This window comes from Cydia pomonella, chromosome 18, assembly GCF_033807575.1.
Source record: "Cydia pomonella isolate Wapato2018A chromosome 18, ilCydPomo1, whole genome shotgun sequence".
Taxonomy (NCBI): Eukaryota; Metazoa; Arthropoda; class Insecta; order Lepidoptera; family Tortricidae; genus Cydia; species Cydia pomonella.
This window is the reverse complement of record NC_084720.1, coordinates 1889071-2006890: the sequence shown is the minus strand read 5'-3', so window position 1 is coordinate 2006890 and position 117820 is coordinate 1889071. Positions and strand designations below refer to the sequence as shown.

At 37.7% G+C, this 117820-nt stretch overlaps 3 protein-coding genes across 3 annotated transcripts; all 3 read right to left on the bottom strand.

Moving 5' to 3' along the window:
• Positions 1–4562: 4562 nt before the first annotated feature.
• Positions 4563–35390, bottom strand: LOC133527682 (O-acyltransferase like protein-like). The gene is made up of 14 exons (XM_061864800.1): positions 34162–35390; positions 29563–29702; positions 23687–23848; positions 21948–22110; positions 17844–17958; positions 16299–16383; positions 13659–13825; positions 12137–12215; positions 11359–11462; positions 9612–9785; positions 8597–8747; positions 7249–7435; positions 5934–6076; positions 4563–5079 (listed from the first exon to the last, which is right to left on the bottom strand). The coding sequence occupies exons 1-14, from the start codon at positions 34226–34228 to the stop codon at positions 4897–4899; spliced, it is 1920 nt and encodes a 639-aa protein (XP_061720784.1). The 5' UTR covers positions 34229–35390; the 3' UTR covers positions 4563–4896.
• Positions 35391–42456: 7066 nt separating this feature from the next.
• On the bottom strand, positions 42457–70167 carry LOC133527870 (nose resistant to fluoxetine protein 6-like). The gene is made up of 11 exons (XM_061865062.1): positions 69830–70167; positions 64294–64433; positions 59892–60222; positions 59361–59475; positions 57679–57730; positions 52342–52508; positions 51137–51322; positions 50246–50419; positions 49580–49730; positions 45347–45530; positions 42457–44076 (listed from the first exon to the last, which is right to left on the bottom strand). The coding sequence occupies exons 1-11, from the start codon at positions 69903–69905 to the stop codon at positions 43769–43771; spliced, it is 1884 nt and encodes a 627-aa protein (XP_061721046.1). The 5' UTR covers positions 69906–70167; the 3' UTR covers positions 42457–43768.
• Positions 70168–86330: 16163 nt separating this feature from the next.
• Positions 86331–106367, bottom strand: LOC133527637 (nose resistant to fluoxetine protein 6-like). Its single transcript, XM_061864728.1, has 13 exons — positions 105267–106367; positions 102325–102464; positions 97836–98017; positions 95145–95290; positions 94260–94374; positions 94068–94155; positions 92800–92966; positions 90735–90920; positions 89895–90068; positions 89110–89263; positions 88538–88724; positions 87685–87827; positions 86331–86985 (listed from the first exon to the last, which is right to left on the bottom strand). Exons 1-13 carry the CDS (start codon positions 105328–105330, stop codon positions 86827–86829), a joined length of 1905 nt encoding a protein of 634 aa, XP_061720712.1. The 5' UTR covers positions 105331–106367; the 3' UTR covers positions 86331–86826.
• Between the last annotated feature and the right edge of the window lie 11453 nt (positions 106368–117820).

Genomic DNA, 117820 nt, shown 5'->3' with positions numbered 1-117820 from the left:
CGGCAACAGTAATACATCATCTGTGAAAATATCAACTAACTATCACGGTTTACGAGATACAGCCTGGTGACAGACGGATAGACGTACTGACAGCGGAGTCTTAGTAATAGGCTCCCGTTTTACCCTTTGGGTACTGAACCCTAAAAAGGAACTTTTACTTATCATAGCGCTCTTTTTGGATATACTGTATAGTAATATGGAATTTACTGCTCTTCTGACCTATTTCGGTACCTTTTATGTACTTAGTACTTACCTACATACATATTAAGGTTATACAACTATTATTTCTAGAATCAAAAAATCAATACAAACAAACCTACGTAATATACACGTATTTTAAAAACATAATCCTCGAAACTCGAAAGCTCCTCTTTTTGTAAATGCAATATATGCAAATAAAACGCATTAAACTTAATCATGACGTCACGATCAAGTATCATTTAATAAGGGGCGTTTCGTGCGTAGATAACGATTGTCAGATTTGACTCTCATTTCTAACTTTTGTATTGCTTCAATGTTATGGGTCCCATAAAGGCATGTTTCTTTTATAAAAACTTATTATCTAGCCTAGCCTTTTGGCAGTATTTTCTCGAGCTTTACGCAGTTGATTGAGGAAGCTGCCATACAAGACAAAAGCATTTTCAAAGCGACTTTCTCTTAGAACACCCCATCTATCCGTCTATCTATCATAATTTATTTCAGGCAACTAGCGGCCCATAGATAAATACCTTAAGATTAGCATACACATTATAAAAATATATTTTAAAACGAAATACTACAAATCACATTATTTTACTGCGGCATGAAACTATTTATCATAAGACATACCCTTTGAGACTGTCTACCCATTGTTTTTGTATATGACAGCTACACATCCTTTCAGCAATGGCTTTTAGGAACTGCAAACTAATAATCTATGGCCCGCTGATTTTACCAGTGCAATCAGTCAACTTCGGGCAGCTTGTGGCATGCAGTTGGGGAGTAACGATCTCACGTACCCGAGTGTTCCTAGGGAGTTCTGTCATTCGAAGGAGGGTGGGTGGGACAGGATTATCTGCTTCTGGGTTGCCTTGGCCGGCCGGCCAGGGTGGAGTCGTTAGAGCTATAAGTTCCAAGGGTGGAAGTGCAAGACGCGAGTTGGCACAGTGGCTGTTACAGCCACTGGGTTGAAAGCGGTGCACGCCTCTCGATACCCCTGAGCCGCTCACACCAGTGTTACTCTTGAGCCATCCCAGATGTCGCTCTTTGTGTCGTCTGCCGGAAATAAAATTGTATACCGTTTTATTAGGCAGGCGTCTGGTTTTTTATCCCATAGCTCAGTGTTTAGCCCATCGCTTTCACACAATAACCTAGTTTATTTTAGATTCCAACAACTCTCAATAGTCCTTACACCCTGTCGGGCCTGCCTCTGCGTGCGTCCTATGACATGGGCAAGGGCAGCATCAGCTCGGTGTACATCTTACATTTCATGAACGTGTCAAAAGGGCCTCTACGTTAGGTTAGGGCTCGGCGCACGCTTCTCAAAGGTCCGGAATACCATTGTTCCGTGATGGGAAAGACATACAAATTAAAATAATAATAATCGTTAATGCAATGCAGTGCTCTATTTGTCAAAGAAAATAAAATTGTTTCACACTCACAAAACATTCATTCTTATTTTTGCTTATTTTTTCATACATTAAGTATCTTTCTGTAAATAAGATCACTATTTTTTCTCTTGTCAGATTTATTTTACTATTTGAATAACACGACAGCGTCAAATGTCGTCAAAAGTATACAAGTAAAAAGGTTTAAGAAAAGAGTCCGCAACATATTATTTATTAGACCTATTAGCAAAGAATATCCTATTAGTACGGTCGCGGAAATTGATTCTTTAGCAACTTGCGGTTCAAGTAAATTTGGCTGTACATACTTATGGTAAGAGCTGTCCATTGTAACGTGACACGTTAACTGCTAAAGAATCAATTTCCTCGACTGTACTTACAAGCTAAGCCTAAAGTGCCATGGCAATTAATGCAAGCTTACGAATAAATACAAAAACCGGACAAGGGCGAGTCGGACTCGCCCAACGTGATTCCGTACTTTATAGTATTTGGTTTTTTATATACTACGTTGGTGGCAAACAAGCATACGGCCCACCTGATGGTAAGCAGTCTCCATAGCCTATGTACGCCTGCAACTCCAGAGGAATTATATGCGCGTTGCCGAGCCTAACAACCCTCCTTCCCCTCGTTGAGCTCTGGCAACCTTACTCACCGGCAGGAACACAATACTATGTTGTTATAGTGGCAACAGAAATACGTCATCTTTGAAAATTTCAACTGTCTATCAGGGTTCATGAGATACAGCCTGGTGACAGACGGACGGACGGACGGACGGACAGACAGCGGAGTCTTAGTAATAGGGTCCCGTTTGGGTACGGAACCCTAAAGATGAAAACTGCTGCCATGTTACTATACATTTAAGAAACACAGGAAATCTGGAATTGACATATTGAAAAAATTATATTGTTATCTTCTTCTGCACGACTTTTTAGTATGAGGAAGCTACTTAGGTACGTAAGGCTACCCCCGATTCATTTGTTATGAGGGGGCCCTCGGCCTTAGAGCACGCATAGCACAAGGGCTACGCCCGACTTTCTCAATATGAGGCCGCCGCTGTAGCCCGACGTCAGAGCGTTCATATCATTTCGGGCTAGCATGACGGGCTACGCAAGACTCCTTTGCCATCTCACTTACTTAAAAAAAAATCTTAAATTTAATACTCTTTTACTTCAATAACCTTTTCACTTTTAGTTACATGTATGGCGTGCCTAAAAATTATATTTTTATACATTTGAACTTCTAAACTAAGTAGTAGCTTACCATCAGGCCGGCCACCAACGTAGTATAAAAAATACCTACTTTCCACTTTTCTCTTTTGGTTATCTTATAGTTTTTGAGTAAAATAGCTGTGACATACGGACAGACAGATAGACAGACAGATAGACATGACGAAACTGTAAGGGTTTTTGCCATTTTGGCTACGGAACCATAAAATGCACACTGTAAATTTCAACTACCTAACCTACTCGTATTATAGATCAAAAATTCCTTTTTCGCAAGAAGTAAGTAAGCCAGTAAGTAGTTTATTTTTTGTACTTGTTAGACAATTCTATCTTAGTGTACCGAACTTAACAGTTATTTTTTTTACTTTGAGAGCGCACCACCGACATTCTTAGTGGTGTACGCGTATTTCTCTGTAGCTGAATGTTTGTAGATGATTATCTTATATCGATACTTTAAAATGTTTGGTATTCCTAACAGTCATTTTAAATATCTTCTCTTTTAAACTTAAGTTTTTTATGCATTCCTGAAACGGAACAAGTCTATGATAGGATTGATGGGAGAAAATAATGCAAAAACGCGGCATTAAGCAAAATGATCATTTGTGATTCAGGTTAATATCTATCGGGTATCACTGAACCCCAACGGATATATTTTTGCAATACAACACAAATGCACACCTCAATAGAAGAAAAAAATACTGAAAAACAATAGGCCTGTCTACTCGCTAAGAAGCACTTAGGGCAGCTTGTGATGAGTCAATCTCTAAGTAATCTGCCTAGTTACCTACCTCAAAACGAGACCGCTTTTTCATACAAACGTAGTTCCCATTACGGATAATATTTTTACAGTACATATGTTGCTAGTTTACCGCACTAGTGCGAAAATTAGCATATTACGTTACTGTGTCGAACATTTAAAGAGCCATGTACTGTAAAACGTTGTACGATACATGTGCGAATATGTAATTCGCAACTCGTGTCGATTTAAAACACTCCCTTCGGTCGTGTTTTAATTTATCGCCACTTGTTTCGAATTTCCTATTTTTCGCACTTGTATCGTAATGTACTATTACAAAATTGGATGTAGAACGAAGGGAATATCAATATCCAGAGAGGAAAATGGGGACTATGTTTGTATGGAGAACCGGTCATCCCTTTTCCTTTTAATAGTTTAATATGCTTCGGCACATGACTATTTGAGACAATATACACGCATTGTATTTCCATTACCTTAAGCAGAGAACACGGTGGCTTCGAAAGAGTCTCGGGTCATGTGGAAATAAAGCTCTTCACATAATGTTGTGTAATTCTCCTTTTTCCGAAAGTGTCCGCGAAATGTCCAAATGCACAATTGCCCAGAGTATGCAGTATTCTCTTCATCAGCTATTATGGCAGCCAGGGCCAATATTTTGATTTTATTATTTATTTCTATATCGACTTGCTTCCCATCGAACCAATTTTTTCAATATGATTGACATTTGTGACATTTGTCATGAACAGTCCGTTATTTGGACGGCTCGGTGAGCTCGGACAGCCCGGCCCGGCCTGTCTCGCGCTCGGAGACTCAACGATAGTGTCAACGCATAGAGATACTATAATATAGAGATGATGGCCCGGTCGCCCCGGCCCCGGAACGGTCCGGCGACGGTGGCGCTCCTGAAAGTCCGTGTGACGGCTCGCTCCGGTCCGCCCCGGCCCGGTCCTGGCACTGTGTAGCGTGAGTCATCCTTAACACCTCAGCACCGCTAGACAATGCCCTCTAGCGGACATCATAAAAATTAAAACATTCAATTCTTTTAATATTATTTATAATATATATTATATTATCATCGGTGAAACCAAATCCCACAGACTCCGCTGCTTTCGACACTTAAAGGTACTTAGAATGAAAAAGAATCGGGCTGCCAAGTGGGCGTACTTGGGAAGACCGACTGGTGGCCGCCCGGTTGGTCGACCCAGATACTGCTGGGGAGACAGCGTTGAAGCGGACCTGCGGCAGCTCCGAGCCGATAATTGTCAGGAAGTGGCAGGATCGGGAAAAGTGGCGTGCTCTTGTTTTGTTAGTTCTTTTATAACTTGATACAAGTGATGTCCTTTTTTTCCTCGCACTGTATTGTCAATTCGGGCTTACGTTCCTGCTTCTTAGGGTAGAAACAGACCTTCACCAGCTCGCAGAAGGGAGCTTCGATAAGCATCCACAGCGGAGCAGCGATTACGTATGACAGGCACAGTACACTCAGGAACGTCATCACCTGAAAAAAAATTGTAGGTAAAAAATTTGAGTACTTGAAGTGAACTTGACTGTAATTTGTAGATCGGAAAACACTTCCGATAGTGACCTTCCTAGCAGAAACATTTGTTCAGAGACTGTAACCGGAACCAATATTTAGTATGTTTTTGGGCATAGTATTCAGACCCTAAAACTGCTGGAAGGCAGTAGCCCAGCTCATCTATTTAAAAATAGAAAGTTTTTTTAATTGTTCAAAACTTTGATAAATGTACTTTTGCAATAAGTTCTATTCCGATTTAGTTCCTCGGGAGCAATATCTTGAGAACGCAAAAATATCACGCGGGCTGATCAAAAATTTAAGTAATGTTTACAAGGCAAACATTTGTTTCACCATTTTTGCACAGAAGAAAACCTTACAGTACAAAAAAGTGGATTTAATGCCATCAGGCATTCTCTACCGGTCAACCTTAAGGCAGTGCAGAGATTTATTTGTTTATTAATCTTTATTGCACATAAGAAAACACATTGTGCAAAAGGCGAACTTAATATCATAAGGCATTCTCCCAGTCAACCTTTAGGCAAAGCAGATAAGTTGTAGGCGGTGCAAAAACATGTGGTATAGATGATACAATTAGGTACCTGTACGAACACAATACAATCATAAGAAATACACAAACATAAACATACATATATATAATATTGATACAAATATATATACTTACATATACATACATACATATGAAATCAGATGAACTTACAAAGCAGAAACACTAAGATTTTCCAGTACTGCCAGCAAAGCTTAAGGATTTTTTAAAGCAAACCTGTTCGGACAATGTTTAATTTTGATATATTGTGATTACTGTAGTCGTAACTCACCATCTGATTGAACGAGTTGTATACCAATGAGGCGTAGGCGCCTGTCACGGTTCTGATGATGCTCAGGTGTACCAGAAAGGCCGCGTAAGACAGGCGTCCTAGAGGGCCCCAGACGCCCCACTCTAGCACGCCGCGGTACAGATCTGGAGTACAAATATTGCACAAATTAAATAATAGTACTTTTAATCCTGAGGTTGCGGGTTCAAGTTCACAGCCCGGCTTGTAGTTGACCAACCAATAAGTTTTTCGGAACGCATGTATGGTATATATCATTTGATATTTCTCAGTCGCTTTTCAGTAAAGAAAAACATCGTCAGGAAATAAGACTTATCTATAAAAGGCCTAGTTTCCCCTCTGGGTTGGAAGGTCAGATGGCAGTGGCTTTCGAACAAAAACTAGTATCTGAGCCAATTTTTCAGAATTACCAAGCGTACCCTAGGCTCGAATGCCGCTCGCCACGGCAAAAAGCCGGGATCCGAAGTGAAGAGTTATTTAGTTATGTGAGATGTCAAATATTAGAAAAAATCGTGCCCTGAGTTTGATACCCAAACAAGAATGGTGTTGACTAAAGTTACCGCATAATGTTCAATACATTATGCGGTAACAGCGACATATCTTTATCAGTGTTGTCTTTGAGGCATAATTTTTTCGTAGGTATCGATAAAGTCTAAGAAAAAAATATGTGCCAAATGCAATTCATGCTAAGGTACATCTCCAACTTGTCTAAAAAATCGATTTCTGAGTGGAATGTCACGAATCATGTTGTCTCTCTCTCTATCGCATATGTTGTAAACAACAAGTCAAAAAACGGTCCCCTTGTTCATATCAGTTGGGTAGATATTCACGCTGCAGTGCTGCGCTCCATAAGGTGTTGGTGTCCAAGCTTCTTAGTAGATGCACTGAGCTACGGATCTATATATAAGACCGTGACCCGCCCCATCCTGGTGTATGGGTGTGAGGCTTGGACCATAACACTCAAGTAGGAGAATACCGTCTTGTTCGTCATCCTAAATATCGTTGGACGGATAGAGTGGAGGCAGAGCTTGGCGTCAACGAAAGATCTGGACCGACCAAAGAGGCGTGTTCTTGTGTTGGAGGCCCAGACTCATTTTGGGTCATCGCGCCAGCCAAGTAAGTAATTAAGATATTCACGGCTGGGATACCGTCAGTTTACCTCATCCGTTGTTTCCAAAGCTATAAGTCAAAAGAATTTTGTGTGAGTGTGTGCCGGGTGACGAGATTTAAACTTGCAATATAGTAACCTGATGTATTGGGAGAAATGCAAATAATATTCATTACTTAATTATAAACTTACTTTCAAACTTGAAGACCGCGCCAGTAATAAACACGGCAAAAGAGAGTCCATACAGGAGTCTTAGTCCGCAAGCGTATACCGCCCGGGCCACCAAAGGAATCTCTATCCCGTCGATGTACAGGAAACTGCCACTCGAGATCAGGAACGCGCCGAATGGGACCAGTCCGTAGTATAATAAAGTATATTTCTGAAATTAATGAAATAAAATAAATAAAAACAATTTTACACAAATCAACCTAGCTCCAAACTAAGCAAAGCTTGTACTATGAGTGGGTATGGGTATGGGTGTCGGTGGGTATGGGTATGAGTGTGGAATTGTATACGGGGTAACGATATTATATAAATAAATACTTAGATATGGGACCAAGTTGCCGACGAATATAATAGCATGTAAGGAGAAGGATAATGTTTTTAAAAGAAACCTAAAAGCTTTTCTTACCAAGAAAGCATATAATATAATTTTTTACTGATTTGAATTCTTTATTAAAATGTATTGACAATCGATCCTGACCTCCATTATATCATATTATATTAAGATTATTTTCTTCTAATAACCTGATTAAGATTTACCGCTTGATACTCGTATAACCCTGTTTTGACTATTATTGTTTGCCTGTGATAGTGATACTATGATTAGAGTGTGTACAAGTTGTTGAACGTGGAGTCTTTCTTACCATATATTTGGTGACTTCGAACTTGTGCTGCCTCAGCCGGTAGACCAGCATCGCCAACACCAGCCCGATGGCGTAGTTGACAAGATTAGTGTGCCCCCGCTTGTACAAGTTGTTGAACGTGGGGTGTTTCGTATCTTATGTTTGGTGACGTCGAACTTGGGCTGGCTCAGCCGGTAGACCAGCATCGCCAACACCAGCCCGATGGCGTAGTTGACAAGATTAGCGTGCCCAAGCTTGTACAAGTTGTTGAACGTGGGGTGTTTCGTATCTTATGTTTGGTGACGTCGAACTTGGGCTGGCTCAGCCGGTAGACCAGCATCGCCAACACCAGCCCGATGGCGTAGTTGACAAGATTAGCGTGCCCAAGCTTGTACAAGTTGTTGAACGTGGGGTGTTTCGTATCTTATGTTTGGTGACGTCGAACTTGGGTTGGCTCAGCCGGTAGACCAGCATCGCCAACACCAGCCCCATGGCGTAGTTGACAAGATTAGCGTGCCCAAGCTTGTACAAGTTGTTGAACGTGGGGTCTTTCGTACCTTATATTTGGCGATGTTGAACTTGTGCTATTGCAGCCGATAGACCAGCATCGCCGACGCCAGCCCGATCTCGTAGTTGCCTAGATTCGTATGCCCGCGCTTGCACGCGTTGTTGAAAGTGAGGGTGGTCTCTCGTACCTTAAACTTGGTGACGTCAAACTTTTGCTGCTGCAGCCGGTAGACCAGCATCGCTGACGCTAGCCCAATCGCGTAGTTGACTAGATTCGTGTGCCCGCGCTTGTACAAGTTGTTAAACGTGGGATCTGTCACGAAGATGTTACGGGCGACTCTGTAAACCAGTAAATATTTTTTAAACACATTTATTGACGACCTCCTACAAACCCTAAAACATGGTAAAACGGAACAAGTTATCTCGAGCAAAGCTAAAGTTAGTCCGCAGAAGAGTTCCACCTATTTTGCATCTTCTGGTGTCATTATCTGATAAGCACAATTATATATAGATATACCTATTATCTGGGCGGCAGCGGCTGATCGTGACCGAGTGTTCAAATTACAAAAGCGAGCAATACGAATAATCGCGAGGAAACCTTACGATCATTCAGCACATGCTTTATTCATTGAACATAAAATCTTAACATTACCTAGTGTCTACATTTTAGAAGCGTGTGAACTCGTGAGCAGCAGTCCGGCAGAAGCACGCGCGGTGGAGGTCTTCTTCTGGTCCCACCCCATAATACCACTAAAGCCAAGAAAGCCGTCAATGTGTTCGGGGCCAAACTATTTAACGCATTACCTGCCGACTTAAGAGGTGCCCCTAGTGACGTCACATTTTCCAATCAACTAAAAAAATATTATTATTATTTTCTAGAGCATGAGGTAAAGTTATCTATTACAAGCATTATTAAAGTCCAAAATTAGCCATACAAACTGACCCACCCGCGCACCCCCGACAGGCCTGGGTACGATTTCCTTTAGTCTTGAAAAAACACGGGACATTAACCTAAAATATTGTATATTTTTGTATAATTTCCTTGCAATCGAAGTGAAAAGCAGAGTCTATAACTCAGGCATAAATGTCCATTTTTATCCTCGCTGCACTTGGACCAATAAATTGCCTCAGATAAAAATGGATCGCTTTATGCCCTTGCTGTACAATCTTCTTGATGATCATTTGTTAGTTTATTTCACTTACTCAGGCGAAATAAGCAGGATAGGGCTGAGGTTCTGAAGGACGACGTGAAATGCTGGCGTGAGCAAGCCCATCACGAACATGGCAGCAACGGCCACCTTCCGGACCCTGGGGTTGGTGACAAGGCTGAATACTACCAGCCCAAGGACGCACAGCTGCAAGTCTGCGCCCAAGTACCTGTGGATCATTCCATTATTCATTATTCCATTTCATCGATTGATTGATATAATATCCAAAGAAGGCAATAGGCTTTGGGCTATTACTATGAATAATCTGTTTTTTTTTGTCGGTAAAAGTAGAAAATTATAAGAAACTTTTATTTTCGGACCGCATTTCACAGTTTTATATAATATAAAAGTTTTTGGCCAAAATTTCATTTTTGTAACAAGCTTTTGTAGCTAACTGTACTTTTCTTACCACGGACAACTAATACTCATCAAGACAATTCTAAAAATCCCAAACACAATTAGGTTGCATTGTTTCATCACAGAGTTCCTACGGCCGACTCTTGTCTCCATCATCAGATCAGCTCCATGGTATGCAAATTTTCAGCTCAATCCGAAATCGGGAAGTGGGTCAAATTTAGCTTCCAAGATTTGACACTAACTAAATAACATACAAAAAACATAAAAGTTTGTAAGAAACGAATAAATGACTCTATTTTTACTGTGGTTTTATTATGTTTATGCATATGTAGTAAAGAATCGACCAACCCTTAAGATTTAAGGATAAGAATAAGGCATATTATACCATTCAAGAATATCTCAATGACATAAATTTGTATTATAGTAGGTATAAGTAATTTATGCATGTGATACACATGACATTCTTAAATATTCGAATCTTTTGGACCCGGGTACGTCCTTAAACTACGTCCAAAAGAGAGGTATGGGCATTGTGAATGGCATCTCGCTTAGTGTGGTAGGGCACAGCACAGCGGATGTTATTCCAGATCTAGAGCAGAGCCCAACTGGGGAAGTACCTCCACCTTACAGAAAACCGCAGCCAAATAACACTAGACCCTACTCATAGTGTTGTGTTCCTGCCGGTGAGTAAGGTTGCCAGAGCTCAACGGGGGGGAGGGGGGTTTCGGGTCGGCAACACGCATGTAACTCCTCTGGAGTTACAGGCGTACATAGGCTACGGAAACTGCTTACCATCAGGCGGGCCGTATGCTTGATTGCCACCGACGTAGTATAAAAAAATATATATATTTGCTTTCTTGTATATATATATATGTCTTTGTGAGGAAACATGTACTTTCTTTTTTTATTTTATATGGATGACCTTTTATACCATGTTTTAGCAAATAAAATTCTGATTCTGAAGATTCAGTCGGAATGTAGTCAAAGAAACTCCTCGATGGAGGAATACAAACACATCCAGTTTAAGTTCATTAATTAGATGTATTCGATAAACTTGTATATGAGAAGTACAGTTAAGTGTGTGTCACTACTTTTTTTTGCCGGTAGTTTGTTGCGTAAACTATGGTTAGGAAATGATACGCCCTTTTTAGCTGATGAGCAGACTTGGAAGATTTAACAACTGGAGACGCCTTGTCTGTAATTTTCTGTGCAAAACAGTCTGCCGATTGTTGCGGGGGAGGCACGTCAAATGTATGCCTTAGCCATGCCAGATAAACGTCAGTCCATACAATACATATGACCACTGGCCGAGGTTTTCGACAGAGGAGTAAGTTCTTAACGGTGACGCAAATTGTTAAATCCTCCAAGACTGATTGATGACTCACCATGTGTGCGGCATACAGTCCGAGTAGTCGACATAGTTGTTGATATACAACAAGTTATAGAACCAATCGCGTCTGCACTGGGCTGCTTCCTTGTGCACCAATGACTGAAAAACATTTTAAAAGTAATGTTTTTTTTTTACTTTGTTTGTCTGTTTTTTGTATGTTGCTGGCGTACATTTTGCTACTAGCTCATAGTTCTAAGTCACGTCCCCATTGAAAACCAGCGTCACATCGCCGAGGCATTATGTTGAGTGGGGGATCTTATTTTAGTGTCCATTTTGTTTGTAAGTATGTATAAACTCTTTATTGTTTAAAACACAAATATGGCACAGGATAGGCAGTACAAAGGCGAACTTATCTCTTTAAGTGATTTCTTCCAGTTAACCTTTGAGTAGATGAGAGTTGATGAAGAACGGTAGACAAATATAGCACTGAGTACAATAGAATAGAGGAAAGTCAATAAAATTATAAAATAGGGCAAAAAAAAAATTAGAAGTAACAGTAAGTATAACAAATATATGGAATATGTAGGTATGTGCCTTATATACAGTTATATATAATAAATAGTCGCAAACACCTCTTAACTCAATTTCGACAGATTATTATTCGATTATTTCGAACGGGCGTTTTTTGGCCTACCCTTTTACAGATGTAGACTTTTGAAACTTCGTTAATTCATCCCATTCACAGCAACGAATAGATGATTTAAATTATTTACAAAAATAAAAATGGTCGCTCTAAAATCTATAATTACAGTCAGTTTTTTTTATAAATTTACCTTCCATAGAGGTCCATTTCCCAAATGCCTTTGCCACGTGGCCACAAACGCTAGAACCACGGCGTTTACAGGAGCTAATCTGAAACAAAATGACGGTAAATAAGTTTTTTGACAAAAAACCTTTTCAATCGCCAACTGTAGGCTTCCTTCAATAGGCAACTGATACTCTATTCTTCTTCTTCTCCCTGGCCATTATTATTTCCATCTCTAGTTGGAGTCGGCCCTCCTTATACCGTTACGCCACTGTATGTGGTCTGCTGTCATACTTTTGTGTATGCCTGCTGCTTCCATGTCTTTATTAACAGTGCTGCTCCAAGTTGTGAGGGGTCGTCCTCGGCCTCGGCCTTCCTCTCTTATGTTCAATACAGCTCTCGTCATGTGGCAATTAGGCAACTAATACTCATCGAGAAAATTTAAACAAGCATAAACTCAATTATCTTATGTCCATCATCAGATCAGCTCGATGGTACCATAATATTGCCTTGTCACCCAATGTGCATATGTATGTGAAGTTACAGCTCAAACGAATAATGGAGAGTGGGTCTAATTTAACTTGCAAGATTTAACCCACGTTTTTTTTGTACAAGAACGTGCATAGGTATAGATAGGAATAGGAACACACATACAAGCATTGCATGGTAAAAATCAAATAATTAAGGCAAAGATTCGTTTATTGCATCAGATGTAAAGACAAAAGTAAAATTTGCGCTTTGAATTGTCAAAGCTAATCTAGATGGCACTGTACGGCTCCAGAAATTATGCGGTCATTCTAGTTGTGAAATGTGAACGTTTGACAATTAAGTGACAACAAAACATATTATTATGACACAGTACAGGAGTCGTCTTCTTATAATCCCCGACTATTAGCGACGGCGCGTCCAAGAAGCTAGAGGTAATTTGTCTTTTGTTTTCTAAATTAGTCGTTAAATGGCTGAAAATAAAGGGGTTTCATGCACGGACAAAAACTGCCAAATATACATGAAATGAAATGTAAGATCTTCATCAGGCAACGAAATAAGTACCGTAAAACCACCCAACTATAGTCCAAAGCTCCCAACTATGGTCCACAAATAAACTCAATTTTTCTCGTTCAGGTGTGTATTTTACTATATTTTTGTAGTTCTAAGGCAAAGTATGTTTATAAATGGAAGGTAAAACTAGGAGTAAACCACAAGGAACATTGGTATAGATACTTAATTTCCTTTTGAACTTGTGGACCATAGTTGCAATATTGGACTATAGTTGGGTAGTTTTACGGTACCTTAAAACGAGCAAACATATTGTTAAAACGAATTCTTGAAACTAAAAACTATAAAACACATTATGGCGCAGTGTCAAGGAACCGGCCGCGGAACCGCCACAACTTGAAACACTTAGGCTAAAACTACTCATTGCTGAAGGTCGCTGGAAGTTCTATCGGAATGCTCACCACATAAGAATTAAAAATCGAATTGTGTCGCGATTCCAACCTCGCGACCTTCAGGGTGAATTCTTCGTATTATAGTATCAGGTATATTCTCACCTAAGCCACCTAATAAGTACGCCTTTCGGTAGCATGTCCCAGCCGATTGGTCGTTTCTCTTCCATCAGCAGCAGGTTATAGGCTAGCAGGAACCCGGAGATGAGAAAGAAGGTCTGGACGATCAGCGTTCCGTTGAACAGGAAAGTAGCTCCTATGTTGTGGTATAACTGGATTGGAAACAATACGGTATTTATTAGTAAGGTCAGTGTGAGGAAGAGCGACATATGGGTCAAAATTCTTTTCCTTGTTTTGTTATTTGTCCCCAAAAAAAGGAGGGTGAATAGCTTTTTGTATGAGATGAAATTTTGTTTTTAATTTTTGTTATGGTAAATGTAATCTACAGCTAAAAAGACATGTAAGGAGTTTAGTAAAAAAGAGGCGGTGAATTATCTGGTATTTATTTTTACATTTTGCTTATTTTCAATTCAATTATTTATTTGTATCGAATCTAGGGAGATCCATATAGTGTTAGTACAGTACAGCGAATGTTAAAATTAATTGGGGTTAGTGATATAGAATTTACAAATAACTTAAAACACACACAGACATGGCACATTAAGACAATACAAAAAGTATTATAATAAAATAAATAAAATAAAATAAAATCTAGGCAATCTAGATGACGCAGTTTATTTATTTCAGAAATTGTAAATAAAATACTAAGTATATAATAAAAATGAAATCATATTGAGAAATATTAGATTGTTTGAGTTTTCTCATTTTTATTGCAATGCACTTCGTAACTTTTTGTACAACACAATTTGACAATCTTCATTTGCCGTTTTCCACAATGCTACAATTGAATTACAATTTTCAAAAATTGTTATATGCTTTTAGAAATATCATCTTATGAATAAATTATACCAATAAACTGGAGTTTTTCTTCGGTAGTCAGAAAGTCTCTCCAATCAGACAGTCTCTGACAGAGGTTTTTTTATGGGAAACAAATTTCTGTAAAAATAGCATATACTCAAAAATGGAAATTCCATGTAACTACCTCAAAGTGAAGTCAAACCATAAAAGTGCAATATCGAACAAAAGACAATTTAATACGCTATGAAGTAGCTCACAAACTTAAACAAAAAACTATATTTATGAGAAACACCTCATAAATTTTCTCAGAAGGCGCTGTCCAAAAAGTGTTAGTAGAGATATAATATAAAAGGCGAAAACTTGAATTCGTCCTCTTATTTTAAATATGATTGTATTTAATTTTATAGAATACGTAGTATCTATGAATTACTATAAAAATGCGCTGCTTAAAAATTATCACAAAATAAAATGAAAACTTCACATAATGTGCTGTTACTTTATTTCTGAGTTACCCCTTAATAGCACTCGTTTTTTAATTTATTTAATAAAATACAAAAAAAACATGCGTGATAGAGTGGTTAAAACAGAACGAAAATAATTTTCACTCATATAACATTTAGTGCAGGGAAGACTGTAATAGGACAGATTTGCCACATAACTTATTGTAATGATGTAAGTACAGTACCGGACAATAATATATCACCATTGTGTGTTTTGTATGAATGTGTATAGAGTGTGGACTGAACGAAGATGTAGTGACAAAAATTGAGAAAGGTATGCTGAGATGGTTTGGACACGTGGAAAGAATGAGTGAAAGAAGGTTAACAAAGAGAGTGTATAAGGGAGAAGTAGAAGAGGGAGCTGGAAGGCGTAGACTCGGCGGATTTTCTCTGATCAAATCGGGGAAATCCTGAAGAAAGACCAGGTCAAGAGCACCCTAAACCGACGAGCATGTATGAGGAATGTCATGAAAGTGAAGGAAGCGAAAGAGGTATGTCAGGATCGTAGCAAGTGGAAATCCGTGGTCTCTGCCTAATACCCCTTCGGGAAATAGGCGTGATTATATGTATGTATGTATGTATGTATGTATGTATGTATGTATGTATAGAGTAAACAATATAGTTTAATTTGTAGATTGCATATTTTACTAGTCATTTTTATACAAATATATGATGAATACTGCAATGAAATACTGTGAACTACAATAGGAAACTCAGCATATTACTAATAAGAAAATGAAGTTGACTATACATTAAAACAGAAAACCTCTATGAAAAAACTATTAAGTACATGAGACCAATTTTTATCATTGCTCGCACACAGGAATACTGCTAGAATACTTAAAGTACTGAGGTGGAAATCACTCGCAAATAATAAAAAGTTATACCGTAAAAACATGGGGGTGATATACATTATAGACCGGTATTGTATGCCATGACTTTCTGATTCAAATATCCTTGAGGAGAGATGAGTTCGTCTTTTATCACATGTCCTCAGAGATAGTACGTCTACACGTCCCGGCATTTCGAAGTTTTTTTTCATTGTGATAGTTTGTTCCGCGATAACTTTAATGCATTTGATCCAATTTAAGTTAAATTAGGTCAAAGGGTAGATGAGGCAATTTTATTTTTTAAGTTCTAACAAGAGTAGGCTTCATTAAAGAATAATGGAGTTAGAAGGGCCCAAAAGCAATTTGATGAGGGGTATACTGGTAACTTTCTGGCAAGAAGAACAGGAAAAAAAAGTATAATTTCCTCTGTCCCTCTTAGCAGAAAGAGTGAAATACAAGTGATCACGCAGACGCATCCTTTCTGCTGCTGAACGTACATTTTCCAGATATTCTGGATCGCTGGTGGAAATGGCGGAGTTTAGCGGAGAATGCGCCATGATAACCAAAATCGTCGTGATAGTCCTGTAACAGAAATAAGTGTTTTGTCAAATCATTTTTACTAGCTTTTTTTAACATGCCCTGTTAGTATGTAAGTTTGTTAGTTAAATCTTGGAAGCTAAATTTGACCCACTTCCCGATTCCCCATTGAGCTGAAAATTTGCATACATATGTAAATCAAAATGTGATAAGTTTGTTATCGACGAGTACCTAACGTCATAGATCCAGTTATAGTTGCGCTAACCGCCGATAACCACACACTATCAGTAGATATATTTGGATTTTCAGCTTAAAATCAGGGATCGTTACCGTTATTCTGACTACCGGTTTTAAATTAGGTATAAAATAGGTAGGTTAGGTATTTTGTAATAGTTCTATTTCACTATTTATATCACTAAAGCTTTGATTACCGGTATAATCAATAAAGGTATTCATGTTTATTAACGATTTTGCCATTAGACAACAATACCTGTATTTGACATGTTACCCTTAAAACCAATACCGGTAATACATGTCAATGTCAATACACTCCTTTTTTTGTTTCTTCGATATGTTGTGCTTTGGCGTATGTATGATATACGTCGCAAATTCATTTTCTTATCCAGTACCTAATAATAGTAGTCACTTCAGCCAGCTATGCAGAATGTTATCGCGTGACGTTACAATATTACACCTATTTGTTGTGATTTAGTAGTAGTGTATGATTGACATCTGACCGTTCAATTGCAATGAATAGCGGTATTGAATATTGTAAATAGTCTATATATAGCGGTAAAAACAAAAGCGAAATGAAAACGATACCTAGAGGTATATAGGAATGTATGTATTCTTTTTATAGCGGTAATAGTTTGACAATTTATTTACAGGTATTACATAAAACCGGTTGTACAATCCCTGCTTATAATACGTTAGTGACCTGTTTTAATATAGGTATATAAAATCAGATTTCGGTGCCGGCGAAAAAATCTTAAGATAGTGACTCCCCTGTCTGTGTCAGTTCGCAAACGCGTGCTCCTGCTGAATCTCCACGTTATGGAGTGAAACATGCGTACGTAAAATGACCCGCTTGAATATATTTAATTCAAGCTTAAAAATTCTGAATTCCTTTAATGATGCATTAGGAAAACATGGTAAGAAAAGTGGACTCGAAAATCAAAGAGAATCTACTCGTAGTATAGAGGTTTACTGTCAAACAAATTTTTGTAGTCAACTATCTAAGTTGCTCTCAGTTCACAGAGAGATATTTTTGCTTTGCTTGCTTATACCTTCGCCCACACTTAATCAACATTTTTAACTGTCCATCGGTGGACCTTATGCCTTTTGTTATAATGAATGAATGAAATTTAATCCAGAAAATTATTTCCATATACATAATCCATAATTATTTCCATATATATAAGACTAATGAAGTCCTCCGATGGACAGGTACCCTTTTCAAGCACATAGATGACTTATGATTTAAGATGGAAAGATGAAGGTCTTACTTGAGCCCAGTGAAACATTTCAGCCGTCTCAACCTCGATTCTGGGCCGTCGCCTGCCGCCGTGCGCAAGCGCTCCCAATTGCGTTTGAATGAGAAACAGTGCAGCAACCGGCCTCCTGTGCAAAACAAATAAAATTATAGCTAATGGTATCAGTCGATCAGGTTTGTTTTAAGGAAAAAACGTATATATGTAATACAAAAGTTACAAATGATATTCATAGTCTGATAATAGCACATTACAAATACAAAAATACAAATACAAAATTCTTTATTTCATTAAATACAAGGTATTCCACAAATACGCACGAAGCGTTTCGCTTCAACATTCCTTATGCGAACTGCCAAGGAGTGGAATGCCCTGCCCGAGTCTGTGTTTCCGTATGAGTACAATCTGAATCTCTTCAAGGCTAGAGTAAATAGGTATCTCATAGGTAAGCGTGCTCCACCGTAGACCGCATTATCACTTACCATCAGGTGTGATCGTGGTCAAACGCCTGCCTATCCTCCATAAAAAAAAATACAGTACATATATTTAATTTAGGGTATGGTGTCTCCCGGTAAGCAATATTGCCTGTGTTGGGAGGCACCGCTCTTCGATTATTAATAACTAAGATTTACAAAAATTTACTGTCGAAACGCTCCTAACTAAATGGCAATAAATACATCGTGACGTCATCATGTCAAAGAATTAGTTTTGATGTATGCAAACCAAGGGAATTGCGATTTTATCGGTGAAATAATGTGTTTATATGTACCGTTTTTTTTCCTTTTTGTATGTAAAAAAAACTTAAATTTGGTAACTTTGACGTCTTGTATTTTTTACTATTCCAATATAAGATAGAATATATTTATTAAGTTTCCAATTTATTGTGATAAATTACTTATTTTCTATTTATTTAACTAGATTTAGTTATAAAATTCAACATGTTTCAACAACCAATAGGGTAGATACTTAATAACAATATAATTATCTGTCTGAAAAAGTATGTAAGGGCAATGTGGGTAAGATCGACTAGAAGGGAACAATTTACAAGCTCTATCATCGCTTTTGAATTTGCGTTTGTACACATATTCCATAGAAGGTCGGCAGAGTAGATTAGAAGGAGTGCTCTTCCTGTCTGACTATGTCTGAGCGACGTATATAAATAGTTGAAATTATTTCCGATGATTTTTTCGCCTTAAGCCCTAAGCTGTTTAACAAAAGGCATTGTTTCTTTTATGCACCGAGGAAGCTACCGTAGAGAGAAAACTAACGCTTTTTTAAAAGGCAAATTTAAAGTTCTACTTCTGTCCAGTATCTAATGAACGAGCAGTCAAGGCGCCCGTTTAACGCCCTCAGCATGTTGTTAGTGCTGCCGCGCACACGTCGTATCAAAGAGACCACTCTTTACGTCTTTTATGCCATTCAAAATCATCCTACCATGCCTGACGCACTAGAGTGCCTCGGCAGCCTTAACAGCATCCTAAGGATATTATTGTATTGGAAACGCAACGTGTTGTAGGCCTTTTGTGTGAAATGCGATATTCTTTCCCTATCACGGTCTTCCCAGCAATACATTTTATAGCCGGTCTTCCCCAATTTGACCTTATGTCGTTATCTTCCTCACGATTAAAATCGTTGAATTTATTTGATAAAATTCAGAATCGGAACAGGGAAAGTCCCGGGACCCTTCCCCGGGTATAGGACATGGACATAGGATAGTTTTCAAACAAATCATAATTCTCGGGACGAAATATAATAAATTCACATAACTTAGAGGCAAAAAAAACTTGAATATGAAAGTAGAAAATGTGTACTGTGTAAATGTGTAACTCTTTAGGGAGTTTTACTTTTAAAATATTAACTTTTATAATTTAGTATTTTTGTTCATGTTTAAAAATATTTAATTTGATTCATTTAATAGCCATTTCAAATATTTTTACACAATTTTCAATTATGGCTGAACGTCGGATAGGTCTTCGATGCCTAACCTGTCAAAGATTAACAATATGGCGGACGAATATTTGAAATCCCACCGTATTTAAGAATTATTTCGCTTAAAAGTTAGTTTTTTGTTTGCAAGTGTGATGAAATCATTGTATGTAACTCCGGGGGTAAGAATATTGTTACTCGAGTCTTTAATTCACTCCAGCCTGCGGCTGTCGTGAATTTAATATAGACTCTCGTGCAATATTTCACTTACCCCCCTCGTTGCACAATGTACTATTTCTTGTCAATGTCAAATGACAACTACCGAGACTATGTCATGTTCCTAGTTCCTACTTCAACAGGCCGCAGAGAGAATCTAGAGAAATTCCAAAGATCAAACTAAGGCGATTCGATTTGAAAAACTTTTATTATCTGATATAAAATTCAAATTATGTTTTACAACTGAATTGCTATTTTTTTAACATGTTTTCAACAGTTCTTTAATGACGTATATCGAAGTTATTTTACCTACCTGCGTCACTAAACAAATGCCACTTTATTTGATTATTTAGCGACGGACAACTAATTGATTCGTAATTTTTTATACTACGTCGGTATCGTTAGTGGCAAGGTAATTAAGCATACGACTGGCCTCAAAAGCGAAATTTGATGAAGTGGTACAGGGAAGACAAATCAGAGACCTTCAGAAGATTCTTAAAAGTTCTGGAAACATTTATGAGAAAATTCAAGTTTCCACTCAGAATGTTCCCGTTCAGCGGTGGCAGCATGGTTCCATTTTTATCACTTGTCACTATGCCCGTCACTTTCGCGCTTACATACTTGCTAGAACGTGACAGGCATGGTGACAAACGATAAAGAGCCGACCACCTTACCCCTACAGGTTAGGCATTATTACTCAATATTATGGAAGGTAGAGTTAAGGAACGCGATCTCCATAGGCAGAACTTATGCAAAAGAGTCCAGTGGTCAGCTATAAATAATAGTTCCAAATCTCTCCAGAGTAGCGCTAGAGTAGCTAAGAACCTAGGACGGAGTGAAGTGCGCTCTCTATGATTTGTTTTTTTTTTCAAGTATTTTAGGTATTGTAGCGCCACCTATTTAAGATTTTTTGATGACACTTTTTGGTATATGGAGATTCCATTCCTTATCTCCACCTTCCGTACTCAATATTCTTAACTGTTGACGACTGTTTCTTTTAACATTTACGTCACTGATTGGCGTCTATTTGAAGTGTCATAGAAATCGAAACGTGCACACAGTCGCACTTCTCACTCACTACATACAAAATCCAATCTGTAATGATGACACAAATACATAGAAAATGACACACGTCAAAGACAAATTTGCACACCTCGATCTCTTTTTGTGTACGGACGAGTCACAACATGCACCGCCAGAAGCACAGTTGTACCTATGCTTTGGCAGAGTGGAATTAGTATGAATGCCGTCTCCCTTCCCTGTGTTGCTCGAAGTTTTGGTACATTGCTAATCGTAGCGTACTTGGGTCATACACATTTTCTTAGCAAATTCGTTCCTCTAGACATCGCAAATTTAAGGAAACGTAAAGCTAATTTTTACGCAGCATCTTTACAAGCGGGATATTTTTTGATATAGGAGGCAAACGAGCAAACGTTTCTCCTGTTGATAAGGGATTACTATCGCCCATGGATACCCGCAACACCAGAGAAGTTGTAAGTGCGCTGCCGGCCAAGATGGGAGTTAGTTAGTTAGTGCTTCTGGGCATTTTCCGCAAATCGACAACCATTGTGCGTATTTTGCGTGATGGGAGTACGCTCTTGTCTTGAAAATTTGAAAGTCTTATCGGTCCAGAAATCTGGCGACAGTCCATTCCACAGTTTAGCTGTGCAAGGCAGGTGGAGAAACGCACAGTTGAGGACTGTTACATATTCCCAGCATAGCCAAAGTAATCAGCTAGACTGCCAGCCACGTTCAGCATTACCAGCATCACCATTATCAGTACCACGCCATAGTCGACCATGTCGTAGCCAGCAGGCTCTTCGGAGGCCCAGCTGGTATTTCCTCTTAATATGGGAGTCCGCTCTTTACTTGAACGTTTGACGATCGTTTCATTCAGAATTGTAGGCGACAGTTCATTCCGCAGTTTAGCTGTGCGAGTCAGCTAGAGAAACACACAGTTGAGGACTGGTACATTACCTATACTTTTATTCCCAGCACAGCCAAAGTAATCAGCTAGACTGCCAGCCACGTTCAGCATTACCAGCATCACCATCAGAAGTACCACGGCATAGTCGACCATGTCGTAGCCAGCAGGCTCGTCGAACTTACTGCAATAGACGAAGTCTTCCAAAACTTTGGTCTGGAAAATAAGTTAATAATTCTTTAATGCACCACATACAAAACAAATTCAAACATATTATTATTTAGAAATACCAGAATGTAACTAAAATGCGTTTAAAAGCATATTCGGTATCGTGTTCTGATCAGGAAAAAGTTGAATAAAAATTGTTGACCTTTGTATGGAGGGTTGGCCGACTTGGACGACCTGCCCCATAGAAAAATTCTTTTTTTCGCGAAAACTTCAACTTTTTTTGTAATTTGATTACCATACCGAATATGCTCTTAAATGGATCCCCACTATTTTTGTAACATTCTGTTTTTTTTTAATGTAACATTAGTTCTAAGTTAGATAAATTACGTAACGTTTTTTGCAACACCTAAATTTTTATTGATTGTTTTGTTTCCGCTACCCAAAGGTTGTCTGGAAGAGATCGCTCTTTAGTGATAAGACAGCCTGCTGTCTGCCTCTATCATTAATCAAATGTTTTTCTTTAAGCTGTATCTTTTACTGAGGTCACACTGAGGTGTACCAATAAAAAGTATTCTATATATCTTTCTACCAATCTATAAATATATAATTAACATATAATAAACAGTTTAATATTTTTTCTCAGTCTCCCGTTGACCACAAACGCTGTAATGTATTAGAAACGCCAGGATGTATTTTAAATACATTATACGCGATATAATCCGTTGTATTTATTTTATATTTCGAGAAATAGATAAAATACATTTAATTGGGCATTATAAAAATAAACTAACTTATCTATTAAATAAAACTAAATTAAAACTAAAAACTAATACTAAATAAAATTAAAATATGTCTACAAAATTTGGCCCCTTTGGCATGGTGCCGAGGATGCTGGCAGCATTTCCCCGCTGTATAGCGATGCTAATACGTTGTGCGAGAAAGCTGCCAGCTCTTCGGTCACCTGTGAAGTCGACCAGCCTTTTAGATAGTTCTTTAAAAAGTTGTAGAGCATTAGGACCCCACGGGCCAAGCGTCTCGACCCCAAATGGCATAAAAATGTATTCGGGGCCGAGACCCCTGTACTTTTGTATTTTAAGCTTTTCGGCCCCTTTAGCCGCGGCACCCGCACTGTTACTGGTTCCGGTGAGGTGGGAAGGGGCTAGTGTGTCTACACAGGTTGCGTCCCACACCAGGACCCTTCCCAAACTCCAGGGAATCAGGGACATACCGTCCGGTTAGTTTAGTTAGTTTTTTCAATGACAATTTTACAATTCTTTCGAACTAGGCCGTCGTCTCAGGCAAAAGGGGGAGGGTCCCCGCTCCGAGTCGTTCCTGGTGCAAAGGCTGTCCATGGTAATTCAGCGTGGAAATGCTGCGAGTATCATGGGCGCCTTTGCACCCGGGACGGTGGGGAGCGGTTTGTTTGTGTAAATTTTAAGTTTTAATAATATAATAATATGTTTTATATACTGTTATATAGATAAAAAAAAATGTAATCACAATCATAATTTGCCGTATTGATAACCAAATTAGCTTGAACCCTAAATGGATCAGCAATTAAAGTCCGTGACTCCAGTAATGTGACCAGCATGACCTATCTGATTAAGATTATATTTATTCTTACTTGCAGACCATGACTTTTGTAAAGTGTCGCATTGAGGCAGGCTTCAACAGCAGGAACCAGGCTTGTAGAGTTGTCCAGGTAATCACGACACGTCTGCGTGACGCACACGCCTCGGTGGACGATCGTGTGGTCGAAGTGCGTTTTGCTGTACGCCGAGTACTCCTGCACAGGAATTTTTTTTTAACAAGGACCAGATATATCTCAACTCATTTATCTTGATCCAAGATATAATTATATATCTCAGACTAACGGCCCTACACTGAAAGAAATGTTTGCATAACTGTAACAAAATTTTGGTTACTGTTTACACAAAAATTGGGACTTGCGAACTATGTGTTATATGTAACAAAACCGTGTTTGGCTATCAGTGTTCAGGTACTGGGTATACACTACCAAATAAGTTTGTAAATTTATGCAAAGTTTATTTTCTTATAACCGTAGTTTAGTTATTTAGTAAAGTTACAAAACCAGTTCGGCTATCTATTTTTTTCAGTGTATTCGAAGAATGAAATATGATAACGATAAGTTCTGGTTTAGATAAGTTCTCATTTAGATATGGTTTGTATGTCGTATAATTGACAGAAGCAGCTCGATTCGGGCAACCAATGCCACTTTGACGTTAGAAATATCGTAGATAGATCTTATTGGGATCACAGCGGAATCGAAAAAAACGTCAATTTTGACAAATCGTTTAGTTATCGATCTTTTAAAGATCTTTCCAAGATCTTAATCGTTCTTTGAATCGGGCTATATGATAATCTCAATAACCGTTATTTTACGACTGTTTTAATTCTCAGTCTGCATGATTGAAATTACATTTTTGAAAATTGGAAAATTGAGGCAATATATTTCTTGGTCAATTGATTAATTGATTGTATAGTCGGTTAACCGCACAGACATACGAATTATTATTTTTGCCGGAGCTGAAAAGTACAAGTCAGGCTCGCGCTTCGCGCTCACTTGGTAAGATATAGTTTAGTTAATTGGGGTAATTTTAATTAAAGCTGTATACTACACTTTTTTTTTCAATTTTTTATGCTTTTCTACTTAGCAGCACAAGCACTTACGATCCTAACTAAAAAACCGGCCAAGTGCGAGTCGGACTCGCGCACGAAGGGTTCCGTACTATGATTTATAAAAACTGCAAAAAAATTATGTTTGTTGTATGGACCCTCCTTAAATATTTAATTTATTCTGTTTTTAGTATTTGTTCTTATATCGGCAACAGAAATACATAATCAATGGTTAAAGGCTATCGTTCTCGGCTCTTGCCTCTATTAGTATTACTGGCAGCGTCAGTGTTATGTGTTCTTCATTTTCAATGCTTGAAAATGACATTTTCTTCAATATATAAACTAAAAACATGCAAAACTATTCCAATAATATGACAAATACGGAAAATGGCTGACGCGTTATTTTTTTTATGCACGATTGCAATGCGCGCGCAAGGCAAAGGCGCGAACGAAATCGATAAACAGCCAATTAAAAAATAGTAAAAAAGCTAACATTTTCGTATTTCTATTCGACGGACGGAGATCAAATCGATAAAATGTCATGTTTATTCATTAATGTAATTTACGAGACTAATTTATTGAGAGTTTTATTCTAATAAAGCTCTTAAACAATCTATATTGACTAACTAAACTAAAATATAATATTACAAAATTAAAACTAAAATTAAACCTAGAAATAAAATTAATATATTTACGAGATAATTTAATCTATAAATTATGTTTGGTGTGATAAAACCTCTTTGAACTAACATCTGAAACCTAATAGTTGTTTAAAAAAAATGTATTACTCGACCAAATTAAGAAGGCTCCGTTTCCGTGCATATTATTAGCAATTAGTTACCTTCTAAACTCAGTCGGATAATATAATGAAAAAGCACGAGTGTTATAATATACTGAAAAAGCACGCGTGTTTAATATCTAGGATTATGAGCCAAAATTCGGAGGAATAAAAATGTCGTTTGAGCAAGTGTGTTAAAAAATATTTTTAAACAATTTTCAATCGTAGCTGAATGCCGGATGGGTTTGCGCCTTAACTTGTCAAAAAAGGTCAATATGGCGGACGAATGTTTGAAATTTCACATTATTTTGAGAATTATTTCCATATTTTTTTTCTTTGCAAGTGTGATGAAAAACATTGTGTGTGATATACTATTATGCATGCAAAAGGGCTTACGATAATCAAACATTTGTAGTTAAAGAATAATGACTTCTCCTTATAACCTTGCATACATGTGTTAACATGTATTATAAATTATCAAACGTCCTATCATAGTTATTTCTTAAAATGTTTACGAAAAATAGCCAAAATCTAGTTTGAAACCTGTTAGAATTGACCTCACGGATTGAATAATTATGAAACTGGTTTTTTTATATTTGCTAATAAATGTTCACGCCATGAATTTATTAAAACCATCCTGTTTGTTTATAAAAAAAACAGACTGTATTATTTATTTTTTTGCAGATTTGTAGTTTTAAAATTTTTCCTAAACTTGTAATGTAAGACGATATTAATTGCAAAATTTCATAGTTTTAGGTCAACGACCCTATAAATTTTGATTCCCTTGCTCTCAAGCGTACGTTTTTTCCCGCATTAATGGCCGTATCTTTTTTTTTACGTAAATTTAGAAGTATGATTTTTTTACAGCTTCAGGGGAATGAACACCGGACTATAAATTTTTAATTTCAACTCGATAGGGACGCGTTTCTATGATAAATGTCTTGACGGACGGACGTGCGGACGGACGGACAACAAAGTGGCCCTATAAGGATTCGGTTTTTTCCTTTTGAGGTACGGAACCCTAAAAATAGCCTTGGAAAATTCAATAGGTACAGGTCAAGCATATTTTAGAATAATAATAACCGGCCAAGAGCATGTCGGGCCACGCTCAGTGTAGGGTTCCGTAGTTACTCTTCCGTCAGAATAAGCTAAACTGGAGCTTAAAGTATAGTAAATTGTTAATCAAGGGATGAAACGGTACCTTTCACCTGAGTTAAACAAATAGGCAAATTTGCATAATCAGTACCTAATTAAAATAAGTCTTTTTACTATGAAGGGAAAACTTTTTGCGATAACTCAAAAACAGCTATACTGATCATGTCCGCTATAGTTTTCATTTAATGTCTTTCTTAAGCTCTACTTCCGCGATTTTTTTCATATTTTTTGGACCTATGGTTCAAAAGTTAGAGGGGGGGGGACACTTTTTTTTTTCGGAGCGATTATCTCCGAATATATTCACTTTATCAAAAAATTGTTCTTGAAAACCCCTATTAGTTTTGAAAGACCTTTCCAACGATAACCCACACTAGGGTTAAAGCGAAAAAAAAATTTCACCCCCACTTTACGTGTAGGGGAGGTAGGTACCCTAAAAAAAATTAAAATTTTTAGATTTTATTGTACGACTTTGTCGGCTTTATTGATTTATATATCCATGCCAAATTTCAGCTTTCTAGCACTAACGACCACGGAGCAAAGCCTCGGACAGACAGACAGACAGACGGACATGGCGAAACTATAAGGGTTCCGTTTTATGCCATTTGGCTACGGAACCCTAAAAACGGCAATACTATAAAAGTGTACGACTCGGGTTCTTAATGTTTTTCTTAGTCTCAAATACTAAAAAAATGTATCTCACCTTTAAGAGTGCATGGCGAAAATTAGCTTTAGATGCCATTATCTTTGCGATGTCTACAGCAAAGACGCGAACGAGTTAAGCATACTGTAAAGTATGTATGATCGATAAAAGGTAAAGTAAGGTAAGGTAAAGTGAAGTAAGGTACATGAGAAAACCATTTTTGTCAAACAAAGCTTTTTTGATACAAGCTTACATCGCTGACTGTACTTTTTTTTAACAATCAATTAACTAATCGAGACAATTCTAAGAAACTCAAACACAATGGCGTTGTTTCATCACAGAGTTTCTTTGGCCACCTCCAGTCTGCATCATCGGATCGGTTCGTTGGTACCATAATATTGACATCAAAACTATTAATTTTATGTTAAGCATGTACAGTCAGCATCAATTGTAGCGGATGAAACAACGCTCCAAAAGTATCTGATATTCCGGATAACTTTTCCAAATATAGATAAATCTCTAAAATTCGCGCTCAAAAGTATATCTTTTACAGTCTTAGTCGTTATATATTAAAGACATCACTTTTTGTTAAACTGTTACAGAATGAAACGTTATTTGATCCGCTACTTTTGATGCTGACTGTACTATAAAATTTGTAATATTAGTATTTCACACTTAATCTTTATTTAGAAGTTACAAGAAGGTACAATACACAGAGTAGGTACAAGAAATTCAGTCGATCCACTAAATACTGCAATGTAACAAAAATTGCATGAAAGTTCTTGAACCGTCTCCTCCTCATCCGTTTTGCATCGGCTTTCTCATCACTGAGGGTCGCGGCCACTTCGGAACAGCTTCTCTTTGACAATCTGCCGCCACCTCTTTCTGTCGCCGAATGTAGGGCACCGCGGAGCGTCACATTTAGGGCTGAGCGAACTTTTTTTGAACCTTCTAAATGGGGCTTTATTTTGTTAAATTATACTGTATTAGGTTTAATCAGTAAATTAACCCTATTCGGATTCATGTACTTGTCATTCTAAAGTCCTGGACATAATGAGTGACTGCTAATAAACAAATATGAACATAAATTCGTCACTCAATTTACATGAGTATGTGAAGTTTAAACTCAATCGAATAATAGGATTTAGCTAGCAAGATTTGATTAAAATATACAGATACCTAACGGGACAATTTATGGTCCGTTAAAAGAACCTGACGGTAGCTACCGGCAGCGCATGAACCATAAACTTGAACTCTGATCAAACAGGAGACCATTGTTAGGTTTTGCAAATCCCAGCGGCTGAGATGGGTGGGTCACCTGGAGAGGATGCCCGATATGAGAGCTCCAAAAATTATGACAAAGTGTACGCCACAACAGAAAAGGCCTAGTGGTAAGCCTAAGGAAAGGTGACTGGACTGTGCGGAAGATCTTAGGAGGACGAGGAAGTATACCAACTGGAAGCAGGTTACTAAGAATCGCGACAACTGGAGGAAGACAGTGAAGGAGGCTAAGACCCACAAAGGGTTGTAGCGCCATTGGAAGTAAGACGTAACTAAAACTAAATAAAAGCTTCTACTAACAGACGTACATGTATGTACATATTGATACAAATGCAAAGCGCGAGCGCAGCGTCTCCTTTTCAGCTTGGGCAAGAATGCTCTCGTATGTCCGTTTGTTCTCTTCTACAGGTCGTATTTTATTTATGTGGCTGTCCCGTTTCTTGAAGGTTTGAAGGTCATATCGGTCCGCAAATATAATATGAATTACGCCTTAGACTCAAATCAGTTAAACAAAAACCATTGTTTCTTTTATGGAGAGGCATTAAAATGCCTGTGGCAAAGCAACCAGCATGTGGCTTAAAAAGCAACTATCTCGATAGTATTAAGGTTCAAATTGATATAGCAGCTCATTCTGAGATAAAGAGTTTCGGTACTGTAGGACGATCGGTCGCTCTTGTGTGGCATGTCAGGTAATAGAATGAGCTGTTACATGAATTTCAACCATGCACATAAGACGGTTAATTTTCTTTTTGAACGAGGTTGTTCCCGTTTAGTCAGTATTGGTAGCATGGTAACCGCTGCACAAAAGAAACAAAGGCCTTTGTTTAACAGATTAGGGTCTGAGGGATAAAAATAATTTGAGAAAATTCATACTAAGTATACCACGGACGGATAAGTGGTGAAGATTTCATATCGTATAAAGCGATGGTGGAAGGAAGCACCAGGTTTTAATCTGGATAATTCCTTGGAGCTATTCGCTGGATATGTAATAAGGGTATCATAACGTTACCTGTATGACAGTAAACAGCTCATTCGTCTCATTGGTCACAAGTTTAGCGTCCACATAGCAGTAGGTGTCTCCAGGAGCCAGCAGGCAGTTGTAGTAGTGGTCCAAGGAGAATAGCTCGGGCAGACGCGCGTACTCCGAGGCTGAAAACATGTTTAGGTCATCGTCTACATTCTACACGTGCTCTGCCCGCATAGCCTATGATGTCATTCGTTAACGTTCCGTAGCGAACGAAACGCAACTGTCACTGTCGCACTAATAAGGAAGAGTGATAGAGAGAGATAACTACGCTACGCTACGGAGCATTAACGATTAGCATGTTGGCGACGCGGGCTGGTATATGAATATTGATTAAATTTTTTTCAACTTCTTTACACGTGCATGCATATTAAACTAGATTTTTTATAATGTCAACTTTTGGTTAATGGAGTCAAATATGTCTGCGAGAAATTCATACATGAGCGTGTTTTTCAAATAGAAATAGAGATGCGGAAAACGCTTCACTGAGTTGAAAAGATTGATTATCTTTTGCTCATGGAAATATATATCACGCATTTTGCTCAGTGGATCTGTAGACTATATTGTTCACGTGTGACAGCAAGTGCACCCCAGATGGCAACTCACGCGATACGGCCACCGTATTTTCCCGACACTCTCCGAATTCTTAGGAACCGCTCCGAAACATCGTCAAAGAACTAGAATATCTGTAAAAGTCAGACTGGACTGGAGTTCAAAATTCACGAATTTTAATGCGGTTAAAAAAAAAGGAATGATATTCGAGAAAGGTTAAAGCGTATAATTTGTAAAGGTTTTGTGTATATTGGCTGAAATTGGACGATGTTTGCTAAAGAAGTCGGAAAAAATAACGCTGGTAAAAGTGCTTTAATGAAAAACGCTGCTTAATCCGTTTGAGATATAACAACACATTGTACGGGGCAATTGTGTCTCTTTCGTTGGTCTACAAAAAAGTCCGTGATGGTGAATGTCTATCTTTTAAGGATAACTTGATCCCATTCCCATTTTTATCTTCTACAAGAAGATCACATAATATGTGGTATTTTCAAATCTATTTTCACGGATACAGTATTGATAATTATCAAAATAAATACGTTAGTTATATTACGCATTTCAACAGATTACAACAGTCCCTTACAGAGTTATCGTAAATTAAAGTTTCATTTCGAGCCATATAACTTGTACCAAACGTTAAAGACGCTAACCTTCGTTAGTGCCAATTTTTACCACCGCCTGCGCTGCGATCGCTTTACTTACCTTCACCATGCACTTCGCACGTAGCTACAGCGATAATGCAATACAAAAGTGGCGTCGTTTGTAACGTCTGTTTATAATAAATTAATGTTACCTTGATGCGATGTTTTTGACGTCAAAGCCAAGTTGCAATCGTACTAATGTATGGAAAAACCAAATTCGCAATTTTAATTATAATTACGTTTAAGTATATGGTGGTACATAGTACTCGTGCAAATTATTTTTCACTGTAATGTGTTGTTGTTGTTAACACTAGCTAAGATAATAATTATCTACATAATATCTGAGCGTTAGAAGTATTGTTTTTTATCATTTTTATTTACTTATCTTAGCTTCCGTAAAATGTTACTTTACCGTACTAGTGTAGTTTCTTTACAATATTCAAAAACCGGACTCGCCCAACGAGGGTTCCATACTTTTTAGTATTTATTATTATAGCGACATCATCTGTGAAAATTTCAACTGTCTAGCTATCGCGGTTCATGAGATACAGCCTGATGACAAACGGACGGATAGCGGAGTCTTAGTAATAGGGTCACATTTTACCCTTTGGTTACGGAACCCTATAAATCAAATAAAAGTATTCAAATCAAAATCCGGAATTTTCAATATTCAGTGGTATCAATTCCGAAATTGCAAAATCGCACAATTTGTCAGAGATTCCGGAATTTCGGATTGCAAGCTCTAGACCCCACGTACTCGAGTGCTCCTGGTGAGTCTTGTTACCAGAAGGTGGGTGGATGGTACTGGATTCTCTGCCTCTGGATTGCCTTAGCCGGCCGTCCAGAGTGGAGTCGCGAGAGCTGCGTGCTCGAGGGTATATGTGAAAACATAAGTGTTTAGTTGGCTATATGCTTAAAATCCAGTGACACCTCTCTACCCTCAGCCCTCTCACCGGTGTTGCCCTTGAGCAATCTTAGGTGTCGCTTTTTGTGGGGGCTCATCTTGTAGGGGCGAGCCACCGTCTACCGGAAATAAAGTTGCATACCGTTTTTTAGGGTAGGCATCCAGTTTTATGTCCCATAGCACGGTATTTAGTCCATCGCTTTCACCCAATAACCTAGTATGTACATTTTAGATTCCATCAACCTAGTGTCATAGAACGTACGCAGAAACAGATTCAGTACGCAAAGAAGAGTTCTTACACACTGACGGGATCTGTTTCTGCGTACGTTCTATGACACGGGCAAGGGCAGCAACAGCCCGGTGTACTCCTTATATTTCATTAAAGAATGAAGGTCCTTTCATTCCTTTCATTCCTTGACTTCAGCTCCGCGCACACGTGATGAGACAGACATGCGAATATTAATAATCATTTCCTATATTTGTAACAAACATTGGAGCAAAGAAGGACCATTTACGGTTTTAATTTGCTACGGTTCTAATTGATTTCACTAAATAATTTCAACATGCGCAATTTTTCTAGTATGGAAGAGCCCATACTTAGACAACGATGTATATATTAATATATATTTACCACCATCACCAATTCACCATCGGATAAAAAAAAACACCGGAAAAACTTACTAACTTAAAAAATAGACAGATAAAATTAATTACCTTCCTTTTTTTTATTGCATGACCTCTAGTGTGGCCCATTGTGTGTCTAATACTTGCCTTGGATTGCACTTTCCCCCGCCTGTACTAAAACCAGCATAATTAGCTAAAGGCATTATGTTTTTACTTCCCGTGACATTCAAATCTTTCTAGTAAATCTTTTATCTATTCTATTGTACTCCAGAGACTTCCAAAATGCAAAAACCAATGTGACTCGCGCACCGTCAATAAAAATATACCCCATACTTGCCCATACAAAAAGCACGCGCCGTGTGATCTCATAGCACACATGGTTGCGCCAAAATGTATGCAACAGAATCATGGAAAATAAGTTTTTCATTATTTACACCGTAAGATGTGTTTCGTGTATAATTGCTATATTTTTTTTCTATAACTATATCTGTTATATAACTATATATCAGCGTTATTGAACTTACTGTGGCGGTAGATCGATTTGTGTAATATTAAATAAATAAATATTATAGGGACATTCTAACACAAATTGACTAAGTCCCACAGTAAGCTCAAGAAGGCTTGTGTTGTGGGTACTCAGACAACGATATACATAATATACAAATACTTAAATACATAGAAAACATCCATGACTCAGGAACAAATATCTGGGTTTGTCACACACATAAATGCCCTTACCGGGATTCGAACCCGGTATTCGAAGATTGTACCGTAATATTTATACAATACAAATAGTACAACACATAATATATATATATTTATTTATTATAAAAAAAATTTTATAGGTCTAGCCCATTATCACCTCAAAATTTCATGGACAATTTTTTTTACTGAAACACCAAATGCATTTTCGAGGATCCCTTTGTTTGATAATTATTGAAAGTCATAATGTAATGATGATTTGACGACCGGTCTGGCCTAGTTGGTAGTTACCCTGCCTATGAAGCCGATGGTCCCGGGTTCAAATCCTAGTAAGGGCATTTATTCGTGTGATGAGCATGGATATTTGTTCCAGAGTCATGGGTGTTTTCTATGTATTTAAGTATTTATAAATATTATATATCGTTGCCTAAGTACCCTCAACACAAGCCTTATTGAGCTTACCGTGGGACTTAGTCAATTTGTGTAATAATGTCCTATAATATTTATTTATTTATTATTTAATGATAGTCATATTATCATTAGTCATAACTCTGAAACCGTTATTTTTCAGGAATTCCCGTAGGTTATCCTATAGATAGGTTAGGTTAGGTTTGTTTTATGGCAATCCTGAAAAGTTACGCGTTTCTGAGAAAAACCAAATTATGGCTAACGAAAATGCGGACAAACAATACATTATGACTTAAAACTTTATGGGCAACAATAGACACCCGCATTTTCGACCAAAGTAAAGAATTTAGTGATATTGAAGTATGTTTTTTGAATAATTGAGTTATCAAAACCCGCGCAATGGTCTTTTCTTCCGTCGCAAATTTAGCGCTGCAAGCCATATTTTTGGCCCCTTTTAATTTTTTGGAAAATTCGGAAACATATTCCTGACACTGGCTGTGGCCCAATGCGGAGTGGGGACTTACACATTTGAATTTCTTCGCAGATTTATGCAGGTTTCCTCGCGATGTTTTCCTCCATCGAAAAGCTAGTAGTAAATATCAAATGATATTGCATACATAAGTTCCGACAAACTTATTGGTACGAGCCAAGATTTGAAACCACGACCTACGGATTTAAAGTCAGGCGCCATATCTACTAGACCACCGCTTAATAATAAAATAAATAAAATTAAATTTCATAAAGAATACTTACCATTTAAACGATAAATAATTCCTGAAGCTTGTTGCGCGAGTAAAACACAAATCACTAGAGCTTTCATTTTTGAAACTATTCAGAGAAAACTGGGTTTTAAAATTTTACTTAAACATTTCTAAATAAATATGTCTTATGTACAATGCTAAACGTCGCATAAGCTTGCTCAATCAGCCTCGAAAGATTGCTATTAAATAACGCACGATGGCAAACTAGACGATGTTACTATCGATGTGATACAACTCGACTAACAACATTAGGGTGGAAGGACCTTGTCACCAAAATTCGAGGTCTATAAAATAAATATTTTATTTATTTCATAGAATCCGGCGTTACTTTGCGAAACTTTTCTATCAGAAAACGCGTTTCAGTTGTCGGACGTCTGACTGTCAACATCTCCATCATCTCCTGAGGATGACTTGTAGAGAGGCGAAACACGTGTCGAGTTTTTAGGGTTCCGTACCAAAAAGGTACAAAAGGAACCCTTATGGTGCGACTTTGTCCGTCCGTCCGTCTGTATGTCTGTCTGTCACATCGCTAAGTATCTTGAGAACCACTTAAGCTATCGATTTGAAATTTGTAATAGTTATGACCAACGATAACCCAGACACATTGAAAGTATTTTTTTTATTAATTATGGGAAATGCCCAATATGAAGAAGGGGCAATTCCAAAGTGTAATGACTAGGTCAAGTGGGGTATCATATGAAAGAGCTCAAATTGTATATTCCAATACATTTTTTGCCGATAGATGGCGTTGTACACAAATATACTTAGTATAGGTACTTCTGTTCAAAAGTCTTTCGCCTTTATAGTTATACGAGACAATTAAAAGTTTGTACGGAACCCTCGGTGCGCGAGTAAAACGAACTCGCACTTGACCGGGTTTATTTAATTTTGCTGGTGGTTTGTTATATTTATTTGCGGATTTATTTTTGCGGTGGGATTTAATTGCATGTAAAAATACGCAAGTAAGTATATAACGGGTTACCACTGATTGAATATAGTCAGACCAAAGAGAATTAGAAATAGAGGTGGATTGTTAAAGTAAACTTTGTAGCCACAGTAAATTTACTGCCATCTTTCGACACATGATTAAAACTTTTAGAACGCCATTTGCCTTTGATCCTTATTCTTTCACTGATATATGTTAAATTTGTTAAATATCAAAAAGTGGCGCCATCTTACCGGGCATAGGCCAAGGGTATGGCGCCATCGCATCGCTAAAAGATCAGCGAAAAAATAAGGATCAACGTCAAATGGCGTACTAAAATTATAATCATGTGTCGAAAGATGGCAGTAAATTTACTGTGGCTACAAAGTTTACTTTGATAATCCACCTCTTGGTATTTAAAATTCTAAGTTTGCGGCGATTTTGACAGTCCAGACTGTGCAAGTGTTATTTTAAACCTCAAAATTTTATGAAATTATGACGTTCACTTAATACTTGCGCAGGCTGGACTATCAAAATCACACCAATGCCAATTTAGCTTGGTCTGACACTAAAACATTTTTAACTCGTCCTTTTTTTTCATTAATGTTGAACCTTATAATATTGTACCGTACAGCGCGGCTTACGTGGGCGATGACTCGCGAATGCGACGCGGAGCGGCGCGGCGGCCCAACGGCATTCGGAGATCGCCCACGTAGGACACTTCCATAGGTATCAAAGGATTGAATTTACCCGCGCCGCGTCGCGTTCGCGAGTTACTCGCTCAGGTAAGACTCTGCCTTAGGGCACAGAACCCCTAGTGTAAATTTATTCGATAGCGTGACGTGACGTACGCGTTTACGTTTAGTCTCATTTTGTATAGGATTTTGAAACAGCGCGCCAAGCGGGACGTTTCGGAAAATCAAAATCCCATACAAAATGAGACATAACGCAAACGCGTCACGTTTCGCTATTGAATAAATTTACACTAAGGGTACAGTTTGAAATCTAACTATATAATATTGATTTATATGTTCAAAGTTAACTTTTACAAAAGTATGTCACACTTACCCATATTGACCTTACTTCAAACACACACACACAAACTTATGAAGTGGTAAAATATACTTCCAATAACTAAGTATAGCATTTTACAATTGTGTTCTGTACTTGGTGACAAATAAATTAATTGAATTGAATTGAATAATGCTTGATACAGTTAAAAATATTTCCCGGTAGTTACCACCATCTCACTACCCAAAGGTTGTCGGGAAGGGATCGCTTCTTAGCGATAAGACCGCCTGTTGTTACCTAACTTTTAAGTGTTTTTTTCATTTCTTGTCTATTTTTGAATGTATGGTGCACAACAAAGAATATTTACTTACTTACTTACTATGGTGGTAAATAGTTTTTTTTTTTTGTTACCAGTTGAGTGTTAAAAAGTGAGAAAAAAACTTAGTTGTTCTCATTGGTAACAACTTGGTGGTAACTAGTGAGAATAACCCAAAATATCTTGAAAGTTGATAATGTATCAATTCACAACTAATATGAGAGCACTCACTAGGTATTGGAGCGGGAATATGGTAACAACTTAGTGGTAACTAGTGAGAATAACCCAAAATATCTTGAAAGTTGATAATGTATCAATTCACAACTAATATGAGAGCACTCACTAGGTATTGGAGCGGGAATATGGTAACAACTTAGTGGTAACTAGTGAGAATAACCCAAAATATCTTGAAAGTTGATAATGTATCAATTCACAACTAATATGAGAGCACTCACTAGGTATTGGAGCGGGAATATGTACAGTCAAGTGCAAAAATATATATCGAAAGAATCGTCTCATAAATATGGTACTACGCTGTTATTACACTGGAATAAGATGCTATGGGACATATTTTTGACTAAGATGTGTACACCCATATTTTTACACTTGACTGTACATAAGACTTACTTATATTCTTAAGTTAATAAGGACAAGGTAAGGAGCATAAAACTTGTATATATTGAATATATAACAAAATTTCGATGTTGATACATATGGTTAGTCTTTAACCCCTTCAAGTATAATAATAATAATAATGAATCCGCAGGGCAGCTTGTGGCGAGCTGTTGGGGAGTAACGACCCCACGGACCCGAGTACTCCCGAGAGTCGGTCAGGGTCTCCGTCTCCGGCGTGTCTTCGTCGGTCGGAGTGGACCCCAAGGGGACCCGCAGGACTCTCAGCTCTGGCTTGCCTTCATTGGCCGTCCAGAAAGGAGTCGTTAGAGCTAAATGCTCCAGGGGTGGAAGTGAAAACTTGCATAGGACGCGAGTTGGCACAGTGGCTGTTATCAGCCACTGGGTAGAAAGCGGCGTACACCTCTCGACACCCCTGAGCCGCTCACACCGGTGTTGCTCCTGGTCGTCTTCACGACGGCATTTTCAGGGGCTCATCTAGTGGGCGGCGAGTCACCGCCTGCCTCGATAACTAGTGGAAACATTGTTATGGCAGGTGTCCGGACGTCTTTGCAATAACCCAGTCTCATTGTCCTCCCAAACTTCAATCCATAGACCGTTATACTGTTCATTTTTACTACAATAGTCCCAATGCCTGCTGCGACCGGTTCATGGGTGTCTATTGTTGCGCCTGTGAACGGGTTCCAGCAGGCGTTCTACATGACATTAAAGCTCTCCAAGGGGCCTCTACGTGTTGGATCTATATCCCCACGCAAGCCTATCAAAAGACCGGGATTTATAGGCCCGTGAAATCCAAGGAGATATAATAATGGTGCGTGCGTCCTATGACACGGGCAAGGGCAACATCCGCTAAGTGTACCACTTACATTTCATTAAAGTGTCATAAGGGCCTCTACGTGTTGGCTCCGGCTCCGCGCACGCCTCCCAAAGGTCCGGAACACCATTGTTCCGTGGTGGGAAAGACATAATAATAATAAAATTCTTTGTTGTGCACTACTAGAGGAAAGTTCATTTTACAATCAAAGACAGAATAATTTTTTATATAAAATGATTTTTTTTTTGGAGCTGACATATTTTATGTTTTTACGCTAATCTGTAGGTAAAATTTGGTCTGAAGCACTTACTGGGTTTTAATACGAGACGGACGTATAACCCTTTTAAATTATTTAATAAATAATAAATAAATATTATGGGACATTATTACACAAATTGACTAAGTCCCACAGTAAGCTCAATAACGGCCCGATTCGAAGAACGATTAAGATACGTTTAAGATCATGGAAAGATCTTTAAAAGATCGATAACTAAACGACATTTCAAAATTGACGTTTATTTCGATTCCGCTTCGATCCCAATAAGACCTATCTACGATATTTCTAACGTCAAAGTGGCATTGGTTGCCCGAATCAAGCTGCTTCTGTCAATTATACGACATAAAAACGATATCTAAATGAGAACTTATCTAAACCAGAACTTATCGTTATCATATTTCATTCTTCGAATCGGGCCGTTAGGCTTGTGTTGTGGGTACATAGACAACGATGTATATAATAATATATACATATTTACCACCATCACCAATTCACCAAAAAAAGCACCGGAAAAACTTACTAACTTAAAAAATAGACAGATAAAATTAATTACCTTCCTTTTTTTATTGCATGACCTCTAGTGTGGCCCATTGTGTGTCTAATATTTTTGTATACGGAAAATAAATCATTTTCATTTTGCTTGACGGTTAATGGTATATTTAAAATATCGTAAACAATCGAAAAATCAAAACTAGGGACAAATGAAATGGTACTATAATATTTTCGGATCATATATATACAACAATTTGAGGATTTGTCTAGTGGTGGCCCTGCCTGTGAAGCCGATGGTCCCTGGTTCAAATCCAGGCAAGGGCATTTATTCATGTGATGAGCACAGATATTTGTTCCTGAGTCATGGGTTTTTTTTTATATAATATTATAGGAGGTTGTGTAATAACACAAATTGAATAAGGCTTGTGTTGAGGGTACTTAGACAACGATATATATAATATATAAATATTTATAAATACTTAAATACATAGAAAACACCCATGACCCACCCAGGAACAAATATCCATGCTCATCACACGAATAAATGCCCTTACCAGGATTTGAACCCGGGACCCGGGACCATCAGCTTCGTAGGCAGGGTCACTACCCACTAGGCCAAACCGGTCGTCAATTTTCTATGTATTTAAGTATTTATAAATATGTATATATTGTATATATCGTTGTCTAAGTACCCACAACACAAGCCTTATTGAGCTTACTGTGGGACTTAGTCAATTTGTGTAATAATGTCCTGATATATTTTTTAATTTATATTGTGACGTCAGTCAAAAACCAATTACTAATATTATGCTTTAATTACATTTACTTTCTTAATATTCGTATAGTTTTGCCATGTCCGTCGGTCAGTCTGTCCGTATGCCACAGCCAGATTATTCAGAAACTATAATATATTTAAATTAAATTTGGAACGTAGGTTTTGTGAGTCGCTACTTATTTATTTTCTTTATTGGAGAAACAACAGAAGTAAGTAGAATAGTAGTATAAATGATAAGTTATACAGTTCAATAGACGTGCACCTACCTCCTAAAACGCTCTCACTAAGAACTATACATAATATAGATAAGGTTACAGTTAACTAAGGCAGCCGCACTAGTTACTAAGTTAAAATTAATAAAAAAATATCAAAGTAAGGAACTAGGAACGGCAATAAAACAAGTAAAACATATGTAGTAATGTGTTTTATTAAGATACCATAATATTTACACATACTAACTAGATTTATATTAACAAATTAAAACTTTCTTAGGGATACAGGGTGGGAACAAAATATGTGCCCCTTAGGTAAATAATTTCATAGGTACTAAAAGGTATCGTTATTTATTTACAAAAAAATGTACAGTGGGCGACAGAGCTTTAACCTTTTCAACGCTAAAGACCACTAAAATGGTCATCGTCTGTCGTGCCCGCGACGCCAATGACCATTAAAAAGGCTATGGCGGACGTTGTCAAAGCGACTTTCCTACTGTCAGTTAACCTTCATATTCGCTCTTCACCAGTTAACTTTTTGGCGTCCATGGCATTTCTTGACGTGTGGAAAAGCGTTGAAAAGGTTAATTTTGCAATTTAAGCCAAAGTTAGTGCAGTGCAGGCTAAAAATTCCAAAATATAATAATGAATGGGTACCCGTTTAAAAGCTAATAAGTCCAATTTTGCCATTCCTTATAAACTGATACGAGTAAACCATACTTCACATTAGTAATTTTCTGCTGTTTTAAAGATCAACTTATGTGAGTGTTTTAGTCACGTACAATAATTTATGGGGTGAATATCTAGGTCATACTGAGCAACTTTTCCTATGGGACAAACACCGGAATCGCGCAAAAGAATTTAATCTCCCATGCAAAATGTAACCAGCCAATTTATATCCTTGATTTGGGGGTTGGTCCCATAGTAAAAGTTAGTGCGACCTATATATTCACCCCGTAAATTATTGCAGGTGACTGTAAAACACCCTGTTTACTTTTTTTCTATACCTACTTCCTACCAATCCCAACTAGCTTTATTTTTTCAGTCGATGTACAAAGAAAATGACATTTAAAACTTTCGCGTTTTGATCACATTAAAACGTCATAATATTGTTTTCTGCCCTCCGGGCGGAAAGCGTCAACTTTGCTCCCGCTGCGGTAAACGAAGTTGCCGCTTTCCGCCTCCGTCGAGCAGAAAAATAGTATGCGCACTAGGGGAAGAAACGTAGGATATTCCATCCCGCGTGTTTGCCACCCTTGCCTTCGGCTCAGGTAACAATTTTACACGCGGCACGCAATTTCCTATTTTTCCTCCCTTGGGACACAAATAAGTAAGTAAGTAAGTAAATATTCTTTATTGCACCAACAATTATACATTTTACATACATGTAAAACTACAAATGAATTTTAAAGGAAAATAGAACCAGGTAACAACAGGCGGTCTTATCGCTAAAAAGCGATCTCTTCCAGACAACCTTTAGGTAGCAGGAAATTTCGAACTCATACAAAAGTCAACAGGTAGTGCAAATAACTATTGTTCTACCCCTATTTTTTCCGCGCGACCGCCATTGTTTCTTTCTCTTTCGGTATGCATATTTCTCGCTTGCCTAGGCGTGACTAAAGGCAACTTTGTATAATTTATACAAATTGTCATTCACGACGACGCATGCATGCATGCATGACGACACTCTTATCATCATGTTAGGTTAGATTTGAGAAATCTCCGCTTCATCGTGGATGACACCAACTATAAGCGCTTGGGCAGAAAACGTCCGTCTGGGCTCCCAAATACCGCTGGAGTGACGAAGCCCTAAAAGACTTATCCACCCTCCGAATACCCAACTGGCGTGAAGTGGCGCAGACAAGAGCAGAGTGACGCTCTCTTGTGTCAGAGGCCAAGATCCTGTTTGCGTCACTAGGCCAGTGAAGTCGTCAGTCAAGCGCTTCAATTTTAGAACGCAAACCTATCTTCGTAATATAATTTTTCGTAGCTGACCAGAACAACTTCTTACCTATAAACTCAGTTATACTGTAGCTTTCTCACAAATGTATTTAACCATATAAATTACATAATTTTCTAAATAAACTATATCTTAGTATTCTGGACCCGAGGTTTAGGTTTCATTGCTGCTGAGATCAACTCCTTGGCCGGTGCCTCTACGCAAAGCCACAAAATGGCCGCCATTGCGAAAGATAAGAAGATGGTGGCGGCGAGAATCACAAGCTGAAACAAAATTCGCAACATAAACATAGAGGGAGAAATGTAGATGAAACAAAAGATGATGAAACTTGAAATGGAAAATGTGGCAATTGCGCGGGTTTATAGGTATATTTCTGCTTAAAATTTTGCTCGTCAGATCCTTCGGCTGTAGGTACTTATATATAGTCCTCCTCATCGTTTTCGATGACGGCGAATCTAATTACATATTCTTCTTTCTTTCTTCCTAGCGTTGTCCCGGCATATTGCCACAGCTCAAGGGAGCCTGGGGTCCGCTTTGACAACTAATCCCAAGATTTGGCGTAGGCACTAGTTTTTACGAAAGCGACTGCCATCCGACCTTCCAACCCAGAGGGTAAAACTAGGCCTTGTTGGGATTAGTCTGGTTTCCTCAGGATGTTTTCCTTCACCGAAAAGCGACTGGTAAATATCAAATAACGTTTCGTACATAAGTTCCGAAAAACTCATTGGTACGAGCCGGGGTTTGAACCCGCGACCTCCGGATTGCAAATCGCACGCTCTTACCGCTAGGCCACCAGCGCTTCCACACACACACACACACACATCTAATCACACATTATGGGACTATAATGTGGCTGGCCAGGCCGAACTTGCTCTTAAATACTCTATTGCACGCGTGACAATAAAGTCGGCCAGCTGCGTTGAACGTGTACACGAAGGAGGGCTTAGGAATCTCTTTTCGTAACTGGCGTTTCGTTTCGTAACTGCAGGCAGCTACTGAACAACCTTGGAGCCAGGAACAAGGTTGTTCTACGTTGGGTCCCGGAGCATGCGGGTATCGCGGGAAACGAAAACGCCGACGAACTCGCGCGAGCAGGGGCTAAGGGGAAGAACTTCAGTCCTTAGCCTTTTTGTTGTATTCCCAAAAACCTAACGCGGCTCACCCTAAAGACCTACTGTCACTACAAAACCATTCAACTCTGGAGAGAAACTACAGGCTTGAATCATTCCAAGGCGCTTATCAAGGCCTTCAGCAAAACGGCGCCTTAGCGCTGTCTAGGAACCAACTACGCAACTTGGTAAGGGTGCTTACTGGGCACTGCTGCTTAAATAAGCACATGCTCACTATGGGGAAACGTGACATGGGGCGGTGCAGACTCTGTATGGAGGCAGAGGAGACGCCTTTGCACATCCTCGCAGAATGCCCTTGCCTAATGCGCACTCGTGACTCAATCCTGGGCGGACACACGTTGCGTCCGGAGGAGTTAGGGTCTCTCGAGATCAAGACGATCCTGCAGCGGTTTGAAGTTGCAGGTTTGGATCGAGAGTTGTAGTAGGTGGCGATCACAATAGATCAGGGATGGTCGCAGTGATATTTAGGCTGTAGAGCCTTACATAGCCCCTGACAAAGAAGAAGAAGAACTGGCGTTATATGTAGGCTAGTGAGGCGGTTATCTTCAAATGTTTTGACACCGTTATGGATGGTAGAACGCCAAGAAGACCTTCTTCCAGCTTCCTATGTAGATACAGTACGTATGCACTGTTACGGGTTGAATTTCAATTATTTGAATATTTTATGAGGGATGAGAAATTGTTTTGTTTGATTTTATAAAAGTTGAAATTCCATAAATCCGTCTTAATTTCATGAGAAGATTTTGGCATTTTTCCTTTATTAACAATTCAATATCCAAACTACAATTACCACATTATGAATGGGTAGGGTAGGTACTAGAGCTAGCTTAATATAAACCTGCAAAGATTTTGATAGCATACGCAGTGCAAGTGTTATTTATACGTCATAATTTTATAGAAGAATGACGTTTAAAATAACACTTGCACTGCGTGTGCTATAAAAATTGTTGCAGACTTATCTTGGTGTAACTTTAGGTACCTATGTTAAATTTGGATCGGTACATAAAAATCACCAAAAAATGACAAATTTTCATTAAATTGCACTTGTCTAACGTCACCTTGTATACAATTTTAATATAAAAGTTCGAGCTTCCTCCAAATTCACACTTATGCGTTCATTCTTACCACAAAGTAGTGGTAGATTAGTTGTCAACAGGATCCCAGGCTCCCATGAGCCGCGGCAAAATGCCGGGACAACGCGAGGAAGATGAGTTCTTACCACAAAGTAGTCAGTGAGATGCACGGGTTGCACGAAGGAGCCAGCGAATGCGCGCAGGAACAGCGTGTGCACTAAAAACGCACTGTACGACACCCGTCCCGTCCAAGTGAAGCCACGCCACTCCACTATGCCACGGTACACCTCTGAAACAAGGCATAAATTAAAAATTTATAAAAAAATTACATCATAAAATAACTTAATAAAATAACCTCCTAAGTTACTTAAGAGGAAAAACCAGCTGACATAGTACAAAGACTGGGGAAATAGGTTATCTTCATACAAATGCACCACGCGCGGCTTGTATGTGTGCGCTACAGTATCTATGCGTCGCCGCACGCACACTCAAACAAAAGCCCCGACTTTACATATGTTTCTTCTTGTGTTAGGTAGTTTATAACGTGAATATAAAAGTAAAAAACAAAAACAATACAAAAACCAATAAAAATGTTATAAAAAATAACCTAGGGTGCCGCCTGCAGCTGGGCAGGGACCAAGCTGCCGGTGATCAGGGCCGCAAACAAAGGAACCGCCGGACTATCCGCGCCGTGTCCAAGATTACCGCCTTCTGCATCTGACCCTTGATCCAGCCACCCAGCGAGAGTCTCTCTAGGTGTTGGTCGAAACTCTTCGCTATGAGACCGTTCGCTGACACGACTATCAGAACAATAATCTTCGAGTCAACATCCCACATGGCTGTTATCTCGTGAGCCAAGTCTATAGGTCCTTGCTGGACTCCTTCTCGGATATCACGAGATTTTATTGTTATTGCATCATGAAAATCCGTTCAGTAGTTTTTAAGTTTATCGCGAACATACAAACAGACAGACGCGGCGGGGGACTTTGTTTTATAATGTGTGATACACACCGTAGATAAGACCAGCAGCTGGAAGTCAGGCTTATACAGAGCTGCGTAGGTCATTCGAAACGCGCGAGAGGTGCGCTTCAGAAATTCACTTTGGACCCTATATATCGTACAGTACATTGGCAGTAGTGCGTTGTGCAATTTAGTATGAGAGTCCTGAGGAATATCCCTTATCCCACACCAGCGTCCTCTCTACCGTTAGGTATTTAATTAAAAGTAAACAAAATCTACCCTCAAAAGGCTCGTTAAGCCAGTTGAGGGTAGATGAAAACATTACATGATCAAATAATGTAAGTTAAAGACAGCTCATTCAGTGATAGATCCAGGTGGTTTTTGGTTGGTTAACCAATAAATGTTATAACTACCCGACAATGTACAAATTGTTTGTTTATTTTTATTTAAATACCTAAATATACAGAGTTATAGTCACCGCATTGGAAAATTGTGTCGCTTCGCATTTGCGCCAACGTTGCGTCGAGCAGCATAGAGTTGTCTAGACGCCAACCCTCAGGAGATGCTGGTTTGGGATCGCTCTAAAAGCCAATACTCACTTTCTGATTTAAATATCATACAGATCGTAAAGAAGACGACCAGCAGTTGGAAGACAGGCTTATACAGAGCAGCGTACAACACTCGCAGTGCCATAGGTGCGCGGGCGTCGCCGTAGAAAAGGGCCCCGGAGAGGATCACCAGCGTATCGAGGGGGAAAGTTAGCCATAGCAAGTACCGGTATTTCTGTAACAAAAGAATACATTGTAAACAAGGGCGCGGAATTGAAGCTTTCTCGAAGGCGAGGGCTTGATTAAAACGAGTTCGTAATTCCTGTACCGCTTCTGGCACACACAATGTTTTTCATCACACTTGTAATGATCAAATCGGGGAAATCCTGAAGAATGGCCAGGCCAAGAGCACCCTAAACCGGCGAACGTGTATGAGGAATGTTATGAAAGTGAAGGAAGCGAAAGAGGTATGTCAGGATCGTAGCAAGTGGAAATCCGGTGTCTCTGTATGTAGTGTAAGAAAAATAAGGAAATAAATAAAACTTCTGCCTAATTTCGTACGTATTACAGCCCCAGGTCGAAATGTAGGATCTAAAGGTTTCCAAACTTCACAGTACTAAGTAACTCTAAAACATTACGAATCTCAAATAAGAAGTGTACTTGATTTCTATTGCCTCGAGCAGGTGCAGGGAGTAGGTAGAGAAACACCTTATGTGTGATAGTATAGGAACGTATATTCTGTAAAAACCTGTCTATATACCCCGTGTTTTTTTTTTCGTTAATTTCAAGGGTGTATTCCTGAGCTTCAATTAAGTAACATTCTCAAAGACACCAGCAACGGTATCATGGTCGTATTTTTGTCACTTGTCATAATATCATGCGTCACTTTCATACTTACGTATTTGTTAGAGCGTGACAGGTATGGTGACGAATGATAGACAGCCGTCCATCTTAGCCCTGCAGTATTCTAATTAACTCCCTTTCGGAGATAATCAATAATTTATTTTTATCTCCTAAGGCCCATATAATAATAATAATAATTTTCTTTATTTAGATAACTAAGATCCATTGGGGTTAGGTACATAGTGACTTAAAATCTATTGTTAATATTTAAATATAAATTAATTAATTAAATTGAAATTCACATATTATAAATAAATTAACTTAAAATTCACAATAAAATAACTAAATTAAATTAAAATTCAAAATTAAAATTAAGCGTGAGCGTTTACTTGCGTTAGGGCCTGTTTACATATTGATTAGTGTTTAGTACGAGTGTATACATTTACTACTAAACGTAAGTACTATCTCGGATGATCGATGTTCGAAATGAAATTGATATGTCACAGCTTTAAATTGTTTGGTTGAATTAAATGTAATGCCCGTGTTATAACAACGCTATATGCAACATTTAATTACTTCTTACAAAATATTTTTTTTTTGGGTTCCGTACCCAAAGGGTAAAACGGGACCCATTTCTCAGACTCCGCTGTCCGTCCGTCCGTCTGTCTGTCTGTCACCAGGCTGTATCTCATGAACCGTGATAGCTAGACAGTTGAAATTTTCACAGATGATGTATTTCTGTTGCCGCTATAACAAGTAATATTAAAAAGTACGGAACCCTCGGTGGGCGAGTCCGACTCGCACTTGTCCAATTTTTTTAATTAACTATGCCATTAATTTCCTTAAACGTACATACCCATACCCCGTAGTTAACGGTATGGCATTCAATAAAAACACAGTGTATTCGATACTTAGGTAATAATAGTACAATGTTTTAAATTTAAAATTGTTTCTGTCTTATGAAACATGCATAAAAAAAAACTTGTTATTTTTCTTATTTTTTCGCAACTGTATTAAAAAAACGTCGTTCGATACACGTGCGGAAATGTCATTCTTCACTCGTCCCGACTCTTGCCACTTGCCGTACTCGTGAAGTAATGACATACTTTCCGCACTAGCATCGAAATGTAATATTAGGTGTTTACTTGGAAAAACGCTTCGTCATTTTTCATTCATTGTTTTTCCGCAAAGCGATTACTATACTGTATTTTCCTAGACCTTTGACACTGTTTTTATTTCATCCTTCTAAGAATAATAGCTATTACTTTGAACAAAAACAGAACTTCATTAGCATTTCCATCTTACAAAATGTTTCTTGGGTACAAACAAACACGATCATAGTAAAAAATATCAAAAACACTCTAAGGATGTTTTTATTTTTCGATTGGCGTTTGTCGATATTCGATTGTATGTATTATTATTTTGATACCAGCTTTAATCATCATATCATATCATTATTTTATGTCATCTCGCCTTGTGTGGTAGGGCACAGCACAGCAGATGTCATTCCAGATCTAGAGCAGAGCCCAACTGGGGAAGTACCTCCACCTTACAGAAAAACAGCAGCCAAATAACACTAGACCCTACTCATAGTGTTGTGTTCCTGCCGGTGAGTAAGGTTGCCAGAGCTCAACGAGGGGGGTGGGGTTAGGGTCGGCAACGCGCATGTAGCGCCTCTGGAGTTGCAGGTGTACATAGGCTACGGAGGCCGTATGCTTGTTTGCCACCGACGTAGTATAAAAAAAAAAAATCGCTGACTGTAGCCGAGTTTCTTGCTGGTCCCATATCGGGATACCTTCCAACAATTTAGGAGGGATTTAAATCTTCTCAGGTCAGAGGTGTAGGGTTAGAGCCGGCGTAGCTTCGCAATTATCTTTAATGCATTTTTATTTAAAACGTCAACTATTACTCATCGCGACAATTCTAATAAAGCCACAATGAGATTACGTTGTTTTATCACGGAGTTCCTATATTGCCACCTTCGGTCTCGATCATCAAAGCGGCTTGATGGTACAATAATACTTACCCCCCGTTGCACAATGTACTATATATTAATACCAAATTATACCTTTTTACTGACCTATGCCACATAGAAACGGAAAGACAGACAAGTATTGCGTAACCGTGTTACGTGCCGGTGTTAAATATTTAGTATCTATATTTAAAAAGAGTCAATCAATGAATTCACAAAGTAAAATTAAATAATATCTACCGTAACACTTTTGTGGAAAGGTAGAGATGTACAAGAAGAATGTGGGGTTCTTCAAAAAAGGAGTGTACAGGTTTTTAAAGGGTCGGCAACGCGCATGTAACACCTCTGGAGTTGCAGGCGTCCATAGGCTGCGGTGACTGCTTACCATCAGGCGGGCCGTATGCTTGTTTACCACAATCGTGGTATTTAAAAAAAAATGTACAAGAAAGGCTACAGTTCGGGGAGAATGGCGACAGATTGTGAAGCTTGCCACTGGCCCTGATATGACGACCGCGACCACTTTGACAAGAGTGCGATGACAAAGAAGAAGAAGAGAGACATAGTAGTGAGTACTCTCTCCAGACGGGTGTGCCTGGAGACCGAAGTTCAGTGAGAGTTGGTCAGGAGTTAAAATAGTAACTGACATTCGGAACTCCGTATGTGTGACGTAGAACGTGCTAACGCCATCTGTTACAATCGTTATCCGTACAGAGGGCAAGCCACACCTTTTTATTAGCGGCCAAGGCTTACCGCTAAGGTAAGGTAATGACGTTGCAAAGGCGACAAAACGTTGTGAGATCAAAGAACAGTTATGACTAGTTAAATCGGTTTTTCTCACATTCTATTTCGCCTTATCATTATAGACGCCTGCGACTCCAGAGGTATTATATGCGCGTTGCGATCCTTTAAAAACCTGTACACTCCTTTTTTGAAGAACCCCATACTGTAGGTAGACCCTCGGGAAAACCTCGGCAGGGAGCTCATTCCACAGGCCGAGCGTCCGCGGGAGGAAATTCCTCTTAAACCGCTTTAAAAAGTAGTACCTTAAGTAGTACTTCTTGTCATCAGAATTACGGAAGTGATGATGATGATATCCTGTTATCCTTAATCAGAGACATAGGGCTCTCAGAAGAGCTTTCCATTTTTCACGGTCCAGCGCAGCCTCCTCCAGCTCCGCCCAGCCGAGGCCAACAAATGCAGCCTCCTTTTCCACGTTGTGCCTCAAGGAACGTGGGCGATCTTGCCCCCTTTTTCCAGGAATTTTCCAAGTCAGCCTTTGTTTGGATAGGTAGTTGTTTGACCTTCGTAAAACATGTCCTATCCAGCGCCATTTCCGCAGCGAGCCGTGGCAAAATGCCGGGACAACGCGAGGAAGAAGAAGAGTCCGAAATTATGGAAGTACCTAGTCAAAATTTCAACTGGATCAGATATCAGGTATGGGTTCAAATTTTATGTTTGCTAATTCTTACTTTAAAGTGTTCAAAGTCCTTTCCTTCGGTGAGCCAGTGGTACGCCAGCAGGCCGCCTCCCATGCCAAGCGTGTAAGAAGCAAGGTTCGTGTGTGCTGCGATGTATACGTGCCTGAATACGTTGTCGGTCTTGTATAAACTCTTCACGATCCTGGGAAGTAAAACGTTAAGTTAAAAATCGTAATATAATAGAGAGCTTTTCGTTGAGTCGAGTCGACTTCCGTGTTTGGGTAACAAAGCTTGCTGATTAGCCTAAGGTACGAGATTGAAAAGCTTGTTTATATCACTATTGTATTTTTCTACGAGTCATCTAAAATAATACTTTTTTACTATACAACCTAAATAATTAATGAACATTGGTAAGTATCTCATTAGACAAAAATGTAGTAATAAAGACATAAACGCGCATTGAATGAATATGCTCATGAGTTGCCCATTTATGTATTTTCTATGGGAGCGCGGCGGCACGTTTATCAAAAATCTTAAGAAGTCATATTTGTTTCTCATTGTGACACAGAACATCACGGCACCGTACAACAAGAGTAAATAGTATTCGGTTAGTACTTTTGTATACAAACTTCACTACCAAGGGGTATCTCCTACAACCTTTTCTCTGGCAGCTGACTGTACAAAAAAGTGAAACATAACAAAAAAGTAGAAGCTTACTCTGGCCCCTGGCTGACGATGGCGTTCAGATCCTCGAAGTACGTGTGCAGAGCAGGAGTCAGCAGGGAAACCACCATCATCAGGCCTAGTATAATCTTGCGTGCGCGCTGCGTCCGCGCAACTATGCAAAAGACCAGCCCTATAGCGAAGAGCTGCGTGTCAGCTGCCAAGTACCTGAAAGGAAAGAACTTTTCATATCTGATGCTCTGAATGTGGCTCATTGTTTATTTATAAAGCGGGCTGAATGTAATACGTTTCTGCCCTAAAGTGTTTTACTATCCAAATATGTTTTATTACGATCAGCAATGAAAACTCGGTTCTGAATGAGTTTGTTATATAATTTTAATACTGATATTTAACTCCCGATTTCATAAATAACGATCCTTTTACTTAAAATGACATTTTTTTGACCAGGTACCCATGTTTTGTAAAATACACATGTATTTACTTTCATTGTATTCTAGATAAAATTAAAAATTGTTTTTAAATCGGACGAAAAATACCCATTTTGACTCGAACTATTGGCTCACTCCATTCGAGCGCCATAATACCTTGTCAGGATTGGACGTTGGTTAACAATCTGCTATTGTTGAACAAGAGAGCACGAAGCGCAAGCGATGCGTCTTTGTTTCAATTCAACTTGGACACAAATGTTTCCGCATGTCGCATTTCTCAAAATTTTCGGAGCAGGTTTGTTAATTATATTTATTTTAATCGTTATTTTTATTTTTATTTGCAATATGTCGGCGCCACGAGGATTCGCTAGCGTACCTGCACGGGGCGCTTGATATCCTAATGATTCTGGTTAGGAAAAAATGCAAAAAGAGGGTCAGCAGTTACGTTAATTCTTATTTAGGTGCATTGTTAATAGATCAAAAAATAGCTCCTCACCAGGTCTGCGGCATGCACTGGTTGTCATCATAGATGTAGTTGTTGATGTACAGCAGATGAGCCCACCAGTATTGCCGACAGGCGTCGCTCTCCACGGTCACCACCTGGTTCCACAGAGGACCTGTACCCAGGCGCCTCATCACGGTCGCGACCAAACCCAGGATGAGAGCATACGCTGGAGTCAACCTGAAATCAGCCGATATATGAAATAATAAATAAGGTTGTATGGAGGAGATCGTTCTTTAGCGATAAGGCCGACTGTTGTTTACCATAGTTTATAAGCTTGCTTTGTGTGTACTGTTTCTTTGGTTATTCGTGAGAGATAAAGAATATTTAAATGAAATTGTATTTGAAGGAAAAACGATGCCAACATTGACTATATCAACCTCCAAGTCAATAAAAATTATGCAAGTTTACACAAACTTGAACTGTCTACCTTCTTGTGAGCCAAACTGATAAAATATGAAGTCACCTCACATCACATGCATGCATGGTCGCATGATTACGCTTTTATGGCTTTGTGAAACTCTCGCTTGTCAATGTATTCTCGGCATATAGTTCGAAGTTCAACGATAGCATATATCACCTGTACCTAGCCACCTTCACCTAAACCAAATTAAACTTACCTTAGTCGTCGTAAGAACATCTCCTTGGGCAACTCCAACCAGCTGATGCAATGTGTTTTTGGCGTGCAGCTTGAAATTAAACACCAGTAGGAAGCCGGACATCACCTGTCCCCGTCCACCTTCATCGCATCCATATTGAACTTACCTTAACAATCGTAAGATCATTCCCTTTGGCAACTTCAACTCGCTGACGTGGTGTATCTCTGCGTGCAGCTCAAAGTTAAAACGCCAGTAGAAAGCCAGACATCACCTGTCTACCCGTCCACCTTCATCTAATCCATATTGAACTTACCTTAGCCATCGTAAGATCATCCCCTTGGGCAACTCCAACCAGCTAATGCAATGTTTCTCCGCGTTGTTGAACGCCAGTAGAATTAAGAACATCACGAAGAACTTATGGATAGGCACCACACATTATCTGTCTACCTGATGTCCATCGCCTAATGTATATTGAATTCACAAGATCACTAATTTGGGTAATTCCCACCAGCTGATGAGATGTTTTTCAGCATACAGCTTGAAGTTCACCAGTAGAAAGCCAAGCATCCATTAACTTAGCTGTATCTATTTTAAACTTACCTTAACCATCGCAAAATCATCCCCTTGGGCAACTCCAACCAACTGATGCTATGTTTCTCGGCGTGAAGCTCGAAGTTGAACGCCAGTAGAAATCCCGACATCACGAAGAACGTGGACACCACTAGAGAGCCGTTATACAGGATCTGCTTGGATGGATCGTCTCCTGCCTAGAATGGTATTATGATTTTTCATTTGGGTTCCATACCTCAAAAGGAAAAAAACGAAACAACTCTTATAGGATAGCTCGTGTCTGTCTATCCGACTCTCACGGCATAATTATTTGCTCCAAAACGACTGGAAAAATTTAGTTGAAATTTGGTACGTACGTGTAAGTCTTTGAACCATTAACATTAACTTTTGGGCGGTAAACGAGAATCTTAAAAAAAAAGTGTTCCGTGAACAAAGTTTTGTAGGGAACACTAAAAAATGCAAAATATCTAGTTTCCGTGTGATTTTTTTCACGGCATTTGCTTTTGTGGAAAACTGAAATAATTCAATATAAAAAAAATACAATGTTGCCTTAGTCCCCTCTGAAGAGGCGAATGGACGCATAGACAGACGAACGTGGTAAAAGTTTTAGCGTAAAATTATAAAAGATTGTTGTCGAGTATACTGTACAGTTGCTATCCAATATATCGGAGCGGCCAAAGTCCTCAAAAATATCGGAACACGCCTCTATTGTCAAGGCGTTAGAGTGCGTGTTTAGATATTTTTTGAGCACCTCAGCCGCTCCGATATCAACTCTGAAATCAACTTACTCTCTCTATATATGCTGTATTCTTTACAAACGAATAAGTCATCACGAAAGTGGCGTGGCTAAAGAGCACACACACGACGGTCAATGTTCTGAAAAAAAAAATGTCAAAAATTTCCTTATTGAACAAGCTTTTATCGCTGACTGTACTTTTCTTTCAACAGGGAATTAGTACTCATCGAGATAATTCTAACTCAAACACAGTTAGGTTTCGTTGTTTTATCACAGAGTTCCTTTGGCCACCTCCTTTCGTAGTGCCAGAACGTTTGCGAGCGCTAACAATTACAAGCATTGCTGGGTTCATAATGGTTCAATATTTATCAGGAAACGTGATGCTAATAACGGAAGCCCAGCTATTCGCATCTACTCCGAAGAAGACCTCAACCGGCTATCACCACCTGACCTTCAAAACCGTAGCGCTTACGAAGAGAACATCAGTGCAGAGGCCAATACACCCATCGACTAATTACATGATAGCTACGAGTAATGTTCTTTTCTCTCTCTGTGGTGTTAATAACTGTAATGTAGAGACTAATAGCTGTAAGATTAGAATATGTTTAAATTATGTCAAACTATACAAAAAAATCACACATTACAAAAATACTCATAATAGCGCGCTTAAATTATACAATACAGATGATTATTTGAGTCTCAGGTTCTCTTTTCTACCTAGTGTGGCTACAATCAGTCCCCAGTATAACAAAGCATATTTTCCAAATATATATCCGTGGTTCCCTTAAATGTTTTACAGGACATTGATGAAGCATTTAATGTGAAATGCCACACTATATCTCAACCGGAAAAATGTCAAAATATACTATCAAAATATACAATTAAAATTCTTAATGTGAATATCAGAAGTGTTAATAAGAATTTTAACAACTTTCTTGTCTTATGGGAAAGGTTAGCTATTAAATTCGATGTAATTGTATTTACTGAATGCTGGATAAATGAGGACTCGACCATTAATCAGTTGCAGGGCTACACATCGTTTAATTCAAAAAAATATATAAATCGATCCGGAGGAGTTATTGCATATGTAAATAACAAATGGAATCCGCAGTTTTCAGAACTTGATGTAGATGATGCCAATTGTATTCTCGTTGAAATTCCAAATTACTTTAAAGTTGTTGCAATTTATAGGTCACCTAGTTTTTATAATCCCGATGCGTTCATTTTCTCGCTTGATTCGGCGCTTAAAGCAATCCCTTCTGGCCCTTGTCTGATTGTCACTGGAGATTTAAACATTGACATTTTAGACACTAATGATATTAGTTCTCATGCTGGAGAGTATCTCTGTGTCCTGTCGGAATCCGGTCTTATTTCATGCATCAACTCTGTAACACACAGTAAATCTTGTCTGGACCATATTTTTGTATCGAACAATTGCCCGTCAGAGTCAGTAATATGCTCTTCTGATCTTACAGACCATGACATTACAATGGCCGGTGTTGCCCTCCATTCTCATAAACCTATAAAACAGATCCGCACTAAAACAAAGATCGATTTTTGTTCACTGAAGACCGAATTGAAGACCGTCGATTGGACACGGGTAACAAGCTGCTCTAACGTTGATCGCGCCGTGGAGATTTTTTCCAATATAATCCAAAATGCTCTTTCTAAACACTCTAAAACTGTAAAAATGAAACAGTCGGTTCACATTATTCAACCTTGGATGACTCCAGGATTGTTGAGATGCTCCAGACATAGGGACAAACTACACCAGGAAGCACGTAAAGATCCCAATAATGCAACTAAAAAGCTAATATACTCTCGTTATAGAAATTATTACATTACTCTTTTAAGAAATATAAAATCAGAATATGATAGTAAAGAGTTGAAACTAAATAAGGACGCACCGAAAAAACTCTGGAGCACGATAAAGCGGATTACCCACAAGTCTCCTCCCGTGTCTTCAGCAGATAACTTATTAAAAACTAAACCCTCAACTAAGGAGTCGGTAGATCATTGCAATGCTTACTTTTCCTCTGTGGGCTCAAATCTGGCCAGCTCTATATTGTCAAAAATGAATGAAACTGAAAAGTCGTTAGCACTAAAGGTACGAGACAAACTCAATGGAAATGCGTACTCCAATTCCTTTTTCCTGGAACCCACAGATGCAGAAGAAGTGGCCGAGCTAATTGATAGACTAGATGTAAATAGTGCTCCTGGCAATGATGGCATAAGTAACAGACTGCTAAAGAATATAGGTACTATCATATCGAAGCCACTGGCGGCTATTTTTAACCTAAGTCTTTTTTCTGGTTTGTTTCCACAAGATTGGAAAACTGCTGCTATAATTCCAATCCTTAAAGGAGGAAAAACCGATTCCCCATGTAATTACCGCCCTATATCCCTTCTTGGAGCGTACTCTAAGCTTCTGGAACGTATCGTCAATAAAAGACTGGTTAGTTTGGGTTCCGCAAGGGCAGGTCTACCGAGCAGGCTGTGACTCTTTTGGTAGACAGTGTAGTCAAGCACTTAGATGAGGGCAGGTGCTGCTTGGGAGTATTTTTAGACCTCTCAAAAGCTTTCGACACTGTCTCTACTCCTATCCTCTTGAGAAAATTAGAAGCACTTGGCATACGTGGAATCGCCTTGAACTGGTTCTCTAGTTACTTGACTGGCAGGGGGCAGCGCGTTAAAATCGGTAGTATAGTCAGTGAGCCAATGCCTGTGTCATTTGGGGTTCCCCAGGGCAGCATCTTAGGCCCAACGCTGTTCATCGCATATATAAACGATATTTTGTCTCTCAATCTTTCAAATAGTGAAGTATTTTGCTACGCAGATGACACTGCCATAATCTTTTATGGTCACTCTTGGGACCAGGTCAAAGACGTATCAACGCTAAGTCTCCAAAAGCTGTCCCAGTGGCTGGACCAAAATATTTTGACTCTGAATCCAGACAAGACCAAATTCTTGTGCTTCCATAAATCTGCATCTTCAAGCCCCCCTCCATCAATGACCAACCTTAAAATCCATTCTATAAACTGTGATGTTTACTCTCCCCTTTCACCCTGCTCATGCCTCTGTGACAGTATCAACAAAGCTAACTCTTTAAGATACTTAGGGGTAGAAATAGACGAGAAACTTAATTTTAAAAAGCACATCGCGATAACAGCGGGCAGGGTTCGAAAACTTATTTATACAATAAAACTACTAAGAGCGGCTACAGATGGACAAACTCTTAAAATGGTATATCTGGCATTATGTCAGTCTATTTTAGATTATTGCATTCTTGCGTGGGGTGGCTGTGCTAAGTCCACTTTAATAGACTTGGAAAGAGCTCAAAGGGCTGTTCTTAAGGTTTCCTTACTTAGACCCCGTCGATATCCTACACATGCTCTCTATAGTGAAGCTCAAGTATTGTCAGTTAGAAAATTATTCATTTTACGTGTTGCCATGCTCATGCACAGAAATACTAGCCAGACTAGATCTAATCTGATAAATATGGTACAGAAAAGAATATTCCAAGTCCCGAAACCACGCGTTAAATCTGCTTTTGCTAAACGGTTTAAAGCATTTCTGTTTCCGCACATATATAACAAATTACTCAAAACCTGCAATATAAAAGATTGTCGGTTAAGTCAAGTCAAAATGCAAATCCAGTCTCTTCTGGTATCCTGGAGTTATGACGAATGTGAAGACATTTTGAAAGTTATAAGGTAGCAGCAGATAGTAACCTCGGTTGGTATCTGATCCCAAGAGAACAAATTCCCTCGTAGGGCTGCATCTCCTTGTTATGATTTAATGCGTGCGCAAAAACACACACACACACACACACACACACACACACTCACACACACACACACACTAATCTTTGTATTTCATATCTAGATTAAATATTAAAATATATATTAACTTGTGCACCTTTATGCTCAAGCAAATGCATGTAACAAAAAAAAAAACAAAAATGTTTGTAACCACGGTAACCACGATACAGGCTTTGCCTGGTGTGGGGACCATCGTTAATCTTAGGCTTTAACATTAAGATTTTAAACCTTTACTGTAAAAGGAATATCCTGTGGCTGCAGCGTAAAATGGAAATAAATAATAATTTTAATAATAATAATTTTTCCTGTCTCCATCATCAGATCAGCTCGATGGTACTATAACAGTGCATTGTCATCCAATTTACATTATGCATGAAAATTTTAGCTTAATCGGAAATCGGGAAGTGGGTCAAATTTAATTTGCAAGATTTGACCCGTAAAAAAAAAGTTACACACACATTGCAAGTAAATAAAAAGCTTGTAAAAACCGTTCAAGTGGGAGTTTGTTAGGGTTCCGTACACAAAGGGTAAAACCCTATTACTAAGACTCCGCTGTCCGTCCGTCCGTCCGTCTGTCATTAGGCTACTCATGAACCGTGATAGACAGTTGAAATTTTCAGATTATGTATTTCTGTTGCCGCTATAACAACAAATACTAAAAAGTATGGAACCCTCGGTGGGCGAGTCCGACTCGCACTTGTTCGGTTTTTTTATTTATTTAAGTGGCAGTAGCTTCAACCAGCAGAATTTTTGAAAAATTGTAGCACTTTGCTTGATCACAATACGGCTGCAAAAAAAATTATCAGCTACCTTCAGGCTCTTCTCTAGTAACTGCGTCGATTCAAATCCTGATTTCTTGACGCTTACTCGATAAAAAAAATCATGAAGATAAGTTTAAAAAGCTAAAAAATGTAATTGCTTTTAAAAATGCGCATTATTACTTTCTCAACTCGTCGATTTCTTTCTTTAAAATTAAAACTTAACTTTTTAATTGTTACAAGAAACGAAGCTTTTAATATATATATATATATATTATATGACATTATTACACAAATTGACTAAGTTCCACAGTAAGCTCAATAAGGCTTGTGTTGAAGGTACTTTAGACAACGATATATAATTATAATATAATATATCAATATTTATAAATACTTAAATATATAGAAAACACCCATGACTCAGGAACAAAATAAATTAAATATCCATGCTCATCACACGAATAAATGCCCTTACCAGGATTTGAACCCGGGACCATCAGCTTCGTAGGCAGGGTCACTACCCACTAGGCCAAACCGGTCGTAATATGGATTGGAATATGTTTTTTTGCTCCTAACTTTTATCAAAAACTTTTGACTAATCAAAAAATCGAAGAATGACAAACGAAGGGACATAGCTATGGTATATACAATAAGTTGTGTAGAAATATTTTCCATAATGTCAATGAGGTTGGAGGGAAATCAGGATAACGTTTGTTACTGGCCAATTCCAACAATATAATGTGATACTGATTTAACAATGGATCTGACATCATTTTAATATGAGATAAGATGGTCCAATCTCCTTTAGAGGGCCTGCTGAATTGCGCATTATGTCAGCCTTCAACCAAAAACGTCACTTTTGACTCTGACAGATCAGTATCATATTCGAATGAGATTTAACCTTTTCGACGCCATGTCAAACTCAAAAGCTGTCACTCGGACCCAACGTCACCGATGTGTCAAAACTGAAATTGAACTTTATGCATATGCAAGTAAGTCTATGTTGCTCTGTTATTATGTGACGGATTTATCCGCCTTCGGCATTGGACCTACGGTGCGGATTTATCCGTCATTGCCGTCAATAAGATTCATTACTAAAACACGAAAGGGCCCCACTAGCGTCTTTTGAGCGCCGGCGTCTAGTCAGCGCTATGGAAAATGGCGTTGCTGCGCAGTTGTGCTAACGTTGCGTCGAGCAGCAGCCATAGAGTTAAGCTTAGAATAAATTTAAAAGTGGAAAAATTACCGCCTTGGGTGTGACTTGAACTCACGGCCTCTGGTGGAGTTCAAGATTAGATTAGATTAGATTAGATTCATTTATTTCTTATTGGAAATGTACATTATATTTTACATGTCAAAATAAAATGCATTCACAAAAAGATCGTCACAACACAATAACAACAATAATAATAATAACTACGAATCGGAATAAAATAAAACAGTAAACAAATTAAAATAAAAAAAAAATATAAAAACACTTTCTATAATAGAAATATTTGTCAAAGTTATTAAGAATATAAAAAAAAAAAAAAATCTCAAGTCTCCACCAAGGAAGTAATTTTTTCTTTTTTAAATTTATTCTAAGCTTAATAGCATCGTTCGCAGACATTTCTGCTTGTTAAAAATTAATTTAGCCATAGAGTTGACTACACGCCGACGCTCGGGGGACGCTAGCGTGGGGTGACCCTCTTTGAAGTAGCAGTCACTCACTATCTTCATTGAAGATTGCCTCACCTGAGTCCGTTGAACAGCTTGAAGCGTTTAAGCCTAGGCTCTGGCCCGACGCCGCTCGGCGCCACCAACTTTTGCCAATTACGCAACAGAGAGAACGACATTATGTATGGGTTACCTGAAAACATTACAGAGGTTTTGTACCACATTACGTTACATTCTTACATTAACGGCCCGATTCGAAGAATGATTAAGACACATTTAAGATTTGGATAGATCTTTAAAAGATCGATAGCTAAACGACATGTCAAAATTGACGTTTATTACGATTCCGCTGTGATCCCATCCCAATAAGATCTTTCTACGATATTTCTAACGTCAAAGTGACGTTGGTTGCCCGAATCGAGCTGCTTCTGTCAATTATACGACATACAAACGATATCCAAATGGGAACTTATCTAAACCAGAACTTATCGTTATCGTATCTCGTTCTCCGAATCGGGCCGTTTACTTCGGTGTACGACTAAGTATATTTAAGTAAACTAAATGGCATAGTTAATATTCATATTGCAGAGAAAAATAACTTAAACATACCTTTCGTATCTGGTTTCTTAAAGACGTCATAGAAAGTCCCCAATGAATTCAGCATAATTAAAACCAAGATAACTCCAGCTACAGAATAGTCACTAATATCGTATGTAACCTTATCTCCTTCCCTCTGACACTCTTTCAGAGCAAGCACCCTCGCTTGTAACTTGTACTCCTTCCATATCGTGTTGTTGAGACAGTTTTCCAAGATGGCGGATACGTCATCTTCATTTTTGATGTCCCGGTGACCGATGTATGATTCGCATGTGTGCGTGAGGCATACGGCTTTGTGCAGTTGCGTGTGGTTGTAATGTTTATTTGTCACTTCTGAGTAACCCTGAAAACAATGGTGTGAATCAAACGATGAGGTATGAAAATACCTTAAAATCCTTAATTGCCTTACTAGATCCTGGGTTTGAACCTCGGTATGGGCTTTTGTGTGTTTGCCACAAATATAATGTTTAGAGCTATTAATGTTCTCTATGTAATGTAGTTTTTCTATATAGATAGTCGTATCGTTTGCCAAATTAAAAATGCAGATTTCGAGAGGAAGGATGGTAATTAACAGTGATCCGCTACCGTTAGCATTTTATGTCACTTTAACTTCAAACGTTAACGTGATGACGGATGAATGGATAAGATTGAGTTGTTAATAATAAAGCCATATATTATAAACTGAAATGAATGAACCAGCATTGAACCATTAAGTCTAAGGAGAGACTTTGCCTCCTTGTGTGTGATCTACCGCTTGTACAATGGACTGTGCTCTGAGGAATTGTTTGACATGATGCCAACGGCCACTTTCTATCACCGCACCGCTCGCCGTCGGCAGGGTGTTCATCCTCATACCCTAGAGCCTAAATGGTTGCTTGCGCACTGTGCGGTTTAAGAGGAATTTCCTCCCGCGGACGCTCCGGCTGTGGAATGAGCTCCCTGCCAAGGTTTTCTCGAGGGTATTCAGTATGGGGTTCTTCAAAAAAGGAGTGTACAGGTTTTTAAAGGGTCGGCAACGACGATGTAACACCTCTGAAGTTGCAGGCGTCTATAGGCTACGGTGAGTGCTTACCATCAGGCGGGCCGTATGCTTGTTTGCCACCGACGTGGTCTTTAAAAAAAAAGTCATATGCCAAGGAAAAATCGCAAGCTCAGAATCACCTGAGTTGATTCAGTTATGAGGTGAACCATACCGTTTTACCTTAGGGATGGCTAGGGGGCGCCGTAAGCCTTCAGTAAGAAATGCATATACTTGGAAAAATTCGAGCTATGCCACCGTGACCCCGACGGCCGAATGGCTCAGGCACCTGCCGCGATAGCAGAGGACGCTGGTTCGATTCCAGCCTGAGGCACTGGAGGCCTGTGTCACTTTTTATTGATGTATCACATATTTCAGTTCAATCAATTCTTTATTTCATTAACAATACAGTATTGTATTTGAGTATTTTTAGTTTATATTTTATATAGTTGTGTTTGTACTTGTTGTGTTCATAGTTTTAAATTTGAACTTAAATAGCTGTCAATAGAGTAGAAGATTATATCAGCCATATATAGGTTGCATATGCCGTAAGGGGTTAAGTACGGTACCTTTTAAGGTGCATAAAAATGTAAAAAAATCGGCCAAGTGCGAGTCGGACTCGCCCATGAAGGGTTCCGTACATTTATGACGTATTAAAATAAAACTGCTAACTAGATCTCGTTCAAACCAATTTTCGGTGGAAGTTTGCATGGTAATGTATATCATATATTTTTATTTTATTTTAATCATTCTCTTATTTTAGAAGTTACAGGGGGAGGGGGGGGACGGACACACATTTTGCCACTTTGGAAGTGTCTCTCGCGCAAACTATTCAGTTTAAGAAAAAATGATATTAGAAACCTCAATATCATTTTTGAAGACCTATCCATAGATACCCCACACGTATGGGTTTGATGAAAATTTTTTTTGAGTTTCCGTTCTTAGTATGGGGACACACATTAAAATTAAGTAGTTTTATATAAATGTAAACTTTATTTGCTGTCATATACACAGTGCTACATGAGGAAACCGAAAGATTTTGACAGTGTATTACTGATCACATTTAGAGACTAAAATGTCATATAAATAATAAATAATAATAATAATAAACTTTTCTGGATTTCGCCTAGTTTCAGTGTTCGTACGTTCAAAATTTGAAAAAGAAAACAAAAAAAAAATTTTTTTTGGCGAAATTTACTGAAACTCATATAACATTTTTTCCTTCTTTTGGCCTCTGAAGTACGTGGTTAAAATCTTTCCGGTTCCTCGTGAGCACCGTTTAAAGTACAGATGGATAAATAAATAAATATTACAAAAGAGTGATTTTTTGCCATTTTTAGGGTTCCGTACCCAAAGGGACCCTATTACTAAGACTCCACTGTCCGCCCGTCTGTCACCAGGCTGTATCTCATGAACCGTGATAGTTAGACAGTTGACATGTTCACAGATGATGAATTTCTGTTGCCGCTATAACAAATACTAAAAAGTACGGAACCCTCGGTGGGCGAGTCCAACTCGCACTTGTCCTGTTTTTTTTGTAGATATATCTGCTTATTAAAAAGTAAGTTGAATAAACAAGTTTTAGATTCATTGGGTCAAGTTTAAACTGCTGACATTGGCTTTAATTCACTAGACGCATTTTTCTCTTAGGCAATAGTTAGCTAATAGATAGTTGTTAGTCAGGTTCTGTTATGTCAAATTGTTTTAGTGTCCAAGGGCAAGGCCTTCATTAATTTTGTTGGTATTATGAATTAAAAAGTTTTTAGCAAAAAATTCATTTTTGGTACAAGCTTTTATCGCTGACTGTACTTTTCTTCCCACAAGTAACTAATACTCATCGAGACAATTCTAAAAACCCCAAACGCAATTAGGTTACGTTGTTTTACACAGAGTTCCTATGGCCACCTCCTGTCTCCATCATCAGATCATCTCGATGGTTCCATAATATTGCATTGCATCGTCACTTCAGCTTCATCGGAAACCGGGAAGTGGGTCAAATTTAACTTGCAATATTTGGTTACAAACCGACAACGGTCAGGTGAAAGTAAATAAAAGCTTGTAAAATCAACCCGAGAATTTGCATTTAACGGGAAAAAAATTGGCAGATAAAAAAAAATATTTTTGGTAGCTGAACGAGTGACGAGGAAGCATGACGGAAGCTTTGGTTCAGCTTGGTCAAAATAGTACATTGTGCAACGAGGAGGGTAAGTGAAATTTTGGAACCGAGGGTGGTATTTCCCGACAGCCGCAGGCTGGAGGGAATTAAGGACCCGAGTTTGCAATATTCTTACACCCGGAGTTACACAAAGTTTTTCATCACGCTTGCGAAGAAAAAACTTAATTTTAAGCGAAATAATTGACAGTGACATATCAAATATTTGTCCGCCATTTTGTAATTTCTTGACACATTAGGCAACGAAGGCACAGACCTATTCGGCATTCAGCCACGATTGAAAATTATGATATTTTAAACGGCTGTTAAATTAATCAGACTAAATCATTTGCAAACATAAACTTCTTCTTCCTCGCGTTGTCCCGGCATTTTGCCACGGCTCATGGGAGCCTGGGGTCCGCTTGACAACTAATCCCAAGATTTGGCGTAGGCACTAGTTTTTACGAAAGCGACTGCCATCTGACCTTCCAACCCAGAGGGTAAACTAGGCCTTATTGGGATTAGTCCGGTTTCCTCACGATGTTTGCCTTCACCGAAAAGCGAGTGGTAAATATCAAATGATATTTCGTACATAAGTTCTGAAAACTCATTGGTACGAGCCGGGGTTTGAACCCGCGACCTCCGGATTGCAAGTCGCACGCTCTTACCGCTAGGCCACCAGCGCTTCTTCTTTTTTTGCAAACATAAACAAAAAATAATAATTATAAACTTCATTATTTTAAAAGTAAAACTCATTTATGCTACTTGGTTTGTATGAATAAGTGCCATAATTTACAAAAAAGCTATAACTCCCTAGGGATAATAAGATCTTTTTCGAGCAAGTGTGATGAAAATGTTTTTTTTTGTCTGACTGTTAGGCCCCTTTTCTAAAATTGTTATCTCTCCTGTTCTCAATCATCGTAGGTATTTTCTCCCAAAACTTTGAAACATACCGTTGCGGTATTGCAGCATTTGATTACTGCCCAATGCATTGATTGGTGATACAAAATGTGAAAAATACGGACATCAACATTCAGTTTAACATTTGCGACGGCAGTAATGTCGTGCTGCAAAACTGCGGCAGTATTGGTCCCGAATGAATTACTGCACGAAGCGTCAAATAAATAATTGAAAAAATAATATATTAAATTTCACATTTCCTGCAGCTGCGTTGACTCAAAACTTTTCATGCCAGTGTCCAATTTTGATGTCTTTATCCGTATAGTAAAATGTACAAAACTTACATTGATCATCTTCATGAGGTCAGACTCCTGATCAGAGAACAGCTCCAGGTCCACAACGCAGTATGTTCCACCTGGCTCCAACATGCAGTCCTGGTACTCATCCATCGTGAACAGAGGTGGCATTTTTCTGTACTCCGTATCTGTTATCAATCCATTGGTTGTATTAGCTGTGGGAAGTCTAACCTCCCCAAACCCAGCAGCAGTAGATTTTTGTTTTTGAAGTTGGAACCCTTACTTAGGTCATTTTACAAAAAATTGATTTCCCTGGCCATACCTATTCGGAAATTCTGCTTTATTAGCATCTCATTTTTGGTAATTGTGTAACTCCTGCCTCCTGCCAGTTCCATCTACAACGAAAATAGCTAAGCGGAATCTCCTGGGAATTTTCGAATAGGTATAGCCAGAGGAATGCGACGACCCAGTTACATAATAAAAGTTCAAAATAGACTGTGGATATTTTCAAAATTGAGCACGCAGGGTCTTAGAAGGTAAGGAAGAAATTCGTCTTGACATAGGGGATGTCCACAGGAGAAATGTGAATCGAATTGATGATGATTGATGAGGGAGGAAGCTGAACATATACTGGACAGCGCACCGCATTCATGCATCGATTCTTGATGAACTGAACATCACAACCAGGCTGTCTACCATCAGCTTACGCAAAGTGTTTGTATATTTTGGCCACATTGCTAGGAAAGACAGTGATAACTTGGAAAAGTTGGTAATCACTTGAAAATTGAAGACGATAAGCCGAGATGCAGGAGCCCAATGAGGTGGACAGACCAAATTCGCTCAGCCCTTGATGTGACGCTCCACGGTGCCCTTCATTCGGTGACAGACAGAAAGAGGTGGCGGCAAATTGTCAAAGAGAAGTTGTTCCGAAGTGGCCACGACCCTCAGTGATGAGGTAACCGATGCAAGGAGGAGGAATTGATGTATATGGGTAATTTATAGTGTCCCAAAATATCCATACATTTATCGTTCCTTCTATTCATATATACAAAGTGTATGAAAAATGGTAACAGAATATAAATAAAAAAAGCGGCCAAGTGCGAGTCGGACTCGCCCATAAAGGGTTCCGTACCATTTATGACGTATTAAAAAAAACTACTTACTAGATCTCGTTCAAACCAATTTTCGGTGGAAGTTTGCATGGTAAAGTATATCATATATTTTTTTCAGATTTTTTATTCTGTTATTTTAGAAGTTACAGGGGGGGGGGGACACACATTTTTTTACTTTGGAAGTGTCTCTCGCGCAAACTATTCAGTTTAGAAAAAAATTATATTAGAAACCTAAATATCATTTTTAAAGACCTATCCATAGATACCCCACACGTACAGGTTTGGTGAAATTTTTTGAGTTTCAGTTCTAAGTATGGGGAACCCCCAAAATTTATTGTTTTTTTTTCTATGTTCTACCAAGTTTGAACAGTATAGCTCTTATAGTTTCGGAAAAAAGTGGCTGTGACATAATCGGACAGACAGACGGACATGACGAATCTATAAGGGTTCCGTTTTTTGCCATTTGGCTACGGAACCCTAAAAATGGGTGATTTTTTTTCACCTTATAGGATCAATTTCTTGAAACAAAAACGTCACTTTTGACACTGACATATCCGAACCATATCGTATCTAGACCTAATATTTAACGTATTTTAAAGTCCGAATCGGGCCGTAGGCATGAATTGACAATCCTGATTATTTTAAAGCTAAATAAATAAATAAATTTACTTGTCAGTTTCGTAACCATGCCAATCTTCTTCCTCGCATTGTCCCGACATTTACCCACGGCGGGTCCGCTTGACAACTAATCTCAAGATTTGGCGTAGGCACTAGTTTTTACGAAAGCGACTGCCATCTGACCTTCCAACCCAAAGGGTAAACTAGGCCTTGTTGGGATTAGTCCGGTTTCCTAACGATGTTTTCCTTCACCGAAAAGCGACTGGCAAATATAAAATGATATTTCGTACATTAGTTCCGAAAAACTCATTGGTACGAGCCGGGGTTTGAACCCACGACCTCCGGATTGCAAGTCGCACGCTCTTACCGCTAGGCTACCAGCACTTCCTTCGTAACCATGCCAATACCTACCAGAAGAAAACTGGAAACTTTTTATTCTAATTTATAATAAACCAAAAATTTATGTTACTTTTATTAAAATTTTGAATGAAAATGGAGTAAAATGGGAGTAAATAATATTATCGGTTCCATGAGTTAATAGTACATCCGTAAAATAATACATTACGTTATTTAGCAAAATAATAAGCAAATAAAACGTTAAACTTGTAGTGTTAATTAATTCAGAAGACACTTTTTATAAATGATGATGTCATACGCCTAATCTCACAGTGAGTACATAAATTTTAACTCGTTAATGGTATAAACATATAAAATTTATGGTTAAATTAAAATCATGATCGTAATAACCAAAACCTCTTATAATCAACTGTTTGTTTACTGTATTTCTTATTTTTCTGTTAACGCAGGGACGCTTTCTATATATTTTTTTTAATACATTGAACCGCTTGTTGCTATCTCTATGATGCCGGTTGTCAATGCCACTGTGCGAACTTGACAGCAATATAGAAGTGTGGGACCAATGAGCTAGTTATATTTTTTAGGGTTCCGTAGCCAAATGGCAAAAAACGGAACCCTTATAGATTCGTCATGTCCGTCTGTCTGTCCGATTCTGTCACAGCCACTTTTTTCCGAAACTATAAGAGCTGTACTGTTCAAACTTAGTAAGTGGATGTATTCTATGAACCGCATTAAGATGTTCACACAAAAATAGAAAAAGAACAATAAATTTTGGGGGTTCCCCATACTTAGAACTGAAACTCAAAAAATCTTTTTTCATCAAACCCATACGTGTGGGGTATCTATGGATAGGTCTTCAAAAATGATATTGAGGTTTCTAATATCATTTTTTTCTAAAGTGAATAGTTTGCGCGAGAGACACTTCCAAAGTGGTAAAATGTGTGTCCCCCCCCCCGTAACTTCTAAAATAACAGAATGAAAAAACTAAAAAAAATATATGATATACATTGTCATGCAAACTTCCACCGAAAATTGGTTTGAACGAGATCTAGTAAGTAGTTTTTTTTTTAATACGTCATAAAATTAAAAAAAAATTTTTTTTCGTCAAACCCATACGTGTGGGGTATCTATGGATAGGTCTTCAAAAATGATATTTAGGTTTCTAATATAATTTTTTTCTAAACTGAATAGTTTGCGCGAGAGACACTTCCAAAGTGAAAAAATGTGTGTCCCCCCCCCCCCCCCCCCCCCCGCCCCGTAACTTCTAAAATAACAGAATGAAAAATCTAAAAAAAATATATGATATACATTACCATGCAAACTTCCAACGAAAATTGGTTTGACCAAGATCTAGTGAGTAGTTTTTTTTAATACGTCATAAAATTAAAAAAAAAATTTTTTCATCAAACCCATACGTGTGGGGTATCTATGGATAGGTCTTCAAAAATGATATTTAGGTTCCTAATATCATTTTTTTCTAAACTGAATAGTTTGCGCGAGAGACACTTCCAAAGTGGTAAAATGTTGAACAAAATCTAGTAAGTAGATTTTCTTTTAATACGTCTTAAATGGTACGGAACCCTTCATGCGCGAGTCCGACTCGCACTTGGCCGCTTTTTTTTAAATATAATTATGTGCGTGCAAAAGAGATAGCAAGAGACGAGTCAATGGACGAAAATCTATACGAAAAAGCGGCTCTGCTTTCGAAACTCTAGAATCTAAACCCCTATCTTGGGCTATTCAAACTTTATAATCCTACTTGATATAATACTAATTTTTTCACGTCATTGACTTCATGCATTCACGTAAATTTGTTACAAAATCGAAACAGAGCACCACACCGACGTGGTCTTGTTTGTCCTATCCCTAGAGTGTTTTTTTGTAAATCTGGAGGTGTGAGGGAAGTTTAAGCTTACACGGGCTACGTTATAAATATGTATATTTAATTTTGTGGAGTGGCATTAACGTGAGACACTTCATTCGGTTCTTGTCTGTTTATTTGATTTTTATGTCTTTTAATTATTTAAATAATAATTCAAGTTTTGGAGACCCTTTAAATCTCTAAGGATAATTTAATCATCTTTTTCTAAATTATATTTGATCTCTAAGTCTCTGACACTTAGCGCTACTTGCACCATTCCACTAACCCGGGATTAACCGGTTAAACCTGGAGTTACCATGGTTACCAGTACAATTTGACACTGGGTTAACGATTTAACCGGTTAACCCCGGATTAGTGGGATGGTGCAAGTGGCGCTAAGAGACTTTTACTTTAGTATTTGATGGTTGTTTTTTATCATAGTTTTTTTGGGTAAGTCGACATTTAGAGACTGTATTATTATTCCTTTATTTCTCTTTCTTCTTAGGGTTATGTTTTTTACAATATGGATATAAAAGTAAAATATAAAAATACATTAAAAAATACTATACAAAACACATATAAACACATTGTAAAAAACTTAACCTAGTGTGCCGCCAGCAGCGGGGCAGGGCCCAAGCTGCCGGTGGTCAGGGCTGCAGAGAGAGTATTATTATTATTATTAATAAAGTAAAAAAGTAAAAGTGCCCCTGTGGCCTATTTTCTGAATAAATGTTTGATGTTTGATGTAGCCACCATTCGCTATTGGACAACTGCTTTCATACGCAAAGCTTTTGCACATTTCCTAGCGACAGAACCATTTAAAATATAATGTTTTTTTTTTTTTCCTTTTTACTGACCAAAATAAGAAACACAAAGTAAGATGACGCGTTTTTATTTTAAATTATAATTTAGATTTTGAATGTCAATTTAATAAAATATATTTAAGGTAATCATTTTAACATTTTAAGATTCATATAAACCTAGCAGGCGCCATTCAACGAAACGCCGTACGCTCTAATTACTTTCTGAAAAACATGAATTCAAGTTACGTAAGGAAACACACACCTCGGTCAAAAATTAATAGCGTTAACAAAGTCCGAATTATGGACCAGTCAGCGAGGAAAATAGTCATAAAAAGGTTCGCTTTTTCTGGATGAAATTTGATAGGTGTCGATGTAGACAATAAATTTTTGTAAAGTGTTCATTGAAAATAATGAGTACTAAATTGAAATAATTGTACACAATTTTATATTTTTCATTGGGTTTTTCTAGATTTATAAGATCTTCTGGTTAGGAAGTAAATAAGACGTTTTTCATGATTATTTATTCTTGCAATATTATTTGAGTAAAGTTTAAAATTATTTGTGAATAAGGCTACTTGCTCCATCCAGGGTTAGCCACGGTTAAACCGTACTTACCAGTGCAATTTAACCTTTGGTTAACGGTTAACTCCAAGTTAGTGGCCAATCCTACTGCAAGTGGCCCTTAATATTAAACAATATATTAAAATTGAAATTTGAATAAGATTGATCTAAATTAAGCTAATTTTCATTTTTTCATTGATTGCTATGATTACTGTACTCAACTGTACGTACATTACAAGCTTATAAAATTAGCAAAAAAACTTTGAACTCACCATTTAAATCAAAAATCTTCCCTTCCACACGATATACGAAAAATAACAATATAGGTATCACAATCATTTTAAACATATTTCACTTCACGCACGCTATCCGTTACACTTTTTTTTATTTTAAATACAACTACTTCGAAAGATTTTTTTTATTATTGACTAGAAAATCACTAAAAGTTATATAAATTATAAAATGTTACAAGATGTTATATCAATTATAAAATGTTATAACTATTTAATATCTATTATTTCATAATTGTGAGGTCGTTCAGTGGCAAATATTAATGATTTCTTCGAGGTCAGTTTCGCGCTAAACGGCAAGTTTGAGAACGTATCGGTTTGTGAATATCATGGTCTATCATTTCGAGTTTTATAAATTTGCAATCGGGGACATCAAATACGTCACCGTTTACGTATTAGTAACACAGACATGTAAATAATAAGGTATACAGGTTGATCAATCCAAAACGGTCAGTATGGAGAAGTCAGAAACTATAGTGGGTGATAGACGGGCGAGTAAGTTTGCGAACTTATGGCTTGACGACTTTTTTTGCTTGTAAAGTACACGTAGGTACTTAGGCTGACACACGAGCGAAAAAGGTCGTCGAGCCGTAAGTTCGCGAACTTACTCGCACGTCTATCCGGGACTTATGAGAGATACCCACATCTGTTGTTAGGAAACATGGTTTCGATTTTAAATGTAGTACACACACAAATGTACACACATACACAAATTTTACAGCAATAAATATAATGAATGATGTTTCACAATGCGTATATATTTATATATGTATGTATTTATATTTATGTATCATATTATTTATGTACGTATAATTTTATATAATTTTGTGATATTTTTTTTGTCATTTTACTCTGTATTCTGACCCTGCACCAATTATGATCTTTCGGTTTGGCTCATGGTTGACTGGTAGAGAATGCCTTCTGGCATTAAGTCCGCCATTTGTACTCTTCATGTCAATACATGAAGAGTACAAGTGGCGGATGTATTTATTTATTTAAACTTTATTGCACAATTGCAATAAAGTTTAAATAAATAAATAAATAAAAATAAATAAATACACAAATAAATTAAATAATTATTAGCGGCACTAGGTAGAAATCATTACTTTGGCCAGTGATTATTTCTACCCAGTGTTTTGTCATGGGGCAGTCCAAGCGAACATGCTCAGTATGGTGTTGAAGCTGCCGCGTACTCTGTTCAGCAGAGACGCTACTCTCTTCGTTCTGACGGCGTGAAAGCCATCAGTGCGCAGTGCAATACTTAGTCTAATGAATGACACTACATTGTTTTATTTAACGCATAAAATACCACATGCTGATATGTAGGGTGTTTGTTCTGTGTTTGGCTAAGTATTTATTAGGACTCTAAAATTGCATAGTAACTTTTCGTAATATCATTTCTTTTCACACAAAATATTTAAATGTTTCAAGCTACGCTGTTTGATTGAGTACGCCGTACTCAATCAAATAATTGAAAATTATGACATGTTAATGTCATGTATACAGTGTGTAAATCCAAAACGGGCAATACCTAAATTTAACCAGATACTCATAGAATTTAGCCGTGCAATCATCAATTCATATTTTGTTTAAGTTACACTTAATTATGACCATTGAATTTTTTTTACCGAGCAGCAATGTACTGACAATATTACGAGACATGACATGATATTAGGAGATACGAGCTTTAAATTGTAACTGCCAACAAGCTTTGACGGCTACTTTTAAAAGCTCGTATTTCTTAATTTGTGTTGCTTTAGGTAAATAGTTATTGCGGGCCGAATTATTTTGTATGGTTAATATTTTCACTGCATTTCTAAATCATAATCATAAATCATAAAAATCTTTATTTGCAAGAACACGGTTTAAAGGGCTTAAAAATAAACAAAAGTTTCACGTGCTCAACCTGCATGCAGGTGTGCAAATTTTAGGTACATGCAACGTGCTGCTACACTTCGTTACTTAAAAGCTAGTATTATATATTTACAATCATATTATTATACCTAATTACATTATGTTAAATATTCCTTAATGCTGTAAAAACATTTTTCTTGAAGCCATTTTGTCAACTTAATCTTAAATGAGTTGTTAGCTTCCAATTTAATTTCGTCAGGTAATTTATTATAAATGGTTATATACATATTAAAACAGTTCTTTTTATAAATATAAGAGCGGCAAGGAGGCTGGTGCAGCAATTTTTTATATTGCGCCGAGATGTGAATAAGTTTGGGTTATGTTTGACAAGTAGGCACGCATCTTTTATATATTGGCATGGGAGCGGTAATATGCTAAGTTTTTTAAACAACGGTTTGCAACTTTCGAAACACCACGTGTTATCAAGAGCACGGATACATTTCTTTTGAACTATAAAAACTCGCTCTACGTCTAAATAAAATTTATCTCAATATACTTCTTAGTATCATGCTAACCACCGTTTAAATATTATGCATAGACCGTAATTAAATACTAAGACATGTTTTTCTTTCGCTATTTTAATCATATGTACTATTAAGGAACAAGCGATCTAAAAACTGAAGCTCTAATGTAAAAGCGGACGCAGCGGCGGAAAGCGCCGAAATTTTGAAACGTAATAAATATAAGAGCCTCGGTAGAGAGTACCATTTTCTACCATTTGGCGTTGAAACTCTAGGTCCATGGGATCCTAGCGCCCACAAGTTTTTTGGAGAAATCACGAAACGTCTGGTTGACGTAACTGGTGTCCGAAGAGCTGGCGGCTTCCTCGCACAACGTATCAGTATTGTGATACAACGAGGAAATGCCGCCAGCATCTTTGGTACAATGCCTCAAGGGCCTATTTTAGATATAAGCTAGTTATAGTAATCATCTTTATATATCCATTATGTATATTGTTATTGTAAATAAATATAGCGTTATTTGTGTACAAAAATAAAAAGAATTATAATGGAAACATATTATAATTATGTTCATATCAGAACGTATTATTTCTCTATTTATTTTAAAACTGAAGAAAATATCTTGTAAAATTTCCGACCGAAATTTCCCAATCGACCGGGATATGGACCGTAATTACCTTTTTGTATCGTTTTCGGGTTCCCGATTTCGACGCAGTTACATGCAACCAGCGAATGCAACTTGTTTACGGCGATCTTGGTTATTGTTATCCGAGAACAGGAAGTGATACTAACCGTGAATCGTTCAAAACTGTCATTTCTATCCCGTGAATGGTTTCATAACTTATCACAGAGACAATAGTATGAAATTGCCTTACCAGTAGTGCTAAAATGGATGGCTCTTTATCATTTGTCACCATGCCTGTCACGTTCTAACAAGTATGTAAGCGCGAAAGTGGCGGGCATAGTGACAAGTGATAAAAATGGAACCATACTGTCACCGCAGTAGGGCTAAGATGGTCGGCTACAGCGTATCGAAATTAATTTTATAGTAAAAAATTGGATCTATACAGGGTGATTCATGAGACGTGAGCAAAACTAAGCCTACACAATCAGTAAATATCAATGAATTGTTTATCATCATATTTAAGTAAAACAATCTCGCTTTATTTCTGTTATTTAACTTTTTAGTAAGGACAAATTTGATAATCTACAATCATGGACACCCTACAACACTTAAGAAAGATAAAACCCCTTTAACCGTTATGACAGCACTTGGAACAAGAAGGAAATAAAATGTGTTGATGAGATATGATTTTTCAAAAGTAACCATACTCAGATGACATTCAATTGGTCACTTGTTATGGATAAAACAAAGAGGGTGACCATAAATGTCGCAAATATATTAAAACATTTTTTTTGAACAGTAAACAATAAATGAACTTTAGTCTCACAAATACTGGTACGAAACAGTTGCTTATAACTTACTGAATGCTCAAGCTTGATCCTGCTCACGTCTCCTGAATTATCCTGTATATTATCCAATCGACACTTCCCACTGTCCATAACATAACTTTATAAACTTTACTTTTTTGACGACCGGCCATTAGTGGGTCTGAATAGTGACGCTGCCTATTAAGCCTATGGTTCTGGCTTCAAGTCCTGGTAAGGACATTTATTTGTGTGATGAACACGGATATTTGTTTCCGAGTCATGGGTGTTTTCTATGTATTTAAGTAATTATATTGATATTATATATATGTCGTTGTCTGAATCCCCGCAACACAAGCCTTCTTGAGCTTACCGCGAGGCTTAGTCAATTTGTGTAATAATTTCCTATAATATTTAAGTATCAATTTGTTTATTGAGGTGGGTTCAGAAAACGGAGTTTTTGAAAAATATGCCATAAATTTAATTAGCAATATTTTCTCGAGGGACCTGCGTTTTTGAATTCCTCGTAGTATCGGTCGCCTTCGCCTTACCCCGACCGTTCTGGCGTGAGTCATTCTTAGTACGCTTACCCGCTAATCACGAGTTTTTGGCATAGGTATTCCCTTTAGAATCTTCTTAAGAGGGAAGAATAGCTTTGCGATCCTAGCGAAATAACGGTACTTTTTCTATGAAATTCCATTTCGGGAGAAAACGTTTTCCAGTAACTAAATCTTAACAAATCACCTTTATTTTGATGTCGATCGCTTCAGCATAATATATTCTAGCCCCCTTATTCATAAACGTGTACTAAAGACTAAAGTTACGATGCCGCTAATCATTGTTTGTCCCTTTCCGACGTATTGGTATGATGGAAAGGGACAAACAATGATTAGCGGCATCGTAACTTTAGTACACGTTTATGAATAAGGGAGTACATTTGTAGGTCTCGTTTTTTAAATTAATAAAAAAAAATATTGCAAATAAAAAAAAGGTTAACCTATATACCTAGTTTTTCATTATATCACTAACATACTAAAAATCATAGAGAATGGAAAATATTTAGAAGTGGAATAACGTTTTCTCTTGTTGTATGGACGATCAATATTTTTAAGTTTAAAAAAAATGTTGACTTAAAAGTTATTTTAAAAACTTTACTTAATTCTCTCATATTTCAAGAGCCCATATTTTTAAACACCTAATAGCACTCTGACGTCAATAGACGACTATTAACAGGTTTTTTGAGCAAAATATAAAACCCGTATGATTGGATGGTGAAGTCAACTAAAAGTCGTATTTGAATAGTATTTTTTTTATTGTCTAGGCAAGCCCTATTTATTTTTATACTACGTCGGTGGCAAACAAGCATACGGCCCGCCTGATGGTAAGCAGTATCCGTAGCCTATGGACGCCTGTAACTCCGGAGGTACACCCCGTACCCTCGTTGAGTTCTGGCAACCTTACTCACCCGCAGGAACACAACACTTAACGAAACGGCCAAGCCGTACTGTTTGACCAAGCTGTTGGCTTTATTGAGAGCTGATAAAGTTTGGACTTACAAAGTAAAAGCTTCTTGGTGCCTACTAGGGGATCTCATAACTTTTTAGTGTAAAAGCTCTATGCGCCTGTTAGTCTTGGCAACACTTTACATGAAATGTTTTTTGTGGGATTTCATTCATTTTTAGGGTTCCGTAGCCAAATGGCAAAAAACGGAACCCTTATAGATTCGTCATGTCAGTCTGTCTGTCCGATTAGGTCACAGCCACTTTTTTTCGAAACTATAAGAGCTATACTGTTCAAACTTGGTAAGTAGATGTATTCTATGAACCGCATTAAGATTTTTACACAAAAATAGAAATAAAAACAATAAATTTTGGGGGTTCCCCACACTTAGAACTGAAACTCAAAAAATCTTTTTTCATCAAACCCATACGTGTGGGGTATCTATGGATAGGTCTTTAAAAATGATATTGAGGTTTCTAATATCATTTTTTTCTAAACTGAATAGTTTGCGCGAGAGACACTTCCAAAGTGGTAAAAAGTGTGTGTCCCCCCCCCCCCCTGTAACTTCTCAGGCTACAGGCTACAGGCTGAGACAGCTGAAGAGGCCACAGCTCCGGCTTTTGACTGGGGCCATAACCGGCTACGCCCCACTAAACAAACACCTACTAACCCTACGTGTTACAGATAGCCCCCTCTGCAGAGCGTGCATGGAGGAAGAGGAGACAGCCGCCCACGTCATTCTTGAATGCCCAGGGGTGGCAGAATACCGGGCACAATACCTCGGTTCCCCGGGGTCTCTCCCAGAAGTCGTCGGCAACATCAAGGGTCTGCTAGGCTTCCTGGTAGAGTTGGGTTGGCAGGAGTAGTGCCGTCAACCCACCATCACGCAAAATAGGCGCGAATTACGACGTCGAGTTGCGGAAACGAAGCCCGCGAATACAGGTACAGAATATTAGGTACAGTAATTTTATACGCATTTTATTACGGAAAAAGATATCATAGTGGGTGAAAATGTAAAGGGAAATAGAAATAAATAATAAAAAGATAGATAATATTATTCATTTCCATAATTTAATATATTTGTTAACAGAAGCTTTGCCGTCGTTACCATCTTTATTAGCATTGGCATAACGCTCAACTTCACATAAACCATGAGGTTTTTCACTAAGGAGTTATATAAATTCTCTTTCCAATAAAGTTTATGGTGGGTAGACAAGTCTGTAGTCCAGATTGGCACTAACTGTCACCATCAAAATACCTAAAATACTTAGATTATAACATTTTAACCTTACTTTGCATTTTAGTTTCAAGTTTGGAGATATAAAATGTATTCAGAACAATGATATTAGGTAAATATAAGGTAGAAGTACTAGTGCTCGACGCTGCACTAGTCACCGACATGGGCACTTTATTTCATGGAAATATAGGTTAAATTTGAACAACGAAGATTTTTCTGTATTCGAACTTAATCCTTGTCACTTTCTGTGCCCATGTCGAGTACTAGTGCAGCGCCGAGCACTAGTACTTCTACCTTAAAGCCCGCTCAAGAGGGCAAGAGGGCGCTTTTATTCTCATGTATAGGGTGACAGCCAGCGTGACAGCTCAGTTTATGAAAAATTTAGTTCCAATGAAATTCCGCAATATGGCGCGTGATCATATATTACTGGCGAGGCTTTACTCCTTTGATCCATCTTTTTTTTTGATCCATCAAGACTGATAGTTGCTTGTAATTCTTGTATAGAATACAGATATTAATAATCAATTACAGCGCCATTCATTAAGTAGCTGAATTACAATGGCTTGGACGAGCTTTTGTAATTAAGAGGATATTTATTGAGTTAAGAATAAAAACGCGATTTTAATACCTTAAATCTAATTCATATACCGAAATTTTTCAGTTAAATGCTTACAATCATACAAAAAAAAAACACTTGCATCGTGGATTCATAAAACCACACAATTAACTTTTTCTGTCAATTCAGTTTTGAATATTTTACAAAATTACCCAGTCATGGTAGATCAGCGCCTAAAGAAATTACGGTTTCGATACTTTCGATATCATTGGAGTTTCTTTCTTTTCGAGACTATAATATAACATGTGTTCTATCAAAGAGAATTTGAAATAGAGGTGTATTATCAAAGAAAACTTTGTCGCGATTTAAATTCAGTGCCATCTTTCGACACATAATTAAAACTTTTAGAACGCCATTTGACTTTGATCCTTGTTCTTTCACGGATATGTGTTCAATTTGTTAAATATTAATCAAAACGGTACGCATACGACGCGTCACTGCGATTCCGTATCGTGACCGTTTTTTAACCTGCGGTCTGGTCGCACCATTATGTTGTCAAATATTAGATCTGTTGTGATGTGCTGTGGATGACACGAAGTAAGTTTATATATCTTCCATGTCTTGACGTGAAATATGTATTTCATACAATTTTTTATTTTATTTTATTCTTTGACATTTGGAGAACCTTTACACCTCCAAATCTTATTATTGTGTATTATTATTTTTCTCAGACCGTGGGGACCTTATACATCTCCAAACTTAATGTATTAACCGTGGAGACTATACGTCTCTGTCATATTGTATAATATACTTGACTTGGTACATACTAGTTATGTACAGAATGTAGCATTAGTTTATGAGACTGCTAGTTTAACAGTCCAGACGCGGTTTATTTATTCAGTATAAATTTTATTTTGACACTTGGAGAGACTTTACACCTCCAAATTTTATTAGTGTTAGTACTCTTGGAAGACATTGGGGACCTTTTACATCTCCAGATTTAATGTGTTTTTAACCATAGAGACTATACATCTCTATTGTATTGTATTCATTATTTATTTTAAGATTATTATAATGTAATGTTTACCCAGGTAGTGGCCGTTGTATTTATAAATGTTGTTATGTATTTTTCATGTCACTATATGATGTTACTATAAATGTTGTATTGACTTGTAAAAGAGCCCTTGAGGCCTACTTGCAGAATAAATTTTTGAATTTTGAATTTTGAATTTTGAATTTTCCAAGAAATTCTTACAAAAATAAAGCGTAAAAACCACAATGCGTTTACGCACTTTAGAATGGTTCGAAACAAAAATCATATATCATTATATCACTGGAAGGCTCATTAAATTGTTTACCGTTTCGCGTAGTAAATTCCAGATTCAAACTGGTTTGCCAATGGGTTTACAGTTGTTATGAGTTGGGGCAGCATTATTAACGGATTATTGAATAACGAATAGTTATTTTGAGGCGACTCAGAGCACAGGAGAAGCTCAGCCTCAGAGCGATCGTCAGAGCCCCACGCGAAGTGCGAAATACTACTAGGGAATGCTCCTAATACTGAGTTTGTATGACGAAAATCGGTAATTCCCGGCCCAGCTACCTCGGCCAGAGACTAAGTCTGGTCTGGTCACCAGAGGTGCCAGAGGCATTAACAAGGCGCAATTTTTTTAATAATGCAATGCAATCGACATTCGATTTCGATAATACTTGGCCTAAAAATATGGCATATATGACTGTTGCTCGAAGTACAAATTAAAAAACTTTCCACCAAATGCTAATGCAATTTTCCACCCGGCTATCAGCCTATGAAAAATAACATGCGTACTAACGGGGCAAGTAAAATAAAAGCTTGTAATAAGCACAAATAGTTCAGTACCCCTAGTGTAACTGTGATCGACATCATAACGTGACGAACGCGTTTGCGTTAAGTGTCATTTTGTATAGGATTTTGAGTTTCCAAAACGTCCCGCTTGGCGCGCTCTTTCGAAATTCAATACAAAATGAGACTAAACGCAAACGCGTACGTCACGTTTGGAAATCGAATTTATTTACACTAGGGGTACAGACTCAGCAGAAAAAAGTATTTGATAGACGAAGCGTTTTGCTTCAACATTTCTTATGCGAACTGCCAAGGAGTGGAATGCCCTGCCCGAGTCTGTGTTTCCGCATGAGTACAATCTGGGTCTCTTCAAGGCTAGGGTAAATAGGTATCTCATAGGTAAGCGTGCTCCACCGTAGACCGCATCATCACTTACCATCAGGTGAGATCGTGGTCAAACGCCTACCTATCGTTATATAAAAAAAAAATATAAAGAATAGGAAGTACATGCATAACTGCGTATAAAAGTGTATATCAAACATACGTTTAATTATTACTTGTATTACTAATAAAATAACCTATGTTACCTATGGCTATAATTATACAAGGTGCCCGTGAGCATTGCGAGAGATTTTAACGGTGCATTCCTGATGGCAACAGAAGCAAAAAAATTTATGACTTTTTGTGAAATTCGACAAAAAAAAAAAAATTTTTTTTTTCCCCTTTTTTTAACATTTCTGTACATAAAACGTACAGAAGTGTTAAAGTCTTCTGGAGTTGCAGGCGTACATAGGCTGCGGATACTGCTTACCATCAGACGGGCCGTATGCTTGTTTGCCACCGACGTAGTATAAAACGTATTTTTTATTGATAAACACATACTTAACCTAAATTTAACTAAAAAGTTTATTTATTTATTTGAGGGTAGCCTCTCGAATTCATTTTTTTTTTAATTTTTCGATGTTAATCAATAGGTATGTCCAGACTAGACCTCAAAGTGGCAATACCACAGTCAAAAATGTGTTTTGTACCGACTTATGGCGAAAGAATGATTACGAAAAACATTTAATTATCTCTGAAACTAGGCCTAATCCAGAAAATTTTATATGACATTTTAGTTTCTAAATATTACCAGGAATGCTTAGTTAAAATGTCTCGCAATGCTCACTGGCACCTTGTATTGCCACGTGAGACTTTAAATGTTTCCAATTTGACTAGACATAACAGTATGATCCTGCTAAAATCTATAAAGTTTTTTTTACTTGAAAAACCCGTAGCTATTCGATGAAACCTGCCTAACTACTCTACTCATTCAAATAATTACTATATTCCCGTGCAATAAGTTCCAAAATCGAATTGTATTTTCAATGGCTGTTAAGGCTATAAGACTGGCGGGACAGAACTAATGACGTATTTCCAAAACCAGTATACAGTGTTTAAATTCAAACTTCTTCTTCCTCGCGTTGTCCCGGTATTTTGCTACGACTCATGGGAGCCTAGGGTCCGCTTGACAACTAATCCCAAGATTTGGCGTAGGCACTAGATTTTAAGCAAGCGACTGCAATCTGACCTTCCAACCCAGAGGGTAAACTAGGCCTTATTGGGATTAGTCCGGTTTCCTCACGATGTTTTCCTTCACCGAAAAGCGACTGGTAAATATCGAACGATATTTCGTACATAAGTTCCTTAAAACTCGTTGGTACGAACCGGGGTTTGAAACCGCGACCTCCGGAGCAAGTCGCACGCTCTTACCGCTAGGCCACCAGCGCTTCCGTGTGTAAATTTAGTACGGACGAATATTTAAACGGTGCTTAGTATTGTAGGTGTCATCCACGATGACGCGTAGATTTGTCAATTCTAACCATAAAAACATGGCATTACGAGTCAAGGCATGCGTCATCGTGAATGACACGATCCATATAGGACTTAAGAAGTATATTGAGATAAACTTTGCTTAGAAATACGATGAAAATATTAACTATACAAAATAATTCGGCCCGCAATGTAAAGCAACACACGAGATACGAGATTTTTAAAGTAACTGTCAACGCTGGTTGGCAGTTAACTTTAATGTAAATAAACATAATTATTTTTACCTCCATGTACTATAATAATAAAAATAATAATAATTCAGCCTATATACGTCCCACTGCTGGGCACAGGCCTCCTCTCATGCGTGAGAGGGCTCGGGCTATAGTCCCCACGCTAGCCCAATGCGGATTGGGGACTTCACATACACCTTTGAATTTCTTCGCAGATGTATGCAGGTTTCCTCACGATGTTTTCCTTCACCGAAAAGCTGGTGGTAAATATCAAATGATATTTCGTACATAAGTTCCAAAAAACTCATCCACTACTACACTCCATGTACTAAATTTGAATATTTCCGTAAATTACCGATTCTTGGGAATATTACCGGGAACGTTACTGGGAATAATCCCACATCGGAAATATTCCCGGTACTGACACATAATTGTCAATAAAAGATCCTCCCAAAACTAAAAATGTTGACCTCCTTGCGTCGTATTCCTCAACATTGAGGGTCGTCCCTTTTTTGTCACTTTCTCTCTTATGATCTTTCTCCATCTGTTTCTTTCTCTGGCGGCATGGAGAGCCATGTGAACTGCAGTCAAGACAGTGCGGTCTGGTGAGACCAACGTCTGTGTTAGGGTGGTCCAAAAAAATTTTTTTTCGTTTTTCTGTCAGGCCACCCCGTATTTTTGTGATACCTACCCACAAACTTATAATGCTAAAATTTTGTCTTCCTAGTGATAGCAGAAGTCAGTGCTCAACGAACTTAAAAATTTATATTTTTCGTTAAAATTGACTATTTTGATTTTACTCGCAACATGTATTAAAATCATTATAAAGAAGTTATTTTAATGAAAAAAAAGTGTTATTGAATCAAAATTACTATAAATTAACCTAAAACTTGTATAAAGAAGTGTAGGTATTAGTGTTTGAAAATGGCTGTTTCTACCCGTCATAAAGACGATATTTTTCTTATTGGCGGTCGCGATTTGGAGCCTCTTTGTAGATTAAATAAGCTGCCTACAGTGAGACAAAGTTCTTCAGCGGTTCCATCAATTTCTAAACGAGAAAAAGAGTGTACGAGTTGCTTCACATTTGCTCATAGAAGAGGTTATAGAACTTTGGAAAAAAGCCTACGTGCCCACTCAACAACAAAAACATTGCATTGAAAAACTAGAAAAGATTCACAGCCACTGGCTTCTTATCAAGAAAAACAAGGGACGGTCTTCTCAAGCTCAGAAACAAAGGGAACAACAATTTGTTAGTGACTTAGATAAGCTTTTTGATATCGCACACTCAGCTGCTCTTCAAACCATAAAGATTAATGAGGACCGAGATTTTCTCATAGACCAAAGGGGAGAGCGTAAGATGGTTATGACTTCTGTGGATAAAAAACTAGCAGGGCAACAAAAGCGTGCTCAGAAGCGAAAGTTACGTGTTGATACACTTCAGCAAAAATATACACAAAATCTTGCTTCCACGTCATTCGCATTGTCAAGCCAAGAACTAAGTTTCAGTGACAGCAGTTCATCTGAAGAGAAAGATGAAAACGATGAATTTAAACCGTTACAAAAATGTCAGTCCACAGACACAAACAACTCAGTTTCAACTACTTTAGACAGTATTTTTACATCACATGTTACAAGCGCTTTAGACCGCAATAAAATTACAGATCGAGAGGCGGTGCGACTGATGATTCCGCTGGCTGCAGCTCTCGGACATGACCCGTCCATTCTCCCTATTTCACGGAGTACTATACGTCGAGTGCGAAAGAAAGCGAGATTGGAGTTTAATGATGACGTGAGAACTTCATTTGCACCTGACTACCCGTTAGTGGTACACTGGGATGGAAAGATCTTGCCGGACATTCTGGATAACAAAAAAGTGGACCGTCTTCCAGTCCTTGTTTCTGGAAACGGTGAAGAGAAGCTTCTTGGTGTGCCTAAACTTTCATCCGGGACTGGAGAACAAGTTGCTAGTGCTGTATGTAAATTATTAGAGAAGTGGAATGTCAAAGGCCAAGTTCGAGCTATGAGTTTTGATACAACATCATCAAATACTGGGCACATAAAAGGAGCATGTACTCTGATTGAAGCTAGTTTGTCTCGTGAGTTGTTGTGGCTAGCCTGTCGTCACCATATGATGGAAATCATTCTTGCTAAAGTCTTCACCTTATGCTTTGGCCCATCAAGTTCCCCCGAAATACCTTTATTCAAAAGGTTTAAAAATGGATGGGATAATATTTCTTGTGATCATTTCGAAGGCCTTGACTTAAGCTCCGATACAGAAATGTTTGTTAAAACTACCCTAGAATCGATTTATCGCACATTGAGCAGCAGAAGACAATGCCGGGATGACTATCAGGAACTTATCGAACTGACAATGGTAGTTTTAAATAAACCTCCCGAGAAAATTCATTGGCGTTCCCCAGGGCCCATCCACCATGCACGCTGGATGGCAAAACTATTATATGGTATAAAAATATTCTTATTTAAGAGTCAAAAAGTAATGAAACTGACAAAACGAGAAGAGACTCAATTGAGTCGTTTTGTGCGCTTTGGTGCACTTTTGTATACAAAGGCGTGGATTGAAGCACCACTAGCAGCAGAAGCTCCGGGTGGAGATCTTCAGTTATGGCGAGACCTTAAGGCATATGAAGCTATTGATTCTGATATTGGAGTAGCTGCAAGAAAGGTTCTAGAGCGGCACTTGTGGTATCTATCGGATGAGCTCGTAGGCCTTGCTTTATTTTCTGATCGTGTTTCTACCGCCGAAAAAGTCGACATCGTTAACGGAATGAACACTGACCCTACCTGCCGTCACGTAAGGGGGCAATATACACTCCTAACAACTGATTCCACATTGGCAAGCTTTGCATCTAAAAGAACTTCACAAATGCTTTCCCTTTTGGATATAAAAGATACTTTTTTGACTCAATCTCCCGAAATGTGGAAAGAAAATGAAGATTTTCTACAAGGCCAAGACCGAGTTAAGAATTTACGAGTAGTAAATGATACAGCCGAAAGAGGTGTTAAGTTGTTTGAAGAGTATAACCGGCTGCTTACTAAAGACGAAGAAGAGAAACAATTCTTACTTCAAGTGGTTGAAAAAAACCGGAAAATTGTACCCACCCAGGCAACGAAAAAGTCACTTGTAAATGTAGTTTTTGATTAAGTAAAAGTACTATTAATTACTAATAACTTGTGCAATAATTTTTGAAATATGAATGTTATTACTTATTTTCATTTAATAAAAAAATAATTTTTGATGGTATTTTGTTTTTTCTGCTTTTTCTAGGTAAAACAAAACAAGTATATTTTTCGCTAAAATTTCAATATTTGACTTTCGATGAGCACCATCTTCCCATTAAGTTATAAAGCTGAAATTTTATGAATATGTTTTTATATGTGTATGTAACAAAATTAGGGGGTGGCGTGAACAATAGGAAAAAAATTTTTTTTCCCCATACTAGCGTGGACCACCCTAGTCTGTGTCCGCGTCCAGGCTTTTTCCCATCTACTTTGCTGGTCACAATGAGCTTTTCGAGGCTGCCACCGACTTTCTTGGAATATGACCGAAGTGTTCAAGGACACTGTGTAGACATTTGAATGACAGGCACAACGAGATTTTGAGTTCTCGCAATATGGTTGTCTGGAAGAGATCGCTTTTTAGAGATAAGACCGCCTGTTGTCTGCCTGTAAAGGACCATGGGCAAATTTGTATGGGCACTGTCCCCACACATCAACAGAAACGAAACATGTCTCATTCAATAGGTCTTGGCAACCTGATGATTTTGTTACTATGACGAGGATCGCCCTATGCATGGGGTTTTCTTGGAAAACTGTATTTTCTTTTTATATATTTTCCGCTCATTTCATTGAAAGTTGCAGGCAGAAGGTTATAGAAACATTATGTTACTACGTAATCTCTTGCCGATCGCCACCAAAATTGCGCTTGCTCAATCCCTTCTTTGTAGACTTAAATTTTAAGGGTATTTTAGTTTTAATTTAGTTTGCTATTTAGTTTTTTTGCACCTCCTAATTAGTTAATTTCAACACTAAAATGTACTTACCTTAATGCCAATAAAAATTTATAAAAAAAAAAAAAAATAAGTTTCAGTTCTCCACTACCTAAAGGTTGTCTGGAAGAGATCGCTCTGTAGCGATAAGGCCGCCTGTTGTTTACCTCTATCTTCATGTTTTTTATGTGTTTCCATGTACATTTTTTTTCAGAGGTTGTGCAATAAAGAGGATTTGTATTGTATTGTATTGTATGTTACTGGCAATAATACGTACAAGATCTATTGAATGAGACATGTTTTGTTTCTGTTGGTGGGTGGGGACATTTCTGCCCATGGTCCTTTAATCAATTGTTTATTTTTCTTGTATATTTTTACTGAGGTGTGCCAATAAAGAGTATTCTATCTATCTATCTACCTAGGTTTTTTTTTAATCCGAAATCCTGTCCAGGGGATACGGAGATTCTTCCTCCAGCACTACATCTCGAGGGCGTCAATGCGTTTGCGGTAAGCAGCTTTCAATGTTCAAGTCTCAGCGCCATACGAAAAGATCGAGAAGACTAGATACTGTACCAGTTTGGTTTTGGTTTTAACGGAAATGTTGCGACCTCTCCAGATACTTCTACTCGGAGACATGGCGCTCTTAGCCATGCCAATTCTCCTGCGGACTTCCTTCTCGCACAAACCACTGTTGCTGATGTTGGAGCCTGTTGTTGTTGTCCTAAAGCACCCTAAAAGTGCAAAGGGCCTTCACAAGCTCGCGCCACGCCTTCCTATCTTGAGCTCGCCTTCTGGCCTCGCTCCAGCTCAACCAACCGCTCGTAGCTCTCTTAGGATGGACCGTTGCCATGGATGTTGGAGCCTAGGTAGATAAAATTGTCCACTATCTTCAGGCCTAACGCGCCAGTGAGTTCCAACTTCACACTTCTATCCGTCTGTTTACGGAAAAAAAATGACACCAAGTTGTTAATTCTCAAACGCAAACAGAAAGTAGGTACTTGTTAATTGTTAGTAAGATAAATCAATTACTATAGACATGTAATATTTTGTATTACGTGGGTGGCTTTGCGCAATTCCTAAAACTCCCAGGTTAGCTAAATGAAAAAAAAAAAAAAAAATTCATGGGTCCACCATTTTCTGAGTTATGATTATGACGCAATAGCGTACATTACATACATATACTCGTACATATATACATAAATACAATCACGCCTATTTCCCGGAGGGATAGGTAGAGACCACAGATTTCCACTTGCTACGTTCCTGACCTGAATTTGTTATTAAATACAAGAAAGTAGTTCTTGGCCCAAGATCTAATTATTGTACATACAATGTATATACGAAGACATTTTCGAGTTTCCCATATCGAAACTAGAAAAGGTCTTGAAGTATTATTCCTTGGTTCAAGGAATTTTCTGTTTGTGTATGGGGAATAAATGACAACTTAAATAACTTTTTATTTCTTTTATTTTTAAAACAAAACAAAACCATTATAATGAATAAGAAATAGATCTAAATTACATTTCGTAAATTACATTTGTACTTGCAAGCATTTTATCACATCATTTAAAAATTGTATGAAATCTGTTTTTCGCTTCTAATTTTTACAATAATCAGAAAATCCACAAAACTTAAACGTAGGGGCATAGCTTAGCTATGGTTAAAATATATGAAGTTATGTAAAATTGTGACACGTCTTTGCATTCAACCATAAAAAACCTATGGGCTAATTGTTTTTTGTGTTTTAAATTATAATTTCAGGGTTTGATAGGTTTTTTATGGTTGAATGCAAAGACGTGTCACAATTTGACGTTTAAAAACAAAAGAAGGGTGCCTTACAGGAGTTACAGGCATAGGTGTGTAAGGCTGTATGAAATTCCTTTACATATCATCTTCACTCACCGCACCGGATACCTAGTATTTCCGGATATAATTTGCAGTAATGTATGGGGATACGTTTGTATGGGGCGCGTCCGTCTCCTTTCCTAATTAATTGGCTTGTCACGGTGAGCTCAGACTTTAGTAGTGATCTCTTCATTCGGTTCCACCTTCACTCGTCGGGGTGGCGCGAGGGCCGCTTTAGACACCTGAGCGAGCGGAGACTCCACGGTGATCCACAGCAGCGCCCCCAGCCCGTATGACAGGAAGATGGTGGATGCGAGGATTGTCAACTGGTGACAATACATGGAAATTATTATATTAGTATTTCGAAGTGTTTAAGCAATTATCAGATCAACGGTCTCGCCAAATGAAAAAAAAAATCGTACCTAACTTAAATAATGTATTGTCATGATCACGTGACTTTATATCGACATTTTTTTTTGTTGGTCTTTGACAATAAAATTATTGTCATCTTCGCTAGGGCCCCTAATCTACTGATATCCAAATATATTTTAAATCAAAATAAAATGTAATGCCGACGAGCACCAATAAGTCCGAGCTGTATCGACCCGTGCACTAAAAAAGCGCTATACGTGAGCTACTAGGTAACTTAAGCATACAGCGTGTGTAAGGTTTGCACGACGCATCTGAAATATATGGGAAGATCCGTGGATCCAGATCGGGATAATTTCATACATTTGGGATTCTGATTGCAAACCTAAGCGTGTGTCATAGTGCAGGGTCTCTAGAACAGTACGTACCACGTAATAGTCAGACATAAATGTAGACTGCCGACCAGCGTCAATCAGTCCGCGCTGTATCGAGCCGTGCACTAAGAAAGCGCTGTACGTGACCTAGCTACAGCGTGTATGGTTTGCACGATGGATCTCAAATGTATGGGAAGATTCGTAGATCCGGATCCAGATCCGGATAATTTTATACATTTCGGAAACCCTAAGCGTGTGCAGGGTCTCTAGAACAGTACGTACCACGTAATAGTCAGACATAAATGTAGGCTGCCGACCAGCGCCGATCAGTCCGCGCTGTATGGACCCGTGCACTAAGAAAGCGCTGTACGTGCAACGGGCCATCCATGAAAACCCACGCCACTCGACGATACCACGGTACGTGTCTGGAAGCCATAAAACACAGTTTAGTGTAAGGTCAGTGGTGGCAGCATCGTTGCATTTATATCACCTGTCACTATGCCTGTCACTTTCGCACTTACTTACTAGTTAGAACGTGACAAGCGATAAAAATGCGACTGTGCTTAGCCCGCTGGAGTAGTAGAAACGAGTAACCGTTTTTAGAACAAGCTAACTCTGGAAAAACTTTGCAGTAAGTAACATCACACTTTTTCACGTGAAATAGGGTGTATTACTGCAATGTTCTGCCGCCAGAGTGCAGCACTAGCACCTTTCGTAAACCATAGAGTAACTTGTACATACTGTGCCTTAAACTGTTTTTTGACAAGTTTTCACAGATAATAAAATACATTGATGCATCAAGGCGGTTTGTTTACAAAGAGCCTACCGGGAAACGCGAAAATCGAAATTTTGTTATCTGCCTCTTCATCGCTCGAATATGCAAGAGTGATAGAGAGGTTAGATAACGAAATTTCGATTTTCTCTTTTCCCGGTACACCCTCAAATTATGATGGATTGTGATAGTGGCACCCCCTACGTAGAGTTTCGCGTATATATTCCCTACTCGGTTGAGAGTTAGCTTAGATGTAGGTACTTTACTTGTTTTAAATGGATGTACTCTGCATAATCTCTCTCTTTTTCTTTCAATCTTATTTCTCACAGACTGTACTTTTTTTAAACTTATGCTTTAACTTACTTTCAACCCTGAAGATGCAGGCCAATATTATTACAATGATCACTGCTTGGAAGATAGGTTTGTTGAGGCACGCGTACAGAACCCGGAGCAGGGTGGAGGGTTCAAAGCCGTCGATGTAGAAGATACCGCCCGTGAGGATAAGGCCCACTCCGACGGGGAAAGTCAACCACATCACCCAGGGAAATTTCTGAAATATATTTTTACAATAAAGTGGTTTAAAATGTCAAATAGGCTATTAATATAATTCTTTATGTAATTTTATTATTTAATTTTATTTTTATACGTAATTATTTTTATTTCAGGATCAGGAGTGCTAATATTTTCTGGGCGTTCTTCAACCAGTGATAGGCCAGCAGCCCGCCGGCGATGCCCACCATATGGCTTAGACTAGCCTGCAGACATGCAGAGATTTTCTGGTCATTCTTCAACCAGTGGTAAGCCAGCAGTCCGCCGGCGATACCCAACATATGGCTTGGACTAACGTGCAGACTTGCAAAGATTTTCTGGTCGTTCTTCAACCAGTGATAGGACAGCAGCCCGCCGGCGATGATCAACATATGGCTTGGACTAACCTGCAGACGTGCGGAGATTTTCTGGTCGTTCTTCAACCAGTGGTAGGCCAGCAGCCCGCCGGCGATGCCCAATGTGTACGTAGACAGGTTAGTATGTCCGCGCACAAATACCAGGCGGTAAGTATCGTCGGTGTGATAAATACTACGCAACACCCTGAATCCAATGAAAATGTATTATTAACAAATTGTACACAAATCGAAAAATAATACACAAAATAGTTTTTTTTTTATTGAGAAATAAACAGTCATTCATTTTAAATACATCAATAGAACAATTAGAACCTTATAGAAATAGTTATTTACTTATATATATCAGGAAACCTATTAAAATCTACAGTCTAGCGTTAGTCGGACTTATGAACAAAAATGTTTTTAGGCTGTTTTAGGGACACAGCCGAAATGGTTTACGTGAAACGTGGTAAGAACGATGTAGGGTCAGCATCAATAGTAGCGGATGAAACAACGCGCCAAAAGTATCTGATATTCCGGATAACTTTTCCAAATATGGTAGATATTTTTGAAATCTTGTTTGATCCGCTACTTTTGATGCTGACTGTACTTGTCCGAGTTTTTTTGTGTAAATATTTTTACATAAATTGTTGTTTTTCTGACGATCTTTTACTAAACATTTTGTTTCATCCTTTTGTGTTGTCTTTTTCTTTAAGAAATACATAAATCTATCTATATATCATTCTGTTGTTTGGTTTACCTCTATCTCTAACCAGTGGTTAGCTGGTCAACGACAAAAAAATTTAATTTTAAGAGCTAATATAATAATAACTCACTCTGGACTCTGTAGGACCACCGCTTCAAGATCTTGGAAGTAGGTGTGTGCTGCAGGAATGAGGATGGATATGATCAGCATGATGCTGAGAGCGAGGAGCTGCGGTCGCCATTTTCGAAAGAGGATGCACAAAAGCAGACCTACACCGAACAACTGCGTGTCTGCTGCCAGGTACCTGACAGAAATATTATGATTAGCTTTTACCCAAGCCATGCCGAATAACTTGTTCGCCAATATAATCAAGGAGTGGGTACCCCGTGAGTCAAACTGGGGATCTAGCAGACCTCGTCGGCGATGACGGGATAACTTGAACCCCTTTTTGACAGAGTGGTCAGATATAGCTCAAACCAAGGCAATAAAAAGGAGGGGGGGGGGGGGGGGCTTTGCCCAGTAGTGAGACACTGGCAGGACTCGCAGGACTTATTCCGTGTAGGACCCGAATTTCCTTGCAAACGCCATCATTTTATACGTCATCGTCACCATCAGCGCTTGTAAGGATAACTCACGCAGAACGGCCTGGGCCCGGGACGACGTGTTCGACAGTTAGTTTTATATAGAAAAGGAAGTTTTGGAGGCCTTGACCCGGACCCGAAATGCAAAAATCATGATAGTAGTTGAAGTAGTTGTAGAAGTAGTTGAAAAGTTTCATCAAATTCTCCAAGATTCTATCATAGGTGATGACAATATGATAGCCTTTCATACTAATACTATGTATATTGTCAAGTTAAAGGACATAAGTCCTTAAATTTAAACGGACGACTTTGGGAGTAAATTTTTGAGAAAAATAATATTCTAAATCTATCCCTTTTTGTACATACATAAAAAACTAATGTCAACTCACCAACTCTGCGGGAAGCAATGCGAGTTGTCGTAGATGTAGTTGTTAATGTAGAGAAAGTGCGTCCACCAGTATTGGTTGCAGGCCGGCGCTTCGCTGGAAACCAGCAAGTCCCAGAGTGGACCGTCACCCAAGTGTCGCATCAAAGTCATGATCGTGAATATGATGAGGGCGTACGTTGGGGTCAATCTGTGAACAATTGAAATGATGACTGTATTTTATTTCCATGTTGAAAATAAAACACTAAGTACAAAATTATTTAAATCAAGAGAGTCATTAATTTATAAGAAAGTAGGAAAGTTTTCTCAATAGGGTTGCTTCCAATTTTTTGAAACGCTTGTATTACGTTCTATATTAACTAAAAGTTGCCCTAAAATTCAACTTTTATACTAAAAACGGCTTTAAATATGTTAAATTAACAAAATATATTTTGACAGATGTTTTCGCGCCCAAAACGCTCTTTGAAAATTGTGTGACGTCACAGTTTACGGTTTGACACATCATTACATACACACATAGAAGATACGAACTGTCAACTGACATCTGTCATTTGTTGTTTATCGCCTAACTGTCAACAGTGTCAATCCGAGTTGTAACGTCATCAGAACCTTCAATGACGTTTCGAGTTTGGTCACGTGACGTGTGCCAAAAGATATTTTAAATTCAATATTTACAAAAATATGGTCATTACAGGTCCCCTAAAAGTAGTTTGACATGTTCGTATAATCCAAAAGAATTTATTGGGATACAATTCTGCCCTAAGATTTGTAGATGGAAACAACCCTAATTGCCTTGGTATCTATTTGGTAAATTTTAAGGAAGTTCAAAGACGAGTACTTTTTCATAAGACGTGATGACATGTTTTTGTAAAAGAAAGAAGCCAAGGAGAGCATTGATTATGTAAAAGAAAAAGTAAGCGTTGTGTCTTATCAGACGGTCAAAGAGAAGGCACAACAAAGATACAAGGATACAAGAAATGTATTGATAAAAGTCAATGTTTTACAGGTCAATTTGAGGTAGGTACATATTCAACTAATACTAGTAGGTACAGCATCTTTTGGATAAATGTCACTTAATATAAAATAAAAATAAAAACATGTTTAAAGCAGAATACATAATCAGTATTCAATAGGTCGCATAAATGTTTCAAGTCATCATGTTATTTTTAAGGTAAAAAATTAAAAATGTGTTTATATATAAATTACCTACTTAGGGTTAGTGCACGATTCAACAAATTCGTCGACGCTGTAGCATGCTAAGTCAGTTAACATTGCTTTAAGATTTTGGTCAAACTTTTTATTAGTTTTTGCTAGTTTTATTTCCTCAGCAAGCAAGTTATACAAGTTATACTTGGAAATTGCTCCACCGACAAGTTGAGCTCTTAATTATACATACATCTTTAGATATACATTTTCTGTCGTTTCGTTTCTTGACGAAAACTTTAAACGGCGGAAATTGGCAACAAGGACTTAAGGGGCAGGTTTATGTCGCTTAAGATCATTGTGAGTTCGCTGTGGTAATGACTAAACGAAGTATTTGTTATTTTTAGGTTTTTTTTAACGTGCTTAATCGCTCTCTATTTTTAAAAACCGATTAAAAGAACATTACTTGTCTCTTTCATAAATGTAGTTGTTATTCTTGAAATTCTTCGTTATTTGTATGGCTTTTCCTTTGTCATTTATTTATATATTTATTTGTTATTTATATATTGTTTACCTAATATAGTATACCTAAATACATTAAATATTTGTAGTATATGTATTTTATTTTAGTATTTTATAATTATTTTTGCACCACCCGTTACCTTGATTACGTTCGCCATTTCTCTATCTGAAGGTTGTCTGGAAGAGATCGCTGTTTAGCGATAAGTCCACCTGTTGTTACCTACATATTTATACCTTTACATACTTTGTACCATTTTTTTTTGTAGTGTGCAATAAAGCATTTTATTATTATTATTATTTTTTAATCTTATTGTGAAGTACACAGCTCAGAGAGCCACTAGTCTTATCTTATTAAAATTAATATTTATGACTTCTTTCAGCAATTTGCTCAACTATGACCTTACCTCAACCATCGCATCAGCATGCCTTTTGGCCAGTCCCACAGGGTAACCCGGTGTTTCTCTGCATGTAGCTCGAAGTTGAATGCCAGCAAGAACCCCGACATGACGAAGAATGTGTAAGTCACTAGGGTCCCGTTGAAGAGTATAAATTTACCGGGATCCTCGTATGACTGGAATAAAGATACCATAATTTTAGATAAAGATAAAAATAGTTTATTATTCAAGTAGGCATATTACAATGCGCTTATGAACGTCAAATAAAGCTACACCGGCTCTAACCCTACACCTCTGACCCGAGAAGATTTAAATCCCCCTCAATTGGAGGATTTAGGCGAAGAACCCACGTAGCAGCGTTGCATGGCTGCGCCGCGCGGCATGGCGGCGGTGCGGCGTGAAGTTTTGTATCACGGTGTAGGCAGTCCGCCCAGACTGCGCACACGACGCCGCTTTACCACGCGGTGCAGCAGCGCCGTGTGCCCGGTCGAGGCGGATACAAAACTTCACGCCGCTCCACCGCGCCACGGTGCCACGCCACTACGAGAGTTCTTCGCCTTAATGTTTTATTAAACCAATACAGGGTGTTTTCAACCCTTAACTATATTTTCCAAGGAAAATACATATGAGTTTACCACAAAAACTACAAAAAAGATTATCAAAGATGCGAGAAAAAACATGTTAAATAAAATAAGTACTTATTGTTGCGACCCTATCTCACAGGCCAATTCCAACAATATAAAGTGATACTGATCTATCATGGGTCTGACATCATTCCAATATGAGATGGTTCCAATCTCCTTTAGAGGACCTGCTGAATTGCGCATTATGTCAACCTTCAACCAAAAACGTCACTTTTGACACCGACATATCAGAATCAGATCAGTATCATATTGGAATGAGATCTAATAACTAAAACTCGAAGCCAAAAACGTCTTTTTTGACACTAACAGCTCAGTATCATAATAGTATCTATGGAAGTTATAGGCAAGGAACAAAATCTCCATATACCAAAAAGTGTCCGACAAAAAACCATAAATAGGTGGCGCTACAATACCTAGAATACTTGAGATAAAAATCTAATCATATACAGCGCACTTCACTCCGTCAATAGCGCCTAGGTTCTTAGCTACTCTAGCGCTACTCTGGAGATATTTGGAACTATTATTTATAGCTGACAGCTGGAAACTTTTGCAACAGTTCTGCCTAAGAAGATTCTATTCCTTGCCTCTACCTGACTTAACTGACACTGGCTTTACATGAACATGAAATCTTACCGTCTCGATATAGTAGGGATTTTTAAGATATGAGAAGACCATTACGAGCGCGGTGTGCGAGAAAAACACGCATACCATTGTCATAGTCCTGTCGACAAATAATAACTAAATGAATATTAGAATTAAAGGATGACACGCTGGAACGGCCCGTGCCCGGGAATCTCCCCCCAGTTATCGGCTTCGAGACATTACCTGAGTCCATTAAATACAGTGAGTCGGTTTAGCCGAGGGTCTGGTCCCACGCCGCTTGGCGCCACCAGCTTACGCCAGTTCTTACGCATGGAGAACGCCAGGAGATAAGGGTTCTCTGGAAAACATTTTAATTCATAATTAATCCTATAATAACCTTTGACTTGAGATTCAAATAAATGTTTTATATGTAAAATATGTAAAAACGGGTCACTCACGTATTTTAAGTCGAAAATGCACGACTTGTTTCACACTTCATTTTAACATATTAAATATGTCTGTGTCTCACGGAGGTTTTGTTATTAATATGTTTTATATGCTTGATAGGTGATCCAGAGGTTTTAATAGTACATTATGATACAAGTGTGGGTAGATCCTCAACGAATGTATGGAGATTCCTATACAATGCATTCACCATCGAAAATTTTCTTCTAAATATCATAGAGCCTGAATTTCGCCTAGTTTCAGAGTAAGTTAAGTACCAATTAATAAAAAAAAAACATCTTCATATTATAACCTGCAAAACGCCTTTATGATAGCGATAATACCATTATGGGGCGTAGTTTAAATATCCTTATTCATATATGTCAAAAAATTACAAGTAACCTTTGCAAAAACTAGGTTCTACAAAAAGAAACATAAAAAAATTAAAAAAAAAGCAAAAAAAAAATATTTTTGGGCCAAATTTATTTAAACTCATATAACATTTTTTCTTTCTTTTGGCCTCAGAAGTGCGTGGTTAAAATCTTTTCGGGTTCCTCGTGTTATACCGTGTATGTATAATCTGCAATAGAGAGGGAATGCGATCGAGTCGGTGTAGTCGCTAACATTTATGTCAAATACCAACTCGTTGTAGACGTGTAGGACAATATATAAAAAATAATTTACTTGCGTTTTCGCCTTTAACCATATCATACACGGTGCCGACTGCGTTGATAGCGATTAGCGATAAGTACACAATGCCCATAATGTAGTCTCCTGCGCCGAGTGGTCTATTCTGTCCATGTCTCTTGCAATAATTTATTTTTTTTAACCTGCAAAAATATCATAGATAAGTTTAGGGCAAAAATTTTTTTTTTTTTTTTCTGGTACAAGCTTTTATCATTGACTGTACTTTTCTTTCCACAGGGAATACTGAGACAATTCTCGGGGGGGGGGCTCGCGCTTTTCTGTATTTTGTACTATATTTTTCTCCTTATATACTTAATAATGTTCATTACTTATTTAGGTTTTAAAGTAAAAAAATATTATTTTTATGACTCGTAGAAAAAGTATTGTATACAATAGTAATTTAATCAAGCTTTTCAATCTCGTACCTCACTTAGGCAACTCAGCAAAGCTCTCTATTATATCGCGATTGTATTAAATACTATTAATTTTGTCGTATTGCGTCTGTTTGCGCACGTGGTAAAGCACATCTATACGGTCCTACCATCTATGTCTTACATCTACACCTCTGCAATAAATTCCGGATACGTCCTTAAACTACGTCCAAAAGAGAGGTATGGGCATTGTGAATATCATCTCGCTTTGTGTGGTAGGGCACAGCCAGTGTATGTCATTCCAGATCTAGAGCAGAGCCCAACTGGGGAAGTACCTCCACCTTACAGAAAACGGCAGCCAAATAACACTAGACCCTACTCATAGTGTTGTGTTCTTGTCGGTGAGTAAGGTTGCCAGAGCTCAACGAGGGCGGGGGGGGGGGGGGGTTTGGGTCGGCAAGGCGCATGTAACTCCTCTGGAGTTGCAAGCATACATAGGCTACGGAGACTGCTTACTATCAGGCGGGCCGTATGCTTGTTTGCCACCGACGTAGTATAAAAAAAATTACTGTCATCATAACGATACCCTACATTATTTTTATCATAGCGCTCTTGTAACTATGAGTATTTAATTATATTATTATATCCAGATTTGACCATGGCGTAACGACAGCCACGTGCGTTCTCATGAATATGAATAAACCAGTTTCTATTAAAATATGTTATTTTCGAGACGACAGTGTCGTAATAAAAGACGAATGATGAGCGGTTTAAATGTTACGTTAAGAATTATTCAAATTTTTACGCGCCCTTTTATTCGGTGCAAACCGCCTATGGCCAACTCAGAAAATTTGTCTTTACAGTCATTAACATTGAGACGACTTAAACTTTTTTTGTGTAATTTGACATTTAGAGACAGTATACATCTCTAATAAAGTATTTATTATTTCATCGATTCCGTATTTGTAATTGTTTTTTTTTAATTTTTATTGTTTGTAAAATAATTTGCTGAATAAATGTTTGATATTTGATATTTAATCTGCTTTTTCATATGTTTCATCACATGTGCTCGAAATAGATCTTATTTTATGCAGGTGTACTGAAGGACAAATGCCTATATTGATCCCGCAGGAGGATTGTAAAAAAATATATTGTAAAGCTATAATAATTCATGAGATAATTAAAGCTACAATCATGTAGATATAAATGAGTTTTACTTTTAAAATACTGACGATTATATTTCTTTTATAAATATTTTTATTTTATACTACGTCGGTGGCAAACAAGCACACGGCCCGCCTGATGGTAAGCAGTATCCGTAGCCTATGTACGCCTGCAACTCCAGAGGAGTTACATGCGCGTTGCCGACCCTAACCCCCTCCCACCCCTCGTTGAGCTCTGGCAACCTTACTCACCGGCAGGAACACAACACTATGGGTAGGGTCTAGTGTTATTTGGCTGCGGTTTTCTGTAAGGTGGAGGTACTTCCCCAGTTGGGCTCTGCTCTAGATCTGTAATGACATCCGCTGTGATGTGCCCTACCACACAAAGCGAGATGACATTCAAAATGCCCATACCTCTCTTCGTTATACCTATAATTAGATCAATTTAATAGCCGTTCAAAATATTATTAAGTACATAATTTTCAATCATGGCTGAATGCCGAATGGGTTTATGCCTTCGATGCCTAACCTGTCAAAAAATAACAATATGGCCGACGAATGTTTGAAATGCCACCGTATTTAAGAATAATTTCGCTTAAAAGTTAGTTGTTTCTGCACTTTCGTGATGAAAACATTGTGTGTAACTCCGTGGGTAAGAGTGTTGCAAACTCGGGTCTTTAATTCCTCTTCTTTAACACTCTCAATTCCATGTACTATTAATCAACTTACAAATCAAGCTAGCTAATGTAGTTTTAGGTACGTGCCTTACTTTAGATCAAATGCTTTTAAAATATTCATCATGGAGAATGTCAATCTGGAACTGAATTCATTTTCTTTTTCAGCAGTATGTGTTTGTGTGTGTATCTATCTATATTTGTCTTTATTTTCTAGTTAAATGATTCGTTATATATTAACCTTCACCAAAGAAGTGATTCAACCAAACAGTGTCAAGTTCTGGCGGTTATACAACCGGCTGGCCTGCCATCAAGGGTTGCGTAACGCATCGTAACCATAATGGGTTCTAGTTTGAAGGTAAACATATGTATTTTATAAATATATGCTAACTTTAAGATATTGATAGACTTAGATGCGTGATATTAAATAATATAACGCACTAGGGCGGTAAAGTAACACCTAGCTATTCTTAACCATACCTGGCATTAAGCTTGTATTCCTTCCACATAGAATCGTCGATGCATTCCTCAAGGATCAATCCTAGGTCCGTCTCGTTTTCTAAACTCCTATTCTTTATGAATGCCTTACAGGTTTCTTGGACGCACATCGCTCTGTGTACCACTGTGTGGTTAAAATGTTTTTTCGTGTATTCTGAGTATTCCTGGAAGAAAATTAATTACCAATTAATCATTTGCGAGGTTATTTTAGCTTTCGACGACCATACTTTTTAACTCGAGCTCCGAGGAATTGTTCGGATTAATCCCTGCCGCTTCTTTTCGCCATCGCCCTACGCGACAACATTTCCATCCTCACCACGGTTGGCAGACCTTAACTGTGCGTTTCTCCAAAAACTTTCTGCCTCGCACAGCTAAACTGTGGAATGAACTGTCGCCTGCGGTATTTCCGGACCGATACGACCTTCAAGCTTCTTGAAGAAAAGGTCGTACTCCCATCTTAATGGCCGTCAACGCACTTACAACCCCTCTGGTGTTGCGAGCGTCTATGGGCTATGGTACTCGCTTACCATCATAAAAATAACTTATTTGTACAACAAGAGAGCAAAGTTTGTTATTTCTTCGAGTGCTTATTTTGAGTCCCGAGCAAGCGAAAGATTCTATAATAGATTCACGAGCGTAGCGAGTGAATCTTATTTAGAATCTTGAGCGCAGTAAGGGACTCTAAGCGCACGAGATGTAAATAACTTTGATCTCGTGTGGTGCACAAAATTTTTCACGACAGCAGTGTAAACATATTTGAAAGGTAAAAATACAACCTGAAAAACTGTAATCTGTCGTCATCACTATTTCATTAATGTTTTCTTAAGGTATTCTAACAATTAAGTTTAATTACCGCAATAAAACAAAACGACATAAATTTCAATACAATAATACGGAAATAATGAAGTAACGAACATCAATTGAAAGTTCAATCGACAACTTTTTTTTTGTAAAAAAAAAACTTTGTAAGATACAGTCCGAATTGCGGATACAACTATTTGTCAACTATAGTAGAGATCGTTAAAAGTAGAATTATTTACTTTGTGTAACAATTACGTATTTGTTTAAGTTCATTGTTTTGATTGTATAATAAAATACGTAAAATATAGTGTTTTTACAATTTTTAAACTTTTATTTCATTAATTAATTATTACGATTGAGGACTCGTAGGGTGATTTGGAACGATGCGGTCTGACTTATTTCGGGGGTCTAATATAAACCGTCAATATACCGTTGAATTACGTATGCATTTATTGTTGTCTCATTATTTTTGCTAATGACGTGAAAGGGACAAATACAATAAAATCCAAATATTTCGAACTTTTATTAGGCCCCGCACGTTGAAATAACATTCAAGTAACCTTTATATTCGAATGTCATTTCAACGTGCGGGGCCTAATGGGACAGTGAGCAAAATGCGATTTTGCTCACTGTTTTTAAGCAGCAAATTACCCTTGTTACAGCTGCTGACGTAAAAAAAATATTGCCTCACCGACACGTTGGTTTTGGCCCTGCAATAATATTTATTATAGTATTATCCTAGGTCAGAACAGCCAAAGTGTGCCCTCTCATTACAGCGGTATTTAACCCATAATAACGGCAATTACTTGGTTCATTGTGAACTTGATATCACACTAATTCATGTTTATTCATTTGTTCTTGGAATCATGTAATATCGTAATAAAATTATACAAGGAAGATGTCAATTTGTTTTGAAATAATAAACAAATCCTTTTTCATCACACTTGCTATAGTTTCTATTTTCCTCCGTGAGCTTCTACGGATTATCGTCTTATCTATTGTTTAAAAACCGCAAAGGCGCGTGCCACTATGAAAAAATGGTTAAGCCGCATAGGTAGCGTTTATTGAATTACTACTCTATTGAGCACGGAATAAGATTCATTATGAACTAATACAGAATTCTAACAGAATAGCTGTCTGATCTCTATTGGTGCGTCTCAGGTAGGCGACTAAACGCTCTCAAACCAGCTTAACTTGTGACACTGCGATCCGAAACAAGGATACGTATTCGAAGACCTCGCTTGCACTGGTAATGCGAGCGCACGGCTAGCTAGCGCCAAGGAAGCAATGTTATGTTTCTCGAGGAGCAGGTAAAAAACAGGGCCGGATTTTCACACAAATATATTTGGGTTGTTTTACGAAATAACGCTAACTCTTCAGACTTCTAACAAACTGACACTCTTTGTATGGTTTGCTTAAAAGAGTTAGCGTGATTTGATTCTTAACGATATGCATATTTTGTGTTATATTTATTTATTTTATGCATACACTATTATGTATATGTTACTTATTTTTTTGTTGACTCATAATATAAATTTGTACAAATGTTTTACTAAATGTGTACTCTATTGTAAATAATATCTTTATTTTAGTGTACAGTCGAGTACACAGATATCTTTACAACCCAACATTTCAAATATATGTCAACGCGACCTTAAAGTCAGTGTCATAGAGGCGTGTAAATATATTATTGGCATGTTGGCTTGTAAAGATGTTGGTGACGTCGACTGTACATAATTATAACATATAGGTCTATTTTAACATTAGTAGTACGGGATTGTTAAATGGATATACATATTTATTACTATTTTACCATTGTTTTATTGTTTATTTAAAATTAGCCTGTTTAAAGTTTAAAATGAGCAAACAACTGTTTAAACAGTTGATTATAAAAATGTGTATATCTCGTTATTATTGTAATTACACAAACCCATTCTGTTAGATGTGTACCTACTATTTAAATAGTGTTATGTTTTATCTCTTTAAATTAAAGAACGTAAAACCACCCAAATATATTTGTGTGAAAATCCGGCCCTGTTTTTTACCTGCTCCTCGAGAAACATAACATTGTTTCCTTGGCGCTAGCTAGCCGTGCGCTCGCATTACCAGTGCAAGCGAGGTCTTCGAATACGTATCTTTGTTTCGGATCGCAGTGTCACAAGTTAAGCTGGTTTGAGAGCGTTTAGTCGCCTACCTTAGACGCACCAATAGAGATCAGACAGCTATTCTGTTAGAATTCTGTATTAGTTCATAATGAATCTTATTCCGTGCTCAATAGAGTAGTAATTCAATAAACGCTACCTATGCGGCCTCACCATTTTTTCATAGTGGCACGCGCCTTTGCGGTTTTTAAACAATAGATAAGACGATAATCCGTAGAAGCTCACGGAGAAAAATAGAAACTATAACTTCATGCAGGTATACTGAAGGACAAAGGCCTATATTGTTCCCGTGGGAGTCATGGATTGAGAGAAAGAAAGAGATATAAGCTCCCTAGGGAGCTAGGCAGTTATAGCTTTTTTAGGGTTCCGTAGTCAACTAGGAACCCTTATAGTTTCGCCATGTTTGTATGGGTGTCTGTCTGTCTGTCCGAGGCTTTGCTCCGTGGTCGTTAGTGCTAGAAAGCTGCAATTTGACATGGATATATAAATGAATAAAGCCGACAAAGTTGTACAATGAATTCTAAAAATTTTTTTTGTGTACCTCCCCTACACGTAAAGTGGGAGTAATTTTTTTTTTGCTAGAGCTTAAGAAAGATATTAAATGAAAACATCGATGAATGAAAACTATAGCGGACATTATCAGTTCAGCTGTTTTTGAGTTATCGCAAAAAATCTCCCCTTCATAGTAAAAAGACGTAGGTAATACACCCACATTCAAACGTTATGATGACATTAAACGGGTTGTTAAAGTTATTTGGCATTAATCATGTAAATAAAATAAAATTTAAGATAAAAATTGCTTATTTTACTCATTCTATTTTTATTTAATATTTAATTTCTCTAAAACAGTTTCATTGGCTGTATGAGTAATGCCGTTGACTATTGGCAGTTTTAGGACGGAAGAAAAAAAAAAGTAATATTCAATTCCGCTAATTTTATATTCATATTCGTTTATTGCACTCATGTACGATGCATAATATCTAACTTATTGATATACTTTAATTTTTCATGCTTCAATGAACAAAATCATTTTAAAATTACTGCAGTTTGCTAAAATATGTCTATTTTCATTTATATAGGAATCTAAATGTTTTTCGCTATGGAATGTTTCTTTAGACATGCAAAATTTGACGACGAATTTGAATTGACGACCGGCTTGGCCTAGTGGGCAGTGACCCTGCCTACGAAGCTGATGGTCCCGGGTTCAAATCCTGGTAAGGGCATGTATTCGTGTGATGAGCATGGATATTTGTTTGTATATATTATATATGTCGTTGTCTAAGTACTCTCAACACAAGCCTTATTGAGCTTACTGTGGGACTTAGTCACTTAGTCAATTTGTGTAATAATATCCTATAATATTTATTTATTTAATTTATTTATAATTTCCGATTCCAAGTAATTCCAAAAGGTAAAGGTAGGTAGGAAAAAGTAATGGCCATACGTCTATTACTTTAGACTTTATGCAATTTTGACTCAGCGCTAGAACAATCATTTTGAAACCTCACCAGTATCATCTGCATCAGCTGGGAGTCATCCTTAGAGTACAGAACTGCATCGGCAAGGCAATAAGTCCCTCCTGGCGCTACCATACATTTGTCGTAATCATCCATTTGGAACAGGTCCGGCATTTTGCTGAACTCTGTGACTGGAACAAACATCAACTTCATTGATTTATAAAGATAAAGATTTTTTTATTTGCGAGAATACTTAATTAAGAGCTCAATGAGGGGGGGCGGGTTTAGGGTCGGCAACGCGCATGTAACTCCTCTGAAGTTGCAGGCGTACATAGGCTACGGAGGCTGCATACCATCAGGCGGGCCGTATGCTTGTTTGCCACCGACGTAGTATAAAAAAAAATTCTAGAATACAGTGGTGTTGTTTTGTAGTGATAGCAAATGTAGTATTCAGTCGCACAAAACGACATGCAAATTTTACAAAAATATTTTCTACGAATTATTACAATAAATTAAAAAAAAATTAAAGTCCAGATAATAAAATTCATAATAAATAATTAATTAATTAATAATAAAATTAATTAAAATTACATGCAATTTCCGACCCGTAAATACTTATTATATTCTAAATATTTCTTTACGCTATAAAAACAGTGCTCTAACAGAAAACTGGTTAATTTTTTCTTGTATTCCATAGCGTTTAGTTTTTTTTTTGCTATACGAGTTGTAACAAAAATAGCGGGGATCCGTTTAAGGTTATATTCGGTATCGTGTTCAGCAGCATGGTTCCATTTTTATCGCCTGTTACTATGTCCGTCACTTTCGCACTTACATACTTGTTAGAACGTGACAGGCATGGTGACAAATGATAAAGAGCCGACCTTAGCCCTACTTATTAGGGAAAAGTAGAAGAAACTTTTTTGCTAACAATTTTTGGTGTTTGTAACAGGTAAAACATCAATTTTTGACGACCGGTTTGGCCTAGTGGGTAGACCCTGCCTACGAAGCTGATGGTCCCGGGTTCAAATCCTGGTAAGGGCATTTATTCGTGTGATGAGCATGAATATTTGTTCCTGAGTCATGGGTGTTTTCTATGTATTTAAGTATTTATATATTATATATATCGTTGTCTAAGTACCCTCAACACAAGCCTTATTGAGCTTACTGTGGGACTTAGTCAATTTGTGTAATAATGTCCTATAATATTTATTTATTTATTTTTTATTTTATAATTTTGGCCCCTTGAAAAAGAAATAGTACCTAGATTATGCCACGAGGGTCTACAATGATATATACCTATACGGTGTATATAGATGTACATTGAATTGAGGGATTAGCTCTTTTCAATTCCTTTTTCTTAGCACGCCCAAGGTTATTAAATATTATTATTAAAAAAAATACGTCAATTGTAATTAATGTGTGAACCCCTATGCTCACTAAATAATTAAGACTACTTAATTAATTATTCCGTGCGCTTCAGATTTTTAATTAAGCTAGATTTTACTAAAATAGTACTAGATCACAGGCTGTAGACCTCGCAATAAGCTTAGACAATGTACTCGTAAAAATGAAAAAGAGCGCACCGTATTAGCATTGCAACACAACGAGGAAATTCAATTCAATTCAAATTATTTATTTCAGACTCCATGCCCATAGATAAAACACAAATAATAAAAATATCAAATAAAAATAAAAATACATGTCAACGACTAAATAAAGAAAAATAAACTACAATAAAATTAAACACTATGTCAAAAACAAGAAAATTAAAAAGAATAGAATAGAATAGAATAGAATAGAATAGAATTATATTTATTCAGACAACACATCAATTATTACAAAGAAGATAATACATTAACAACAACAAGAATTTTAAAAAAGAAACAAAAAAAGAAACAGTGGAAGTTGAATAGTACAGAACAGATAAGGATGTGAGGCTGAAATGGTCTCCACTCAGCATTGCAGTTGGCACGACTAAGCGTTGTCAACGAAAAAGAAGAGAAACCTCAAAACATAACCCTATTATTAATATTAAAATTACACTACGATACATTAGAATTACTATAAAATTATTTAAAAGGAAATGCCGCCAGCATCTTTGGTACAATGCTTGTTATAATAACACCACTGTAAATATCCATTATCTATACTGTTCTTGTAAATAAAAAATAAATAAATATTATAGGACATTATTACACAAATTGACTAAGTCCCACAGTAAGCTCTATAAGGCTTGTGTTGAGGGTACTTAGACAACTATATATAATATATAAATATTTATAAATACTTAAATACATAGAAAACACCCATGACTCAGGAACAAATATCCATGCTCATCACACGAATAAATTGCCCTTACCAGGATTTGAACCCGGGACCATCAGCTTCGTAGGCAGGGTCACTAAGCACTATGCCAAACCGGTCGTCAAAAAAAAAATGTTTTTATTGTTACAAAATGAAGAATACTTAAATAGTTCATTGAGTCTAATCTAACTCACAATAACTTAAGCGCCTTAGGTCATAGATCATATTTGTGCTGAAGTTCTTCATGCCAGTTTCCGCAATTAGGAAAAAAATCTAAAACCTGAATCGACAAAAAAATCTAATTCATCATCATCATAGAATCAGGGGACCGATTTTTGAATTTCGAGCGGTCGATTTCGTCACTCGAAAATGGAATGGAAAACGTTGAAATGCTATTTTTTTAAATACGAGCGATATAAATTGGAAATCGAGTGGTATTGACCACTCGTTTTCAATTCCATTAGGAGAATTTAAATGCCTAATAGTGGAGATATTATCGAACAAAATACACGAAATCGAGTGGTCGAAATTCAAAAATCGGCCCCCTGGTCACAAAATTTCACGAGTATCGGTTGAAAATTGCGACCTGTAGTGGAGAACATCCGGACATGCGAAAGCAATTTGCCCTAGTTACAACGGACACCTTCGCTAAAGCTTCGGTCAATAATAAAATTTGAAATGTAACTCACAATTTAATTTATATATAATAGCCGTACTCTGATGCACTAAATATAAAAGCAAGAATAACTTCATTGTTCTTATCACTAATAAATCACCAATAATAAAAAAAAACACGACAGGCTGTCACGCCCGTGATACGATATGTAGCTGCGAAAAAATCTTAGGGGTATCGAGATCTCGTAGCATAGATTATCTCCGGAAGACTTCGCATATAGTATCAAGTAATATTGCGTGACTTTTTAACCACAAACTTATTGTCCAGTCTACCATGCTGATTTACATAGACATAGACATAGAAATTTTTTATTCAACATCACATGAAAGTGCAGAGTTAACAGACAATGACATTTAATACAAATAAGCTTTAAATTTAGACTTAAAAACTAAGAAATTGAGTTGTATATATAAGGGAGAAATATTCATGAGTGTTAAAATGGAGCTTGCCTCAGCATAGTGTTGCAGTGTATTTACTACAACGCTGATTTTCAGGCAGACCCTTGATATATTATCCCTTACTCGCTGTTAGTCGGAAACTAAATGGCTTAGAGTTATGTTATTATGTTTGAGTGTACACTATATGTATTACAAATTGGACAAAACAAGTGCTCCTGTGGTGTGAGCTAAAATGAAAAGTAAAGTATATTAACTTATAAGATTGATAAGATAACATAATGTAAGATATACATGCGTGCAAATATACTTAAAAAGGTAAAAATAAATAAATAAAGACATAAGGTGCATAAATATTATCATTTACACTGTACATAGTTCCCACTTTATCTTACAAAAATAAATAAAGTGCTTTAATGAAAGTATTTCATGCTATTCGTGCACTCTGTAAATAATGTATTTAGTTTATATTAAGCACAGAAAACTTGTGTGTATTTCACAATTTTCAACTTGTAATATTCTTTTGAAGAAATACAATAACCACAAACCATAACTTAAACGCGACAGGTTTGAATTGTATGAGTATGAAATGATTCCGAAAGAAAATTTTAATTTACTCATAACCAGAACAGCATATTTCATTTTTTATTTTTTATCAAGCGGCAATGTATTTAGTAAATCGTCATCACTTGTCATAGTTGAGACATCGCGGCATTTATGCGATGTTTTGAGTTCAAACAAAGTATGATGTGATAGAGAATTAAGAAGACCAAGAGTGCTCACTCCCTACAACGGTTTTGTTACCAAAACTACTGAACTTCTTTGAATTAATTGAAATGAGCAGTTACGTTCTCATACTAGATTAGTATGTAAGCGCCACTGTGTGTTTCCCACAAGTTATATTATGCTCTATCCAGATGTGAGGGATCTATGCTTCGAAGTTAAGCGGGAACTTGATTTCGTTGCTTTAATTCCTAATCGACTATATGTATAAGCATAAACTCATCAAACCAGTTTTATATAGCAATAAAAAAATATTTTACAAATATAGACAGAGAGAATCGTGCCTACTGGCTTTAGACGGGCGATTATATTTTTTTTAAGCGAGCACAATTTTTATAGCTTTAAAAGATATTTATATGTAGATTTTTATAAATATTGTGGTACTTTATTATTTATTTATTTCATAATGGGCTCCATACTCATTGTTAATATTTAATAAATTATTGTTATTGTAATGTAATGATATTGTAATTTAATGTAATAAAGTTAAATGTTTCCAGGCATTTCGAAGTCCACACGTAATTTACAAATACACATTTTCAAGTTCCGTGATCTGTACCCCTAGTGTAAATTTCGTCGACATCATAACGTGACGAACGAGTTTGCGTTAAGTCTCATTTTGTATAGGATTTTGAGTTTCCAAAACGTCCCGCTTGGCGCGCTCTTTCTAAATCCAATACAAAATGAGACTAAACGCAAACGCGTACGTCACGTTTCGAAATTGAATTTATTTACACTAGGGGTACTGACTACAAAACCTATTTGTCATTAGTTTAATTTTCAAATGTCAAATTTAGTACGTCCGTGGTACCGCTAGTTTCACTATAGAGCTGATGCTTACAGCTGTGGAAGGTAGAGGTAAGGTACGAAATCTCCATGTACCAAAAAGCGTCCGTCATAAAACCTTAAACAGGTGGCGCTACAATATCTAGAATATTTGAAAAAAAAATCACAGACAGCGCACTTTACACCGTCAATAACATCTAGGTACTTAGCTACTCTAGCGCTACTCTGGAGAGTTTTGGAACCATTATTTATAGCTGACAGCTGGACACTTTTGCAACAATTCTGCCTATGGAGATTGCATTCCTTGCCTCTACCTTCTATACTTACAGCACGCAAGGATTGCCAAAGAAAACTTTGTAGCCACAGTTTTACTGCTATCTTTCGACACATGATAATAACTTTTAGAACCCCATTTGACTTTGACCATTATTCTTTTACTTTGCAGTAGGTATGCTAGTACGGGAAGAAATTACCAGATGGCAGAAGGCGAAATAAAAAACATCTGAAAACTCAAAAATGCGCGTTTTCCCAGAGATAATACCTAGTTAGATCGATTTTTCGCCCCCGAAAACCGCCACGTAGCAAATTTCATCAAAATAGTTTTTAACACATGGTTTTACAAAACATTGCCGTAGACAGATAATGTATTTTTAGGGTTCCGTAGCCAACTACCCTTACCCTTATAGTTTCGCCATGTCCGTCTGTCAGTCTGTCTGTCTTTGCCTTTGTCCGAGGTACACTGACATCAGGGGACCTACCGCGCCGGAAAACCGAAATTCGCAAATTGCGGCGATTTCTCTTTTACTCTCACTAATACGTAATGAGAGTGACAGAAAAATGCCCGCAATTGAGGAACTTCGATCTCTCAGCTCCACCCCCTCCCCTTAGGCCTTCGATATCAACTCACTCCCCCACCACCCACTTCACTATAGTCTGTATCCTTAGGTATTTAAAAAAAGGTAAACAAAATCTACCCTCAAATGGCTCCTTAAGGCAATAGGCAGCTGAGGGTAGATGAAAACATTACATGATCAAATTATGTAGGTTTAAAGTCAGGTCGTTCAGTGACAGATCCAGGCGGTTTTGTATTTGGTTGGTTAACCGATAAATATTAAAACTACCCGAAAATATACAAATTGTTTGTTTACCTTTTTTTAAATACCTAAAGATACAGACTATAGGTAGCTGGCTACGCCCTTATAAATTATAAATAAGTATAATACGCACGCCTACTGTTTTATTATTAGCAAATTCACGCGAGAGTGACAAGTGATCCAATATCCCATCAAAAACATTTTCACGTAAAATGTAGCCAATAGAAGACCATAAGGCTCACACTGTCAAAAAGATATCAGATCTCTTGTAGAGCCAAGCTTCTAACTCTACAAGCCCTAACTTCACAAACTCTACTCCTTAGTCAAAATATATGGCTTGGCTATTTCGCCGTCACCCGTACCGTCAGCCATGTGACGCCCATGCGTAAGGTGAAAAATGTAGTCACTATTAAATAATTTTAATATACAATATACTTCTTTTAGTAACGAAACGGCAAAGCCACATATTTTGACTAAGGAGTAGATTTTGTGAAGTTAAGGCTTGTAGAGTTAGAAGCTTGGCTCTACAAGAGATCTGAACCCCTAGTGTAAATTTATTCGATGGCGTGATGTGTCGTACTCGTTTGCGTTAAGTCTCATTTTGTATGGGATTTAGAAACAAAGCGCCAAGCGGGAGGTTTTGCTCAAAACCACATACAAAATGAGACTTAACGCAAACGCGTATGTCACGTCTCGCTATCGAATAAAATTACATTACGGGTACTGATATCTTTTTAACAATGCGAGCCTTATGGTCTCGTTTTGGCTACATTTTACATGAAAATGTTATTGATGGGATTTCATTTCTGTTTGTAAGTCGCTTATGAACATCTTCCATCCCCTATTTCAAAGGGTTGGGGGTGATTTACTATTAAAAATCATAAAATATTCCCCTTATAAACATCATCACCCCCCCCCACTAACGCCCTTTCAACCCCCCATCCCCCACCCCCTTGGGGGCAAAAAATCTCAAGTTTTTTTAATTTTATCCTAGCGTACTAATACTATCCTACATACCAAATTTCAGCTTCCTAGGACATCAGGAAGTACCCTAAAGGTTTTGATGATCATCAGTGAGTGAGTGAGTCAGTGACGAAATCGGGGTTTTGTAGATATGAATAAAATCGAAAGTATGAGAGCTATGCAATTAATAAATAAAAATAATAAAATAAAATAAATATTATAGGACATTATTACACCAATTAACTAAGTCCCACTGTAAGCTCAATAAGGCTTGTGTTGAGGGTACTTAGACGATATATATAATATATAAATACTTAAATACATAGAAAACACCCATGACTCAGGAACAAATATCCATGCTCATCACACGAATAGATGCCCTTACCAGGATTTGAACCCGGGACCATCAGCTTCGCAGGCAGGGTCACTACCCACTAGGCCAAACCGGTCGTCAAAATTGAATTTTTTTATGCTTAATAAGTCCACTATTGACATTATATCCCGAGAATTTTGTTTATGTGGTATAATCCAAACACAAGTTATTAGTAGTAGTAGTTAGTAGGGTTCAAAAAAACGAGAAAAGGTAGGTAGGTAGGTACGTTTTGCTCGTCTTGGCAGATTATTATAAGTAGTGATGTAATTATTTATCACACTTTTTATCTACTTTCCATCACTCTGACCTTACGGTCGATAAAATTTGATCTCTTAATGAAAAATATCGACAACTAGAAATATTGATACAACACTGTATTTCAAATAAATGAATGCCTTCCTTCTTATAATTTTTTTTTCATACTTGTTATTGTAAAATAATGAAATCGAGTACTTAAATAAGCCAAGTCAAAACTCAAGTATTGGAGTTTTACATGAATACCTATAGTTTTAATTCTTTTAATGGTTTAATGATAATTTTAATTTAAACACTGTATTTAATAGGTTCTCGACCCCTTCACGTGAAAGGTCAGGTTTTAGTGATGTACCGTTCCGATGATTACTTATATCGTTATCGATATAAGATTAAAACTTAAAATGATAAATGAACATGCCTCAGGTGCTCGTGATATATTGTTCCCTTTTAAATGGGTACTGTTCCATTTTCATACATTTTTTTTTATAATAAAATATTATATTTATAAAAACACAATACTGTTTCTTGCTACTAATACTTAATCAAATATAACTTTGTCTCTATTTCAGACGATCTATGGTGCAATGTCTAGAGACATTACACCGCCTGGGACGGAGTCAAGGAAAACGCAGGGATGCCCAGCACCTGCGCCACCCGCTCGACCTCACTGGCCGGACCCACAGGAAAGGCAAGCCAATACGTGTGGAGCCAGGTTGGCTGCAGGAGTCTACCGCAGATTTCAGGTTGGACCCTACTCACGCCTAACGGGGACTCCGTCCCGGGTTTGATTTTGGAGTTTTCCTTCTCCTAGATAAGTTGCAACCCAATGCTTAGAGGCTTGACTGGTAGAGAATGTCTTAAGACATTAAGTCCGCCATTTGTACTTTTTTGTATTGCAAATAATAAATTAATAAATAAATGGCAATAAGCCAAAATGACAATCGTATCCAGAAAACGAAAAAAAAAACACAATTGTCTATCTATCACTCTTCCATATTATTGCGATAGAGACAGATAGCGTTTCGTTTCCTTTCTCAGCAAACGATTGTCATCATGGCTAAACCATGATAAAGTCCTAAGCGATTTCAATCTAATCAATAAAAGTCCAAAAGCTTTAGTTAAGTTGCTAGTTGTACTGGGCATTCTCCGCAAATCTACATCCATTTGTATCTATTTTGCGTGAAACGAGATAGCGCTACTCTAACCACCCCAGCTCCTCCGCGAAACCTAGTAAAGTCTTCAGGTTCCTAACTGCCTCCTTCAGTGTGTATGGCTTTCCTAGGTATTTCCTCCTGTATCTTTACTTCTTCCGGTTTACAGTCTAGGAGAATAGGTTTTGTCGTTTCCTCCTCTTCCATGCAAATGCAATCCAAAAGCTTTAGACTTTATCTTTCACTTCAGCGGTAGAGACATGCGCACGCGATCGCAGCAAGAAGACTTTCAGCTTGTAAGGGATTTTCTTGCGAACGTATTTCACTACATCATCAGCCGTGGCGGAAACATGCAAGCGCGATACACGTATTCGGCGTGGCAAATTTCAGGCCAGAAGCAATGATGATGAATTAATGATGATATCGCCACACTTTGTAATTTTAAATAATTTGCAGAGTTAGCTTCTTCCGATTCTATTATCATCGATAAAATAGCTGTATTGAGCTGCTATCTCAATCCTACTATTTTGGTCACGCATATGTATCAATCTATAGTCTCGGATCGGGGGTAAAGTCAAACCAAGATAAGGCAGCGACTTTGGCAGCCCAGACAGTGCACGTGTCATTTTAAACGTCATTTTTTGTAAAATAATGACGTTTACTTAACACTTGCACAGGCTGAGCTATCAGAATTGCTGCCAACTAAGCTTGGTCTGAGTCTAGATTATTCCGACTATATTATCATCGATAAAATGGCTGAATTAAGCTGCTATCCCATCCCTACTATTTCGGTCACGCATATTATCAATCTATAATCTCGGATGGAGGTATCGACACGATTGTTACAACACTATTCACGTTCTGCACAGATGGGCTTATATCTCAAGATGTTCTTATTAATATACGTCATCTTGATTTTTGTTTTAATAAAACTGCTACTGCACGATATTCTTAATTATATGTTAAGTTGCAATAATACAGCCATTTGCTGTCTAGGAACGATATTCGTTTTACAATATAAAATAAGGCGGTCCGTCAACCAAAGAAAAAATTTTCTTTTGGCAGGATTGGTCCTTAGGGCCGAAGGATTGATTTAAGAGGGAAGAGTAGCTTTGCGATCGGAAGACAGTTTCCACTGACTAAATCTTAACAAATCACTTTCATTTTGATGTCGATCGCTTCAGTATAAAATGTTTCAAAAATCGGTGGGGGGAGGGGGACACGGCCCATACTACAATACCTTAAAGACGTTTACATACATGTCCATTTGTGTCGAAGTCTGTTTAGTTTTGTAAAACGTATCGTTTCCAAGCAAAAAGTCCCACTTTGTCGCTGACCATAAGGACGAGATTTGAATGTTTCATTTTTATGCGAATAACCTGTCAAAACTCAAAACGCTCTTATGGCATACCTAATAAATAGTAGTATGGAGTGTGGATTTAAGAGGAGAGAAATCTCTTATAATAAATAATAAATATTATAGGACATTATTACACAAATTGACTAAGTCCCACAGTAAGCTCAATAAGGCTTGTGTTGAGGGTACTTAGGCAATGATATATATAATATATAAATATTTATAAATACTTAAATACATAGAAAACCCCCATGACCAGGAACAAATAATATCCATGCTCATCACACAAATAAATGCCCTTACCAGGATTTGAACCCGGGACCATCAGCTTCGTAGGCAGGGTCACTACCCACTAGGCCAAACCGGTCGTCAAACCGAGGTCAACAGAGGGTTAGATATAGTCATTTTGATTGTTTTTTTTTTTTTCTTTTATTCAGAAACAAACAGTCATTCAATAACATTGAACAGTAGATTAAGCAGCAGTAAATTGACCTATAGTTTCCTTAATTTACATATCAAAATACGAAGCTAATGCACTTTTTAAATACAAAAATATCGTATATAAATGCAAACAATTTTTACAATACTTTAAACAAATATCTACAGCTTGTCTATATACAGTACAAGTTGATTAACACCTAAAAATAAAAGTGAACATCAAAGTCATGTGAAATTTAAGCTAAATAACAACCAAAGATGCATATATCTCAATTATTAGAAAAAATATGCTTATTTAGGTATTCTTAATACATATCATGTGAATGCTTTTTTCAGTAAAGTAGTTGTATAGTTAAATATATCCACATCTGTGAGTTTTTCATTATTATTAAACAGTTTACAAACACGCTTAATAAATGCATTACTAGCATAACGAGTCCGACTGCGAGGAATAGAGAAAAGGTCTTTTACAGTACATATGGGGCTACTTTATAGCACTAGTGCGAGAAGTAGCATATTATGTTACTGTGTCAAACATTTAAACGGCCAAATGTACTGTAAAACGTTGTACGATACATGTGCGAATAGGCAATTCGCAACTCGTGTCGATTTAAAACACTCCCTTCGGTCGTGTTTTAATTTATCGCCACTCGTTTCAAATTTCCTATTTTTCGCACTTGTATCGTAATGTACTATTTTGCGACACTGGCGCTCTCGTCTTGTTGGTTGTTAAGTTCACCTTTTAGCAGAATCTTAATACTTAGGTAGTTATTTTCGTTGGTGGCGGTCAAGTTGGTCCCCGCCTGCGATACTTACAATCAACAACAATATTCTTGTGGGGCTTGTTTTCTTCTTTTTAGTGTGCAGTCGGATTTTTTGTTTTTTATAATAATCAATTTTCTAAGTTAACGTTTCATTTCGTTGAAGCGAAAACCGTCAACGACCCACCACTAGCTGGCGCGCCACCGTCTCATCAGCGAACTACATCGCTCATCAATCATAACTCGATCGTTTTGACCTTAAAGCGTTTTGAAATGTTATATAACAGTTATGTAATGACCTTTTGACCCGGCCAAATGAAAGAAGTAAGTGCATTTGAATCATCTTTTGAAATTTAGGCTGTTTATTAAGAGGCTGTCAACACCCCATGTATTTTTAATACATGAGTATAGTAAGTAAAACAATGTAAAATCTATCACAAGATAATTGTATATAAAAGGACTTGTAAATGTAAATATTTACCAATAAATATCATATCATATCATATCATCATATACCCAATGTCCTTGAAATTGATGTTACTTAAACAGTTTTTTAAGAAAGACTATTTGTTTTAGTCAAGTAAGAAAAATATATGTTCATATTAATTATATTTCAAAGACCGTGGTTGTTCTCGATACACGATTAAACGAAATCGGCTCGATAGAAAATAATTGCAAAGATTGGTCTTATAATCACAATTAAACGGTTTTATGCCTTTATTGTTTTGACTTATGGGTCTGCAATTAAAATCACAATTTCAAAACATTTATATCTAAACCGTGGTCGAGTTGAATATTACACTAATAATCCACTTTTTTTTATAAATAATTTTTCCTATTATTCCCTTGCCCAGGCCCAGTAACATGCGACAGTGCTATCTCATTTACTCCGATACAAATAGACAGTGTGCGCGCTTTAGGTATTGACAGCCTCTTAATCAACAATATAATCGAAATTACGTCCTTATTTTAAAATGACATAAATGACATAAAGGTGCGACCAGACCGCAGCTTAAAAAAGTGGCTGTGACATAATCGGACAGACAGAGGGACATGACGAATCATAAGGGTTCCGTTTTTTGCCATTTGGCTACGGAACCCAAAAAACGGTCACGATACGGAATCGCAGTGACGCGTCGTATCCGTACCGTTTTTGACGCATGCTCCCCACACCGCTGCTTAAAAAACGGTGACGGTACGGAATCGCAGTGACGTGCTTCACGCGAATCTTTTTTGTTCGCAAAACAGTTGCGTCTTTTACGTCATCGGTGTGGTGTCTGCCATAAGATCTCCGTGTAATATTTTTTGCGATTTTTACGCAGATCAATTTACGGTGCGTCAGCGTATTTTAAGCAGCGGTGTGGGGAGCATGCGTCAAAAACGGTACGCATTCGACGCGTCACTGCGATTCCGTATCGTGACCGTTTTTTAAGCTGCGATCTGGTCGCACCTTAAAATTTGACATGCGATATTGTTGCATCGAGCTGATCTGACGATGGAGACAGGAGGTGGCTATAGGAACTCTGTGATGAAACAACGCAACCTGTGTTTAGGTTTGTTTGTCTCGCCGATTTGACAAAAAAAAATCTTATCAAATCCACTGCTTATTTCTTTGTACATTACTTGTCAGGGTTTTAATTATGTAATATATTGTGAGCAAGTACAAGTGTACTTACTGCAGTCACTTAGTACACTTGATAATGATAACCTTTTAGCTGTGGTGCTTTTTATCAGATAAGAAACAAATGTAAGTGGGCCAAGTACTGAAATTATTATACATATATCCTCAAAAATCCTGGTAAGGGCATGTATTTGTGTGATGAGCATGGATATTTGTTCCTGAGTCATGGGTGTTTTTCTATGTATTTAAGTATTTATAGATATTTATATATTATATATATTGACGACCGGTTTGGCCTAGTGGGTAGTGACCCTGCCTACGAAGCTAATGGTCCCGGGTTCAAATCCGGCATTTATTCGTGTGATGAGCATGGATATTTGTTCCTGAGTCATGGGTGTTTTTCTATGTATTTAAGTACCTATTTATAGATATTTATATATTATATATATCGTTGTCTAAGTACCCTCAACACAAGCCTTATTGAGCTTACTGTGGGACTTAGTCAATTTGTGTAATAATGTCCTATAATATTTACCTATTTATTTATTTATATCTAATTGCTCTGAATATAAAATGGAGGTGCATCTTTAACTTTACTCAACCCGTTACCATCAAGATGTCTCTTTGACGTCCCCAATCCAAGTAAACGAGTCGGTACAGTCACGTCTGGAAATATCGGTACGAAAAATGTGCCTAAAATATGCATACACTACCTTAATATATGGGCAATAAAGTCGTGTATACATATTATTGGCAAGTTTTTCGTATAGATATTTTCAGACGAGACCGTACTACACTCTCTTTAGCTTCCGCTTATTTATTATTATTTATTATTTATTTATTATTAACATAAAATCATACATCTCAAACAGGTACGGAGTCCCACAAAACAGTTTACACGGTTTGACTGTGGGATCGTGCAGTCTCTACTCTCTTATATTTATATTTATATTACAATGAGATTCGTTTCTATATGCTCAATAATTATTTTATGCAGTTTACAAGGTAAGTACGCAGCTTTTTACCAAACTTAACTTTATTGGCTTCCTGTCTGATGTCTGAGGGCAGGCTGTTAAATATATAGGGTAGGCGTTTATGGAGGCACCTATCGCCGTAATAATTAGAGACCCTCGGTACGACAAACTTGCCCGCAGACACCGACCTGGTTCCACAAACATCGTTACGGTGTAACTGGATGTGCTCTCGACTGCCATGATTATTAAACACTATTAAATATTTATGCTTAAGGCTTACCGGAAGAATGTTACAAATTTTGAACAAATTTCTATAATCTTTTTTATTTTTATCTTTAGTTTTATTACTAACTAACAGTTTTAGGAATCTTACTTGCATACTTTCTAATTTGTTTAAGTTAGTTTTAGTTGTCAATCCGTAACAGTCAAGAGCATAACCAATTATAGATTCAACTAATGATACATATAAATACTTTAGGATATGCAAAGGAACTTTAAATCTTAGATAATAAAATTTTCCTAATAAAACTCTGAGTTTGTTATAAATAAAATCTACATGGTGCGTCCAAGAAAAGTGTTCGTCTACTTTGAGACCTAAATACGTTACACAGTTAACACGTGAGATGGGGTTACAGTGGCAGTCTAATAAGTTATTATGCATACAAGAAAAATCATGGGTTGTAATAGGATTTGACGGGTTAGGCATTTTTAAGTAGGGAGATCGAATTAATAATAGCTTGGTTTTCTCAGCATTAAGCACAATACCATTATCATGCGACCAACGAACTACAGCATTGACGTCTTGTTGTACCAAGCGGCAGGTGTCGGGCAGCTCGCTCGCATTGCCTGCGCGCAATATGCATAGGTCGTCGGCGAACATGTGCGCTGAGCAGTGCCGCAGTACGCCGCACAGGCTATTCACGTGCATCAGATAACTCACGGGTCCAGTACAGGAGCCCTGCGGCACGCCACACGACACCTGTCGCTCGTCGCTGAGCGCCGAGCCCACCTGCACACGATACGAGCGTCCGGTAAGGTAGTCGCGGAACCATTGATTCAGCGGCTCTCTCACCCCACACTCACTCATGGCCTGTAATAGCGTGCTGGTCTCTAAGGTATCAAACGCTTTACTAAAATCGAAAAACACTGCCACGACTACTTTTTTATTAGCCAAGTAGGTGTTAACTTCGTCAGTGAAACTCGCTAAGAGTGTGTCAGTACTTTTACCCTTCTGGAATCCGTGCTGGCACTTATTTATTATTACGTTTTTACTAAGGTAATTACTAAGTTGCTGTACAATACATTTCTCTATAACTTTATCCACACTAGAGAGAATGGCTATTGGTCTATAATTAGAAAAAAGTTTTGGAGATCCCTTTTTATAGATTGGACGGATTAGGGCCTGCTTAAGACCATCGGGAAACTTCCCAGAACATACAGACATATTAATAAGCTTAGCCAATACAGGACTGATTTTGTCAGGAATTGTTTTTATATCTATCATGCGTATGAGATCGCAACCTGGGGCCTTTTTAGAACAAATTTTATTAATTATACTCATAACCTCTTTAGCTGTCACAGGTTGCCATCTCATACTCACGTCAGAGTTACTTACA

Coding starts and splice junctions, on each gene's coding strand:
- LOC133527682 (XM_061864800.1), bottom strand. CDS start 34,228: ATGAAAGCTCTAGTGATTTGTGTTTTACTCGCGCAACAAGCTTCAGGA. Junction 11,463..12,136: donor GAAATGGACCTCTATGGAAG/GTAAATTTATAA, acceptor AATGTTTTTCAG/TCATTGGTGCACAAGGAAGC. Junction 8,748..9,611: donor ATCCTGCTTATTTCGCCTGA/GTAAGTGAAATA, acceptor ACTGGTTTACAG/AGTCGCCCGTAACATCTTCG.
- LOC133527870 (XM_061865062.1), bottom strand. CDS start 69,905: ATGTTTAAAATGATTGTGATACCTATATTGTTATTTTTCGTATATCGT. Junction 57,731..59,360: donor AAGCTGTTCAACGGACTCAG/GTGAGGCAATCT, acceptor TTATCGAGTAAG/CGTCAAGAAATCAGGATTTG. Junction 51,323..52,341: donor ATGATTTTGCGATGGTTAAG/GTAAGTTTAAAA, acceptor GGCTGATTTCAG/GTTGACTCCAGCGTATGCTC.
- LOC133527637 (XM_061864728.1), bottom strand. CDS start 105,330: ATGAAGTTATTCTTGCTTTTATATTTAGTGCATCAGAGTACGGCTATT. Junction 95,291..97,835: donor GAATACAAGCTTAATGCCAG/GTATGGTTAAGA, acceptor ATATTTTTGCAG/GTTAAAAAAAATAAATTATT. Junction 92,967..94,067: donor ATCCCTACTATATCGAGACG/GTAAGATTTCAT, acceptor TCTTTATTCCAG/TCATACGAGGATCCCGGTAA.